We start from the raw sequence: 144,179 nt of genomic DNA, 5'->3' as shown, positions 1-144,179 counted from the left end.
AGTCTTAGAGTATTGTTCATCTGTATGGAACCGTTACCAGTTGAGTCTGATTCAAGAGATTGAGAATGTCCAAAGAAGAGTGGCGAGATTGGTAACTGGTACATTTAGCCGCGAGAGCGTTACAAATCTCATGGAAAGTTTGAAGTGGGAGACACTTGCACATAGACAACACGCAAAACAAAAGGTGTTGGTCTCTAAATTCCGAAATCCAATCTTCACCAAGGATGTAGAGCATAAATTATTACCACCAACTTTCAAATCGCCTAATGATCATCATTGGAGGATAAGGGGAATAAGAGCTTGCACTGAGGCGTTCAGACAGTCGTTTTTCCCTCGTACAATCCGCGAGTGGAACACAGGGGAGGAAATATGACTTTGGCGCGAATGGAGCCCTCCGCCACATACCGCTTCGTGGCTAGCGGAATATATATGTCGATATGCAGATGTAGATGCATACTAAATCCAACATAAATAGGTTTATGAATTGTGATTTCGTTTTATTCATATGAATAGCGGAAAGATTTTTATTAAATGTAGTTCTACATTTAAAGTTTGATTTAGCTACAAGTTTATCACATATTACACTATTTCAAAATAATTTTATATCTTGTGTATTTCTTATATTATCCATTGTTTTACCATATATAGAATTATTCATTAATCAATAGAAATATTTTTCAAAATCATTTGTAGCTTTAGTTCTTAACTGTGTATTTAAATTTATACATTTTTTAACCAATTTGTTTAAATTTAAAACTTAATGTATTTTTGTAAGTTGCATTTCTAGAGATAAATATTGTTAAGATTTCTGTAAAGTACAACATAATTATGTTTTTATCTAAAATAGTTATTAATTTACATTCATTTGTACCTGGAACAAGTTTTGATTCAGGAACTAATGGTAAATCTTTATGCAAATCACTTAATTGTTTTGGATATTCTATATCTACTTCAAATATATAACTATTGGAAAATTGTTTGAAATTTCATTTATTTTAGTAGAATTAAAATTATTTGTTTCATCCCATTTAAATCCACCATATGGTAAATATTCGTTCATAGCATAACCATATAAGTTATTTCCATCTAGACATAATATGTAATTTTATATTTCATTATTATTAAAATCTTTTAAATATTTATTATTTGCTTTTACTTATTTTTTGCAACTTTGTAATATTCCTCCTCTTATGACTTTTTCACCATTAAAAGCATATCATAATCATATAATAATTCAAATTTTTTTCAGTAATTTTTAACATTGCATCTCAAGATAAACCTGGTGCTGTATAGTACCAAGAAGGATCTAGATTATATGTTTTTATACACATTATTCTAAAGTTTTCAGATAAATCAGCTAATAATAATACATCAGTTTTAAGATACAAATTATGATATTCACCTTCATTTTTTATATTGAATTTTTCACAACCTGATTTTGCATGTTTATAATCTTCATCAGTTTTGTTACATCATTTAATTTATTGTAAAATGTTTGTTTTGTTGGTAATTGTTTTTCTTCAAATTTTTCCCAAGGATCCATATTCTCATATGCACAAACACATTTTCTAATTTCTAAATAAAATAATTCTGGAGAAAAAACTTTTAATTATTTTTAATTACATTTTCTTTAAATGTGATGAAAGTTTATCAAGTTTTGAAGCCATAAATTTAAATGGATCAACAAATCCTTTTTTCTTAAATTTTTTGTATATTTCCCAAAACTAATATATTTATTTTCATTATTTGGTATTAGTTCTACTTCTTTTTTATCATAACCAAGTGCTTTTACAAAAAGATAAATATCATAACCAGATAAATTATGTAGATAAATAAGTTCAAAATCAGGTTGTTTTGGTATTAAATAGCAATTATTCCAAAATGGTGCAGTATATTTTCGAGTTAGATGATCATGATGGCGAACGTTTTTATTATTTTTAGTATAACATTTACACAATGTACAAAATTTAGAATTATTATGTATTTTGATTTCTTGAAATGTAAGTGGTTTGATATCTTCAACTTCAGAAAGAATTTTTCCAATTTCTTCAACTTTTTGTTTTATAACTTCAATAAATTTGTATGGCATTTTGGTCCTCTATAAGCAACAGGATCTGTATAATTTCCATTTTTTTGAATATGATAACAAAATCCACCTGGTTCATGTTTTTGATATTTCATTTTATATGGTTTTTCTGGATTTGGTTAAAAAATCTTCATATTTAAAAGTAAACTCTCAAAATCAGCACAAATAACAAATGGACATCTTTGTGTATATTGATAATTTTTAAAATAAACATATTCTCCTTCACCTGGCATTCGAACTTTTAATGGTTTTTTGTTGAACAATTTGGTGTATGATATCTAATTTTTACTATGAAAATGTAGTAAAACTAAATCGCACATAAATTTTACTTCAGTAGGTTTGGTAATTTACTTGATACAATTCTAGGTAAATTTTTTGTATAATAATAGTGTGAATAATTATCTTTCTAAAATTAAGTAGATTTATATGTTCTTTCCTTTTTGGATTTTATAATTTTTAATGAATACACTTGTTATTTTTCATCATCATCAAATGAATAAACAATAATAGACACACTGAATATACATTCTATTTTTGGAATATGATCTACTAATATAGGAAATTCAATATTTCCAAGTTTTATTTATCAAGATCAAGTCCAATATTTTTATATTTTTTTATTCCTTAAGGATGTTCATCTACAGTAGATAAAGCTGCTTATATAGACCATAAAAACATTTTTCATAATATTTTTTATATTAATAAATGCTTTCTTATTTTAACTTTATCTGGCAAACCAATTGAAGATTATCCTTTTAGTGAAAGATATTTATTAATTGCTAGTTGAAAACCAATAACTTTATTTAATGTCTATCCTAATCCTTATGCTTGAAAATTAGTTATGTTTTGTATAATATCTCTTTTACCTTGTACTAATTTTTCACTAAAATCTTTTTCTGTTAAAATAGTATATTTCGTGTTTATTGTCCAAATTCTTGGATTTTTTCATTTATTTCATTTGTTTGTAATTTATATTCATAATATAATTAAAATTATCTTTAAACCATCATGTACTATCAAATAGTCTTAAACAATTTTAAAATTTTTTATTGTTACTACAGATAAAAATGATTAGGATCAAGTACATCTATTCTAGTTTCAAAATTTGTAGTAATTTGTTTTCAAATGCTTTTTCACCTAAATAATCCTTATTTGTTTCAGTTTTAACAACATGTTTGTAAAAAATTTCAATATTTTTTTAATGGTTTATCTTGTTTAGTTAGAAAAACATCATAAGTATTATTATATGGTAAATTTTTCCAAACATTTTTAACTTATTTCAGTGTCAGCTGTAGCAGTCTTGGAACTACATTCAGATTTATTATTTTTAACGATATTGTATGATTTTTACTTACTTGAGTTATATAATTTTTATAATTTTCACTGACTTTAGATGTATTATTTTTTAACAATATTTTTATTATTTTCACTTACTTCAGCGACAGCTTTAGTAGCCTTAGAACTGCGTTCAGGTGTATAATTTCCAAAAATAATTGGATTATTTCTAACAATAATTCTACGATTTCTAAGCATGAAATTTGTGACTGAATCGACGACTGTTTGGTAGGGAGGACGCAACATGTTATCTCGAATTGTGAGTCATCGTTAGATGTTAAAGTAAGTTAGGGTGTGCCCCTAGGAAGTGTGTTGGGACCCTTGCTCTTCATACTACATATTAACGACTTTGGAGACAATACTAGTGGTAACTGCAGACTTATTACAGATGATCCATTGATCTGTAAAGAAGACAGTCTCAAAGAAGCAGCATAAATATTTTGTCAGATCTTGATAAGATTTCAAAATGATACAAAGATTGGCAACTTGCTTTTAATGTTCCAAAATGTAAAAATGTGCGCTTCAGAAAACGAAGAAACATATTATTCTGTGGGTATAATATCAATAAATCAGTCTTGGAATTGGTCAACTCATGCAAATACCTGGGTGTAACACTTTGTAGAGATATGAAATTGATAGGTGCAGTCGTGGATGAAGCAGGTGGTACATTTCGGTTAATTTGTAGAATAGTGGAGAAGTGCAATCAGTTTACAAAGGAGTTTGCTTATAAATCACCTGCACGATTGGTTCTAGAATGTTGCTCAAGTGTGTGGGACTGTACCAAAGAGGACTAACGTATATAGAGAAGGGCAGCACGAATGGTCACTGATTTGTCTGGTCTGCTTGGGAGGGTCACAGTGAAGCTAAAGGAAGACTCGTGAAAACAGACATAAACTATGGTGAAGTCAGTTGGTTGGTTTGGGGAGGGGACTAAACAGCGAGGTCATCAGTCACATCGGATTAGGGACGTCAGGAGGTCGTGCTCTTTCAAAGGAACCATCTAGCCTGAAGCGATTTATGGGAATCGTGGAAAACCTAAATCAGAATGGCCAGATACAGGTTTGAACCATCGTCCTCCCGAACTCGAGTCCAGTATGCTAACCACTCGTGCCTCCTCACTTGGTAACAAAGTTTCAAGAACCGGCTTTAAATGATGACTAGGAATATATAACAATCCCCTTTGTATTGCTCACACATGGCTCATCAGGATAAGATTATAATAATTACTGAACACACAGAGGCATTCAAGCAATCATTTTTCCCACGCTCCATACATGAATGAAACGGGGAAAACCCCTAATAACTGACACAATGGGACCTGCCCTCTGCCATGCATCTAACGGTGGTTTGCAGAGTATAGATGTAGATGCAGAATTTGAGTCTCATGGGAGGTGTGCTGGGGTGGTTTGTGCAGTTGCAGTGACCACTGTGTCCGGTTGTTCAGTGATCGGCACGTCCTCCTACACTCACGTTAACAAATTAAGGAGAATGCTGATACATGGTGCAACAATGCTCTGGTGGGCGGTTTGTGGGCTTAAATCACCTCGTGGTATGACCATGCAGTGCATTTGACCTGCGGTCGTCATACGGTGGCGCTGGCAGCAGTCCACATACGCAGAGGTGTGTTGGTGCAGTGAGTAATTGTGCATACGAATTTAGACGTGCTAATGGTGACTGTGTTTTGAAAATGGCTCAATGAACACATATTGATGACATTATGAGGGGTAGAATACTAGGACGACTGGAAGCCGGGAAAACATAGCAGGTCGTAGCACGGGCCCTCTGTGTGCCACAAAGTGTGATCTCAAGATTATGGCAACGATTCCAGGAGACAGGAAAAGTGTCCAGGCGCAACAGTACGGGACGTCCACAGTGTATGACATCACAATAATATCTCAACATCAGTGCCTACAGACGGCCACGGAGTTCTGTAGGAGCCTTGCTCAGGTCCTTACTGCAGCCACTGGAACAGTTGTCTCCAAACACACAGCTACAGACACGATTTATTCGCCCAGAGACCTGCAAGGTGCATCCCACTGACCCCTGGTGACGGGAGAGCCCATAAAGCCTAGTGTTAGGAACATAGTACATGGTCATTGGAACAGTGGTACCAGGTTATGTTTACAGACGAGTCCAGGTATGGTCTGAACAGTGATTCTCGCCGGGTTTTCATCTGCCATGAACCAGGAACCAGATACCAACGCCTTAATGTCCTTAAAAGGGACTTGTATGGAGGTCGTGGTTTGATGGTGTTGGGTGGAATTGTGATTGGTGCACGTACACCCTTGCATGTCTTTGACAGAGGAACTGTGTAACAGGTGAGGTGTATCGGCACATCATTTTGCACCAGTATGTCCGCGTTTTCAGGGATGCAGTGAGACCCACCTTCCTCCAGATGGATGATAATAAATGGCCCCACCGAGCTGCCATTGTCGAGGAGTACATCGAAACAGAAGATATCAGGCGAATTGAGTGGCCAGCCTGTTCTCCAGACTCCTAAACCCCATCGAGCACATCTGGAATGTTCTCAGTTGACGTAACACTGCACATCTTCAAACCCCTAGGACACATCAGGGGCTCTGACAGGCACTGCGCGACCACCTGATCCAGAGTATGCCAACCTGTTGTGCAGTATTTGTACTTGTGTGTGCTGATCATATCCTACATTGATGTCGGGATACATGTGCAGGAAACAGTGGCGTTTTGTAGCACATGTGTTTTGGCACGGTTTTCTCAACTTATAACCAATACCGTCGAGTTACAGATCTGTGTCGTGTGTTCCCTATGTGCCTATGCTACTAGCGCCAGTTTTGCATAGTGCCACGATGTGTGGCACTACATTCTGCAATTATCCTTAATTTATGAGCATGAATGTAGAAGGCCTCCACTTGTGCAAAGCCTTCTTTAATGACTACCTCTACAGGAATGATACAGACATCCTTGGACTAGTAGAGACCTGGACCAGACCTACCGACAATATGAGACTAAATCGCGACTACGACTACCATGCCAAACACCGACCTGACGGCAGAAGTGGCGTAATGATATACACCAAGAGAAACTGGCCACCCAAGAAGTCCCACTCCCACCTCAATTTCAACATCTAGAGGCAGTCACAATCTCCATACCATGGCCCATACGCAGATGACTGATTATATCCTGTCCATACATCCCACCAAACATGGCACTTCGAAGATCCTTCCTCCACTACCTAACGACTTTCAAAGAATACTTCCTCCTAACTGACCTTAATGCAAGACATGAACTACTTGGAGACATCACACACAATCACAACAGGAACGACCTACCTGACTTCCTCACTACCAAAAACATAACACGAATCCCTATCAATACCTTCACCTTCATAGAACACAACAGCAGCTCCCGCCCCATCTATGCTATTAGCGCCAGTTTTGTGTAATACCACGTTGTGTGACACCACATTCTGCGATTATACATAATTTATGAGCGTGAGTGTGGTAATCAGGAGACCCAGCTTCGAATCCCGGTCCGTCACAATATTTCAACTTTCCCCATTGATTTAAATTAATGCCCACTGACAGCTAATGTCATTAATTTCTGTGTCGCAATTAAATAATGTAATTAACATTAATTCACATTGTGATTAAATTGTTACCACACAAACAAGAAATTAATATTCTGTGTGGATTTTTAGAACAGATAGCTTTATCCACTGTTGAACAACCAGTATTCTGATTATTATTCCCTAATGCATGATGTCTAATGCTACAACAGTGTAGCGTTTCTGATAAAAAAAAAAGAGATATTTTTATATTATTATTGGTTAGACAGATATCAATTATTTAATTAATATGGAATTTTGATGGATTTTATTTCTGCTAGTAAATATGACTTTTAATAATCATTGAATGACTGGTAAGTTCTGGTTGAGAACATGATATGAATGTTTCTTGCTTTCTTGGAGGCAATACTATTGAAATATTAAACTCACTTTTCTAATTATGCTGAACTCTGCCTTCGAGCAATGTCAGTATATCAGACCAGTGAGTTCATTCGTAGACGAAATTGTCTGGAGGCCAATGACTGGTCTGCATATTACATGTTTCGCGTAATAACATTGCCCAGATTTTGAGAGAGAAAGATCGATTAAAATGATTTCAGACAAATATGAGTTAAAACCTGATGGGTTAGACGGCGAATGAACACGAGTGTTCGGCCATGGCCACTAAACAGTACGACAGCACCCATCTTCGATGCAGCCTGGAACTAGACTAAATAAAAAATGTACAGTAAAATTACTTATAACATGAATAGCAAGGAAAAACTCTACTTAACATGAAGTTAACATATTGATTCAAGAAAAGCATTCAAGTGAGCCTTACACAGCTCATCTCGATAGCGGAGGACAAAAGAGAAAGAGAGCAGACAAGGCGCATTCTGCTTTCTTACATCGTTAGACAAACGATGGTACCTATTAATTTTGTTTCAGATTTTTCTTCACACATTTCAACTCGTAGATATTTCTTTACAAAATAATTCATAAATAATTAAAAATACAACATCTCATTAGTACATTGTTTCTTTCAACTGATATACAAATTTATTTATATATGTAAAATTATTTATAATATTTTCAGGCATTAATTAAAATTGGAAGTAATTTTTTTTATACATGTATGAAGTAGCATTTTAACAGACTGCAGCAGCACCACAGTGGGCTGCTTGAATAACAATCGCACTTGCTACAGTACAGTCTGCAGTCTTGTAACAGCCATTCTTGTTTTCAACAACACACTGGCAGCAGTCTTTAACTATTTTCATTGTATTTGTTTAACTGTTTTTTCACTTTGATAAGAAGTCAATTTTCATAGACATGTGTATGTTTTATTAGAAAATGCCGAAGAACCTCTTGTATGAAACAATCTAGAAAAGAACATGTTACGAAGAATTAAAAGACTGGATTGAAAAGGTGCCAACAGATAAAGCATATCTGTGTTGTAGTTTTTATCAATTCCTTCTCAGCTGCATGTATTCGCGACTGAGAGATCATTCTAAATACGACAAGTACGTGAAAGCGGCAAAATCACTGTCATGTGCTAGACAGTCTGAACTGAATTTTCAACCTAAAGTTCTGTCACTCACAACAGTTAGAGCTGAGACCAGAGTGACATTATTTACGAGTATGCATTGTGCTATACAGTGCATTGATCATCTCAGTGAGCTGAAGAAACGGTGTATTCAAATAAGTAATATCAAAATATGTCGCAGAAAATGCAGTGAAGTGATGAAAAAGCAATTATCCACACTTTAAAGTTTTATTGAAATATGTTATTGCTGATAGTTCGTATAGTATACTTGTGCATCACAGCACTCATAGTTTCATTTCTGAAACCACTGCAGGTTGACTCAGGCAATGGAAAAGCAATTGTTGAAGATGTGAAAGTTATGTTAATTGACTTTGAACTGAATTTGCAGAAAATACATAGTGTGGGCACAGATAACGCATCTGTTATACTCGGCAGAGTCGGTGGAGTCTATGCTCTCCTCGAGCGAGAAATTCGATAGTTAATTCTCCTACCTTGTTCCTGTCACACCATCCAGTTGGCACTTTCTCATTCTTGTGAAGAAGAATTACCAGTGCATATAGAATTCATTTTCCAGAAACACACAGTTGGTTTCACCACTTCTAGATAAGGCAAAAGGACTACAATTATCAGTATAGAGAAATTCGTGATTAGGATCCCTTGTAGGTATTACAAATCGCCGGAACACGATGAATCTCACTTTAGTCCGTCTGTGAATTCGTTCTTAATCAGAGGGAGGCTGTAACAGGGTACTTCATGGAGGCAGCAATGAGTGAAAATTGCATTACCGCTCAGACATTATATAAAATGTAAAAAGACAATGGCGACAAATTGTTTTTCATATTTCTACAAACAATTTTACAGTTGACTAGTTAATAAATTGCTCCAGTCTAGAGCTGCCGACCCCCTAAGCTAATCTCCCTATTTTAATCAGAACACTCGTACGAAAGAGAAGAATAATGTTCTGGGACACTAAGACAAACTTAAAATAAATTCTGTATTTTATAAATAAAACAACCGATTTTTAAAATTCAATATAAAATTTAGTATATTTTAATTAAATCAATCGATTTTAAAAAGTTAACTAAATACCTAATTTTTTCAATAATACAACTAATTATCAGAACCAAACGATTTATTTAATTTACAACACAATTTGTAGCACAATAATATGTATTAGTCAAAAAAATAAGCTACTTTTAAAAATTTTAAAATTGTGAATATTAGTAAATTTATTAAAATGTATTAGTTAAAAAAGTACATTATTTTAAAAAGACATTGTGATCGTAAGTGAATTAATTAAAAAGGTATTAGTTAAAACAAAAGTATATTATTTTAAAAATTTTAGGTTGTTATTGTGAGTAAATAAATAAAATAAATTAGTTAACAACAGTACATTTTTTAAAAATTTTGTATTGTGAATTCAGTATCATGAAATTCATTATTTCTATTTTTAAGTTTCTTCATTCCTTTATATTTCAATTTCATCTGTATTTTTTAATTATTTCAAAATCAAAATCATCCATTAATTTAGAGTATCTATTTGGCAAAATAACTGTAAAATCATTATTGAGTTCTAGATAAAGTTTTTCTCCATATCTAGTATTTAAATATTCACAGTTCGTAATATTATATAAAACATTTATCTCTAGCTCTTGTACTTTTTTAATTTCTGTAGAAATACTTATTTTGTAGAGCTTCATGATTAAAGTAGTTTCCATTTACATAGAAAAAAATTTATTAGTTTTACAAAAATAAATTTGTAGTTTGTATTCATCATATTTTAAAAAAAATTGTAATTTTAACTTATAGCTATATGATTCATTGAAAACTATTCTTTTTTTATTTTTTATAAATCTAATAAAAAAGGAAAAAGAAAATTCTCCAATTTGTAGAACTATTATTATAAATAAAGAACCAGAAGAAATTGAAATAATTGATATTAACGCTATCTTAGTTGCTCAAGATGAAACACTACTTTTTGGTGGTGATGTTTCTAGGTTTTTTGATGATGATTATGTTTATTGAATTGTAAAAATTTTAAAAATTTACTTTTCCACAAATTAATTATTTTTTTATGTATGAATGGAGCAACTTCAACAAAAGTCTTCTGTGGATTTTGTAAATATTGTAATACAGAGAAATCAATTGGTAATTTTACTTTATAAAAATATACAAAAGATGATTATAGAACTATATGTAGAACATGTATAAATAAATATAATATGAAAAATTATAATAAAAATCGAATTCCTTGTGTATGTGAAAAAAGTGTTGCTAAATATTATTTTAAGGAACATTTAAGACGAAATCCAAGTGAAGAACATTCAAAAACATTATTAACAATAAATAATGAAGAAAAATTTACATCTACAATGAATAATGAAGAAGTTTTAACTGAAGAAACATCTACATCTACAAAGAAATGTGAAAGATATCAAAAAATTTTAGCTTTAAATGGTTTTTATATAAATCCTTCACTTAAAAATAAACATAATAATAAATGTAAGAAGTGTCTTTAGATTATATTAATACTAAGAAAGCCTCAACTTTACAATTTATTATTTATTAAATAATAATCTTTTATGATTAATTAAATAAATTATTAAAACTAATTGGTTGTTAAACTAAATAATAAACTAATTCTTTCAAATAACTAATTGCTTGAAAACTAATTGATTGTTAAACTAAATAGTAAACTAATTGCTTAAAAACTAATTGATTTTTAAACTAAATAATAAACTACTTATCTTTTTGATTAATTTATCTATTAAATAATAAACCTTATACAACTATTAAATATTTATCATTTTGTTAAAAACTATTTTTTACAAATCTAATGAATTTTTTTTGTAAGAAATAAAAGAGCAAAATAGAAACATACATTGCTACTGAACTCAACTACAAAAATTTAAAGTTGAAACTCTTTGTGACTTTTGTAGAATAAATAATTTAGCAGGATATTCAAATTTACGAAAAGCTGATTTAATTAGCATATATGAAGAAGCTGCCAGATTTTTGGCTGCTGGCCAAGAGGAATATTTTGTAGCTTAAACGAATACAGGTCTGCCAAAATCATATCAAATTGATGTATTGGTAACACTGCTTCCTATGCTACCTTCCTTTTAGCATAGGTTCAAGGATTTCGGAATTTTTTGTCTAAACATGATTCAAATCACACTGACGACAGCTAGCCAAATGTTTTCACAAACTGCAATCTTTGTGTACATTAATTTCGGCATCTCATAGCTCTGGTCATGGATGAATTAATAAAATCACTACAATTTATAGAATTCATAGTTCTGTCATTTGCCATTGCTATATACAAAAACAACTACAATACATATGGCTATCTTTATTTATTTATGGTATAGCAATACATATACAAAAATTACAAAGCTACAGCATGTCAACATTTAAGTGCAGCATAAAACTGGGGCGAGTGCTAGTAAGTCTCTCTAGACCTGCCGTGTGGCGGCGCTCGATCTGCAATTGGATACATATGGATACAACATGGGCTACTGTTTGTAATTCCACCTCTGACTCTCATGATGGTCATGAAAATTTGTCCGACATGTACTAGTGGAGGGTGTCTGCGCGTCGCCCATAGCCCATTCGGGTGTAGTTTGAGATAGTTCAAATTGTCCAAGGCTGGTAAAATCCAGAGGGTTTCTTCTGGAAGCAAGGCAGCTTCAGGCATTATGAGGAATAGTTTTGTTGGCAGCAGCATTTCCATGCTTCGATGGTGTTGAATTCAGATTCCATGAGAGTCCTGGCTGTGATGAGAGTGGAGTACAGATCTTTTTCGCTCTGCAGGGAATATGCTGTCCATTATTGAATGTGGCTCAACAAAGGTTTCCATCAAGTGGGAGTAGATTGTATTGCCCCACTAACATTGCAAATGCCATTATTAAGTTGTACATCTACCTTTTTTATGTGTGGTCTATTAAGCCAGACAGACACGTAGTACTCTGCCGCTGTGTACGTCAATGCAAGTGCTGATACCTGGAGAGTGTCTGCTGACAACCCTCAACAAGGGTCACACAGTTTATGAAGATAGTTGTTTCTGGCTTTGGCCTTAGCAGATGTTCATGTCATGTGCTCCTTAAAAGAAAGTGTCTTATCTAATGTGATCCCAAGGTAGTTTGGTTGCATAAGACGAGCCTCCGTCGAAGTAGATATGGAGGGCATGTTTGCCAATCTATTGGACAGGTAAAAACATGAAACTTCTGTTTTGTTTGAGTTTTGTTGTAACCTCCATTTACAGGAATAGTGGCTTAAGATGTATAGATCAGATGTTAGGATTTCTTCAGCTGTTTCAAAAGTTTTGTGAGGAGAGGAGCGAGGACAGATCCCTGTGGTAAGCCATTATTCAATACTTGGGGGCAGCTAGTGTCTTTTTTCTGTAGTTACTGTTAATATGTTGTCAATCAGTTTTGTTTGTCCATTTGCATGGGACAAGTTCTAATAATTTATAAAGCTGTCCATGCCTCCCAACTGTGCAATATGCTGACTTACATCAACGAAACCAACTCATGTTTACTGATTCATTTGGTATCCTGCTTCACTAAGTTGTAGCATTACATGGGTAATCGTCCAAGTAGCCCACGAAATCTTTAAGCAGTAATTTGTTGGGATGTCCATTAAAGTCAGACATACTTTGTGTCACGTGAGAGTAGGAGAGTCAAAACAGTAGTAACGTGTGACGTCATCTCAAGTCGAGATTTTTTTGTAGTGCAATCTTTCCTGAGCGGTTGACACTGTGTAAGAATCAATAGGTAATGAGTTTTTTTTGACATAGTAGATCACAATGCTGTGTTATGCGTGCTTTTTTTCTTTGAAAAAAATAATAACTTCTGAGTTCCTCAAGTGCGCGGACAAGTTTATTCGAGTGCGGGTCCTCTTTAATTTTAAAGAATTGACCTAAAACTGATAATCCATAATCCGGAGTTGGTTTGAAAACATTCTAGAGACCCACGGCCAAACTTTGTTATAAACAGATCACACGTGGACTTTGAAATAACGGCGGGAAGTTTGAGATATGCGGTAGGCTATTGGGTGTTATAGTCTCGTGAAGGATTAATTGATACTCCCCATAATTTCTTGACATTAACTTGGTAGTAATTATTAAAGAATTATTGGAGGTTATAGTAATAGTTCTTGGTGCTTACAGTAAATGGGATATGATTTACTGTTTGAATACGACATATACACTTCTGGAAATGGAAAAAAGAACACATTGACACCGGTGTGTCAGACCCACCATACTTGCTCCGGACACTGCGAGAGGGCTGTACAAGCAATGATCACACGCACGGCACAGCGGACACACCAGGAACCGCGGTGTTGGCCGTCGAATGGCGCTAGCTGCGCAGCATTTGTGCACCGCCGCCGTCAGTGTCAGCCAGTTTGCCGTGGCATACGGAGCTCTATCGCAGTCTTTAACACTGGTAGCATGCCGCGACAGCGTGGACGTGAACCGTATGTGCAGTTGACGGACTTTGTGCGAGGGCGTATAGTGGGCATGCGGGAGGCCGGGTGGACGTACCGCCGAATTGCTCAACACGTGGGGCGTGAGATCTCCACAGTACATCGATGTTGTCGCCAGTGGTCGGCGGAAGGTGCACGTGCCCGTCGACCTGGGACCGGACCGCAGCGACGCACGGATGCACGCCAAGATCGTAGGATCCTACGCAGTGCCGTAGGGGACCGCACCGCCACTTCCCAGCAAATTAGGGACACTGTTGCTCCTGGGGTATCGGCGAGGACCATTCGCAACCGTCTCCATGAAGCTGGGCTACGCTCCCGCACACCGTTAGGCCGTCTTCCGCTCACGCCCCAACATCGTGCAGCCCGCCTCCAGTGGTGTCGCGACAGGCGTGAATGGAGGGACGAATGGAGACGTGTCGTCTTCAGCGATGAGAGTCGCTTCTGCCTTGGTCCCAATGATGGTCGTATGCGTGTTTGGCGCCGTGCAGGTGAGCGCCACAATCAAGACTGCATACGACCGAGGCACACAGGGCCAACACCCGGCATCATGGTGTGGGGAGCGATCTCCTACACTGGCCGTACACCACTGGTGATCGTCGAGGGGACACTGAATAGTGCACGGTACATCCAAACCGTCATCGAACCCATCGTTCTACCATTCCTAGACCGGCAAGGGAACTTGCTGTTCCAACAGGACAATGCACGTCCGCATGTATCCCGTGCCACCCAACGTGCTCTAGAAGGTGTAAGTCAACTACCCTGGCCAGCAAGATCTCCGGATCTGTCCCCCATTGAGCATGTTTGGGACTGGATGAAGCGTCGTCTCACGCGGTCTGCACGTCCAGCACGAACGCTGGTCCAACTGAGGCGCCAGGTGGAAATGGCATGGCAAGCCGTTCCACAGGACTACATCCAGCATCTCTACGATCGTCTCCATGGGAGAATAGCAGCCTGCATTGCTGCGAAAGGTGGATATACACTGTACTAGTGCCGACATTGTGCATGCTCTGTTGCCTGTGTCTATGTGCCTGTGGTTCTGTCAGTGTGATCATGTGATGTATCTGACCCCAGGAATGTGTCAATAAAGTTTCCCCTTCCTGGGACAATGAATTCACGGTGTTCTTATTTCAATTTCCAGGAGTGTATTTACTGTTTGAAAACGACATATATTAATCACAGAATAGCAGATTGATTGATACGTTGGTTAGCAACCAATAAACAGATTGTAAGGGAATTACTGGGACGATCATTCCAGTCATTGGTGACCACTACACACACACCAGAAAACTAACTATGCTCGTTGTGAATGACATTTGGAACGTATGAGTTTTGTTTCAGCTAAACTTCATCCAAAGCTGAAACTTTATAAACTGTGTCGTGTGCCTTCAATTTAGGAGATCGATAGACATTATAGTCTACACAACAATTTTCACCTTTTGAAAAAGGGATCACTTAACCTTTATAGAGAAATGTTTCAGCCTTTGTCATCAATCTTCCCAAAACAGAGATAAGGATGACACTCATCCATAGCACTAGGTCATTGTGATCAACCACATATGTGCCCCCTTCTCCCTCCCTTTTGTCGAAAACCCTGAGATATAGCCACAGTATGACGAAGGGAAAAGGAATAGTGTTTGGAAAGCCGTGGACAAAAAAAGAAAATGACGACGACGGAGCAAGAGAGAGAAAGAAGGAGAGGGGACGTCACAAAGTGTTGCTAAAGATTAGACTTGATCAGTGCAGCTTTGTCCTGATTACAATCCAGATTGCTCACTACGAAAGTTCTGAAAGATTAATGGAATATTCTAATCGTATAGAATTATTTCAAGAAACTTATAAATAGTGTTCAATGTTGCGACTGGATGATAGTTCTTAGGCTGGTCTGTTGCCTTGCTGGGCTTCGCTATTGTTTTTGATTGCTTCAGTTTTTGTGGAACTGAACCAGATATAATAATATCAGAGAAGAAATCCCCCTATGATATTTTTGCGTAATTCCCACTATGAAGAAGAATTATGGGTGGAATCCGTCACTTCTGGGTTTTAGAGTTTTACGAACAGCAGATATTTCAGGTATAGAAAAAGTTCTTGAGAAGAGAGATTGTTCATTAGTGTTCTTTTTGAGGAATGTAAGTTTGCAACTGATGTATCTTGTATGAGTTTAATCTATCATTGGTGCTCTTGACATGTGACACAACCCTATTAGCTCATATATATGAATGTTGTTCCTTACTTTAGCTTCGTTTCCATTCAGCTTTGTTAGTAATGAACATTCTCTTCTACTTGATTTTTGGAAACTGGGATACTCAACAGTCTGTCCACTTAATATGTCTGGCTGTATTGATGTTATGAAGTATGTTATCTGTATTTCTGGATTCGCGCGTTTTAGAAATTCGTCATATTGTTTCTCAGTTCTTTCATTCCAACCTGCTATATATCGCTTCTGGTAGCCCCTAGGGATTTTCTTCTTTGCTCGTTGCTCCAACAAGCCTTTTGTAGTTTTTTTTCCTTTAGGAGGAATCCAACCGAGACATTTGTCCAGATTTTTATCAAATACATCCCACTTTGCTTTTCTGAAATCCAATCTAGGTCGTGAGAAAGATAAAACAAGAGGGATATTTGTCCATATTTCAATTAAGATTAGACGGATTTGGCAGCGTGGGAAGTCCTGTAATACAAACTGCAAACTTTGGAGAGGTAATTTATTTTCATTAGTGCTACAAAGCATAGATCAGGATTATATTCCTGTCTTCAAGCTGTTGATATGAATATTCCTTTATTCTTTGTATCAAATACCAAATATAAGTGATTGTCTTTCATCCAGTTTACAACTTCATCACTTTCCTTATATTTCCACGTCTTAGGCGGGGTGCTGTAGTACCGGGATGACCTGTGCTGGCCAAGAGATTACTGTTTGTTCTCCTATTTTTACTGTAACTTCGTGGATATAATTGAGATCAGATACAGAGCATAGATTTGCATTCTTGACTGATGGTGGCGTGTATGTTGCTACTCCAAAAGCATGGTTGCTCCTAGTAATTCAAAGCCAGGGTCTTTTGCTTTCTGATTCATTTGCTCTTCATTTTCAATATGTGCCTCCTGAACAATGATAACATTGATGTTATATTTTGATAAAATCTTCTGCAAGACTTGGCAGTTTGATTTACTTATTCCTTCAACGTTGACTGGACAGAGCTTGATAACAAGTCCAAAGTTTATAGCTGCAGGGTCTTGAGAAGGACTCTATCGGTCTATGTCTTCTGACGAACTCATTTTAGCCAGGAGATCTTTGAGATTATTTGGCTGCCTCTGCTCCTTGGCTTTAGATATTTGCCTTGAAGTGACTATTCTTTAGCACCACCCAGAGGAAGCGTGTGACTTACAGTATGTCACAGTCATGAACAGTCATTGTCTCCCTTGTGACTGCATATAGCTGTATATTGTTTTCGCTCAGACGCTTGACTATAGCACTGTCGGTGAGAGTGAGAGAGAACTGTTTGACAAGGACAAATATACATATTGCCCTGAAATATGAAAGATTCTCCACCCTTGAAAATAGAAGAATACAACCTTCATTTGTGTATTGGTAAGTTTTCAAACAACTGGTTTCATAAGTGTGTTCAGTATATAAAACAATACGATATAGTTAGAAAAATATGCATATATTAGACAAGTAGATATAATATATATTGTACGCTAAATTAATGGTGTTAATACGATAATCATATGTACAGTGGTATCATACATCTACATCTACATATATACTCCGCAATCCACCATATGGTGCGTGGCGGAGGGTACCTCGTACCACAACTAGCATCTTCTCTCCCTGTTCCACTCCCAAACAGAACGAGGGAAAAACGATTGCCTATATGTCTCTGTACAAGCCCTAATCTCTCTTGTCTTATCCTTGTGGTCTTTCCGCGAAATATAAGTTGGTGGCAGTAAAATTGTACTGTAGTCAGCCTCAAATGCTAGTTCTCTAAATTTCCTCAGTAGCGATTCACGAAAAGCACGCCTCCTTTCCTCCAGAGACTCCCATCCGAGTTCCTGAAGCATTTGCATAACACTCGCGTGATGATCAAACCTACCAGTAACAAATCTCGCGGTCTCCTTTACAGATGAACCATATCTTCCCAACATTCTACCAATGAACCGAAGACGACTACGCCTTCCCCACAACTGCCATTACATGCTTGTCCCACTTCATACCGCTCTGCAATGTTACGCCCAAATATTTAATCGACATGACTGTGTCAAACGCTGCACTACTAATGGAGTATTCAAACATTATGGGATTCTTTTTCCTATTCATCTGCATTAATTTACATTTATCTATATTTAGAGTTAGCTGCCATTCCTTACACCAATCGCAAATCCTGTCCAAGTCATCTTGTATCCTATCCTCCTACAGTCACTCAACGACGACACCTTCCCGTACACTATAGCATCATCAGCAAACAGCCACACATTGCTATCCACCCTATCCAAAAGACCATTTATGTAGATATAAAACAACAGTGGACCTACCACACTTCCCTGGGGCACTCCAGATGATACCCTCACCTCTGATGAACACTCACCATCGAGGACAACATACTGGGTTCTATTACTTAAGAAGTCTTTGAGCCACTCACATATTTGGGAACCAATCCTGTATACTCATACCTTAGTTAGGAGTCTGCAGTGGGGCACCGAGTCAAACGCTTTCTGGAAGTCAAGGAATATGGCATCCGTCTGATACCCTTCATCCATGGTTCGCAAGATATCATGTGAAAAAAGGGCGAGTTGCGTTTCGCAGGAGCGATGCTTTCTAAAGCCGTGCTGATGCATGGACAGCAACTTCTCTGTCTCCAGGAAATCCATTATATTCGAACTGAGAATATGTTCGAGAATCCTGTAACAAACCGATGTTAAGGATATTGGTCTGTAATTTTGAGGATTCGTCCTTCTACGCTTCTTATATACAGGCGTCACCCGCGCTTTTTTCCAGTCACTCGGGACTTTACGTTGGGCAAGAGATTCGCGATAAATGCAAGCTAAGTAAGGAGTCAATGCAGTAGAGTACTCTCTGTAAAACCGAATTGGAATCCCATCAGGACCTGGCGATTTATTTATTTTCAACCCATTCAGCTGCTTCACAACCCCAGGGATGTGTATCACTATGTCCTCCATACTGGAATCTGTACGAGACTCAAACGGCGGTATGTTTGTACGGTCCTCCTGCGCGAAAGATTTCTCAAATGCTAAATTTAAAATTTCAGCTTTCGTTTTGCTGTCTTCCGTTGCCAGGCCAGACTGATCGGTGAGTGACTGGATGGAAGCCATCGACCCGCTTACCGATTTTACGTAAGACCAGAATTTCCTTGGGTTTTCAGTAAGATCTTTTGCTAAGGCATGACGGTGGTACTGGTTGAATGCTTCGCGCATCGCTCTTTTTACAGCAGCACGAATCTCTACTAACTTTTGCCTGTCTTCATTCTCCCAATCTTTTTTGTACCGCAAGTGCAACTGTCTTTGCTTCCTGAGCATTCTCCGAATTGCGCTGTTAAACCATGGTGGGTCTTTTCCGTCCGTAACCCACTTTTTCGGCACATACTTCTCCAATGCGTGATTTACAATGTGTTTAAAATTTGCCCATAATTCTTCCATGTCCATCATACCGGAAGTAAATGAAGTCGATTCATTTACTAAGAGGGATACTAACAACTGCTTATCTGCTCTTTCTAGTAAGAATACTCTCCAAGCCTTCTTGACCGACTTTTTAACTTTCGTACCCATAGTCGTAATGACAACATCATGATGACTAATCCCTGTCTCAACACTGACACTGTCGATGAGGTCTGGCTACCAAATCTAAAATATTTTCATTACGTGTTGGCTGTCGATTTAGCTGCTCAAGACAGTTTTCGGATAATGTGTTAAAAAGTAATTCACAAGACGGCTTGTCTGTGTAATGAATCCATAGACATCCGAGTCTATACTAGGTAGGTTGAAGCCGCCTCCGACTAATATAGCATGATCCGGGTACTTCTGTGATACAGAGTGCAGACTCCCTTTGAATGATTCTAGAACTGTCACGGTGGAACTTGGTGGCCGGTAATAGCACCCAACAATTAACTTTATTTCTCCTAGCCCTGTTAAACGTTTCCAGAGAAATTCACAATCACACTCCACACCACCTCCCACGGCGTCTAATCTGTCTTTCCGATACACGTTCCAACCCTCACTAAATATTTCAGAACTTCCGATCTCAGGGTTCAGTCAGGTCACAGTCCCGAGAATAATTTGCGCGCCACACGCTTCCTGGAGGGTGGTAAATTCAGGAACTTTATTCCGAACACTCTGACAATTTACTTGATAGCTGAAGTGTCTTTACACTGAGCACATCCTGATTTCCCTGCCTGCACTTTGACTGGTGAGTGTTCATCAGGACACCTCGCACAACTCCCTAGCTTAAAAAACCCCCATGTGCACGCCACAAGTACTCTGCTACAGTTTTAATAGAACAATAATAATAACAATAATAATAGTAATAATTCCAAAATCAAATGTTGTGATACTGCTAGACGATTTTAACACACAAATAGAGAGGGAAAACTTTTCGAAAAATAATAGGAGAATATCCAGCCCATAAGAGAAGTAACAAAAATGGCACAAATCTTTATAAAACATTTCAATTGAAGTTAATGTCAACTTACTTCAAAAAGCTTCCAAGGAATACTAGAGAGTTCCAGTTAGATCCCGTGACTATTTCTCAAAGCAATATGAAAGAAATCGTGACTGTAAAAGTAACAAGAAACAGGGAATTTGACTCTGATCATGGCCTGACTAAAATTAAACTTAAACTTCTTCATATTAAAAACCAAAAGATACAGCAAAAATTAGTTAAATATAACACAGACGTACTCAACCTCACAAAAGAGGCAAAAAACATTCTGAAGAAGAAATTAAAATAGCTAAATTAGGAAAATGGGAAGAAGAGAAATCGACAGGGCAACAAAGGAAGTATTTGGAAAACAAAAAAGAAGAAGATAGTCTGATGGTATGAAACCTGTGAAAAATCAGTTAGAGAAAGAACAAAACAATGGAAAAAATGGCAATGTTCTGAGAGAAAAGATCACCTTGATGAATTTAAAATGCAAAGGAAATAAATAGCAGGAATAATAAAGAATGCTAAATGATCGTTTGAGAAGTCTACTTCTTGATATACAAAATAGCTTTGTTGAACTTGACTCCTAGAATTTCTATTGGATGTTTAAAAATCATCTAAAAGCAATACCCAGAACTGTGAAATATTAAGAAAGCACTTTGAACAACTATTGAGCTGTGAAGAACAGAACTGTAAGCTAGAATTTCCAGACCTTCATGAAAACGCAGAAGCAGATCCACCACCTACAGATGAAGAAATTTTAAACAAGCAATAAACACCCTAAAAAACAATGGAGCCAATGGAGAAAACTGTGTTACAGCTGAAGTTATGAAATGGTCTCAACGAGAAATTGTAACTAACCTTTGGAACATGCTTGAAGAAATACTGGCAAGTGAAAAGATTCCAGAAGATTGGAAAGTGGTTCTTATCCACACTTTGCACAAGAAGGGTGATAAACATGATGTACATAGCTACAGAGGCATATCTCTGTGCCAATGGGTTGTAAAACATCTTCAACAATGTTAGTGAACAGGTAAAAGCAACACTTGATAGCCATTTGGGATACTATCAGAGTGGATTTAGAAATGGCAGATGTCGCTCAGAACAGATTTTCAAAGCCCATAATCCTTCTCAGACTTCCAAACTCTAAAGACATTGTTGTGACACTTATAGATTCAATAAGGCATTTGACTCAGTTGACAGGGAAACACCAGATAAAATGATCCGAGAATTTAGCATTAAACCTGAACTAGCAAACTTTCTTCATGAAATGCTCACAGACACCAAATCAAAAGTAAAATTTCGGGATTAGATACCTAAGGCATTCAAAATAAAAATAGGTGTAAGGCAAAGTAATGGCCTGTCGCCTCTCTTGTTCAAATGCTCCTAAAGAAAATACTAAGAGAGTGGAAGCAAAAACTAAAAGAACATAAGCTATCACCAATAACGCTGGGGACTAATAACAAAGGTATGGAAATTCATTGTCTAACATTTGTGGAAGCTTTGTCGTTCTTTCTGAAAAGCTAACAAATGCAGAAATACAAATCAGTCTCTTAGAAGAAACAGATAACGAAATAAGTTTAAGAATCTCTGTAGAAAAAACAAAATGTATGACAAACATAAAAAATGCTCCAGAAGTCCTAGATGTTGGCACATAAAGAGAGTTAATACATTTAAATAGTTGGGAGAAATGATCAAAGAAAATGGCTTAGAAAAATTCGCTGTATAATAAACAGCACTTAATTTAAAGAGGGCATATGGTATAATCTGGAACATTTACAACAAGAAGGTCTCTGTCTAAAAATTTGAAAATGCAGCACAACAACACAGTAGGAAAACCAGAAAGTCTTTCTGCAAGTGAATGTATAGTACTGAATTACAAAACTACACAAACTTGAAGTTCTAGAAAGAAAAATCTTTGGAAAAATACTTGGTCCACTAAGAAATACAGGAGTATGGAAATTAAGAAGTAGTGAAGAAGTATACTGCAACATAGAAAACATAACTGAAACGCTACGGAAGAGGCGCCTGCTAGTTTTTGGACATTTAACTCTTTGAGGGGCAGGTAAACACCACTAAAATTTACCCTAGTGGGGCAAGGAAAATTAATTGCAAATTTCAAATTTCTTTCACTTGTAACACATTTCTTTTATTGTCTTGACATGTTTTATACATTGAATTTGTAAAAATTAAACAACAACAAAATATAACATTAAATGTGGTCACTACAGGTACCCACCACTCCATTACAGTATACAAATTCGATATATGGTGGTTGAACTTTGAAATAACTAGTTTTTAATTTTCTTGGTATCTCTTGAAACAGTTCGTGCCTTCTCGCAGACATAAAGGTACCTTGCACACTGAACACATCAACACTGTTCGCACTGGATTTTTCTTTGAACTGCAGACTGCACATTTTCTAGATGGTGAGTGAATTGGTTGTTTTTTACTGCTTTTGTGGCGAATACTTTCGTCTATGTATGGTTTGTGTGATTTGATCTGGGTTGCTATACCACTTTGGGATACAGAAGCAAAATTAGCTGCCACTGAAACTATTTTTGGAGCCAACGCGATTTTGTACACCTCTCGACAGAAGTTTTTATTGGAGAACTGCTCCATTTCGATTTCTTTGTGCATAATGAACGCATTTGTCACACTGCAGTCTAAAAAGTGAAGAAACAATCTCATCCACCATTTCTTGCTTTTTCTGTCAGTAGCATAGTCTGACTTTAGTTGATCAAAATTATCCACATAGTTCATACTGGAATTTTAGTCTTTCAATACAATTGGACAAGTGATATTGGTTATTGTTCCATCTTTCATTTTTCGAGTTACTGTGGCCACATCTGATGGTGAATGACATGTTGAAATCAAGTTGACTGCCCTGTTATCTTTCCGTCTATAGATTACTATGCCATCATTGCTTACTTTGTAATCAAATTCCCCTCTTTCCATTTCCTTTTCCTCCTTGAGTTTTGGTATGTTTTTCCTTCCAGGATTTATTGTTCCACAAGCGAACACACCATCTGATTTTAGGTCCTTGAACAGATCATATGATGTAAAATAATTGTCCATGAAAATAATATGATTCTTTCCACTAAGACAACTGGTTAAATTTAGAACCACACGACTGCACACAAGACTAGAACTTGCACAGCTTGTCATGAATGTGGGGTCATTTCCATCACTGCCATCACTGTCAGCACTGCTGTCACTAGAAGATATTTCTTCAAATAAAATTCGGTAACATTCGTCCTCAGTTATTCCTTTTCGGCTAGACATATTCGATGGAGACGAAGAAAATATACTGGGTGGAGCAGAAGGGCGGTGGTTAGCAGCACTAACCACACAGACATTTGTCTGTGAAACATGGAATATTCTACTTCAATTTAAAGTTACATTACATGTAGACTTATATGTGTTGAACACATAAATATAAGCAATTACTTACCAAAAATATCCGTATAAAGAAGAGCTACAGAGAATACTGCACGCCGCTTCCAAGAACAGTGCTAACAATGAAGAAGTATCAACTATTGTTCTGAATACGCGGCAAAAATTCGCGCAGAAGACCTGCACTGCCATCTAGCGGCATTTTAGGCAAGAATTAGGTGGCTGGCAGAGAGACTACTGGCCCCTGAGCGGTAAAGGAAGAAAGTATTATGTGTTTAGCCACAGTGACCACCGCCCATTGAAACCGTCTACGTATGTGGTTAGTTACAATTTTGCCTGCCTTCCGAAGAGTTAAATAGAATGAACAGAAACAGGTTAACCAAAGACAGAATTTTAAATATCTTTGGGACAAGAAGTCAACAATAGCCTGGTTTCAAGAGTTTAGGAAAGATTTGGAAAGAAACAATACAAGTGAAAAAGACGCAACGGTAAGAGAGATTTTTAAGAAGAACGTGTTACAACTGGAAGGATTCCAAAGCAGAAGGGGGAAGAAGACTGGATCAAAATGGTCTGAGGAGAGAAAAGGGATACATAGTAAGAAGATGGAAGAATATTGGAGGAAGAAGAAACAAGAACAAAGGAGGAAGCATTGGAATTGGTGCGTGGTTCTTAGATGACCCAAAAGAAGGAAGAAGAATACAAAAAGGTATATTAATCACGTATGCAACAGTATCATAATTAAGTACTATGTAGAAAAAAATGTAAATGTTTATACATTACTGTCATACACGTATAGGCGCACTTCATAATGTAGTTATCGGCTGCTTGTCGCGTACCGCTTGTGTGTTACTGTTGGTGGACAACACCGACAAACCCTTGCCAATACGTCGGCAACTACCCACAACAGCTGCAACATCAGCAGTATGGTCCAGCCAAACCGCAAAATCGACTTCTGCTGCAGCAACGCTTCAGAATGTTGACGGCAATGCTATTTAAGTCAAATATTTCCGTAAAATGTGATCATTTAAATGAAAGTACAGCAGAAGTGACGGCGAATGCATCAAGCAGCAATGACGTTTATTTTCCTCGCTTGTCACAAATATTTGGCTGTTTATTTCCGAATACGTCGCGAATTCAGATGGTGTGGTTAAGCAGGAATCTAAGAGTACAGCTTAAATAGAATTTGCTGCGAACTTCAAATAGGCAAAAACAAAGCGAGAATACAGAGGACGTGTAACAGAGTTTACAAATTTAAATCTGCACGCGGTTTAAATGTAGCGCTTTTTGATTGGCCTTCCAGTCCTAATTTTTCATTGGTCGCTTGGTCAGAGCTCGAGAAGGTGTGGTGGGGATATAAAATCCAGTGTTGTTTACGTTTTCGGTGTGATGTCAAATGTCAAAGCTAAGATTTAGAGTCGTACACTGAAACGTAAATTGTGCGGATAGTGAAAAGTGTGCGTGTAACAGCAACAAAATAACATCCAGAATTCATCAATTAACAACGCGCAACTAACGCAGTCACTTAAAAATACGCAACACAAGCGATAAATAACAAACCACGCCAGTTTTCCAAACCAAAACATCACAGAATTTTATCGATGGCTTCAGTAAAAGATTAGATTAGATTAAATTGAATTAACACTTGTTCACAGATCATGACTGCGACACTTCGTAATGATGTGAAACGTGTCAGTTTAACATAAGGTTTGTTTACATGTCATAATTCAATTGTTTCAATTGCCGTAAAATTATTAATTTATATTTAAAAATTGATCAATTGAGTAGAAGGTGCCCATCAGAAACCTTTTCAATTTATTTTTTGAAGCCTTGGGAAATTTTACTGGTGTTCGTAGATAATTTTACATATAAACACAACAGAAACACATTAACAGGCAAAAAATAACCTAGTACAGCTCAGGACAGGTGAAACAGATCAGCCGTACACATCACAAAGCAGCATTACGGGAATATCTGGTTTCAAGGCTGTATTCTAAACTAAAATGCATTCATTGCTGCAACATCCTTTTGCTCTAGATGACATAGTCTGTTAATTTAGACTTGGGCTGACATCTGTTTTCAGACTTAGGGGACAGGTGATGTAAAAAAGAAGTACATATGTAATATAAACAACCACAAATTTGTCAACAAATTCTTAATTTGCGTTGACTTTGTGTCGATGTATGTAAAAAAGGAGATGCCACAGCTTTGGTGAAGGATTTTTGGAGATTAAACAAAGCAAAAATTGTGTTCTAACTAGAAAATTAATGTGTATGAGGAAGAGAAAGGGATCAAGGATTCAACCCCGAGATTTTATCGTCTAATTTGTATGTCAGTTAAGTTGCCTGCTTATGACTGAACAGTATGTGGCTAAAAGATGCATGTATGGCTCCTCAATACAATATTTGTTTTTTTTTTTTTTTTTTTTTTTTTTTTTTTTTTTTTTTTTTTTTTTTTTTAGAAGTAAACTGTGTGAGAAGGTTTTGTCAGCTCTAAAAATGTACTTGTAGTCTCCAGTCTCCATTCACAGGTTCAACGGACAGTACACTTTGTGAAAGAACTGTGTAGTGGAGTGGTCATGTGTGGGTCTTTTCTGAAGTTGTGCTGAGAATCTAAAAGTAGTATGTGTTTTGTGAAAAGCATAATGGGTTGGCACACAATAATACTTTTAAATATCTTACTGAAGTGTGAATTATGATGTTGGTGTGTATTTGTAACCTTATTCCTTACTTCTCTTTTTATATACTTGTTTCACAACACTCATTGTTAGAACAGGTGGATACATGTTTACTCTAATGTTGTAATTACTGTGGTATGTAAGAGGTATTTGAGATTCCAGATACATATGTAATAGTAACTGCAATGAATAGGCCTACACTATTGCACCCAGAGGAATTGTTTTGTAGAGTGCATATTACCTTACTTCATGCTCATTTACTTCCACAAACAGAAACTATACAAACTGACTGAGGTTAGATGGGGTCTCAGCCTTTGTATCTGTAATATGGGTTGTTTGGCCAGCAGGAGAGGTGAAATAATAATTAAAATTGTATTTGTGTTTATCACTTAGTCACATAATGTATTACACTGAATGGTTTCACGTTCATTTTGGGACCAGTTTGATGCTTATCAATTTTATTTACATCATCAGACCGATCTGTTGCTTTGCTGGTAATGTGATTCCCGTTTTTAATTAGGCATAAGGAAAACATGACCTTTAGACTGAACACAACTTTATTAAAAAACTAAAACTCTGCCCAAACGGGACATGAAGGACAGGGTCGACCGAAGCATCCGATCCCACCCGTCGGCTTTGAACCGTGACGTAAGGCTGTTGTGGTGTGTGACGTCACGACGGCGCGGAATTTAGTTTGTGTGTGTGGCGTGTTTGTAGGTGTCGTTTTGATGCGATCGGTGGTGCTCTCTGGTGGTGTGTTAGGCGATATGTTTGGTTTAGTTTGTGAGTGTGGCGTCATGTGTGAATTTTGGTAAATTGCTTTTTTATGTCTTTGGGAGGTATGGATATGACTGACAGGATTGTCTCTAATAAAATTTTTTCAACTATTCGGATTTTTGGATGAAGTCGTGAAGTGTTCAGTACGTCGTGAAGAAATGAGGCTTACTTAAAGTTCCGGCGTCTCGGACCAGGGACAGCTGTATGTGAAGATTTCATAAGGATAACTGGTCAAGGGAAGTGTTCGATCCCAATGTGTGGCTGTTGGTATTGGTATCGGGAGATGTTTTTGAGCTGTATAGGTCAAGGGAAGTGTTCGATCCCAATTTATGGGATCGGGAGCTGCCTTTGAGCTATACAGGTCAAGGGAAGTGTCCGATTCCAGATGATATTGTGTTTAGTGGTTGAGTTTTGTGATGGATTTTTTCGTCGTTTTGCGTGGTTTTGTATGGGGGTGGCTGTCTAAATTTGTTTATATTTAGTTTGTCCCCACCCAAAAACCCCCTATTTCCCGCACTTGTCCCGTTAGTGTCATTAGGCTTTTTGTGGAACGTGTGTGTGTGTGTGTGTGTGTGTGTGTGTGTGTGTGTGTGTGTGTGTGTGTGTGTGTGTTTTCAATGTATTTTTGTCCTCATAATGTGTACGTAACGACTTTATATGCGCCATAATGGAATCGTGGTTTATGGTCGTTTCCGCCGTATTTGTGACGTCATGGGTCAAAGCAGATGGGCGAAATCGGATGCTTCCGTATTTCCGAAGGCCAAATGGCACCGACCGGTCGCTGTTTCATTCTCAGCCCACAGGCGTCACCGAGTGCGCATATGGAGGGGCATGTGGTCAGCACACCGCTCTCCTGGCCGTATGTCAGTTTACGAGACTGGAGCTGCTGCTTCTCAGTCAAGTAGCTCCTCGGTTTAGCTCACAAGGGCTGAGTGCACCCCTCTTACCAACAGCGCTCGGCAGACCGGATAGTTACCCATCCGAGTGCAACTTTGGTGATCTGATGGGAAGCGGTGGTACCAGTGTGGTAAGGCTGTTGGCAACGCAAATTTATTGCATGGAAGCATTAACAACTTGAACATATTATTTATGTAACATTCAGTGGGCACCAATTACTTTACCCAAAGAGCTGTACCAATTCACAAAAGGACAAGCTCGCTCGCTCTCTCTCTCTCTCTCTCTCTCTCTCTCTCTCTCTCTCTCTCTCTCTCTCACACACACACACACACACACACACACACACACACACACACACACACACACACCACTGCACTTCCCTCAGATTTAAAGGTTTTCTCCTGAACAATCTGCATAGTAGCAGGTTTAGATTATGTATATTCTGCCCGAGACTGGTTTGGCGGGGCATTTATGTAGGATTACTTTCATTCTGACAAAATGTAACTACCTTCTGGATTTTTCTGACAGGTCAGCAGTGATAACAGCTCATCTATGTTGATTAGAACTCAGTCCGTTGGGGATAGTCCATTTTTTAACATAGCAACTGTCACCTGTAATTCTGTTATTTGTGATGTGTGTCGTATTTTTACTGTCACAGGTGCAGACACAAGCCCCAACAGTGACTCTGTGCATGTAAATACTTATGGGGAAAGTTTTATCAGACTGGCTTCAATAAAATCAGATGACACGAAAACCACAGTCATATCCAGTGTGTCTTGTACACCTACTGTGTTTGGAAAACACTTAGCAAATGTGCAGCTGCAGTCAAGTTTAGAACAGAAAGACACAACTTGCCACCAGTCAACAGGAGACTGTCCACTGCCAGCTAACAGCCACACTTCTGAACTGCCCTCTATGACCACAACTGTAGATGATTTGCCAGATGAGATAATGCTGGAGATCTTCTCGTACATGAGCGTGAGTGAAAATGTAAACCTTTTGCAGAAGGTGTGCATCCGTTGGAAGAGTATTGCCCAAGATGCTAAGGTGTGGTATGACAAGCAATATGTGATTGGGTAAGAAGTTTGATCTCAATCTTAGTTTTTTATTGTTGTAAAACAAAGGAACTCTCTTAGATATGAAGGGTACCCACATAAAATTCCACTGATTTCCAAATGCAATTAAGAAGAACTGCAATGTCATGATAAGGATACATCACTTCTCACCACATAAGGGAGGCATTGAGTCGCAGATGTTAAGCTTTGGGACAAAAAAGTCCTCTGTCTCTTCTGTCTCTCACTTTTACACAAGCCCAACTACACACACATGGACACTGACTCCGGCTGCTGTAGTCCAACTATTGACCTGGACTGTCCATCACTTTATTTAAGAAAAATACTGAGACATAGGTATTTGGGTTTTGTGGTATCATGTAAATCAACTCAAAAACTATTTGTACAAAAAATTAGTGCACTTCGGCATTGGCTCCCTTAATAAATCGTAAAATGTTTAGATGGTACTGTATCTCAACACGTGTGCGCACAAGCACATCTGGGCTGATGGAGGCTGTTGCATTCTTGTGCAGAGATTGACAAGGTCACGTACAGGCTTGTTTTTCACACAGTCCCACAGGAAAAAATCCAGAGGTTTATTATGTCTTGATCATGGTGGCCACTTTGTCAGTCAGCCACATCCTGTCCATCGCTGTGGAAATGTTCAGTCCAGGAAGCCACAAAAATGTAAACACCAGTGCGGTGGTGCGCTGTCCTCCTAGAAGATCACATTTGACTGAAGCAGAAGAGGCTGAGGGGCAGCAAATTCCTGTTACGGACTGTTCAGTGTTTGTATCTGTCCAACTATGCTGCCTTTCATTAGCGCACACAACATATTTCCCTTTTGCCTGACTCTGATATGTTTCTGAAAACCGTGGGTTTTCCAAAACCTCAGGTGCAAAAGTTGTGCTGATTAACGTTTCCTGACCTGTGGAAGGTTGTTTGTTAGAGAAAACGACATTCCGTAGATGTGGTTTTGCCTGATCCAGTCCAACGTCTCTATAGCAAATTCGTCATGAAGCTGTTAATCATTTTGCTTCAGGGCTTACACAGTTTAAGCTTTGCAGGTGTGCAAGTGAATTTGTGCAGCACCTTGTGAACTGTTGAGTGAGGGATGTTTATCTCTCGTGCTCCTCGACGAACTGAATTTGATGAGCTTCTTCGGAAGGTGTCTCTGATCTCCTCAACCACTTTATCAGATTTGTGTTTTCTGCCAGTACCTGTCTGTCTGTTTACACTCACAGTGACTAGGTCATTGTTGTGGACTGGCAAGACAGCCAATCCACAGTGACGGGTAACCGAAAGGCACGCGCTTAAACTCACGCAGGCTGGCGTGAGGTCTGAAACAGGATACGTAATGAATGCTATAAAGAAAAGTACATAGCTTCTGGAATACTTAACTTTAATCCATAATTGTAGAACATCGCTCTTGATTGTACAGAAGTATAATAGCAATATCAAAGGATAATGGCGCCTTGCTAGGTCGTAGCAAATATAGCTGAAGGCTATGCTAACTATCGTCTCGGCAAATGAGAGCGTATTTGTCAGTGTGGCGTCGCTAGCAAAGTCGGCTGCACAACTGGGGCGAGTGCTAGTAGGTCTCTCTAGACCTGCCGTGTGGCGGCGCTCGATCTGCAATTACTGACAGTGGCGACACGCGGGTCCGTCGTATACTAGCGGACCGCGGCAGATTTAAAAGCTACCACCTAGCAAGTGTGGTGTCTGGCAGCGACATCACAGTCATCTTAATGTCTCTGAAATTCACGGAAATCTCTTTGGAGAGCTATGGTGATTTTTTTTCTCCACATACTGTACCACACACTGGTGCCTCTCTTGGGATGTGTTGATTACTGGTAATTATTTAGCACTGGAAACAAAACAAATGGAGTTGTTTACAAAGATCTCTACACAGCACTTTTTGAGATGCTTCACATGGCGCCTCAAACTGGAAGTATTTGTGTCTCAAATGTTTTTTAATTGTATTTGGAAATCAGGGAGGTTTCATGTGGACATCCTGTATTGAAGAAAAGGCATGTGCTAATATTAGTGTGATATGTGTTGATAAATGAAAAGCACCAGTTTGATTTTGTTCTAGAATATTGCTTTTATTGTGTTAACTGGTTTTTGACTTACAAGGCCATTTTCAGACATTTATGGCTGGTGCTTTTCATTTATTATAATGTTGTTCTACCAAGAAGTGACAGAAGATTCTGTTAACATGATATGTGTTGCTTTGTAAATCTGGTCAGGAGCCTGAAGTACCATCTTATCTATAGCTGATGCAGAATTAGATGTCACCATAATTAACTGTCATATCAGTATATTTACTACTGAGATGAACACCAGAGGTACACAATACGGTCCTTTGCTAAGTGTGACACAGTGTGTGAAATTTTGTGGGGTCCAGTTAGATAACAAGTTAGAATGGAGGCAACAGACAGATAAACTAATCAATGTATTCAGTTCATCATGTTTTGTTATTAGAAGGACTACCCATTATTTTGTGCTAAAGGTTTACTTCCTGTTGTCTTGTTAAATTTTCTTTTGAAGTGATGCACGTCAGGTACATAAAATACAGTATGAAAATTGTGTAAAGTAGATACCCACCCATCTTGCAGAAGCCTTACACTCAATTTCCAGCACTTTTACTGCTACCTGGATTTTTTTGTTTCACTGAGTGCCACTAGGTTATAAAGACACAAGAAATTTCCACAGAACACCTTCACTGTATTATAATACACTAACATAAAAGTATACATTACAGCTGTGAAACACTGCAATCATCGTTGTATTTCATAAACACTACATTCAAGACACAAAAACTAGGTTTGATTGGTGTGATATTGACACCAGTGGTACTCGGTGGGGGGGGGGGGGGGGGGGGGAAGAAGAGAGAGAGAGAGAGAGAGAAGAAGAAGTCGTATGAATAAATTTTAATGTGTTGTAAGAGTAAAAATGAACGAAACGTCATTGGATACAGTTGAATCAGAGGGAAAAGGTAATACAATTTGAAAATAATTGCTATCAAAATGAGGGAGATATATGTACTTCCAATGCACTTACGGGGTCACATTGACTCCAGTGATACTAGGAGTGTTAGTGGTGTTTGTTACTGGCAGTGGAAATCAGTTTTAGCTAAACAATCACAATACAATATCCAAAAAATTATTATTGTTTAGTCTTTGTGTCCTTGTTTAGAGTTAGTTTGAAGTAATGTAACTCTGGCACAAATGTATTCAATGACCTCACATGTAACATAGAGCAAAAAGTTTAATATCACTACATACTGATTGGATAGCTATAAATGTACTATCCCTCCTACACTTTATCTGGTTTCTTACATTCAAGTACCGGAAATTCTCTTTATGCCCCTGGAGAAAAGTGGAGCACATTGTATAGTTGCATGACATGTAGCAGTGTTTGGGTAACATGCCCCTGTTGTTACAGATGTAGTTAACTGACCTCACTAGGCAAAATATTAATCACACCATTAAAAGAACAGACCAGATCTCTTGGAATCATGTAGACAGTGTGGAACTGACACCAGGTGATCATATGGCACACAGTGAATGATAGAAGTATGGTGGGTCAATGTGAAGACACATGAGAATGGCAAAGTGGAGCCATTGTGTTTCCCGATTTGTTTGTGTGTCAACATGGACCGATCAAAATGTCTACAAGGAATGGTGTACCACTTGCAGGCATTGAGCACGGCATAAGAACAGAGGTCATAAAATGACCGTAACCGACAGGGAAGGAGGTGAGTGTTAAGTGTTGTTGGTAAAAATGTAGAATGAGGGTAGTGGCGTACTTAAGTTTTTCATCCAGGAATGTTGTAAGCACTTGCTGCGGTGTGATAGGAAGAGAAGAGGGTGTGTAAGCTGTTTGTGTTACATACCCAATGGAGAGCAGCAGGCAGACGACATGTTTTGAAGTAATACTTTCAGAAGGAAGGGTGAAACATGGCTGTAAACGAGGATTATAAATTTAATAGCTCCTTGTTTGAGTCACAGCTTTAGGACAGTGTTGCAACCCACAATATATTCGAAAAAGCAGTGAAATGTTTCTCTGCTTGCTGTTGCTACGCAATTGATCTGCGCCAGCACACTGAGCGAATCAATGTTTTTTTTTATGAAACCGTGGGAGGCGGTAGGCATATCATTGCTCTTCTATTAAATCATGAGAGAAGGTAGGTGGAACAATGTTTATTAATATATCAGATGTGTGACTCTGTTATTAATAAACATTGATTCACCTACCTTCTACGATGATTTGATTCAAAACAGTTGATGCACTTAAACAGAATGGTGGCTTTTTCTGCAATTCCAGATGATTCCATCTACAATATTTGATACATTTTTGTATCTCTGCACTTAATCCAAGAGATATGCAGCAACAACCAACTTCGTCTCGAAGAAATAAATCACTCATATGAGTCCACTTTAAAGCACTCACTACAGTAATCACAAAATACTACTCTTTTGAAACCCTCTAATACACCGAAAAATGTCAAACAAGACAACGGTATGAATTTTGGGGCCTCTGTTATCATCTCTCATTGGTTACATTAAAGAATCATCCCACTGGCTACATGGAACTAGCATATTGCCAACCTGTGAGTAGTCAGTAAGCGCCACTGTGACTGCCGCTGGCCTCGATCTAGACTTAAGCCTGTAGTTGTCATGACTTGTCAGTGAAAAACAGTTTAAAACTTGACAGGAATTGATGTTTTCAGCGAATGCAGGTTCATGTTGGTGAGTTTCGAGCCAACTTGACATTGAGAAGAGCTGATCTTGGTTGACAGATGTGACTAAATCAGTCTGTGCTGTTTCAACACTGTGTCAGAGTTCAGCAACAACAGTGTCTGGTGAGTGTTGGCATGCCAGGGTGTTGATAACCCTTGACCAGGCAGTTCCAGTTGGTGAGATATGTGGAGTCTGTATGTGGGTTGGAATGGAATGAGCGATGCGTGGTCTTGTGTTATCTTGTTGAAAGGAAACACTACAGAGACCTCCAAGATAGAGCACCAGCCTTAATACCAACTTACAAAATTACCAGCCTTTTGAAACAGGGATACTTGTGTTGTGTAGACAATGGCAACCCATAGCACCTTGTCAGATGCTGCACCCTTGTACTCACTTTGTCAGAAAAGCTCCAGGACAGATTCTTTAAAAATATAAACTTTGCCATGCGATAGTTTAGTGTCAATAGCTTCTGAAGAAGGCCAAATTGCTGTTTTTGTGGTCTTCATTCCTGAGACTGCTTTGATGCAGCTCTCCATGCTACTCTATCCTGTGCAAGCTTCTTCATCTCCCAGTACTTACTGCAACCTACATCCTTCTGAATCTGCTTAGTGTATTCATCTCTTGGTCTCCCTCTACGATTTTTACTCTCCATGCTGCCCTCCAATACTAAATTGGTGATCCCTTAAAGCCTCAGAACATGTCCTACCAACTGATCCCTTCTTCTAGTCAAGTTGTGCCACAAACTCCTCTTCTCCCCAATCCTATTCAATACCTCCTCATTAGTTATATGATCTACCCTTCTAATTATCGGCATTCTTCTGTAGTACCACATTTCGAAAGCTTCTATTCTCTTCTTGTCCAAACTAGTTATCGTCCATGTTTCACTTCCATACATGGCTACACTCCATACAAATACTTTCAGTAACGACTTCCTGACACTTACATCTATACTCGATGTTAACAAATTTCTTTTCTTCAGAGCGCTTTTCTTGTCATTGCCAGTCTACATTTTATATTGTCTCTACTTCGACCATCATCGGTTATTTTGCTCCCCAAATACCAAAACTCCTTTACTACTTTAAGTGTCTCATTTCCTAATCTAATTCCCTCAGCATCACCTGAATTAACTCAACTACATTCCATTATCCTCATTTTGCTTTTGTTGATGTTCATCTTATATCCTCCTTTCAAGACACTGTCCATTCCATTCAACTGCTCTTCTAAGTCTTTTGCTGTCTCTGACAGAATTACAATGTCATCGGTAAACCTCAAAGTTTTTATTTCTTCTACATGGATTTTAATACCTGCTCCGATTTTTTCTTTTGTTTCCTTCACTGCTTGATCAATATACAGATTGAATAACATCGGGGAGAGGCTACAACCCTTTCTCACTCCCTTCCCAACCACTGCTTCCCTTTCGTGTCCCTCGACTCTTATAACTGCCATCCGGTTTCTGTACAAATTGTAAATAGGCTTTCACTCCCTGTATTGTACCCCTGCCACCTTCAGAGTTTGAAAGAGAGTATTCCAGTCAACATTGTCAAAAGCTTTCTCTAAGTCATATGATTGTTTAATCATCGGCCATGTTTTGCTAGGGGTTGTCCTGAGCTTGATCCAGAACTTAAAAGTTCACTCTTTGCTCACAATTGGCATCCATTGTATCACCTTAACTAATTCACTAGGAATCCAAATGATGTGTTGCTAATCACAGCCATGCCACCTAGCAAGATTGCACGGAAATGTGTCTGAGATCATTTTAAGGATGCACACGTACTGGGTAACATAAAAACTGTGTTTTTTCCTTGTTAGTGTTAAAGACTGAGGATAAAAACTACTGTCCTGGAACTATTCGGACATAGGCAGTAATTGTGAGGAAAGCAATCTGGCAACATTTGTTTCCCTCATAGCATCCAACGCCCCGGTACAGCCATTGAATTACTCATTTGAAAAGATGATATGGCTTCACTTAACGTGTCCAGTTGTTCTCGCTGGCTGCATTACTATAGGTGTACCTCTCCTTACTGCTAGGTCGACAGAAGCTGTGATGATCATTGTAATCCTGGCAGTCTGCTGTGCACCAGATGCCATGTCCGAGTGGATATTCAACTTAACAGCAAGCAAGGCAACACGCTGACTCAAGAAATGGGACATAGCTGTTTGACCCTAAAGAGATGTCTTACATCTGCACCTGTACTGTGCAAACCACCATGAAGTGCATGGCATTGTTGTAATTATTAGGGTTTCTTCCTATTACATTCACATATGAAGTGCTGGAAGAATGCATGCTGTAATTACTCTAATTTTATCCTCATGATTCCTATGTGAGCAATAAATCAGGAGAAGTTGTTATTTAAAGCCGGTTCTTGAAACTATGTTAATAGACTTTCATGGGATAGTTTGTCTATCTTCAAGAGTCTTCCAGTTTAGTTCTTTCAGTATCTCTGTGACACTCTCCCACATATTAAACAAACCTGTGACCATTCTTGCTGCCCTTCCCTGTATATGTTCAATATCCCCTGTTTGTCCTACCTGGTTTGGGTCCCACACACTTGAGCAATATTCTAGAATAGGTCACACGAGTGATTTGTAAGCTATCTCCTTTGTAGACTGATTGCACTTCCCCAGTATTCTACAAATAAAATGAAGCCGACCACCTACATTATCCATGACTGATCCTATCTGATCCTTTCATTTTATGTCCCTACAAAGTGTTACACCCAGATATTTGAATGAGCTGACCAATCCCAACAGCGACTCATTCATATTATAGTCATAATATACTAGGTCTTCCATTTTTTGAAGTGCACAGTTTGACATTTCTGAACATTTAAAGCAAGTTGCCAGTCTTTGCACCATTTCGAAATCTTATCAAGATGTGACTGAATATTCATGCAACTTCTTTCAGACAGTACTTTGATACAGATAACTGCATCATCTGCAAAATATCTGAGGTTCCTATTAATATTGTCTGCAAGGTCATTAATACGCAACACGAACAGAAAGGGTCCCGACACACTTCCGCGGGGCACTCCTGAACGTACTTCTACATCTGACAGTGACTATCCATCCGAGATAACATTCTGCATCGCCACTACTGAAAAGTCCACAGTCCGTCACAATTTTCACTTAATACCCCGTACGATTGTACTTTTGACAATAAGCATAGTTGTGGTACCGAGTCAAATGCTTTTCGAAAATCGGGAAACACTGCATCTACCTGCCTGCCTTGATCTAAAGCTTTCTGTATGTCATATGAGAAAAGTGCGAATTGGTTTTCACATGGTTGATGTTTCTGAAATCCGTGCTGGTTGGCATGGAGTTGGTAATTCTGTTTGAGATACCTCACTATGTTTGAGCTCAGATATGCTATAAGATTGTACAACAGATCGTTGCCAAGGATATAGGACGATAGCTTTATGGATCACTTGTAGTACCCTTCTTGCAGACAATGAATCAGTCAATCAGTACACCTGTCCTGTTGAGTGCTAGTTGCGTGGACCACATAGAACATAGTTTAAATGTCTTGATGGGGCTAATCTTGTGATCAGTGACATCTCTTTCTTTATTATAGGACCTGCAGCATATATTATGCCACAGTAGGACATTGTGCAGAGAATTAGTAGACTATACAGGGCTTGGTATTTCATTTTTGTGTATAAGCTTATTGCTTTATTACCTTCATCAGTATATTTGATAACAGTTGCGTGTACTTATATTTTACATAATATATAATTTATAAAGATTTTTACATTGGATGTTGTACTCGGATCCAGATGTGAATGAACATATTTCAACTTTGAGTAAACTATTGATGCTGTCCTTAGTTGTTGGATGTAATATTTATTCAATGAAATTTTACAGTTGTTTGCTGATTTGATGTTGCACATCTGTTGAGAGAGTGACAGTTGTTGAAATTAAAGTTTGACAGCTAGTTGAAAATGAAATGAAATGATCATATGGCACTGTTGGCCGGGAGGCCCCATTAGGGGGAGTTCGGCCGCCGTATTGCAAGTCCTTTTTAGTTGACGCCACTTCGGCGACTTTCGAGCCAGTGATGATGAAATGATGATGAAGAACACACGACACCCATTCATCGCGAGGCAGAGAAAATCCATGACCCTGCCAGGAATCGAACCCGGGTCCCCATGCGCCGGAAGCGAGAACGTTACCGCAAGACCACGAGCTGCGGACAGTTGAAAATGAACACACTTCCTACACCGGTATCACAGTGTAGACTCTTTTATTGCTCCAAAATGACCTGTTTCAATAGCCTTATGCTGCCATCATCGGATCTGAGGGGGAAACCAGGCTAATAAGGGGAAAAGGGGGTGGGGTTGAGCGAGAGTACAATTCATATGACATATATAAAATATACAATATCCCTTGTACCCTCTGGAATATGCTGTAAAATTGCCATGTTGCATTACATGAAGTAAAAGCATAAAAGGCACTCCAGACGTATACGTGTCTTGATAAAACTGCAGTTGATAAAACACATACAGTTGGTAAAGAGCACATAAATGATAAAAAGCACACAGTTAAAATCGTCCTATCATTTGTGCAAGCCAGTGTTGAACATAATTCTCACAAGCTTTCTGCACAGCACCATACTTCGAGCAGATTGTTTGCATAGAAGCGGCAGACTTGCTATGAAGTCACCTATCTTGCCTTTGGGTGGCATGTGTAGAACGTGCTAAATGGTCACTTATGGTGGATACAAACATTTAATAGTGGTGCACCAGAAAGAAAGCTGGAATTTTCAGTGTGCCCAGTATAACAATTAGGAATATATATAAAATTACCATGGGACAATGCTCCATATAAAAATCTGCAGTAATTACATACTCTATGATTATTGAATTGTAGATTCCCTATCCCCCTTCCCTCTTATTATTTCTGTTTTTCTCTTTGGTCAGATGATGACAGCATAAAACTGTTGAAACCAGTCATCTTGGAGCACTAAGACTGTCTACATTGCAATCATGGCATATGAATTTGTTCATTTTCACCCATACCAATCATCCCACAACAATAACATGTGTACCTTACATGACAGCTAGTTGTTTATTCAAAGATATTTATGTTGTTGCAGGTCATGTATCTGTGGAACTGTTACTGATGTGTTTGTTATCTCTGGGGTTTTGGTTATCTGCTATCCCTATTTAAAAATTTTTTAACTGTGTGTGCTTGGAATCAGATTGTTCATTTAGTATATTGTGGGAATAATCCTCAGTGTATATGTATATTTCAAATTCCTTCAGATTATTCATGACTGGGCCTTTTGGGATTTTGTTAAGGATTTGTAGTGCATTTTTAATGTTGTCAACTTGGTGTTTTTCATTTTTGAGATGTGTAAAGATGGTGTGTGTCCTCTGAATCTGACGAAAAAATTTCTCCTGGTCTCTCCTGAATAAAATATCAAGCAGCATACTATTACTAATTCTGTGCATAGTTAATTTTCTTCTCATTTGGAGCACATTACTGAAACTTTAGATTGATCCTAACTACACAGTAACTTCAGTTTTTTGAATGTCTGATGTGTGGATGTTTGCCATCAGAGAAGATTCATAAAAATGAAACCCACAGCTGCACATTTAAATTCATTCACCCCACAATTTCTGAAGTAAACAGGTTTGTCCTCGCTATTCATACACCTGTCTCCACAGGTACACAGTAACCGATGAGGAGGCCATAGCGACTTTCCGAGCAGCTCCGCAGTTGCGCACAGTGATTGTGGATAGAGAAGTTGAACCCGTTATTTTTGAGGTTCTGTCTAAAAGCTGTCCCGAGGTCACCACACTGGATATCGATTATCGACAGACCTTACATTATACAGTGAGTATTTTTTCTTTGCTTTGTGTCATCTGCACATCTTCTCCATATTAGAGTCATATTGGTAAAAGTAATTGTTACAGGTTGTGTAGATCTTATTTTTGCCAAACAGAGTGGTAATGAAGGTGCCAACTGAGCTACAGATTCAGACATTTAGGAAAAAAAAATGAATTTATATGGTCATATGCAGTTCACTTGATGTTTTGTAACTGAATACTTACTTTTCTTTGAAAAGTCCTCTGTGGTACAGGAGGAATTTACGAACTTCCAGCATGCTGCAGGTCAAAAATAGACCACAGCTCTTTTACAATTGAGATAAATGGTTGTAGCTCCATCATAAGTTGCATTAAGAAGTATCTTTTTTATTTCCTGGTTGTGACTAGTTTCAGGCACCTCTGTTCAAACCATCCTACAAAGGAAATTACAGTTGGCATGATAGTTTTCTACAAATGAAGCATAAATACTTGCAATACAATTACATCAAACTAATATACATAAAATATATCTAAAGACAAAGATGATGTAACTTACCAAATGAAAGGGTTGGTATGTTGATAGAGACACAAACAAACACAAACACACACACAAAATTCAAGCTTTCGCAACCCACGGTTGCTTCATCAGGAAAGAAGGAAGGAGAGGGAAAGACGAAAGGATGTGGGTTTTAAGGGAGAGGGTAAGGAGTCATTCCAATCCCGGGAGTGGAAAGACTTACCTTAGGGGGGAAAAAGGACAGGTATACATTCGCACACACACACACACACACACACACACACACAGATCCATCTGCACATGTACAGACACACAGGCAGACATATGTAAATGCAAAGAGGTTGGGCAGAGATGTCAGTCGAGGCGGAAGTACAGAGGCAAAGATGTTGTTGAATGACAGGTGATGTACGAGGGGTGGCAACTTGAAATTAGCGGAGGTTGAGGCCTGGTAGGTAATGGGAAGAGAGAATATATTGAAGGGCAAGTTCCCATCTCCGGAGTTCTGACAGGTTGGTGTCAGTGGGAAGTATCCAGATAAGCTGGACGGTGTAACACTGTGCCAAGATGTGCTGGCTGTGCACCGAGGCATGTTTAGCCACAGGGTGATCCTCATTACCAACAAACACTGTCTGCCTGTGTCCATTCATGTGAATGGACAGTTTGTTGCTGGTCATTCCCGCATAGAAGGCTTCACAGTGTAGGCAGGTCAGTTGGTAAATCACGTGGGTGCTATCACACGTGACTCTGCCTTTGATCGTGTACATCTTCCGGGTTACAGGACTGGAGTAGGTGGTGGTGGGAGGGTGCATGGGACAGGTTTTACACTGGGGGCAGTTACAAGGGTAGGAGCCAGAGGGTAGGGAAGGTGGTTTGGCAATTTCATAGGGATGAACCAAGGGGTTACGAAGGTTAGGTGGACGGCGGAAAGACACTCTTGTTGGAGTGGGGAGGATTTCGTGAACGATGGATCTCATTTCAGGGCAGGATTTGAGGAAGTGGTATCCCTGCTGGAGAGCCACATTCAGTGTCTGATCCAGTTCTGGAAACAGATAACTTGTTCAAATACTCTGAGAAGCAATAATAATGAGAATAGGTAGTGACTCATCATAAAGATGATTGCTGAGCTGTAGACAGCCACGCACAAAAGACAATCACATTGTCACAACTAAAGTTTCAACCATAGCTTTTGTCAGAAAATAAGAGCACACACACAGTCACTCAGATACAACTCACGCACACACGACTGCCACCTCTGGCTGCTGCGTCTACAGTCTCTGACAATCAGATCCAAACAAACCACTCCTCATGCCTCCCTGCCTCTTGCCGACAGCTGCTAGGCTAGCGGCAAGAAGAGCTGGTAGCACTGACTGTAAGTTGAGGGGAGTGGAAGGAAGCGGAGAAGCGGTAGGAATGAGGGAGCAGGATTGTCACAAGTGGGGCACTGTTGGGGTTTTTCTGTGGGAGGTTCTGGGTTTGAGCGGATGAGGAAGTGGCTCTGGTAATTCGCTTCTGTACCAGGTCGGGAGGGTAGTTGCGGGATGCGAAAGCTGTTTTCAGGTTATTGGTGTAATGGTTCAGGGATTCAGGACTGGAGCAGATTCATTTGCCACAAAGACCTAAGCTGTAGGGAAGGGAAGATTTGATATGGAATGGGTGGCAGCTGTCATAATGGAGGTACTGTTGTTTGTTGGTTGGTTTGATGTGGACAGATGTGTGAAGCTGGCAATTGGACAGATGGAGGTCAGCGTCGAGGAAAGTGGCATGGCATTTGGAGTAGGACCAGGTGAATCTGATGGAACCAAAGGAGTTGAGGTTGGAGAGGAAATCCTGGAGTTCTTCTTCACTGTGAGTCCAGATCATGAAGATGTCATCAATAAATCTGTACCAAACATTGGGTTGGCAGGCCTGGGTAACCAAGAAGGCTTCCTCTAAGTGATGGCGTACTCCCCAAGACACTATCCAGATTGAACCCTGCCTGGAACAGTTCCGTCCTCTGTCACAGCGGGACCCACCTCCTCTTCCTCAAAATCACCCTCTCCAAACCTTCCAGGAATTTCTCACTTCTACCCCTCATACGCCAACCTATTTATGGGTCGCTTAGAGGAAACCTTCTTGGTTACCCAGGCCTGCCAACCCAAAGTTTGGTACAGATTTATTGACGACATCTTCATGATCTGGACTCACAGCGAAGAAGAACTCCAGGATTTCCACTCCAACCTGAACTCCTTTGGCTCCATCAGATTCACCTGGTCCTACTCCAAATGCCATGCCACTTTCCTCGACGTTGACCTCCATCTGTCCAATGGCCAGCTTCACACATCCGTCCACATCAAATCCACCAACAAGCAACGGTCCCTCCATTATTACAGCTACCAGCTATTCCATATCAAATAATCCCTTCCCTACAGCTTAGGTCTTTGTGGCAAATGAATCTGCTCCAGTCCTGAATCCCTGAACCATTACACCAACAACCTGAAAACAGCTTTCGCATCCCGCAACTACCCTCCTGACCTGGTACAGAAGCAAATAACCAGAGCCACTTCCTCATCCCCTCAAACACAGAACCTCCCACAGAAGGACCCCAAAAGTGCCCCACTTGTGATGGGATACTTTCCGGGACTGGATCAGACTCTGAATGTGGCTCTCCAGCAGGGATACGACTTCCTCAAATCCTGCCCTGAAATGAGATCCATCCTTCATGAAATCCTCCCCACTCCCACCAAGAGTGTCTTTTCGCCTTCCACCTAACCTTCGTAACCTCTCGGTTCATCCCTATGAAATCCCCAAACCACCTTCCCTACCCTCTGGCTCCTACCCTTGTAACCGCCCCCGTGTAAAACCTGTCCCGTGCACCCTCCCACCACCACCTACTCCAGTCCTGTAACCCGGAAGGTGTACACGATCAAAGGCAGAGTCACATGTGAAAGCACCCACGTGATTTACCAACTGACCTGCCTACACTGTGAAGCCTTCTATGTGGGAATGACCAGCAACAAACTGTCCATTCGCATGAATGGACACAGGCAGACAGTGTTTGTCGGTAATGAGGATCACCCTGTGGCTAAACATGCCTTGGTGTACGGCCAGCACATCTTGGCACAGTGTTACACCGTCCGGGTTATCTGGATACTTCCCACTGACACCAACCTATCAGAACTCCGGAGATGGGAACTTGCCCTTCAATACATTCTCCCTTCCCGTTACCCACCAGGCCTCAACCTCCGCTAATTTCAAGTTGCCGCTCCTCGTACAGTACCTGTCATTCAACAACAACTTTGCCTTTGTACTTCCGCCTCGACTGACATCTCTGCCCAAACTCTTTGCCTTTACATATGTCAGCTTGTGTCTGTATATGTGTGGTTGGATATGTGTGTGTGTGCGCGAGTGTATACCTGTCCCTTGTTCCCCACAAGGTAAGTCTTTCTGCTCCCACGATTGGAATGCCTCCTTACCCTCTCCCTTAAAACCCACATCCTTCCGTCTTTCCCTCTCCTTCCTTCTTTCCTGATGAAGCAACCGTGGGTTGCGAAAGCTTGAAATTTGTGTGTGTGTGTGTGTTTGTGTTTGTTATTGTCTCTATCAACATACCAACGCTTTCGTTTGGTAACTTCCAGAATCTTTGTTTTTAGATGTAATGTACATATAAGGTATACAAATTTGTCATCATCATTTAGTTTTATGAGTTGACTTAATACTTATGCACAATATGATATCACACTAATATACATGTAAGATATACAAATTTGTTGTGATGATTTAATTTTATGAGTTGTCATAATAGTTACACACAGTGTCATAAGTGTGAAAATACAAATGCAACAGATTTACTTAGTTTTATGTACTGTGCTCTAATGAGCAAAAATTACATTTCTTTTTGTTACAAGTTAAATCCAAAGTGCAATTTTTTAAAAACTTGTCAAGGAGGAACATCTTACACAAGCATTTAAAATGATTACTCTTACTCTGAAAGAGACAGTCTTCACGCTTGGATGGAAAGTCATCAAGTAAAACCAGGGTTGCCATAAGTTTTGGAAATCAGAGAATATTGGGGAATTTCAAACACATCAGGGAAATTTGAAAAACACAGGAAAAATATCATTTTTGACACAGTAGATGAAATGGTTTGTTTGCTGAGGTGTCACGCATCGTTGCTGGCTGGACGCAGCTGAGTACGTGCACTGTTTCCCTGCTCCCTCATTCCTACCGCTTCTCCGCTTCCTTCCACTCCCCTCAACTTACAGCTACCAGCTCTTCTTGCCACTAGCCTAGCAGCTGTCGGCGAGAGGCAGGGAGGCATGAGGAGTGGTTTGTTTGGATCTGATTGTCAGAGACTGTAGACGCAGCAGCCAGAGATGGCAGTCGTGTGTGTGTGAGTTGTATCTGAGTGACTGTGTGTGTGCTCTTTCTGACAAAAGCTAGTTAGTTTTGACAATGTGATTGTCTTTTCTGCGTGCCTGTCTGCAGCTCAGAAATAATCTTTATCATTAGTCACTACCTATTCTCATTATTATTGCTTCTCAGAGTATTTGAGCAAGTTATCTGTTTCATTGGTTGGTCACTGTGATCTCATTTTGTCAACATACTGTCTGTGGCTCATTAATAGCTGGCCACACGAGTGGATTTCCACGACGGGCTAAAACTGGAAGCCGTTTCTGTGAGTATCTGTAATGGATCGGGCCTGCTGATCTGTAGCCATCTGGTTTCCACTAATACGCAGACCCTGCCCGCCAGATCTAGTCTCACCGACCTGCCCGCAGGTTGGGTATGTTTGTTTGTGGTATAATGCAGCAGATTTTCCGTGGACCCAGGATTACAGTGCACCTCACCAGGCCAGAGGTGCAACTCTCTCACCACAAGTACATTGTACAGTGTGGCATTTTATACATATTTTATTGTTCTAGTACATTTTGCCACTTCGAAAGTAGTTTGTATGTTAGAAAGTATGGACGATAAGAAGAAGAAAATTGAGTCAGTCACTGGCGATTTTGTACCCTATGTACTCATATATTTTTCAAAAGAAAAATCCCACAACACCTGAAAAAATAACAGATATGACACGATGGGTAATAACTGACAATAACGAACGTAATAGAACCAACATTTTATTGGCAATTACCTACAGCATTGGTTTAAACAATTATTCCCTGCCTTATACACCTCTTTCAAGAGGCCTACTTTTTTCTGAGGTTATTTCTGAAATCATTGAAGGTATTTTTAAGTCTGTCTTGTGACTCCAAGGAAATGTGTGTTTTTGTCACCAAATGTGTTTCATCTTGTTGAAATAAAATAACATCAGTGGTCTTAATGAAATACATATACCAGTTGGCTTGCTTTCTCCATCTAAAAACAGTTCATTACAAAAGATGTTGATGTAAGTACTTAAGATTTTTGCTCACATCGGAAATGCCATCTTGTTTGCACTATTGTTTCTTGTACCGTAGTTGCAAATGCAGGTTGTTAACTTACATCTTAAGTAACCCTTGAGATCTTGAAATTTTTCAGTGAAAAATGCTAAAACCTGTCTGGAAATCAGGTAAGTACCAGGGAAGTTCACTTGGTGAAAATTGTGGCAACCCTGAAAACAAAAGTCACTTCTGGTGTTCCCCAAGGTAGTGCTGTAGGCCCTCTGTTGTTCCTTATCTATATAAATGATTTAGGGGACAATCTGAGCAGCAGACGGAGAAGGAGATTAGTGTGTAACATCCCAGTGACAATGAGGTCATTAGAGATGGAGCACAAACTCGGATTAGGGAATAATGGAGAAGGAAAGCGGGTGTGCCCTGTTGAAGGAAACATCCCAGCATTTGCCGTAAGCGATTTAGGGAAATCGCGGAAAACAGAAATATCGGGATGGCTGGATGTGGGGCTGAACCACCATTCTCCCAAATGCGAGTCCAGACTGCTAATAACTACACTACCCCAATCGGCATTTGCAGATGATGATGTCCTTTGTCATCTAGTAAAGTCCTCAGAAGATCAAAACAAATTGCAAAATGATTTAGAAAAGATGTCTGTGTGGTGCAAAAAATTGGCAATTGAGCCTAAATAATGAAAAGTGTGAGGTCGTCCACATGTGCGCAAAAGGGAATCCATTAAACTTCAGTTGCATGCTAAATCACTCAAATCTAAAGGCCGTAAATTCAATTAAATACCTTAGAATTACAATTACAGACAACTTAAATTGGCAAGAACACACAGAAAATGTTGTGGGGTAGGTAGAACACTTAGAAAATGTAACAGATCTACACCATGCTTATCTGTGTTCTTTTGGAATACTGCTGCACAGTCTGGGATCCTTACCAGATAGGATTAATGGGGTATATCAAGAAAGTTCAAAGAAGGGCAGCATGTTTTTTGTTGTCACAAAATAGGGGAGACAATGTCACGGACGTGGTACTGGAATTGGGATGGGGATCGTTAAAACAAAGGCGTTTCTTGTTGTGGTGGAATCTTCTCATGAAATTTCAATCACGAACTTCCTCCTCCGAATGTGAATTTTTTTTTTAATGCTGATTTACTTACGGAGAAACGATCATCACAATAAAATAAGATAAATCGAAGCTCACACGGAAAGATGTAGTTGTTCATTTTTCCTGCATGCTGTTTGAGATTGGAATAATAGAGAATTATTATGAAGGTGGTTTGATGAACTCTCTGTCAGGCACTTAAGTGTGATTTTTAGAGTATCCATAGATGTAGATGTACATTACAAGCTACAACTCCTTATGCCCAATTATTATTGAAAGTTGTATGAACAGTTCTGATAGGAATTCCGCAATGCCTGAATCTTGATGATCACAAAATTTGTTGAAGCTGTGACCAATAAATAAATCTTTGCTTATGAATTTGTGGTAGTCTCAGATTCTTGCTTCATGTCAGCTGACAGCTTGCTTCTTTTGCAGACAGGATGTTAAATTCTAGTCTTTTTCCTTCTGTTTTAAAATTCATGCTCTTATAAATAAAGTGTTTTTTGCGTTTGAAATGATACTTCACTGGACATTTGAACTGGAGCAAGTTTTTTAGTTTAGCACCCACATATGGTTCCCCGAGCATCTTTTTTCCATCTTTAAACTTTCCTATTATGTTTTTTAGTATGCTTTGTTGACATAGGTATGACAACATTTTTGATGGCCAGTGATGAACTCTTATCCTCCATCTTGCCAGGAAAAGAAGTGAAAGTAAATTCTACCGATCACTGAGATTCACTAACAACAACACTGTTATAAGAGACACAAAACTAAAACAATAACACACAGTGAAACTTTGCATATGCTAAGTGTTGGGAGACATGGAGATGAAAACAGCTACCTGCTTATATCTGATTGGACAACATAATAAAAAAAAAAATTCTTGTTTCAGTATGGTAAGACATTTACACCTGATGAGCTCTTGACTTGCATGCATTTCCTCCTCTACATGTACAGTATCTTTTCTGTAATTTATATCAAATTAACCTGTTAGTGCAGTGTGGAATGTCACCTTAATAAACTGGGCATCATTTGTTCCAAGCTTATGTACTGTAAAATGTTGAAAGCATCCACTTTCTTCCCACGCACTTCACCCATGGCTGATAATGAGCAACATATGTATCATTGTTAGTCACAAGCATACAGCTAAGTCGAGACCTGAGCAATTTGTCTGCCGAAGCACATACAATGAGATGCATTGAATTACAGCTTTAAGATCTCTTAAAAATGTATTAATGTGTGAATGTTAAGAGCAAATATAATTCACTAAGTTTAGAAAAATAAAAAGAGCACTCTATGAAAAACAAGCTTGAGCTTCTGCGCAGCGTGTCATGAGAGAGTTTGGTTGACTTTTTATGACAATAAGGGCAACTACAATAAAACTTTGGACTTTTAACTAAAACAAGATGAACTAGTGGAAAATGAATTGGACAATTAGACCAAACCTGCCCCCCCCCCCCTCCCAATTCATTATTCTGTATACACCTGATACAAAAACAGCACTCTGTGTAAGGTGAGGTGGTCTGCATGCTGCAGCAGAAAGATTTGCAGACAAATTAGACCAAACAGATTTAGAGACCAGTTTCGGAGGGCTATTTGAATTCCATAATTGGCACAATATTTCGAACAGAAAAATGTATGGGCGAAAGTTTAAGTGATAAACCTTCACCTTGACATTGGTCTAGGTACCTCCTTCTCCTCCATTCGTTTAACATGCCTGTAAGATCTAAGCCTCAATTCCTGTCCTAACCTGTAATGCAAACTGTCTGAGCTGATGTGCTCATCCATGGGCGGCCGGCTACACAAGTGAGCGGGAATGCGCAAATAGCTGACATGCAGTCAGTCCTGCAACTGAGGCTGAGCACGTGCGGTCTACTCCACTGGCAGAATGCATGTGGGTGGTGTTAGTCGAGGAGATCACATGTGCGCAGAACATCTGTGATTAGACTGTCCGCCCGGTAGCCTACACAGCCTGTGAATGTGTCAAGGGACCGGTGAGGGTGCTCTCACACTGTGGGCAACAGTGGAACAGCCCACTGTAATGGTTCCTCCCACAACGCTGACCTCTCGTACACTTCTTGGGAGACAGCCAACATTGCGAAATTGGGGACTACCTGTGCCCTGAGATGACTTTGATAGCTGTGGAGGTCCTACAGGAACCCAGAAAACTGACAGACATCAGGGCTCTGGAAAAGCTGTGATAGTACGAGGGGGGACCCAAAAGAAACCAAACTCCGAGGGCGCTGCCACTCGTAGACGTAGTGCAGGGTTCTCATGCTGGATGGTGTTAGTAGAGACCTTCATGAAACAGCTGTGCAGATGGCGTCAGTGTAGAGCTGAACGTGCAAGTGTGGTATTGTGTTTCTCTGACTGTTGGTGGGTTACCTCTACGAAGTCATTATGGCAACTTTAAAAGAACAAAGAGTGTGTGTGAAATTTTGTTTCCTGCTTAAAAAAACTGCCACAGAGACACACCAAATGCTTCAGGGACCTTTCCAGGGGGACGCTATGAGCCGCACACAGGTTTTCGAGTGGTTTGGGCACTTTAAACGTGGTGAGATGTGTGTTGAAGACCAAGCTCGTTCTTGGCGCCTTCAACATCGCGAAATGAGGAGAACATTGAAAAGGTCCAACAAAAGATCAACGAGGATCGTCGCCAAACGATCGACCAAATTTCAGCAGAGACAGGAATCAATTGGAGCTCGTGCCAGCGGATTTTGAGTGAGGATTCGCACACAAGACGTGTTGCTGCTAAATTTGTTCTGCGCCTTCTCACACAGGAGTAAAAAACCATCCGCATGAATGTGTGTCAGGACTTGAAAACAGAGATTGAACGTGATCCAAACTTCTTGAACAAAGTCATTACAGGGGATGAGAGTTGGTGTTACGGGTATGACCCAACTCTCCCAGACCAAAAAAAGCTAGGCAAGTGAGGTTAAATGTGAAGACAATGATCATTGTCTTTTTTGATGTTCGTGGAATTGTGCATCAGGGATTTGTACCCCCTGGCTAGACTGTTAACGAGCACTTTTACTTGGATGTTTTAAGGCGTCTGCGAGAGGATGTGAGGAGGAAACGCCTGGACCTTTGGCGATCAGGTGACTGGTTTCTGCATCACAACAACGCTCCAGCACACACGGCCTTATGAGTGACCCACTATTTGGCATCTCAGAGGTGGTCTGTCGTTCCCCACACTCCGTATTTGCCGGACCTAGCCCCATGCGACTTTTTCCTATTTCCACGAATGAAAAAAACGCTAAAAGGGGAGCGTTATGACAATGTGGAGGCGATAAAAGCTGCTTCACAAAGGGCACTGGACAATATCAGACTTGAAGAGTTCCAAACATGCTTCCAACAGTGGGAAAAGAGACTTGACAAGTGCATTGCATGTAATGGAGAGTATTTTGAAGATGACTGAAGTTATTTTGTAAAAAGGTTCATCAATAATTTTTTTATGACAACAATCCGGTTTCTTTTGGGTCCCCCCTCGTACAGCAAGCCAGTAGTGGATAATCCCTGTGCTTTTATTGAGGTACCATTACAATAGGTGCTTTTAAATTAAGTACACTCAACGGTAAACTCACCAGATAAAAAATTTATCACCCTGGTGTGTGCACACAGATACATCATTAATGTTTTACAGATGGCACAGCAATCAGGCTACATGCTCAACTGTACATGCTTGTCTCTAGGTGCACATAAGGCTGTAATGATCAGTGAGACATTAATATTTTGAGTGAAAATTGTATGTACGAGGGTCACTCCAAAAGAAATGCACACTATTTTTTTTTTAAATCCATCTTTTATTCTACATGTTTGAAAGTTTCACAGTGTGTAGATACAACCTTTAGGAACAATATTTTCATTTCTCCACATAATTTCCATCCCTCTCAACTGCCTTACGCCATCTTGGAACCAGCGCCTGTACACCCGCGCGGTAAAATTCTGGACCAACCTGTTGGAGCCACTGTTTGGCAGCGTGCACAAGGGAGTCGTCATCTTCAAACCTTGTTCCACAAAGAGAGTCTTTCAGTTTCCCAAAGAGATGATAGTCACATGGAGCCAGGTCAGGATTGTAAGGCGGGTGTTTCAGTGTTGTCCATCCAAGTTTTGTGATCACTTCCACAGTTTTTTGACTGTCATGTGGCCGTGCATTGTCGTGCAACAGCAAAACATCCTGCTTTTGCTGATGTGGTCGAACACGACTCAGTCGAGCTTGAAGTTTCTTCGGTGTTGTCACATATGCATCAGAATTTATGGTGGTTCCACTTGGCACGATGTCCACAAACGAGTCCTGCGGAATCGAAAAACATCGTAGCCATAACTTTTCCAGCAGCAGGTGTGGTTTTGAATTTTTTTTTATTGGGTGAATTTGCATGATGCCACTCCACTGATTGCCTCTACGTCTCTGGTGAGAAATGATGGAACCGAGTTTCATCACCTGTCACAATTCTTCCAAGAAATTCATCTCCACCATTCTCGTACTGTTCCAAAAGTTCGCTGCATACTGTTTTTCTTGTTTCTTTGTGAGCCACTGTCAACATCCTGGGAACCCACCTGGCACAAACCTTTTTTAATGCCAACACTTTCAGTATTCTGCAATCACTTCCTCCCCCTATCCCAACGTAGGGTGACAATTCCTTCACTGTGATGTGTCTGTCAGCAGTCACCAATTCGTTACTCTCTGCACATTGTCTTGAGTGTGTGCAGTACGAGGCCTGCTCCTGCGAGGACAATCCTCAATATTGCTGTGCTCACCTTCATCACGTAACCTGCTTGCCCACTGACTGACTGCACTGCGATTGACAGCAGCATCTCCATACACCTTTTTCAACCTCTTGTGAATGTTTCCCACTGTCTGGTTTTCACAGCACAGGAATTCTATGACAGCTCGTTGCTTCTGACGAACGTCAAGTGTAGCAGCCATCTGGAAGACATGCTGTGACAGTGCCACTCGTGGGAACAGGTTGATCTAAGTTTGAAAACAAGTGGGAAGGATGTACCTACACAATGTAAAACTTTCACACATGCAGAATGAAAACTGTATTTTTACAAAAATAGTGTGCATTTCTTTTGGAGTGACCTTCGGAAACATGGGTAAAAGTAATGACGTGACAGTGGCAAAAAGGAACAATCTTGTTTGGCTGTGCCTGTGACTGGATTTGTTGGTGTTTCATGGCAGACTACTCACCATATCTACAAACAGTAGTGTAACACATGTGACTATGAAATATTGCGCCAGAATTGTAATTGGAAAAAGATCCTGACCGAGAGGGACTGGAGACACCTTTCACAGCTTGTGAATCAAAATCCAGTCAAAACCCAACAGCAGTCCATGAATGAAGGTCCGTATCGACCTGTCAGTGAGACGACATTGTGACGAGAACTGCACGTGGTGAACATTTGGAGTCGGTCACCTCACAAGAGGCCGTTGCTCCCACAGGCACATAAAGATGACAACAGCAAAGTTCATTGGGCTGGAAAAATATACAACTGGATTTCTGATTACATCTTAATAGGCATTCAGAATCACTGGACTTGAACAACATAGAAAACCTTTGGGATGTGTTCAAACAGCAAATTGTGTTTCCTCTTCCTGATTACCTTTAAAATTTCTCTCTCTTTCTTTTCAGCACCTCCTCATTTCTTACTTTACCAAGCGAGGTGGCGCAGTGATTAGCACATTGGACTCACATTCGGGAGGACAACGGTTCAACCTGTCTCTGGCCATCCCGATTTAGGTTTTCCTTGATTTCTCTAAATTGTTTCAGGCAAATGCCGGGATGGTTCCTTTGAAAGGGCACAGCTGGTTTCGTTCCCCTTCCTTCCCTAATCTGAGCTTGTGCTCTGTCTCTAATGATATCGTTGTCAACGGGACGTTCTACATCTACATACATACTCAGCAATCCACCATACGGTGCGTGGCGGAGGGTACCTCGTACCACAACTAGTATCTTCTCTCCATGTTCCACTCCCAAACAGAATGAGGAAAAATGACTGCCTATATGCCTCTGTACGAGCCCTAATCTCTCCTATCTTTGTAGTCTTTTCGCAAAATGTATGTTGGCAGCAGTAAAATTTTACTGCAGTCAGCCTCAAATACTGGTTCTCTAAATTTCCTCAGTAGCAATTCACAAAAAGAACGTCTCCTTTTCTCTAGAGACTCCCACCCGAGTTCCTGAAGCATTTCCGTAACACTCGCATGATGATCAAACCTGCCAGTAACAAATCTAGCTGCCCACCTCTGAATTGCTTCTATGTCCTCCCTCAATCCGACCTGATAAGAATCCCAAATGCTTGAGCAGTACTCAAGCATAGGTCGTATTAGCGTTTTATAATCGGTCTCCTTTACAGATGAACCACATCTTCCCAAAATTCTACCAATGATTCGAATACGACTATCCGCGTTCCCTACAACTGCCATTACATGCTTGTCCCACTTCATATCGCTGTGCAATGTTACGCCCAAATATTTAATCGATGTGACTGTGTCAAGCGCTACACTACTAATGGAGTATTCAAACATTACGGGATTCTTTTTCCTATTTCTATTAATTTACATTTATCTATATTTAGAGTTAGCTGACATTCTTTACACCAATCACAAATCCTGTCCAAGTCATCTTGTATCCTTCTACAGTCACTCAACGATGTCACCTTCCCGTACACCACAGCATCATCAGCAAACAGCCACACATTGCTATCCACCCAGCCAAAAGATCATTTATGTAGATAGAAAACAACAGCGGATCTACCACACTTCCCTGGGGCACTCCAGATGATACCCTCACCTCCAATGAACACTCACCATCGAGGACAACGTACTGGGTTCTATTACTTAAGAAGTCTTCGAGCCACTCTTATACTTGGGAACCAATCGTGTATGCTCGTACCTTAGTTAGGAGTGTGCAGTGGGGCACCGAGTCAAACGCTTTCCAGAAGTCAAGGAATATGGCATCCGTCTGATACCCTTCATCCATAAACACTAATCTCCTCCTTTCTTACTTTGTCTACTCATTTTATCCCTTCCATATTCACATCTCAGATGTTTTCTTCCTCTTTCCTCAGCGGCAGTGTCTCAACTCCTCACATTGCCACACTCCGTATGAAGCACATCACCAGTCTCTTTGTCAGATCCCTGTCTGTGCACCCACATAGAATCCTCCTCCTCTTATTGAATACTTCCTTGGCAATTTGTATAAGTGTTTCAACCTTCTCATTACATCTCGTGTCATCTGTGATAATGCTTGCTAGGTATTTGAAAACACTAACTTGTTCTGTATCTTCCAGCCCTAGCTTTATAGTTGTTCTTACTTTTCCTGCACTTATCACCATACATTTTCACTTTTTATTACTAATTCTCATTTCAAATTCCTTACAGATCTTACTTAATTCTTTTAATACTCCAGTCACAGTTCTTTTGCTCTCTGCCAGTAACACCACATCATCTGCAAATAGAATACATACTATCCTCCTACCACCAACGGGTACTCTTCTATTTTGTTTCAAACATTCTTGTGTAATCTGCTCCAATATGTGTTAAACAATATTGGGGGGAGAGAGCAGCCTTGCCTCACTCCCCTTCTAATTGTGCTTCCCTCTGTCATCTCATTCCCTATCTGTACTCATGTTTTCTGTTGGAGGTATAAGTTTTTAATCAGGTTTCTGTCTGTCTAGTTGACTTTTTCCAGTCTTCTAATTATCACCCTTAATAGCACTTTTGCAGCATGGGAAATGAAACTTAATAGTTCCAAAATTCTCCCTTTTATTGACGCTCCTGTTCTTTACAATTGGTATCATTATTTCTGAGAAAAATTCATACGGCCACTCACCTTTTTTTATATATATTATTGCATAGATATGTTAACTCTTTCACACCACTACTACTGAGACTTTTAAACAACTCTGCTGGTAATCCATCAGTTCCACTTGCTTTATGATTCTTCATCTCTTTTAAAGCCCTTCTTACTTCTCCTTCCAAGATGCAGCATCCTTTGTCCTCTTCTATTACTCTCGTCTCCTCTTTTAATTCAGTGTCTCTTCATTTTTGATCAGCCTCATATAGGCACTCTGCATATTCTTGCCAAATTCCCAACACTTCCTCTGCTTTGTGAGCCATAGTACCGTCACTTCTTTCTATTCCCAAACTTGTCCTGCTTTTCTTAACTTCTAAGACTGGATCAGCAGCTAATCTTATACATTACTTCGTATTTTCCTTCCATTTTTAGTTTCTCTATTTCTTTACATCTCTCTCTCAGTACAGTTCTCTTTCACCCATGTTTCCCTTGCCTGTTCTGTTTCTCTGCTTAATTCAGTATTCAGATTTCTGATCGACTTCTGTGTAATCTCGTTCCAGAAAGCGAAGAATCTGTTTGACGGATGCAAAAAGATCCGCACACTGAAGATCTCGGAGAGGGGTCTGCTGGCCGACGCGAGGTTCGTGGACGCGGTTGCGGAACTGGCGCAGCTCCGTGCACTGCAGTTGAAACCTTACCACAATGTGGGCTGCCAGGTCCCACTGAGAGGCCTCGCCGACAGGTGTCCACACCTGTGCGACCTGGACCTGGGCTGGCTGCACTACCGCCTGCAGGAGGCAGAGCATTTCGTCAGCACCGAGGGACGCGCGCTCAGGCGCTTGTGCGTCAAGTGGACTACGGTCGAGAGGAGGTTAGTCTCGCTACAGTGCCGATTGGAGCATATTGCATTTATTATATTTCCGAAAGAACAGGCACCACTCATTCGTATAATTAATATGCTGTGGCGTTCTCTGTGTTATTCAGTGGTTTGGTATTTAACTAATTAGTAAATGAAAATGATATCTTATTTCATTAAATTGAGTAATTACTAAATAATTTTTCTCCCGGCTAAAGATTTCGTCAAGTTGCTAAAGAACTCCAAGTTAATGTTATGTTAAAGTGTTGTCTGTAATTTGTGTAAGTGTCACGAAATCACAGTTCATACAACAGATTCTATACAACTATTGATTATGATGGAAACAGTTATCTTCAGCAAAATGATAATTAAAACCACCGAATATCAGCCGCGCACAACACTGACGTATGTTACCTGAAACAATATTCTTCGCAACTCGTGCGTAATTAATTTCGGGTCCATACATCAGCTAGAAAAGTTTGTTGTAAGGATCGTGTTATGAGCACTGTTTTTAAAGAACCAATCTGATTCAAATTATTTTCATTAAAATGAGTTCGGGACCACCGGTGCACATTTATTTTTACACATTTTTATTACCTTCGGCATTTATGTCTGCAGAGTTGCGTAATTTGAATTTGCCGCTGAGATAATTGTTAAGATGGCGGCAGACAATTGATAGAGACTTTCTATTGTTAGAGCAAATAAGATAAGTATTTGAAATGCTTATTAAACTTTACTTTCATATTGTGCACTATTTAGACTTCATCAAGAAAACATTTGATTTTTTCCTAAGGAAAACAGACAAAAACGCGATACAAATCGCTATCATCAATGGCTGCGCTCCTTGCGGCGGAAAGAAATAATTAACACAGATAATGCTTAGTGAGAGAGGAATTAAAGTTACAAATAATTATTCACTCATATTTATAATAATAATAATGAACTCTATTCTCAAATAATAATTAACAAATAATTACAATTTCTTAACAGACCTCAGGTTGATATGCGTCTTGCATCCACAACCTACAAAAGCCAACCAACAAAAGGTAAAAACAAAGGAAGACAAATGCAGATCATAAAAGGAATTTACAATTATCATTGTCCTTGTATGATACACATTGATATGTACTATTACATCATGAAATATTATATAAATAATCAATATTTTATCATCATTTTCACTGTCTTTTCATATGTCGAATAGATAATGTTTATAACTGTTAAGGTACGTTTACACTGGGATACATGTATCGCGACATGTATGAGCGACATGTCAATTTGACATGTCGCGATACATCACCTCATACAAAAATTCACGGAACTTGTATGCGGACCCTCGAGCTCATACATGTCGCGTATACATTTTGTATATCGCTTTTTGGCCATATACGCGACATGTATGAGCGACATTTTAAGAACTCGTGCATGCGCAGTACTATCATTTCCTGTCGTCTTGTCGCCTGCCGCTTATTTTGACGATTAGCGCATGCGTAGTACCAGGCCCTTTGGCGGCTGTTTGAGTTTTGGAGGTGCCGACTGTCGTTTGTTGTGTAGTTATTTGTGTATTGTGTCGTGTGTTGTGCCCGCGTGTACTACTTTAAAATTTGCCGTGACTTCTTGGTCAAAACAAAATACACTGCATTTTATAGAGGCAGTGCGCAGGCATCCCTGTATATGGGATGTGAAACTAGGAGACTATAAGAACACTCAGAAAAGGTACGACGAGTGGGAGGAAATTGCCAAGGCATTTAACGTGTCAAGGAAGGAATGTGAGGACAAGTGGCATAATTTAAAAAGCCAATATAGTCGCGAGTTAGCGAAAAGGAAGAGCAGCAAAGGAACTGGAAGTGCTAGAAGCAATGTGTACCGCACTTCATGGTATGCTTTTGAAAGTATGCAGTTCATAAGAGACAATTACAAACCACTCTCTCATAGGAGCACACATGAAGTAGTACCACTAAGTAAATTTGTTATATTATTTTATTAATCATATATTTGGCAACATTTTTTCGTGCTAATGCCTTACATAATGTGAATATTTACAATTTCACTGAAAAACATGATTCTCCATACTGCTATGGTTTGAAGTTCTGAATACTGCGGAAGAATAGAGCATATTACTTTATGTCATCATTTAACAATGATGTGGAACTTATTTTCCATACTGCCATGGGATGGAGCCCTGAATACTGCAGAAGTATTCAGCATATTCTCTTCTGTTGTCATTCAGCAATGAAGTTCTTCGGCCAGTTCTGGGCAGTGGCTCCAGCACAGTAGGGGTGTCCCTCCAGGACCCAGGTATTACGTTGCCATCATCTCCCTCTCTGTCATATGTTCCTGCTGGACAATAACTTTGAGATTTTCTGTTTTGAAGAAAATTATGTAAATATACACAGGCTAGTGCCACCACTGTAGCCTTTTCCGGACTGAGAAGCATTTGATTCCTCAGCACTCTGTAAACAGCACTTATAATCCCAAATACATTTTCTATTACTCTTCTTGCCCTGCATGCTCTATAGTTAAAAATACGTTGCCAACTATTTTTTTTCATGCACACCTGGAAATGGTTTCACAATATTTTCCTCTAGGCCAAACGCTTCGTCAGCGACGAAAACATATGGAACAGGCTTGCTCCTACCAGGAAGAGGAGTTGGTGGTGGTACATTTAGAGTTTTTATTTCTAACATTTTGTAAAATGTGGTGTCTTTAAGGACACCACCATCTGAAATCCTCCCCTGCGTGCCAACATCAGCGTAAATTATTCTATAATTAGCATCAGCAATTGCTAGCAAAACAATGCTGAAGCGCTCTTTATAATTAAAATAAACTGTTCCACTGTTGGGTGGTGCCACAATGTCAATGTGTCTCCCATCTATAGCTCCCAAACACCTGGGGAAATTCCATTTTTCTTCATATTCTTTGGCAATTTTCAGCCATTCCTCTGCAGTAGCAGGAAGCTGGAAAGAAAATTGTTACTCTTTTAGTTTAATTTACGCATGGACACTCAAAAAAATTCTAAATACATTAAGATACTTTGATTATAATGTATGTATAACATATAGCTCACTTTGCCTTAGAAATGTGTTATGTATTTTAAAGGTCGTGGAAGCCCCAGCCACAGAAGGAGAAGGATTAGGAGAAGGAAGCATTAGTTTCCCTTTCGATGTCACAGAAATGGAGGAGGTGACATTTGCCACGCCCCCAGAAGACATTGTGGAAGTGGAAACCACTCCAGTCATCTCTGTGCCTCCACATGAAAGTGGATGTGCAACCGTGTCACCCTGTACCACTCCAAGTCCGAGTGGAAGTGGTAGATCAAGTGCACTGAAGAGTACCAGGAGAGACCTGGATGAAGACCGAGAAGGTCTTTTACAGACCTTAAGAAAAGTTGGCGACAATTTAGCAGGCAGAAAAAGGTACCAGTTTACCCACTTGGGTGACTTGGTCGCCAATAAGCTCAGATTTCTTTATGAAAATGGCCATACTAGAATTATGGCAAGACTTGAGAACAGAATATACAGATGTTTGCAGGAGGCAAATGATGAGCTAATAGATGCAAATGCATCATAATTTATGTATTCTTTAAAAACATGTATAAATGTTGAAATATGCATGTAGTGTGCTGTCAAGTACTACTTAATAAAACTAAATACAAATTAATGTTGTTGGATATCTTTACTGTGAAGAAAGTGTCCTCAGAAATTGTGATATTGTATTACTGAGTGAAGCATGTCAGTCGATCCAAAGAACTAAAAGCTAACCCATTTCAGCAAAATTTGAGAAATTTATGCTGCAAAATGTATGTGCCGTTAAAATTTTAGTTCCTATTCCAGCATCCTCACGTGGTTATGTTGGCAACATCAATGGCGCGGTAGAAAATTTGTGCTGCTGTTCCTGGTTGACAGTTACTTGTATGTACCCTCGTCTGCTCGTTAAAAGTAATTGCCCTCGTAAAACGAAGATTTCATGACAAAACATTTGCATTGTCGCGCGATTGCTAATGCCAACGTCTCACACACGATTGTCGGCATTAGCATCCGTTGTCAACATTATCACGCAAGGCCGCCGGAATAATAGCAAAAAAGTAATATACGTGCCAGATGCATGAAAAAATTTTATATATATATATACTTACTTACTTACTTATCGCGAATGGACCCAGAAGGATCACGCAAAGCTTTCTGATGTCGTTTCTTCCATACTTCTTTCATTCATTCTCCATGTTTTCTTTTTCTTTCTTCTGTCCATTTTGTTCCTGGTCTCTTTAGTGCTTCCTTCTCCGACAATACAATCCACTTTTCCACCTTATTTCTAAAAGTTTTTCTATCTTTGACATCTTTAAGTTCAATATTTGCTTTTTGTAAATCTAATTGTACTTGGCTAATCCATGGTGTTGTTGATTTGACTTTTTCTATGTAAGTGAGAATTCTGTTGGTGAGTCATGTGGGGGGAAGTCTAGTGACATGTCCATAAAATTTTAATCTTCGCCTTCTTATGTCTGCTGCCAGGTTTGATATAGTTTCTGTGGTTCTTCTTGATTGTATCCGGTATCCTTCTTCTGTTAATTTTGGACCTAAAATCTTTCTCATAATTTTGCGTTCTTCTTTTAGTATTTTTCCTAAATCACATTTTGTGTGGAGTGTGAGCGTTTCACTAGCATATAGTGCTGCTGGCTTAATTACTGCGCAGTAGTGTCTGATTTTTGTGTTCGAGGAGATGCATTTTTTATTGTATATTTCATGTGTCATACCATATGCTCTCTTCATTTTCTGTTGTCTGATCTTCTGTGCAACTTTCTCTCCTCCGGTTGGCTCCAAAATTTCACCTAGGTATTTAAAATGTTTTACTCTATTTATTTTTCCATATTTTGTGTTCAAACTGTGTATATGGAATTTCGTACAGAAAAATTCTGTCTTTTGAAACGAAATTTGTAAACCTACTTTATCCGCGCATTCCTTAAGGATCTCTATTTGTTTGGTGGCGATTTCTTCATCATCTGCAAGTATGGCCAAGTCGTCCGCGAATGCTAAACAAGATATCTCCATGTTGTCTTTGGTTCTACCAAGATGGATTGGTTTCCAGTAGGATTGATTTTTTAATTCTTTTTCCCATTCCTTAATGACTTTATCCAGGACTATATTAAACAGAAGTGGAGATAGCCCGTCACCTTGACGTACTCCAGTTTTTATGAGAAAAGGTTCAGAGATTTCTCCCCTGAATTTAACTTTAGATACAATGTCTGTCAGTGATTCTTTGATAAGCCTTAGTGTTTTGGAGTCAAGTCCAAGTTCCTCTAAAATGTTAAACAAAGATTGCCAGTCAATTGAGTCATAGGCTTTCTTAAAATCTACAAATGTACAAATTATGGGGGCATTTCTAATTGCTTTGTGTTTTAATATTGTCTTTAAATTAAATATTTGTTCTATGCATGAGCGACCGGGGCGGAAGCCTGCTTGATAATCACCAATTTGGCGTTCCAGCTGCTCTTGTGTTCTTTTCAGCAGGCAGGTTGAGAGAATTTTGTAGGTGACTTGTAAAAGTGAGATTCCCCTGTAGTTATTGACATTTGTTCTGTCTCCTTTTTTATGTAACGGGTGAATAAGGGCACATTTCCAATCCTCTGGTAATTTTTCTGTTTCCCATATTTTTGTTATTATTTTTGTGAGCTCTTGCAACGTCTTTGGTCCTAGGTTTTTTAATAGCTCTGCAACAATGCCATCTTTGCCAGATGTTCTATTATTTTTTAAGTTTTTAATGTGACATTTGATTTCTTCCTGTGTTGGTGGTAATGAATCCAGTTGAGCGTTGGCACAGATTTCTTTGGGAAACCTTAAACTAGGTTCTGGGCAATTTAGTAGGTTAGAAAAATATTGAGCCAATACTTGACAGTTTTCCTGGTTTGTTAGGGCTAATTTACCATCTGGTTTTCTGAAACATAAATTTTGAGGGATATATCCTCGTATTTTATCTGCGAAAGTTCTGTAGAAGTCTCTTGTATTATAGTTTTGGAAATTTTCTTCTATGGCATCCAGTTGTGCCTTTGTGTACTTCCTTTTTGCTTGCCTAATAGATTTTGAAACCTGTTTTCTAACCTCATTAAATAAATGTAGACTTTCTTGTGATTTTTTGCTGTTATATTCTTGAAATGCCTTTTTTCTCCTTTCCAATGCATTTTCACAGTCTGAATCCCACCAAGGGTGTTTGAATATCTTTTTCAAGGGAATAGTTTCCTTAGCTATTCACGTGATTTTAGAATGAAATTCTTCCCATGTGTTTGCCTTTTCCTTCTCCCATTCTTCTTTTACTTTAGATTCTTTAATCTTCTTGGTGTCATATTTCTGTATTTCTGTTTTCTTCTGATGACTTCTTCGTGCTGTAAACTTGATTTTAATTCTAGTTAGGTAATGGTCTGAATCAATGTTTGCTCCTCTGCGTACTTGGACGTCGTAAATTTCTTTTTGTACTGGGTATGAAATCGCCACATGATCTATTTGAAACTCGCCAATTTGTTGTATAGGAGATCTCCATGTCTTTTGTTTTCTTGGACATTTTCTTAGAGATGTTGACATTATCTTCAGGCTATTCTGCTTACATAGTTCGACGAGCCTTGTACCATTTTTATTGGTAAATTTATGTGCAGGATATTTGCCTACGGTTTTTTGGTGGATTTTCTCTCTACCATTTTGGGCATTAAAATCGCCGAGTAGAACTTTTGTATCATCTTTTGAAATCTTGGCCATTATATTCTCCAAATTTTCCCAGAACTTTTCTGTTTCTATGGGGTTTTTCTTGTTGTCTCCGTTTGTGGGAGCATGAACATTAACCATTGTGTATGTTTTGTTGGCACATTGTAAGCGCATCGTCATTATCCTATTATTTACGGGAGTAACTTCCTTGATGGAGCTGAGCATGCTCTTATGTATGATAAACGCCATCCCGAGATGGGGGGGCTCCTCTTCCGATTCGTTTATCCGTCTTGCTCTTAAAGATGCGATAGTTGCCATAATCTGATGTTTCTTCATCTGTAAAACGTGTCTCCTGTAAAGCTAGTATTAGTATCTTTTGCTTTTCAAGTTCTGTTGTAAGGTTTAGAAGTTTTCCTGGTTGGATTAATGTATTTATGTTAAAGGTTCCAATGTATGTAGGTGTTTTAAGTGGAAGTTTGCCAGAGAGCTCCGACTTTCTCTGATGTAATCGTGTAAGTCCAGGTTCCCCAGAATCCGAATTCCTGGTTGCCATCTGTTGATGGGTGGATTGGTTACCACCTGGGGTAATGTTGTTATTACTTGCACGAGTCATACTTGCTTGTAATCAAGTTGGTCCAGTGTTTCCACTGGGTGTTTAGAACCAGGGATTGTTAGTTCCTGGCGCATTATGACCAGCCGCACATTGTGTGAACAGACGCTGACCAGGATGCCGATGGTTCCCACTTCAGACGCGTCCTGGATTTGGGTGTTGACAGTGCTTATTGTAATGGCGGCTCTTACTCGCCATGACACAGCAACGTCTTCGGGTTCTGTGGTTTTTGAATGAGTGTGACCCTTGCCAAAAGTCACCCTCCCACACCCTCGTGATGCTGCCGCCTCGGTCCGGGACTGCTTATTTGGGTTTCCCCTTATTCGCAGCTGTCCACCATATCTGATGGATCGTTCGCTATCCGCCACCTGCAATATTATATATATATGTATAATGGAAGGAAACATTTCACGTGGGAAAAATTATATATAAAAACAAAGATGAGGTGACTTACTGAACGAAAGCGCTGGCAGGTCGATAGACACACAAACATACACACAAAATTCAAGCTTTCGCAACAAACTGTTGCCTCATCAGGAAAGAGGGAAGGAGAGGGGAAGACGAAAGGAAGTGGGTTTTAAGGGAGAGGGTAAGGAGTCATTCCAATCCCGGGAGCGGAAAGACTTACCTTAGGGGGAAAAAAGGACAGGTATACACTCGCACACACGCACATATCCATCCACACATACAGACACAAGCAGACATATTTAAAGACAAAGAGTTTGGGCAGAGATGTCAGTCGAGGTAGAAGTGTAGAGGCAAAGAAGTTGTTGAAAGACAGGTGAGGTATGAGTGGCGGCAACTTGAAATTAGCGGAGATTGAGGCCTGGCGGATGACGAGAAGAGAGGGTATACTGAAGGGCAAGTTCCCATCTCCGGAGTTCGGATAGGTTGGTGTTGGTGGGAAGTATCCAGATAACCCGGACGGTGTAACACTGTGCCAAGATGTGCTGGCTGTGCACCAAGGCATGTTTAGCCACAGGGTGATCCTCATTACCAACAAACACTGTCTGCCTGTGTCCATTCATGCGAATGGACAGTTTGTTGCTGGTCATTCCCACATAGAATGCATCACAGTGTAGGCAGGTCAGTTGGTAAATCACGTGGGTGCTTTCACACGTGGCTCTGCCTCTGATCGTGTACACCTTCCGGGTTACAGGACTGGAGTAGGTGGTGGTGGGAGGGTGCATGGGACAGGTTTTGCATCGGGGGCGGTTACAAGGATAGGAGCCAGAGGGTAGGGAAGGTGGTTTGGGGATTTCGTAGGGATGAACTAACAGGTTACGAAGGTTAGGTGGACGGCGGAAAGACACTCTTGGCGGAGTGGGGAGGATTTCATGAAGGATGGATCTCATTTCAGGGCAGGATTTGAGGAAGTCGTATCCCTGCTGGAGAGCCACATTCAGAGTCTGGTCCAGTCCTGGAAAGTATCCTGTCACAAGTGGGGCACTTTTGTGGTTCTTCTGTGGGGGACTCTGGGTTTGAGGGGACGAGGAAGTGGCTCTGGTTATTTGCTTTTGTACCAGGTCGGGAGGGTAGTTGCGGGATGCGAAAGCTGTTTTCAGGTTGTTGGTGTAATGATTCAGGGATTCCGGACTGGAGCAGATTCGTTTGCCACGAAGACCTAGGCTGTAGGGAAGGGACCGTTTGATGTGGAATGGGTGGCAGCTGTCATAATGGAGGTACTGTTGCTTGTTGGTGGGTTTGATGTGGACGGACGTGTGAAGTTGGCCATTGGACAGGTGGAGGTCAACGTCAAGGAAAGTAGCATCGTCGGGAGTATGTGGCTGAGGGACTGCGTCAGCTTTCAGACAACACCACATACAAAGTTTGCCAAGGTAACCCCATTCCCGATGTCCAGGCGGAGCTTCAAGGAATCCTCAGAAACTTAGGCCCCCTGCAAAATCTTTCACCTGACTCCATCAACCTCCTGACCCCACCGACACCCCGCACCCCTACCTTCTACCTTCTTCCTAAAATCCACAAACCCAATCATCCCGGCCGCCCCATTGTAGCTGGTTACCAAGCCCCCACAGAGCGTATCTCTGCCTACGTAGATCAACACCTTCAACCCATTACATGCAGTCTCCCATCCTTCATCAAGGACACCAACCACTTCCTTGAACGCCTGGAATCCTTACCCAATCTGTTACCCCCGGAAACCATCCTTGTAACCATTGATGCCACGTCCTTATACACAAATATTCCGCACGTCCAGGGCCTCGCTGCGATGGAGCATTTCCTTTCACGCCGATCACCTGCCACCCTAATTAAAACCTCTTTCCTCATCACCTTAGCCAGCTTCATCCTGACCCACAACTTCTTCACTTTTGAGGGCCAGACATACCAACAATTAAAGGGAACAGCCATGGGCACCAGGATGGCCCCCTCGTACGCCAACCTATTCATGGGTCGCTTAGAGGAAGCCTTCTTGGTTACCCAAGTCTGCCAACCCAAAGTTTGGTACAGATTTATTGATGACATCTTCATGATCTGGACTCACAGTGAAGAAGAACTCCAGAATTTCCTCTCCAACCTCAACTCCTTTGGTTCCATCAGTTTCACCTGGTATCCAAATCCCATGCTACTTTCCTTGACGTTGACCTCCACCTGTCCAATGGCCAACTTCACACGTCCGTCCACATCAAACCCACCAACAAGCAACAGTACCTCCATTATGACAGCTGCCACCCATTCCACATCAAACGGTCCCTTCCCTACAGCCTAGGTCTTCGTGGCAAACGAATCTGCTCCAGTCCGGAATCCCTGAATCATTACACCAACAACCTGAAAACAGCTTTCGCATCCCGCAACTACCCTCCCGACCTGGTACAAAAGCAAATAACCAGAGCCACTTCCTCGTCCCCTCAAACCCAGAATCCCCCACAGAAGAACCACAAAAGTGCCCCACTTGTGACAGGATACTTTCCAGGACTGGACCAGACTCTGAATGTGGCTCTCCAGCAGGGATACGACTTCCTCAAATCCTGCCCTGAAATGAGATCCATCCTTCATGAAATCCTCCCCACTCCGCCAAGAGTGTCTTTCCGCCGTCCACCTAACCTTCGTAACCTGTTAGTTCATCCCTACGAAATCCCCAAACCACCTTCCCTACCCTCTGGCTCCTATCCTTGTAACCGCCCCCGATGCAAAACCTGTCCCATGCACCCTCCCACCACCACCTACTCCAGTCCTGTAACCCGGAAGGTGTACACGATCAGAGGCAGAGCCACGTGTGAAAGCACCCACGTGATTTACCAACTGACCTGCCTACACTGTGATGCATTCTATGTGGGAATGACCAGCAACAAACTGTCCATTCGCATGAATGGACACAGGCAGACAGTGTTTGTTGGTAATGAGGATCACCCTGTGGCTAAACATGCCTTGGTGCACAGCCAGCACATCTTGGCACAGTGTTACACCGTCCGGGTTATCTGGATACTTCCCACCAACACCAACCTATCCGAACTCCGGAGATGGGAACTTGCCCTTCAGTATATCCTCTCTTCTCGTCATCCGCCAGGCCTCAATCTCCGCTAATTTCAAGTTGCCGCCACTCATACCTCACCTGTCTTTCAACAACTTCTTTGCCTCTACACTTCTACCTCGACTGACATCTCTGCCCAAACTCTTTGTCTTTAAATATGTCTGCTCTTGTCTGTATGTGTGGATGGATATGTGCGTGTGTGCGAGTGTATACCTGTCCTTTTTTCCCCCTAAGGTAAGTCTTTCCGCTCCCAGGATTGGAATGACTCCTTACCCTCTCCCTTAAAACCCACTTCCTTTCGTCTTCCCCTCTCCTTCCCTCTTTCCTGATGAGGCAACAGTTTGTTGCGAAAGCTTGAATTTTGTGTGTATGTTTGTGTTTGTTTGTGTGTCTATCGACCTGCCAGCGCTTTTGTTCGGTAAGTCACCTCATCTTTGTTTTTATATATAATTTTTCCCACGTGGAATGTTTCCTTCCATTATATATATATATATCACACACTTGCACAATGGCCTCGCAAACACGAAGAATAATGTTGCATATGGCACTTTTTGATATTCTATGCAGATACATTAACGTCGAAAAGGAATCCCCAGTGGCCAAAAAACAGAGTGTTACTGCCAACTGATCCTCTGGTGGAATCGCTTCCCGAAAGTTTGTGTTGGTTTTGGACACAAGAGGAACAACAAGAGATAGCAAACCGCGGAAATCCTCCATACTCATCCTAACATAATTTCTAAAATATGCGCTATCCTCTAGCGTTAATTCCAGAACGAGCATTGCGTAAGCTCCATGAGTAGCGCGTTTGCGAAGAAACTCTCTCTGCAACCATCTACGCTTCCTCCACCTTTTTTTCCTATCATTTTCCAAAGGAGCAAGTGTACCAGCACATAAAAAAATGAAATCTTCCAAATCGTCGTCAGAAGCCATCGCACAGTGATACAAATCAGTGTAAACGCACGCTCATACTTGTATGAAATTGATACTTGTCAACTCGTACAAGTCGCGATACATGTCGCAAAGCCGCATATACATGTATCTCATACATGTGTCAATACAAATCGCAGTGTAAACGCACCTTTAGAGGCATAATTTCCTCTCGTCGCACTGTAGCTAAAATTTATCTCGTGGATGTTACACTGCCTCGATGGACAGTGAATCCATTATCCCCAGTGCGGATGAAAATTTCGTTCGACCTGCGGTGCGAATCTAAAATTAGTGAGCTTGGAGGATATGGACGGAGATTGTGCATAGATGGCGCCAGGTGAGAATGTGTGTCATCCGCAGCCCGTGCTGAGATAGCCAGCACATTTGCTGTAAATGCTTTGTCCGGATGCCACTGTGGTGAACAAAACTGCCTAGTAAGCAGCAGATGCAGGTTTTGAGTCCCGGTCCAGCACAAATTTTCACTGATCCCTGCTGATTCCTCACGAAGTCCAGACGAAGCTGATATCAATAGTTACTTTCCTTTCTCCCCTCTCCGCCTTCAGTTTACATAATATTGTATTTTTGTCACTCTCCTTATCTATTACTTGAAAAAAGCAAACTACTGATCCATCTGTACCAGGAGCTATGAAGGCTGTATTAAAAGTTCTCACCCACAGATCACAGCACTACTCACTTGACCCCCCCCCCCCCCCACCCCCTCTCCCCTTTAACATTGGTAGACGCGTTACTAGATGCCACCTAAAGTTACAAGTCTTTCCAGGAAGCAAAGCAGTTGACTTTTGGCAGTGGTTTGAAGCACTTCTGGTGTGTGTGGTGTTGAAAGTGGAGTGATGAACTAATCTAACTACAATCTATCATAAATCTCTCAAACAGGAAACCATGTCCAGAAAGCCCAGGTCACACCTGTCCATAAGAATGATAGTAGAACTGAGCCACAAAACTATGATCCAATATCTTTGACATCGACTCATTGGAGACTCTTAAAACATATTCTGATCTCGAACATAATGAGATATCAAACAGAATGACCACCTCCACGCCGACCAGCACGGATTCCGAAAACATCACTCATATGAAACCCAACTCGCACTTTTCTCACGTGACGTACTGAAAGCTTTGTATCGAGGTGTAACAATACAAGTCAAGATAGATGTAACGGAACTTGAATAGCATATTTGCCTCTATTGGTTACGGTAGAGAGATTGATCTTTCGGTCCTGTCTGTATATTTCTATATAATATTGCACGAATAAAGGCTGGGCGAGTGTAAAGCTATCGTTAAAAACACACGCCGTGCGATTTGTTACAATTTGGTCAGTCATAATAATAATAATAATAATATGTTTTGGATAAAATTAAAATATAACGGCGATGCCTGTTTAGTGTTATTGGAAATAATATGTAGTAAATTAAAGAGTAAGGTAGCCGATCCTATAAGAAGAGGTAAAATTGGGCGTATTGAAGTGTTTTGCTTTATATCGACGAAGCCGATGATACGGCATCATTTTTTTGTTTACTCTTAGAAAAAAACAAATAAAGAAGTGCTAATTGTGCGTTGCGAAAAAAAATATAGGGGCGAGTTTTAAATAACTACGCTATACGATCAGAGTAACAGAAGGACATTTAGTTACACGAAATCGCGGATAGCGAAGTGTGCTCATTAAACTGAGTACACCTACAGGGTGGTCAATTCTGGGATAAATCTATAAGCATCTCACGAGGGACGCAGTATTGAAACAGTTTTTTTTTTTTTTATTATTATATCGCGGAGAGCTGGCTCCAATTTATGAAAAGGAGAAAAATGTTAACTTTTACGCGAACCCTTAATAATAGCGGACCGGAGAGAAAAGTGTGTAGTTGTCTTACGCCTAACAAACATTCGTGGAGGACGGTGACGAAACTAGAAGAGTCAATTGCAAAATACTGTATCATTATCATTGAATGTTGGTGTCGAGCAACCAAAACTGTCCATCAAAGGGTTTCGATGGAACTTCGGAGTTAGGGTTCAGGCACTTGCATATACTCCACATCAGGGTGTGAATGAGTGGTGAATGTGAAATAAAACTGTGAACAAAGTTATGTTAAATAAAACAGAAGAAACAAGACAGTTTGGTCATATCTGTTTTTAATCCATAGACTGTAACATTTCTTACCGTTGTACGAAGCCTTTATAGACGATCTTTATGACAATTTGCTTCGAAGGGATCTCGTTACAAGTTAAGTTTTAAGGACCTGGTCAAGAGGGGGTAGTTCTTAGATCCTAACTACTGCAGCTATTCTGGACTCAGGTGCTACCGTGACCGTTGTGTGTTGTCAATGACTTAAGGTTACCATATCTCATGCTCTAAGATCGACACCCCTTTCCACTTGGTATAACGGGTGCCTCACGGCAAAAACGACAATGTTGACGATGAAGGAAGATACGGTAGAAAGGCAGTCAGGTAGATGCAGTATTTCTTGATTTCCAAAAAGCATTTGAGTCAGTTCCGCACCTACATTTATTGTCAAAAGTACGTTCATGTGGGGTATCGAGTGAAATTTGTGACTGAACTGAGGACTTTTTGGTAGGAAGAACACAGCGTGTTATCTTGGCTGGAGAGTCATCATCAGATGTAGAAGTAACTCCGGGTGTATCGCAGGGAAGTGTGTTGGGACCCTTATATTCACATACTATATTAATGACCATGCGAACAATATTAATAGTAAGATCAGACTTTTTGCAGATGATGCACTGATCTACAACAAAGATTTATCTCAAAGAAGCTGCATGAATATTCAATCAGGTCTTGATAAGATTTCAAAATTGTGCAGAGATTGGCAACTTGAACGAATTTTTCACTCTGCAGACTCGGTTCTGCCAATTTCGCAGGAGAGCTTCTGTGAAGTTTGGAAGGTAGGATGCAAGGTACTGACAGAAGTGAAGCTGTGAGGACGGGTCGTGAGTCGTGCTTGGGTAGCTCAGATGGTAAAGCACTTGCCCGCAAAAGGCAAAGGTCCCAAGTTAAAGTCTTGGTCTGGCACACAGATTTAATCCGCCAGGAAGTTTTGATTGGCAACTTGCTTTAAATGTTCAAAAATGTAAAATTATGCACTTCACAAAATGAAAAAATGTGACTACGATGTCAGTGAGGCAGTGTTGGAATCGGCCAACTCCTACAAATAACTGGATGTAGCACTTTATAGGGATACAAGATGGAATGATCACATAGGTTCAGTATTGGCTAAAGCAGGTTTATTGGTAGAATATTGGGGAAGTGCAATCAGTCTACAAATGAGATTGCTTACAACTCACATGACACATTCTACAATATTGCTCACATTTGTGGGACTCATATGAAATAGGACTAACTTGAGATAATAAACATGTACATAGAAAGGCAGCTCAAATGCTCACAGGTTTGTTTGGCCCATAGGAGAGTGTTACATTGTGCTGAAGAAAATGAACTGGCCGACTCCTGAAGATAGACTTAAACTATCCCAAGAAAAGTCTACTAATGAAGTTTCAAGAGCAGGCCTTAAATGATTATTCTATGAATACACTACAACCTGCTACATTTCTCTTGCATGGGGATCACGGGGACAAGATCAGAATAATTATTGCATGCACAAGGGCATTTCACGCAAGAAAGAAACCCTAATAGCTCGTGCAGTGGGACGTACCCTCTGCCACGCACTTCACGGGTGGATTGTAGAGTATGGATGTAGATGTATATGAAATTCTTCATAACAGAAGGTTTAACACTGACCAAAATTCGTTAGCAGTATTTAAATGTGTAAAGCGGGTCTTCAGCTTCAGAGTCCACCATGAAGAAATGGATGGCTGAGTTTAACCCCTTAACAAACCTTTTTTTTTCCAAGTTGCGCTCCAAAAGATAATATTTTTGTTATTAATGAAAAACATCCTATGATGAATGACATTACAAATAGGTTTATAAACATAACTTTTAAAGCTCAAAATAATGGGTTACCAAATTTTGAAGATCACCAATAATGAATCTTAAACATGCTCTTGCACTGGACTTTTACGATGAAGTCATTTTTTAGTTTCTTTGTAGTTATGGAGTCTGTGTACTTCACAGTGGTTTCCTGAGAACATAAATCTTGGAGGAGCTGGCTGGAGTACAGTGGGAGTATTCATCTGTACCCACTGGTGAGCACCCGTCACTCAACTGACAAAATATCCTCACTTTGTCTCTAGTGAAATAACATCACATCCTTTTTCCCTTTCTCAGTTGCTAAATTCAATGTCAAACTCAAGATCATTATAGCCATACTTTTTTTGAAAACATTGCCTGGATAACAATACAGGAGAGAGTCTGAAAACACACGTCCAAAGCTGCATACAGTAAAGACGATATCTAGTTGCTACCAACTCAAACTAAACACGACAATCAGGCTACAAATTTAGTACCAGATGCACTGTAGTGGTTGTAAACTGAACTATCAGTGCCGAAATGGATATAAGTGGTGGTTTTGTGTTTTCAAAGATCTGTTTTTAAGTTGTCAGAGTATTCTTGGAATTTTAAGTTTCTATTGTAATAATAATAAAAAAGATAACTACAGGTTTTATATTAAGGGGTTAAATGTGGCTGTGAAATCATCAAAGATTGAAAAAGTGCAACAAAGTGCAGGGTAATGATTTTGGAAGATGAAGCTGCTTGAAACTGCTAATGCTCTAGTGATATCAAAGGGATCTGTTGGTCAAATTATGCACCAGGAATTGAACATGAGAGAGCTTTGCACTTGACACATGCCACATTCACTCACTGCAGATCATAAATGCATTCACATACACTTTTCAAAAAGTACGTGGTGCATTTTAAGAAAAACAGAAGTGACTTTTTGTGTTAGTAAGTGACAGTGGATGAAACCTGGATTCACCACTACCCAGCAGAATCTGAACAGCAGTTTGTGTATTGGATAGAAGCTGGTCCTTTGGCTCCATAGAAGGCAAGGATGGTGCCAGGAGTGGGGAAGATCATGGCATTGGTGTTTTGGGATGCAAAAGGAATTTTGTTGTTTGACAATCGTTAAAAAGATAAAAACCATAACTGACGAATTCTGCTCTCAACTTCTAATGGAACTGGACACAAGTATTCGTGAAAACAGACCCAGATTGAAGAAGAAAGAAATAATCTTCCATCAGGACAGTGTGCCTGCCCTTAAAAGTGTCTTGGCAATGAGGAAATTGAGGGATTTGCACCATGAAGTGCTGGAACATCCACCCTATTCCCCAGAATTGGCTCCCTCGGACTTACATTTATTCTCAAAGCTGAACAAATTCCTCACAGGTCAGCATTTGTGTCCATCCATTGTAGCTGTAGGTGGGTACTTTGAACATTTTTGCAGGAACACTACAGGGAGAGAATAATGGCACTGAAACACCACTGGATGAAATGTATTGATATTAGAGGATATTAGGCTGGAAAAAATAAAACTTCTTTGAAAGCATAAATTGTTGTCTTCACCGTCAGACCGAGAACTTTTTAGACCACCATCATTAGGGTGTCCCTTATTTTCCGATTTCAATGTTTGTGAGTGCTTACCCTCCAGTATGGTTTGAATGACTCTAAAACATGCCTAAACAAAATTTTGTAACACTTGAAGTACTGTAAGACTGGACAATGAACCCACATGAGGACCACGATCTTTCACGTTGTTCGCAGGTCTCGTGTTGACATCACCATAACTTATCAGTATGTGTGAGTGCAAAGCAGTCGGTTGCTTATTTGTTACCAATCCTGTCACATGCTCCTCATCTGGGTCACTTCTCCTTAAAAGATTTGAAATTGTATAAAAGGTTAGATTCCTTGATTTCAAAAGCAGCTATAAGTAAATTTAGTCATAATTTGTGGTATTTATCAGAAAAGGTGTCTCTTGTATTGCTCTTGGACAATTAAGTAGATGGTCAAACCAAAATCAAAATGGAAGCCAATCTGGAAAGAGAGTCTCTAGAAATGGGAAATTTTGTTTTTTAGGAGAACTGTATGGGTCATTATAAAGTAACTTTAAAAATTATTTCGAGTACTATTTATTAATTTTTTTTAATTCATTAATTTACGTCTCATAATTCAATCTCATCTTTGCTTCAGAGAAAATAATCAGCCAACTTCGTGTCAGGGAAGAGCAGAGAACCAATCTCCTGATTATGGACACTAGTTTTATTGAAGAACACTCATCAACATGGAAGAACACCTCTTCATATTTAGACACTAAAAGGATAGTGATGAAGTTATAAGCCATTAATGACTAAGCTGAAAGGTGTGTTAAATTAATGCAAGATTTTCACAGTATATTGACCATAGGTGAGGAGCAAAAGAACTTAGTAATGCTTTTTGTTCAAGAGCACCGTAGACTGTATTCGGATTGCAAGAAAGAAGCACCAAAAAGAATATATTTTCAAGAATACTAAATGCATCCTAAAAAGCAAAGAGATATTTATTTTTTTTATGCAGTCATAAATAACTTTTACACTGACTAAAATTAGAAAGCCAGATTCCTAGTATTAAAATTCATTGCTCCAGTCGGCACAGATTAATGTCATCCTATTGAGATGAAATGTTTTTTTGGAGTAAATCTAATGAAGTAGAAAACATTAAAGTGGCAAGTATAAAAGTTTTCATAAATAATTGTTTTGGGGCAAAATAAGAGACACCCTAAACCCTCGTAACTCTGTCGTGCAACTATCTACAGTCAACTTACCATTCAAAGTATGGACTGTCATTATTTCCCAGTGCGAGCAGTAGAAGTGATTGTGGAAAATGCTTTTGTGATTGAAACTGCGTGCCCGACCAAGACTCGAACTCGCAGTATCCTTTCTTTCAGGAGTGCTAGTTCTGCAAGTTTCGCAGGAGAGCTTCTGTAAAGTTTGGAAGGTAGGAGACGAGGTACTGGCAGAAGTAAAACTGTGAGACCGGGCGTGAGTCGTGCTTCGGTAGCTCAGATGGTAGAGCACTTGCCCACGAAAGGCAAAGGTCCCGAGTTCGAGTCTCGGTCGGGCACACAGTTTTAATGTGCCAGGAAGTTTCATATAAGCGCACACTTCGCTGCAGAGTGAAAATCTCATTCTGGCTTTTATGATTATTTGCTGTTTCTGTCATTGCATTTATTTTGATGAGAAGGATAAAGGATTAACAGTGCTGATCTAGAAGGAGACAGAATGTGTAAGCAGAATGTTGAAGTCAAGTAAGTAAGTGGGAAGTGTGCATAGAACAGGAGGAGGAATACTCTGCAAGGTGATGACCGAGCATAAAGGAAGGAACTCGGTGTGTGAGCTAAAAGGTAAAGTTCCTCATTCAGGCCTTCTTTTTTTCCATCAGTGTTCTGACCGGTTTGATGCGTACTGCTACGAATTCCTTTACTGCGCCAATGTTTGCATCTGAGAGTAGCATTTGCATCGAATGTCCCCACTTATTTGCTATACGTATTCCAACCTCTGTCCCCTTCAACAGTTGTTACACTTTACAGCACGCTCTAGTACCATGCAAGTTAACCTCTGATGTCCTGTCACCCTATCTGTTCCAGTGTTTCCCACATATTCCTTTCCTTGCTGACTACAGAGAACCCAGCCTCATTACTTACCGTGTCAGTCCATCTCATTTTCAGCATTCTTCTGTGGCTCCACATCCAAAATGCTTCTGTTCTGATTTTCCCAGTCTGTCTCTTACCACCATACAATGCTGTGCTGCAAACATACATTCTTGGAAATTTCTTTTTCAAATTAAGACCTATGTTTGATACAAGTAGACTTCTGCTGGCCAGAAATACCCTTTTTGCCAGTGTGAGTCTTCTTTTCTGTCCTCCTTGCTCCATCTGTCATGTATTATTTTGCTGCCTAGGTAGCAGAATTTCTTAACTTCATCTACTTCATGATAACCAATTATTAGGTTAAGTTTCTTGCTAAAATTCCCATTTCTGCTGTTTCTCATTACTTTCGTCTTTCTTCAATTTACTCTTAATCCGTACTGAATACTCTTTAGATTGTTCATTTCATTCAACAGATCTTGTACAGGGTGGCGATTCTTCTGGAAAACCTTGAACTCTCAGAGCACTACGTTTTACCTTGACAAATCGAGGAAATTTCAGCAAATGTCATAAAATCTTGGGGCAAATCACAAATTTTAAAATATTTAATAGTTCAAAGTGTGTTAATCACATGAATATTCTTCCATAGAAATTACTTATATTTAAAAATTGCGGTTAGACTACTGCTTATGGCTGGTATGTTGCTCAGCTGAGAGTAAAGAACGGTCATTATTGAGGTATGCTGCCCCCCCCCCCCCCACCGCCCCTCCCCCACCTCTTTCCTACACTCCCTACACTCACCATTAATTTCATTAATTTATCAGGAGGTTCTGGACACCATTTTTCTCCTCACACCTGGAATTCCCAGGGATTTTTAAACATTTTCTCCAAGCCTGAGTAGCCACCCTGCTATAATTCTTCTTCGCTTTCACTGAATGTATCAATGTCATCAGCAAATCTTAAATTGATGGCCTTTCACCTTGAATTTTAATCCCGCTCTTGAACCTTTCTTTTATTTCTGTCATGGCATCTTCACCATATAGACTGAACAGCAGGGGTGAGACACTACGTCCCTGACTTACACCCTTTTTAATCTGTGCTCTTTGTTCTTGGTCTTCCACTCTTATTGTTTCACCTTGGTTCTTGTACATCCAGTACACTAATGAATCAAAACACCTAGTCTACCTGCTTAATAGCTTGTTTGTCCCTCTTCGGAGTGAAATACATCACCGATTCTGTGAATCAGGGGTGTGGCAGTTTGTTGGCAGGTTTGTCGAGGTGTGTGGCATTAGATGCCTAAACACAGGTCATGTAATTTGTGTAAATAATGTGCCACTGATATTTTTTTGTGTACGCTGTGATGGCACCCAATAACCCAGATGGGTTTCATAGGATAGATGTCAGGTGAATTTAGTCTCAGAGATATCAACATGAGTTCACTATCTTGCTCCTGTTGGGAGTTAGTAAGCTCTACACTTTACAGTAACAGAAATTCTTCTACAGAATAGAAGCAGTCAAAGAGAAACTTTCTCAGTTTGTTTTCAAATTTTACTTTGCTGTCTGTTAGACATTTTATATCACTAGGTATGTGATAAAAAATTGTTGTAGCATTGTGCACTCCTTTTTGTGCTAAAGACAACCTTAATGTGGAGTAATGAATGTAATTTTTCCCTCTGGTATTGTAAATATATACATCATTCTTCGTTTTGATTTGTAGTGGATTATTTACAACAAACATCATGAGGGAATAAATGTACTGTGAATCAGTAATCAGAAGGCCCAAGTCCTTAAACAGATGTCTACAAGACGATTGTGGGTGAGCACAACATATTCTTACAGCATGTTTTTGCCCAGTAAAGATTTCATTCCTGTCTTGGATGTCAATTGTGTCCCAGTGGCAGCATACGGGGATATTGAGGACCAGTTACGGCAGTTGACGGCCAGTTTGCCTCGAGAGAGGATGTAACTGCTTCATGAGACCCTTCCCAAATGAAGCATTGCTCGCATCTATGCCAGAGGCGGTGCATTTCTTACAGATTAGGGGGTTCACGTTGTCGAGTTTGACTTGATTTTGTAATCGCTGAAATAACTTCAAATACCCTTGCGAGCTGTGAAGTTTCATTTCATCTTCCCGTCCAGGTGCTGCACTGTTTCTGTCAGACTATGTATTATCTGCAGTCAGAACGTTAAGTAGTTGCTTGCAATTACCTTTTTGATAATTTTACTGAATATGTATTATTTATTCTCGCACATATGTGATGTTGCCCACACTACGGATCTGTGGAAGAAAAAGTGTATGTAATGTAAGCACATCACATTAATGTTGCTTTTTTTTCGTATTCTGGAGCTAGCAGTTATGAAAAGTAGAAAGAGATACGTTTCAATTTTGATTGGCTTTGAATGTGTTCTGGTAGAGCTCAGAATAATTCCCACACATTTTTTAATAGGTGCCCATACAACTGTTAAGGGGGGTGAAACACCCCCTTGAAAAATCAGATCATTCAGAACAATTCTGCATCTTCTCATTATTGTACAGATTTACAGTAATGTTACAGCAGTAATGTATACACAATTTCAAATGTAACATTATTAAATCTGAAAAGTTTACAACATGAAAACAAAAAAATACACCAAATATAAAAAAGAAAACACAAATATAGTGTGTGAAGAACATACATTTATAGTGCACTTATGTGGGAAAGACTCATTAAACAACCCACCATGACAATTGGCATTAAAGCAGACACACATCGGGGAATACCAATTCATCACATATGACTGAATTTTCTATTAATGATGCTATGCGTTTTGCTATTAGTCAGATGTCAACTTGAAAAGCTATACAGCGGGGAGAGGGAATAAAAAAATTGTACAAATCTAGGTGTGCTGTTGTAATGTGCGTTAAAAACCTTAGAACATTTATTTAATTATTCTTATATCCATTGCCATTTCAGTGGCATTGTTTCAGAATATCTGACTCAATTTTTCTCAAGGGGGTATTTCATCCCCATAATGGGTGCATGGGCACACATAAAAAAATATCTGTTATTTTGTTCTCTGCTGTAATATATTCAAAGCTGATTAAAATTGATGTGTATCCCTTGTGAAGGTTTACCTGTTATTTGTTTGAACAGCTCAGCAATGTGATTTTTTTTTATTTAGAGTTCAGTGTATACACTCAAAAATTTGGAACATTCATTCATGGTTGTTTATGTCCATATTAATTGCTTGTATTATTCTATTTCTGTTACAGAACTCAGTATACTGTTTGTAAATTTTCAGTCATTTAATAATTCTGGCAGTTGTGAGTAAGTTGTGTTGCTCTGTTATACAGGAGCATTGTCCCTCTGCTGGTGAAGTGTGCTGACACCCTGGAATACCTGCAGCTGAGTACGTATGACGTTGTAGATGGAGAAGATTTGGAAGCATTCGTGGCACTGGGACGGCTTCACAACCTGCGAGATCTTATCTTCGATATGATACACAAACGGATACCGCACGTAATTCCTGTGCCATTTATGTAAGTTCTCTTTCCATTGTATTGGAAATAAGAGTGAATTCTGTTAGACTGTTTTTGTCAACTGTGTAAAATGTCGTATGCTCTCATGTATGCCTAAGACCAGCCATTAAAACTGCAACAGCAGCAAGTATAGCGAGTAATGGTATTCTGCTTGTTGTGCACATACACTGAGGTGACAAGAGTTGTACGATACCTCCTAATATCGTGTCAGATCTCTTTCCGGCGTAGGGTTGCAACCCGCTGTGACATAGACGACAAGTTGTTGAAAGTCCCCTGCTGAAATATTGAGCCGTGGTGTCCTATCCATCCATAATTGCAAAAGTGTTTCCAGTGCCTCGATTATGTCCTGTAAATGTTCACTGCGATTCGTGTCGGGTGATCTGAGTGGCCAGATCCATTTCTTGAACTGTCCAGGATGTTCTTCAATCCAGCTGCAAACACCTGTGGCCGAGGGATGTGACATAGCTGTTTGGAAACGTGAAGTCCACGAATGCCTGCAAATGGTCTCAGAGTAGCCGAACATAAACATTTCCAGTCAATGATCGGCTCACTTGGACCAGAGGACCCTATCTGTTCCATGTAGACACGGCCCACACCAATTTGGAGCCACTACCAGCCAGCACAGTAAACTCTTGACAAATTAGTTTCACAGCTCTGTAGGGTCTGTACCACACTCGAACCCTAGCATCGTGACTCTGCCAACTGAAATTGGGAGTCATCTGACCGGGCCACAGTTTTCTTGTCGTCTAGGGTCCAACGGGCATGACCACAAACCCAGGAGAGGCGCTGCAGACAGTTTCGGGCTGTTAACAGAGCCACTCGCGTCAGTCGTCTGTTGCAGGAGCCCAGTAACACCAGATTTTGCCGCAGTGTGTGAACAGATATGTTCACTGCGCATCCCACATTGATTTCTGTGGTTATTTTACACAGTATTTCTTGTCTCGTAGCATTGAAAACTCTATGTGAAAGCTGCTGCACTCAGTTGTTGTGTGAAGGCCATCGGCCACTGCGCTGTCTGTAGTCAAAGGTGATTAATGAAATGTGGTATTCTTGGCTTACTTTTGACACTGTATTTCAAAATATTGAATTATCTAACAATTTCCAAAATAGAATGCCCCATACATCTAGCTCCAGCTACCATTCTGCATTCTGTGTCTGTTTGTTAATTCCTGTTAAATGGACCTATGTACATCAGAAACCTTTTCACACGAGTACAAATGACGACTCTGCCAATGCACTGCCCTTCCATATTTTGTGTACACAATACTACCGCCATTTGTACAGGGTGGCGCAGGGGAATGGGAAATTTTGAATGTTACAGTTGGCAGCACTGTAGCGCCGGCAGATGTTCGAAACTTTGCACAATTGATGTGAATGCATTGCCATTTAGTAATCATGGAGAATTGGACTGGTGCGGAACGTGCAGTAGCTGTGAGAGCGTTTTACAAAAATGGTGATAGTGCGACTGCCGCGCAGAGAACATTTCGACAGAATTACCAGCTTGGACGTCACGGACGTGTCCCATCTGCGCATGCGATTACGACGTGGGTGCGTAATTTTGAAGAAACAGGATCTGCCTTGAAAAGGAAACCTCCAGGTGGCATTCCAGCAGTACGTACCCCAGAGAACATTGCAGCTGCTAGAGCTGCAATCGAGAGAAGTCCTCGCCGCTCTGTTCGACAGCATGCATCTTCGCTAGGGATTAAGCGACGAAGCTTACAGAGAATACTACACGAATTAGACTTCGATCCCTATAAGTTGCAGATTGTGCAACACTTACATGAACGAGACCCAGCGTCACATATGGAGTTTAGTAGCCAGATATTGGCTAAAATCAATGAGGACGCGAATTTCCTTGGTAACTTATGGATATCAGACGAAGCCCATTTCCACCTGAACGGATTCGTGAACAAACAGAATTTTCGTTATTGGGCACAGGACAGTCATTGTGAGTTTCACCAGCGACCACTACATAGCGCCAAGGTCACAATATGGTGTGCTGTATCATGTCATGGTGTTATCGGCCCTTATTTTTTTGAACGTGAGGATGGCAGTGCAGCGACAGTAACATCCGCTCGATATGTTGAAATACTTCAAACATTCTTTACACCGAGACTGTACGAGCTTAATCTTAACGTCGAAAATGTGTGCTTTCAGCAGGACGGAGCCACGTCACACACTGCTCGACAATCGATGGCAGCAGTTCGTCAATTGTTTGGAAGACGCATTATTTCACGTAACGGTGACATTGCATGGCCTGCGAGATCCCCTGATCTTAGCGTGTGCGACTTCTTCCTGTGGGGATATCTTAAAGGCAAGGTGGACCGTACACGTCCTGCAACACTCCACGAACTGAAGGAGAACATTGAAAACGAAATCACTGCCATTCCCCAAGATTTGCTACACCGCGCATTCCAGAGTTTTCATAACAGGCTGTTAGAGTGTGAACGCCGAATGGGAGCACATCTTTCCGATGTCATCTTTAAAACGTAAAGAGACACTTTTGGACATTTTGATTGTAAAGACTTACCGAATAATGGCATACTGAATACATTCACTTTCGTTAATAAATTACTAGTTTTATGAATTTATTCATGGAAATGACGTTATTTCGAAATTTCCCGTTTCCCTGCGCCACCCTGTATATGTGCATATTGCTACCCCATGACTTTTGTCCTTCCGGTGTACAGTATGGTAACAACAATACATTAATTAATTTGTAGGCACTTCGTGAGTATACAGAGTGCGAGAATTACTGTATTTACTTGAATCTAAGCCGCACTTTTTTTCCAATTTTTGCTATCCAAAAAACCACCTGCAGCTTATAATCGAGTGCAAAGTAAGCGGAAGTTCCGGAAAATGTTGGTAGGTGCCGCCACAACTGACTTCTGCTGTCGAGTGTATGTAGCACTACACAGGCATGCTTTGCAGGCACAAAGATAAATACTGGCGCCAAAACCTCTGCGTCAGTAAATAAATTAAAAGAAAAGATAAAAGAATGTAAACATTATGCTTGTATTCTTTCGTGTTTGCTGCTATTTCATTTAAATTCTGTCTGCCTAATAAACTACAAAACTAGAGTGAGGCAACAGCAAATGCGGAAGAATATACATATCACGTCATGTTTATATTCGTATTATTCTTATGCTGAGTAGTGATACAGTCAGTAATGAAGCACGGCAACTGACTAGTTTTTTAAATCTAAGATGACTCTAATTTCTGCACAGAATGTAATGTACTAAAGAAGCGTCTGTAAAGATTTTCAAACGAAGAAAAATTTTCGCTGAACTCTCGTTCAGAACACCTTCTATCATACGCAGTCTATTATTTGGTTCTTGTTGATCATTATCAAAGAAAGCAGCAGTGTAAGTAACAACAATAGCAGTCTCTTGCCATTGTTTCACTTATGAGACAATTCCTTTCTTTTTTTATAGTAAGCTGTGGTAGCGCACAGAAAACAAGCCATGCCGCGAGTGGCGACTGGTCATAAACACTCAGTATCAGAATGCGACAAACAATGCATGACACAGTACAATAACGCATTTTCAGCTTAGAGTGACGTAAACACCTATAACAAAGAGGACGGCACTTATCAGGTCAAAGCAAAATAAGCACTCGATTGAAACCTGACGAAGCACATGAAAAAGGAAGGGTACCCGTATAAATACAGACGGAGCACCTGATGCATAGCAATGGCTACCTGGTAAAGCTGAACTGCTAAGCTTACGACTCGAACTAAACTACTGTAGCTGTATCTTCATCCATTCGACCTAAATTGTGTCTCATGTTACAATGGACCAACTTTGTTTCGATTTGGAGGTGCGGTCTAAAACTTCCCTCTCCCCTTGAATTTCGAGTCTCAAATTTCAGGTGTGGCTTAGATTCAGGAAATTATTTTTTTCCTTGATTTCGAGTCTCATTTTTCAGGTGCAGCTTAGATTCGAGTGCGGCTTAGATTCGAGTAAATACGGTAGTATGCGGTGCTACCACATCTTCCTGTGGCAGTTGCTCTCAGTCGGCTGGGCACTGAGTGAAACCAGATTTGGGTAATTGAGACAGGTATATCATTTCACACTACTTCACAGTATTCCAGGCGCTATCAATCGTAGTGGTTGGCAGATGGTGACATTCCAGTCTGTCGCAGTCTGTGATTGAGAATTTTCAGTGTCTGAAAGATTATGAGAATATGCTGGCCAAGGTAAAAGTCGAGCGCTTTCTGTAACAAGATTCAGGGGGTGGACAAAAAAACAGTGCCACGCCGAATACAGTGTAGGGAAACCTTTTGGCATTCAGAACAGATTCCACTCATCTTGGAATTAATAAGTACAGGTCCTGTATGGTTTTTGAGGTAATATTATACCGTTCTTCCTTCAAAATAGTGGAAAATTAAGGTAAAGGTCACAGAGACAAATGGCAATTGTGCACCCTTCTTTTCAAACTAGACCACAAGGACTTCATAATATTGATGTCTAGTGACTGTGGTGGCAAAGGATGATGCATCACTATCAGGAGCAAGTATCATACTGTGGGATATACCTGATTGCTCAAAATGGTCATGTAATCCTTGGCAGTAATGCTACCTTGCAGAAAACTCCTTGAAGCCCATGGAATACTGTGATACAGCTGCCCAAACTGTCACTCAACCCCTGTCATATGCCACTCTCGGAATGTAAATTTAATCAGATGTTGGAAACAGTGTGAAAAGTGACTCATCTGACCAAATGATATTCTTGAATTGCTCCACATACACAGTTTGCTTGTTACATTTTCCTATTATGTACATTTGTATAACTGATCAATGATTTTGGAGTTCCACTTTACACTGCAAGTCCCTGCTTATGGAGCTCCCTTTTTGCTGGTTTGGTGCTGACAAGATTTGTGAATGCGACATTCGGCTTTGCAGTGACTTTCTCAGCTGCCATCCTGTTTTTTTTTTTCATCACAATTCACTGCAACAACTGTCCTTCTCGATCACCCAATGCTGACATTTGTGTGCACCATTAACTAAACTGCATCTGTGAGGCAATGGTTTGTGGACTACAACATTTCTGAAACAGACTGGTCTGCCGACTATCCTGACCAGAACACAATGGAGCAGTATTGGAATGAGTAAGAATGTTGCTTTCGCTCCATCCAACATCATTACCTTTCTGGATTTGCTTCTTGAGGAAGAACGGGCAGCCATTCCTCCACAGAGATTCGGGCGTCTCACTGAACGTGTCCCCATTATAGATCAAACCATTATAAATGAGAAACATGCACATGTCCAATATTCATGTGCAGCAACAGGTGTCCTGATACTTTCGATATTACACACATCAAAAAAAAGTTTTGCATCACCTCGGTTCTGAGAGTTCCAAAACCTGTACAGAAAATTGGAATAGAGATCAACATAAACATCATTTTCACCCTTTTTGTTGCTCATGTTGTACCACCATACAGTGAGACCTTCAGGGGTTGTGGTCCAGATTGCTGTACACCTCCAATACCGAGTAGCACGTCCTCTTGCATCGATGCATGCCTATATTCGTCGTGGCATACTGTCCACAAGTTCATCAAGGCACTGTTGGTCCAGATTGTCCCACTCCTCAATGGCGGTTCTGCGTAGATCCCTCAGAGTGGTTGGTGGGTCACGTCATCCGTAAACAGCCCTTTTCAATCCATTCCGGGCATGTTCGATAGGGTTCATGTCTGGGGAACATGCTGGCCACTCTAGTCAAGCGATGTCATTATCCTGAAGGAAGTCATTCACAAGATATGCACAATGGGGGCACAAATTGTCATCCATGAAAACGAATACCTTGCCAATATGCAGCTGATATGGTTGCACTATCAGTCGGAGGATGGCATTCACGTATCATACAGCCGTTACGATGCCTTCCGTGACCACAAGCGGTGTACATTGGCCCCACACAATGCCACCCCAAAACAGCAGCGAACCTCCACCTTGCTGCACTCACTGGACAGTGTGTCTAAGGCGTTCAGTTTGACTGAGTTGCCTCCAAACATGTCTCCAACAATTGTCTGGTTGAAGGCATATGTGACACTCATCAGTGAAGAGAATGTGATGCATATCCCGGGTGGCCCATTCGGCATGAAGTTGAGCCCATCTGTACCATGCTGCATGGTGTCATGGTTGCAAAGATGGACCTCGCCATGGACGTCGGAAGTGAAGTTGCGCATCATGAAGCCTGTTGTGCACAGTTTGAGTCGTAACACGATGTCCTGTAGCTGTACGGAAAGCATTATTCAACATGGTGGCGATGCTTTCGGGGTTCCTCCGAGCCATAATCCATAGATAGCGATAATTCACTGCAGTAGTAGCCTTTGGGCAGCCTGAGTGAGGCATGTCATCGACAGTTCCTGTCTCTCTGAATCTCCTCCGTGTCCGAACAACATCGCTTTGGTTCACTCCGAGACTCCTGGACACTTCCCTTGTTGAGAGCCCTTCCTGGCACAAAGTAACAATGCGGACACGATTGAACCACGGTGTTGACTATCTAGGCATGGCTGAACTACAGACAATATGAACTGTGTACCTCCTTCCTGCTGGAATACCGACCGGGGTGGCGCAGTGGTTAGACACTGGACTCACATTCGGGAGGACGACGGTTCAATCCCGCGTCCGGCCATCCTGATTTAGGTTTTCCGTGATTTCCCTAAATCACTCCAGGCAAATGCCGGGATGGTTCCTCTGAAAGGGCACGGCCGACGTCCTTCCCAATCCTTCCCTAATCCGATGAGACCGATGACCACGCTGTCTGGTCTCCTTCCCCAAACCAACCAATCAACCAACCTGCTGGAATGACTGGAATTGATTCGCTGTCGGACCCCTTCTGTCTAATACACACTGCTCATGCATGGTAGTTTACATCTTTGGGCAGGTTTAGTGCCATCTCTGAACAGTCAAAGGGACTTTGTGATACTGTATCCACAGTCAACATCTATCTTCAGGGTTTCTGGGAACCGGGGTGATGGAAAACGTTTTTTGATGTGTGTATACTGTATAATATGATAATATGAGACACCTGACATGCTTGCTCACTCTCCTTTAAATTCCTAATTTATGGAGGCTGTGCAGAGCACATAACACTGACGGGCTGCTCTGCTGCTACAATGAATATACATTATGTGGTTCAGATTAAATCAAACTTTGCACGTTAAACAAGTTGTGCCTTTGCGTGTAATGGACAAAAAAAATATTTCGGATGTTCACCGCAGCTTTAAAAATAGTAATGTTAATCAGACCATTGCCATGGCGTAATGGTTGTCATGCAACCTACACTTGCTGAAGGCTTTGGATCTGACTCTCGTTCTGGTGGCATGAGACTTTTTATTTTTTAATACACTAGTGGCCATTAAAATTGCTACACCAAGAAGAAATGCATATGGTAAACCGGTATTCATTGGAAAAATATATTATACTAGAACTAACATGTGATTACATTTTCACGAAATTTGGGTGCATAGATCCTGAGAAATCGGTACCTAGAACAACCATCTCTGGCCATAAAAACGGCATTGAGTCAAACAGAGCTTGGATGGCGTGTACAGGTACAGCTGCCCATGCAGCTTCAACACGATACCACAGTTCATCAAGAGTAGTGACTGGCGTATTGTGACAAGCCAGTTGCTAGGCCACCATTGGCCAGATGTTTTCAGTTGGTGAGAGATCTGGAGAATGTGCTGGCCAGGGCAGCAGTCGAACATTTTCTGTATCCAGAAAGGCCCGTACAGGACCTGCAACATGCCACGGGTCGTAAAACATCTGAAATGTAACGTCCACTGTTGAAAGTGCCATCAATGCGAACAAGAGGTGACCAAGACGTGTAACCAATGGCACCCCATACCATCACACTGGGTGATACAACAGTATGGCGATGACAAATACACGCTTCCAGCGTGCGTTCACCGCGATGTCACCATGCGACCATCATGATGTTGTAAACAGAACCTCGATTCATCCAAAAAAAGGTTGTTTTGCCATTTGTGCACCCAGGTTCGTCGTTGAGGACACCATCGCAGGCGCTCCTGTCTGTGATGCAGCGTCAAGGGTAACCGCAGCCATGGTCTCCGAGCTGATAGTCCATGCTGCTGCAAATGTCGTCGAACTGTTCATACAGATGGTTGTTGTCTTGCAAATGTCCCCATCTGCTGACTCAGGGATTGAGACGTGGCTGCACGATCTGTTACAGCCATGCGGACAAGATGCCTATAATGTCGACTGATAGTGATATGAGGCCGTTGGGATCCAGCACGGCGTTCCGTATTACCCACTTGAACCCACCGATTCCATATTCTGCTAACAGCCATTGGATCTCGACCAACGCGAGCAGCAATGTTGCGATACGATAAACCGCAATCGGGATAGGCTACAATCCGACCTTTATCAAAGTCGGAAACATAATGGTACGCATTTCTCCTCCTTACAGGAGGCATCACAACAACATTTCATCAGGCAACGCCGGTCAACTGCTGTTTGTGTATGAGAAATCTGGTGGAAACTTTCCTCATATCAGCACGTTGTAGGTGTCGCCACCGGTGCCAACCTTGTGTGAATGCTCTTAAAAGCTAATCATTTGCATATCACAGCATCTTCTTCCTGTCTGTTAAATTTCACGTCTGTAGCATGTCTTCTTCGTGGTGTATCAATTTTAATGCCAGTAATGTACTTATTGAAATGACTTGGATCGTTTTTTAATTCTATTAACTGATTTGAATGTAATTTTTCTATTTCTGTTCCATTATCACATCATTTTAATCAAAGTATTAACTGTTTCGGTTGCTCTCATTTCTTCTTTCTGTCGTTCCTTTTCCACTTGGAACCTTTATGCATGTGAATTTTATTATTTTTATTTATCGATCATAAAATTTAAATGTTTGAAAAAGCTGATTTATCGATTAAGAAACAAAAGGTGAAATAATCTATTCCTAATGACTGCAGAAGTGTCAAAATTATATTTTTCATTACAAGATGTATAGTTTTTGGATGCCATCATATTAACATTTAAAATGTAAATTCTTAGTTCACTGTGCACAAAATAACACAGATGATAATTTAAACAAAAGGAGGTATTATGAGTAAAATGAAATTCCAGCAAAATGAAGAATAAAAATAATGAATGCAGTAACATGGATGAAAATATAAGATGGTAATAAGGAAGAAGTTAAATTGAAATCGGTATGTAACAATAATGATATTCACATGCACAAAGGTCCAAAATGGAAAAAGATTAAGAGGAGGAAGAAATGAGGGCAATTGAAATGGTTCATTAATATGACGTGACAAAAGACTAGATTAAAAAAAAAATACATATATTTCAACCAGATAACTTAATAACAATAACGATCAAAGATTCAAACCCACAACCTTCTGCCTGGCAACAATCTAATTTGTGTTATTGTTTTTAAAGCTAAAGCGAATTTCAAAAAAAAAAATTTCTCGATTACTCGCAAATGAGGACCAACAAGGATGAACGGCTGCAGGATGCGTGTAATACCTTGGACCTTAACCTATATACGATATAGACAGTTTCAGAAAGTTGATCTCTGGTGCAGTTCTTCCAGCCATCAAAATAAACCTAAAAAAAACTGTCACTTACAGACAGCTATACTAAGAATAACTGATGAATTCACAAAATACCTAAACAGTGAAGGTTTACTTATCAATACCTTCTTTCCTTTGATATAACTTTAATGAGTACAAATCATAAAATAAGTTTGGGAAAGCTTTGGTATCAAATGCCATGAATGGTATTGGGCCAATATTATTAGTTTTGCAATTAAATGCTGGGATCCAGTGTGTCATTGTAGTATCTTACAACATAGTTTTTTGGCTACAATGCGCAGCCAATGCGTTATAATGGTGTCAAGTTGCTCTTTTTCATCTCAATTACTAAAATTGATCTTCTTTTTGAAGTACTTTTGTCTTCTGAAAGATGAACTATCCAATCAAAAACTCAAAATTGGCTCCACATTTAATAGTAGAGGAGCCCAATTATAATGTTGTCTGTCTGAGTGTTTTGGCATTCCAAAGTAACTGATGCATTCTGATCAACATTTATGTTTCAGCAGGCAAGATTTGGAAATAAATGCAAAGTCTGAAAAATATGTTGCAGTTTGAAGTAAAAATAATTAAGTAACAGTGGAGGCAGAAGAATATTAGTAAAATTAAAGCGGTGATTAGTATGAAGATCAGTTTTAATACCACAGTAAGTGGTTGTGTTGGAGGTGGTATGCTGTTGCCTTGTTCTCATCTTCGAACTGATTACCTGGCCGGTTAAAGAAGGGCTTAAAGTTTAACACATATTCCAACTGATTTAACCCACCATTTGTAGTGGACCTGCAGTACAATCTGGATTACTTGGCATTTTCCATATCATCAAATATTGCCAGGTGTTAATAAATTACAAGTGACAGATAAAAACTCCAAGGGTTGACCAGAGATTGAACTTGAGACCTTTGGATTTGTAGTCACACACTTTTTACTTTTCTTTTAAATTCTGGGCTGATGTTTTATTTCAAAATGTCCACAACATAAACCATTTGATGCCTCTGGCTTCAATTACATCCCAGTCGAATGGATCCATTTTTTCCACACAGTGGAATGCTGGTAGAATGACAGATCGTCAGACATAACAAGTCCTTTCTAAGAGTCTTCTAGCATATTTTCTCTCGCATTTTGGCAGGTATTTGCAAGTTTGTTTTTGGAGTGTGTAACTGGAGACTGTCCAAACAAATACAGTTCATCACATCTTTGATTCAACATTCAGTGTCAAGAGAAAGTGTTTGTTTCCCCTTACAAACAAAATTATTTTCAAAGCATAATTTTACTTGCAATACTGACACAGTGCTTCAAGACTAGCCTGTACAGTGCAATATTTGTTTTATCAACAGTGTAGGAAAAGATACATTGCTCCTTATCATAAAGATAACATGGTAAGTTGCATGAAGACATAATTAAAAGACACTTACATATATGCTTTTGGTCACAGCCCCCCCCCCCCCCCAATCCCACACACACACAAACACACACACAACCTTGCAGTACATCCCACATTCCCAAACCCTCCTGGACTCAACCTTCGTTACTCATTGTCCTACACCACCTATCCCCTTCCCTGTTACCTTTCCAGCACTAGACAGCCCTCTATCCCACCAACGCACTCATAGTCTTTTTACTTCCACTCCTCCACTCTCCCTTTGCCCAACTGCAATAAGCTGCCTTACCCTCTCTCCACCTCGTTCCTGTATCCTCCCACAAGCAGCATTTTACTCTCCCCCATCCCTATCCTGCTATCCTCTCTTCCCTACCCCAGCGCCCTCTTTATCCCCACCACCAAGTTTGTTTCTCCCATCGTACTACTGCTCCTCACAGTCAGGCCTCGGCAGCCAGAGACTGTGGTCATGTGCATGTGTGTGTGTGTGTGTGTGTGTGTTGTCCAGTTCTCATGAAATCCATTTTGGCTGAATGCTTACTTGTTGGACAGTCTTCTTGTTGTGCCTATCTGCAACACAACAGATCCACTATATGGTGAGTAGTAATCCATTCTTTTCATAATATACTCATCATATTAACTTTTTCAAGTGCTCTCAGTTTTTCTTTCTATCTTTTTTTTATCTTTTTGTATGTGATTTGATTTATTTTTTGAGTTGGTTTCAACTTAATTTCTTCCATCTGATCATCTTATATTTTTGTCCATGTTATTGCATTCATTATTTCTCGTCCTGACTTTGGTTGAATTTAATTTTATGTATAAGCCCTTCTTTTGGTTACACCTTCATCTGCTTAATTTTATCCATAGTGCAACAAGAATTTATGTTTTACTTACTTGCATTATGACTACCAACCAAAAAAAATGTACATGTCTGTATCAAAAAATACATTCTTTTACATCGGAACACAACCAATATAGACATATTGTTTTATCTTCCGTTTCTTTGTCTTTTAACTGATGGGTTGGGATTTTGAAGTGTTCGACCGTGGATTGCGAAAGCTTGATATTTGTATCTGTGTTTGTGTGTTTTTTATTGTGTCTATCTACCAGCACTTTCCCGTTTGGTAAGTCACAGCATCTTTTTTTAATATGTTCAAATATTATGATAGATATATAAAAATAATTAAAATCACATGTGCAAAGATGCCAAATGAAGGTCGAAAAAATAAAATAAAATGAAAAAGTCTATATTTTGATTAAAATTATGCAGCAAAGGATTATGAATTTTTAAAAAAATGTGTTTAAACCAATTAACTGTAGTTATTTTTAATCAGTCATTTCTATAAATATTTGAAAATAAACATTTGAAAGCACCTGAAAAGGTCTGAACCTGTGATCTACGCATCAGGTCAGTATGCAAACTGTTACACCACAGTGAACATATGATTATTGTAATTGGTTTTAAAGCTCTAGGACAGTCACGTACAATTGTGAAATTTTTTTTCGTCGATTACTCGCAGATGAGAGTCCACCAGGGTGAATGGCTGCAGAGAAGGATACTGGGACCCTAACCTACATATCCATATACATGATTCCAAAATGTCCATCCCACCCCTGGAGACCTCTCCCAGTGCAAAAAATTTTTGCACATCTCACACTCTCTCCTTTACAAGAAAAAAATCCTTTGCAGAGCTTTTGTGTGACACTAATTCTCATTCTTATCACAGAATTAGCTTTTGACTGCTTGTCTAAGAAATAGTACTTAATACACACAGAGAACTATTTTTTGTGTTTCAGAGGTGGAGGCCTCTCAAACCTGCAGCTACTTGGTTTGTGGCGTATCCCTGACCTGGGTAATGAGGCATTGCTCGCCATCTCAAAGGGGTGCCCAAAACTGCGAGAGCTATCATTGATCGCTTGTGGTGGACACACTGATGACGCTTTCAAGCTGTTCCACCAGCTAAAACAGCTGGAAATGTAAGTGTAAACATGTAATGCCCTGTGCAGCAAAGTGATGCAGCTATATTTTACACGGGTATTGAATTAATCAACAAAAGAGCATTAGTTAATTATCTTTCGTGATCTATTCAACACATTTGACTCTGTAAATGACAGCCGGTTGTAAATAATAAACTAATATGTTCATCAAAATTTACATCCATTATAATTCTTTTTTCATCTAAAGAGTATGAATCAGTAATGGGCAACTTCTTCATACATACATCAGATTCCAGTTGATGCACCCACATGTACCCCTCCTCTTGCTATGATGTAACAAATAACGTGTGTTCAATAAAATTTTCTCGGGCTTCCAGCCACGTCAGGTGGTTAAAATCCCACGAGCTTTCAACCGAGCTCTCCTCACTTATTGTCAAGTGGTAAGACTGAATGCTGTGTTGCCGTGGCCGCGTCATTATATAGCCACAGTGCTGGCTGTGACGTCACTGGTGCTCTCTTCCTCACAATATATGGTAATGTTTTCATTCCGCATCCGTCGCGCCCGTTTTAACCTCGCGATGGCCAGGTCCCAGGCTGTGCTGAGCTGCAAACTGCCATCCTTGTTGATGGTGTTTTCAGAGGTTTTTATTTCAATAGCTACTTTTATGACACTATCCCAAAATCCCTTCGTCATCAAAATGACAGATGTTTTGTCAAATAGAATTTGGTGTCCATTTTCTAAGGCATGTTCTGCCACGGCTGATTTTTCTGGATAGCAAAGGTATAAATACCTCTTGTGTTCCATCTGGCGTTGGTGCACAGTGCATACTGTTTGGCTGACATAGTAACAGCCACTCTGACATGGTATCTTGTACACTCCAGGTGTTCTAAGCCCTAGATTGTCCTTCACAGGCCTCGTGAGCTGTCGAATTTTTTCTGGGGGCCTCAACACACATGAAATGTTATATCTCTTCAGGAGCCGGCTAATCTTTCCCGACACTGCACCACCAAAAGGCAAAAACACAAGTTTCTTGCTTTCTTCTTCGGTGGTGCTCTATGCTCTGTTGGCGTGTTTCTTGCATGTCACACCAGATGTAGGCTGAAACACCTGTCCGTGACTGTACCCGTTTTCCCGGAAGACTTTTTGGAGGTGGCTCAGTTCTAGTCGCAGACTTTCAGCATCTGAAATGACTTTAGCACGATGGACGAGGGTCTTCAGAACATCACGTTTTTGTGCCAGATGGTGGTGGCTGAGAGTGTGCAGATACCGATCTGTGTGTGTTGGTTTCCTGTAGACACTGTGGCTGAGGTGCCCATTGGTTTTCCGTCGAACGAGGACCTCAAGGAAGGGCAATGCACCGGCACCATCTGTCTCGACTTCCATTGTAAACTTGATGTGACCGTGAATGCTGTTGAGGTGTTCTAAGAATTCTCACAGTTTTTCACGACCGTGGGGTCAGATGATAAAAGTGTCATTTGGCAAAACACCTGTCATTATGAGGATGAAGGGATTTTGCGATAGTGTCATAAAAGAAGCTATTGAAATAAAAACCTCTGAAAACACCATCAATAAGGACGGCAGTTTGCAGCTCAGCGCAGCTAGGGACCCGGCCATCGCGAGGATGCGACAGACGCAGGGTCATCGCGAGGATGCGACAGACGCAGGACGAAAACATTACCCTATATGGGGAGGAAGAGAGCATCAGTGAAGTCACAGCCATCATTGCGGCTATATAACGATGCGGCCACGGCGACACAGCAGTCAGTCTTACCACTTGACAATGACTGAGGAGAGCTCAGTTGAAAGCTTGTGGGATTTTAACCACCTGACACGGCTGGAAGTCCGAGAAAATTTTATTAATTCATATCGCCGCGAAACCGCGCATTCGTACATAACGTGTGTTCAGATTTCAATGCTGTATTTTCGGTATCCACATTTGTGTCATTTCAGTGCAGACTGTAAAGAGGACATGTTCAATTAAGATATTTCATAATCTAATACTTACCTTGTTGTGTAATGGCTTCATTATCTTCTTCAGAGATGTTGAATGTTGGCTTGAGTTTTCAATTATGAATAATAGTCTGTAAATCGAAAGGGATCATATAACTGCTAACTGCTCCAACTGCTCTTATGCCAAGCACGGTATCAACATAAACACTGTCCAAATTGTGCATTCTTTTGCACTAACTGTTACAGTGCAGTTTTGTACAGCTAGCTGAGCGACCTACATTGCGCAGATACGTATTCCAATCCCATTCGTTCAATTCCTCCTTCCTTCTCTGTCCATCTCCTCATCCTCTCTCTCTCTCTCTCTCTGCCCCCTCCCTCTCCCACCCTCTCCCCCTCTCCCTCTCCCTCTTCCACATCCCCCCTCTCTGTCCTCCTCCTCATCTACCCATCTCTCTTTCCAGCACATCCTGTTTCTTTTCACTGTCCATTTCCTGCTCCCCCTCTCTCTGTACACCTCCTCTTCCCACTATCTGGCTGGGTCCATCTGCTTTGGATACTGTCTGCAACATTTGTTGCAAATAGTTTTAGCAACAAAGACATAATAAATCAAAACAACATACACGATGCAGCATTTTCTCACACATTTTAGTGTTTGACATCATACCTCTTAAACTATATGTCATACAATAAAATATTTGTATAGGTACATTCAGTGGCAAATGTGGATACTGTCTGTGAAATATATTGTGAATAGAGGAGTAGCAAACTAGAAATAAATTTAAGTGTCATGCAAAATGTGGCATTTTTCATGCATCTCAGTGTTTATTATGTCATATCTCCTGAACTATGATGGATAGCTGCTTCTTACCGTAGGGTGACCAGATTTCTCACTTGAAAAAATAGGACATTTGCAGAAATAATTGGGATTAAAAACGGGAGAAAATGATAAGCTAGTCAACAAGAAAATATTGTGCCTATATAACTGCATTGCTTTACTAAAATAAATAAAAATAAAAGTATATGCAAGCAAAAAGGCATATGTTTTAACAAGACGCTTCAAAACTTGCTTGTAACGGCCCTGCCTCATATGATAATTCATTGTGTTTCTAAGAACTGATTATAATTCAAAGTATTGAGAAAGTGATAGAATGATTTCTATCAAATGAACGCTAATGTATATGTCAAAATCTGTACAACATTGAGCTTCTGTTTGAGGAACTCTGCTACTAACTTTGCACTTATCAGAAGATTTAATATCTTTCAAATGCTTTGAATTGGTTAATAGCAGATTGTAGACCACCTTGCAGCTAAGGCCTTGATAATGAGTCTTAACTATTACAACTGCTGCTATAGTTTCAGTGGTAGAATGATTTTCCTCATCAGTCCTAAGGGAATTCACAGTTGAAAATACCCTTTCCGCAACAGTGTTTGTACCTGGTGTAGCAAGAGCAAAACTCAAAAGTGTGTCTACATTTTTACATTAAGTACATATACTTTTAAGTTTATTGAATACATTACACCATCTCTTACCTGTTCCCGAATGAGCTTTTCCTCATTCCTCAAGTGTATTTGATACAATGTTGTTCACGTATTCTCCCCCACTAAACAATTCCACTTCATCTATCCGAAATGGTGCATCTGAATCTACTGTCTTAAGAATTTTCAGACAATTTAAAAGTTCAGCCCAAGAAACAGAATTTTTTAGTGTTTTCCAATGAAATGATTTCAGAGGTTGAAACAGAGAAGTCCGCTTCTCTAAATAAGTCACGGAAGTGTCATAAAATAAGTTGGTAATTGTCTCGTATGTTGACTGAGTGAAAATATTCCCTTTTACAAGTTAATTAAAATTGAAAAGAAATAACTGAAATTTGAAATTTATTAAATTTCCTGTTACTGAACTTTTCCTTTAAGCAGTTCTAACTTCTCAGCTGATCATGTAGCTGAAGTCATGGTTCTTTCCAACTTTTGGACTGAATCGGAATACATTTTCAGTTGGCCTTGTGTGAAATGAAGCCAAAGAACTGACTGTGCGATATCAAAAAATTATTTCAGCACTGTAGAACACCTATCCTGAGAGAGAAAATAAGATTACAAAGGTTCATACATATCAATAACTCTTGTAATTCCTGGCAACAATGACAATCATCTGGGTTTAATACTATCTAGAAATTGCTTGTATTCAGTATCAACAAAATCACAGAAGATTTTCAGTTCCTCCATATACACAGTGTAAATGTGAAAATATTGAAAAATGTTATTCACTGTTGTATCTGTGTCAGTGGCAAGAATGTCTGTACTTGTTTGAACTCCATTGTGTACCACATGGGCTGCACAACCAATGCCTTCAATGTTTATCTTGAGAACACTGTTCAGTTTGGAATAAACATTGTTTGTTCCTGCCCTTTGTACCCATCAAAGTTGGTATTACAGTTATCTGCACAAAATGCGACAATCTTGTCAACTATATTTTTCTGTTTTAAAATGCCAGGTGAACAAAAAGTCAGTATAAATTTGAGAACTGAATAAATCACGGAATAATGTAGATAGAGAGGTACAAATTGACACACATGCTTGGAATGACATGTGGTTTTATTAGAACCAAAAAAAATACAAGAGTTCACAAAATGTCCGACAGATGGTGCTTCATCTGATCAGAATAGCAATAATTAGCATAACAAAGTAAGACAAAGATGATGTTCTTTACGGGAAATGCTCAATATGTCCACCATCATTCCTCAACAATAGATGTAGTCGAGGAATAATGTTGTGAACAGCACTGTAAAGCATGTCTGGAGTTATGGTGAGGCATTGGTGTCGGATGTTGTCTTTCAGCATCCCTAGAGATGTCGGTCGATCACGATACACTAGCGACTTCAGGTAACCCCAAAGCCAATAATCGCACGGACTGAGGTCTGGGGACCTGGGAGGCCAAGCATGACGAAAGTGGCAGCTGAGCACACGATCATCACCAAACGACACACACAAGAGATCTTTCACGTGTCTAGCAATTTTTTTTTTGTTCTAATAAAACCCCATGTCATTCCAAGCATGTGTGTCAATTTTTACTTCTCTATCTACATTATTTCGTGGTTTATTAAGTTTTCACATTTATATTGACTTTTTGATCACCCAGTATATAGAATATAACTAGCTAATAATTTTGCCATTTCTCCTCCAGTGTTCTGAAGACAGATTACTTTGCACTGAACACCTTTGGTGGGAATGGAATACCTAGCTAGAATTGGCACTAGCTTTAAGCTTTTGTGATTTTATGCATCGACCTCTACAGACATATACTTATCATCTTTAAGTTTTGACTGAACTTCATTCATTGCATATGACAATAAAATGTTCACTAAAATTGACTTACATTTTGTGCTAGGACAAGTGAATTTCTTCTCAAGTGGGCCTCTGATGAGAAGAGATGTGCAGTCCATTGAACATAATGAATGAGTGTGTCTTGCGGTAGGGGACACACGTGGCAGTTATTCTACAGTGATACGTCTGTCTTCCTCTGGTTGCAGTTTATTTGTACCTACAAAGAAACTTACGCTGCTAGAAGTTCTCGCAGCAACTGCCAACAGATGCTTCTTTTTCTTTATGTGCTGCATTATATTGGCATGTCCTCCATGTTCGGTGGAAAAAACTAAACTATACAATATATGTTCTACCTCTATACTCATGGTTTCTGTCGAGAAAGGGATCTCTTCTTTCATTGTATTTGAGAAAGAACACTTTCTTTTCCCCAGATTAATGGGAACCCAGTGTTGAAACTGCTACCTACTTCTCATTGTTGTCTATAACAATCCAAAGACATCGTGTCGGTTGCATCTCCTGAAAATTAATGTCATCTAACAGTGAACAGTTAATTCTTAACTACAAATAGAGTTGAACATTGATAATCCTACAACATTCTTTAACAAAAACTTGTTATATCCGTCTGTCATTTCTGCAGCAGTAAATAATCGATACAAATAGTGAAGCTCATGCATAAGTCACTGGCAGGGAGCACGAGGATGTAAAATCTTCTGTTCGCACCTCTCTTCATCCCGTGACGAAAATAAGCTTCTTTATTCCACTTTTACATTCAAGACAAAGTAAGACTCACGGAAATATTAAAAAACTATGTCTGTGATACTAAAGTGACATAAAAATTGATAAAAACACAAAATGAAGCAAAAAAGATGAGGTTAATGCCAAGTATGAAAAAACGGGACATTTGGCATGCTGTTCAATATTTTGTGGGACAACGGAACAGACATTAAGGAAAATGTGTACCAAGTTTGGTTGAAGTCCATCCAGTGGTTTAGGAGAAGATGTGAGACATGCACACATACATATATACATACATACATACACTTTCGTAATGTGTATGGATATGGGTTAATAATTATAAGAACAACAGAGAGTAATAAAATTCATCTTATTAGTAAAAAAAATTACTTTATTTGCTTTTCTATAAATGCTATGGAAAAATGTAGAAGATAAAGAGAACATTGTTACAAGTTGTATCATAAATTTTATATAATTTCATTTTCAAATTACAATTATCAGAATTATTTAATTCATACCAAATAATTGCAAAACTCACAGCTATATTGTTCAGATTGATAATCAATTTGCACACATCAAAAAAAGTTTTGCATCACCTCGGTTCCGAGAGTTCCAGAACCTGTACAGACAATTGGAATAGGGATCAACATGAACATGATTTCCACTCTTGCCCATGAAAACCACACATTGCATGTTGTACCACCATATAGCGAGACCTTCAGAGGTGGTGGTCCAGATTGCTGTACACACCGCTACCTCTAATTTATTTATTTATTTATTTATTTATTTATTTATTTATTGTTCCGTGGGACCACATTTAGGAGAAGTCTCCATGGTCATGGAACGAGTCAATACATGAAATTATAACACGATTGTAGAAACAGATAAAATGAAATATAAGAAACATATTCAGGCGACAAGTCGTTAGTTTAAATAAAGAAAATCAAGAATGTAACACTGGAATTTGCTTAATTTTTTAGCTCTTCCAGGAGCTCCTCGACAGAATAGAAGGAGTGAGCCATGAGGAAACTCTTCAGTTTAGACTTAAAAGTGTTTGGGCTACTGCTAAGATTTTTGAGTTCTTGTGGTAGCTTATTGAAAATGGATGCAGCAGAATACTGCACTCCTTTCTGCACAAGAGTCAAGGAAGTGCATTCCACATGCAGATTTGATTTCTGCCTAGTATTAACTGAGTGAAAGCTGCTAACTCTTGGGAATAAGCTAATATTGCTAACAACAAACGACATTAAAGAAAATACATACTGTGAGGGCAATGTCAAAATTCCCAGACTATTGAATAGGGGTCGACAAGAGGTTTTCGAACTTACACCATACATAGCTCGAACAGCCCGTTTTTGAGCCAAAAATACCCTTTTTGAATCAGAAGAATTACCCCAAAAAATAATACCATATGACATAAGCGTATGAAAATATGCGAAGTATACTACTTTTCGTGTTGAAATGTCACTTATTTCAGATACTGTTCTAATGGTAAATAAAGCGGCATTTAGTTTCTGAACAAGATCCTGAACATGGGCTTTCCACAACAGCTTACTATCTATCCGTACGCCTAGGAACTTGAACTGTTCCGTCTCGCTTATAACATGCCCATTCTGTCTGATTAAAATGTCAGTTCTTGTTGAATTGTGGGTTAGAAACTGTAAAAACTGAGTCTTACTGTGATTTAGCGTCAGATTATTTTCCACAAGCCACGAACTTATATCATGAACTACATTATTTGATAATGTTTCAATATTACACACAAGATCCTTCACTACCAAGGTGGTGTCATCAGCAAACAGAAATATTTTTGAATCACCTGTAATACTAGAAGGCATATCATTTACATAAATAAGAAACAGCAGTGGCCCCAGCACCGACCCTTGGGGAACGCCCCATTTAACAGTGCCCCATTGGGACTGAACATCATTACCACTCTCAATATTGCGGAGGATTACCTTTTGCTTTCTGTTCTTAAAGTAGGAGGCGAACCAATTGTAAGCTACTCCCCTTACTCCATAATGTTCCAACTTCTGCAGTAATATTTTGTGGTCAACACAGTCAAAAGCCTTCGTTAAATCAAAGAAAACACCTAACGTTCGCAACCTTTTATTTAATCCATCCAAAACCTCACAGAGAAAAGAGACTATAGCATTTTCAGTTGTTAAGCCATTTCTAAAACCAAACTGTACATTTGACAGCAAATTATGTGAATTTAAATGCTGCAGTAACCTTGTATATACAACCCTCTCGATAACTTTAGCAAACACTGATGGCATAGAAATAGGTCTATAATTGTCAACATTATCCCTGTCTCCCTTTTTATAAAGTGGCTTCACTACCGAGTACTTTAATCGGTCAGGAAACCGACCACTCCTAAAGGAAAAGTTACAGATATGGCTAAGTACTGAGCTAACATACGTGGCACAATACTTCAGTATTCTGCTAGATACCCCGTCATATCCATGAGAGTTCTTGGTCTTTAGTGATTTAATTATTAACTCAATCTCCCTCTTGTCAGTATCATGGAGGAGCATTTCAGGTAACAGTCTCGGAACACTTTTCTCTAAGAGCGCTATATGATTCCCTGTTGGGACTAGGTTTCTATTTAGTTCACCTGCTATATTCAGAAAGTGATTATTAAATACTGTACATATATGTGACTTATCAGTAACACGGACATCCCCACTACGCACTGATTCTATATTCTCGACCTGTCTCTGCAGACCAGCCACTTCCTTTACGACTGACCATATGGTTTTAATTTTATCCTGAGACTTAGCTATTCTATCTGCATACCACATACTTTTTGCCTTCCTAATAACTTTTTTAAGCACCTTACAATACTGTTTGTAATGGGCTGCTGCATTTAGATTTTGACTGTTTCTAACGTTTTGATATAATTGCCACTTTGTTCTACAAGATATTCTTATCCCTTTAGTCAGCCACCCAGGCTGCCTGTTTGTGCTAGTACCCTGTTTTGAACGTTCTAACGGAAAGCAACTTTCAAAGAGCACGAGAAAAGTCTTGAGGAAAGCATTATATTTATCGTCTACTGTATCAGCACTATAAACATCTTGCCACTCTTGTTCCTTGATAAGGTTTACAAAAGTCTGTACAGCAACTGGATCAGCTTTCCTAAAAAGTTAGTAACTATATTTAACATGTGTAGCAGCACAAAAATCTTTTAGACTTAAAATTTGTGCATCATGATCTGAAAGGCCATTCACCTTATTGCTAACAGAATGCCCTTCTAATAATGACGAATGAACAAAAATATTGTCTATGGTTGTTCTACTGTTCCCTTGCACTCTCGTTGGAAAGAATACGGTTTGCATAAGATTATATGTATTAAGGAGGTCTACCAGCATCCTTTTCCTTGCACAATCACTTATACAATTAATATTGAAGTCACCACATATAACTAACTTTTTGTATTTCCTATAAAGTGAACCAAGAACCTCCTCTAGCTTTAGCAAAAATGTTGTGAAATCGGAGTCTGGGGATCTATAAATAACAACAGTAAGAAGTTTAGCTCCACTAAATTTAACCACACCTGCACAACATTCAAACACCTTTTCAGTGCAGTACTTTGAAACATCAATTGACTCAAATGGGATACCGTTTTTCACATACATGGCTACTCCCCCACACCGCAAAGAGCTCCTAGAAAAGCTGCCAGCCAACCTGTATTACCTGTATACCCATTAGTATGTCCTCTTGCACTGATGCACGCATGTATTCGTTGTGGCATACTATCCACAGGTTCATCGAGGCACTATTGGTCCAGATTGTCCCACTCCTCAATGGCGATTTGGCATAGAATCCCTCAGAGTGTTTGGTGGGTCACATTGTCCATAAACAGCCCTTTTCAATCTATCCTAGGCATGTTCGATAGGGTTCATGTCTGGAGAACATGCTGGCCACTATAGTCAAATGACGTCATTATCCTGAAGGAAGTCATTCACAAGATGTGCACAACGGGGGCGCGAATTGTCATCCACAAAGATGAATGCCTTGCCGATATGCTGCCGATATCGTTGCATTATCAGTCAGAGGACAGCATTCCCGTACCGTACAGCCATTTCGATGCCTTCCGTGACCACCAGCGGCATACCACGGCCCACCCCAAAATAGCAGGGAACCTCTGCCTTGCTGCACTTGGTGAAAAGGGGGTGTAAGGCGTTCAGCCTGACTGGGTTGCCTCCAAACATGTCTCCGACAATTGTCCGGTTGAAGGCATATGCGACATTCATTGGTGAAGAGAGCGTGACGCCAATCCTGAGTGGTCCATTCGGCATGTTGTCGGGCCCATCTGTACTGCACTGCACGATGTCGTGGTTGCAAAGACAGATCTCACCTTGAATATCGAGAGTCAAGTTGCACATCGTGCAGCCTATTGCGCAAAGTTTGAGTTGCAACACGACGTCCTGTGGCTGCACGAAAAGCATTATTCAACATGGTGGCGTTGCTGTCAGGGTTCCTCCGAGCCATAATCCATAGGTAGTGGTCTTCCACTGCAGTAGTAGTACTTTGGTGGCCTGAGCGAGGCATGTCATCGACAGTTCCTGTCTTTCTGTGTCTCCTCCATGTCCGAAGAACATCGCTTTGGTTGACTCCACGATGCCAAGATGCTTCCCTTGTTGAGAGCCCTTCCTGGCAGAAAGTAACAATGTGGACACAATCGAACTGCGGTATTGACTGTCTAGGCTTGGTTGAGTTACAGACAAAATGAGCTGTGTATCTCCTTCCTGGTGGAATGACTGGACCTGATCGGCTGTCGGACACCCTCTTTCTAATAGGTGCTGCTTGTATATGATCGTTTACATCTTTGGGTGGGTTTAGTGACATCTCTGAACAGTCAAAGGGACTGTGTCTGTGATATGATATCCACAGTCAACATCTATCTTCAGGAGTTCTGGGAACAGGGGTGATGCAAAACTATTTTTGATGTGTGTATATAGAGTTTTTATTTTCTACTGCTGTTTCTGTTACCCACAGTATTCGTAGGTGCAGGTGAGGTGTTGGACTTGATTACATCACAAGTTGACAAATTGGAAGCTAGACTCGATTATCAATAAACATAGGCATAGGCGTTTGTGGCTGGAGATAAAACACTAGTGGGATTCTCCAACATTGCTTCTTTCTTATGTAAATAATTTTCCACTGAATTCATGGTATTGATGGGACGGGTCGATTCACTTTCACTGAAATTGTATCTTCGAACATTATGTTTTCTAGAGATCTTTAATGCACCCGTGCATTGAAAAAGTGTATTTTAGGAATGGGGAAGTTTGTATATAAATATGAAATACAAACTTCAAAAAGTTGCAATATCATGTACCACTTCTTTGGTTTCCTGGACTGAGCCAATCACAGCACAGAACTTGTATCACACAAATATTTGTGGTGGGGAAACAGAACACTGACAATATTTATTTCAAAATGTAATAACTATTACACTGGTGTGCAAATCTTAAAGGACAAAAGTAACCTTCACATAATGTTTCACTGCCAAATAACATAGCTTGATCAAACTTGGATTGTACTTAGAAAGAACCACTACATTACAATGCAAAAGGTAACTGACAGAAATACACAATGAGACGAACAGATGTTACTTTTTTATTCAAAGACAGTAATTACACTGAAGTCACTGATTTATGATGGTCTCCTGGACATTACAAAACATAGGACACGATCCTTACTAGGATGTGTGATCACCACAGATGGCAGTGCACGGTCTGCAATGGGCTCGCCTGCTGGCCAGAAGGTTGGTAAGGAGTTGGTGTGGTGAGGCGTTCTGTTCCTCCACAGTGCAGTTGACAAGTGCTGGATGGTTGTTGTTGAATGTGGATATGCTGCAACACGTCTTCCCAATGTATCTCATTGGGGCAACGGGCAGGCCAGTCCCTTTGCTGAATATCCTCTCGTTCTGAGAGCTCCTATACCTGCGCCGTTCGATGCGGTTGCATATTATTGTCCATAAAAATAGAGTCGTAGCAAAACGGAACCCCGGAACGAAACACACGGTGAAGGGGGACTGTCACAGTAACGTCAACTGGTGAGTTTACTGTGTTCAGATATTTGAACGTAATGCGGCACTATGGTTCTCCACACCGTAAGACCTAGACCGTCGAAACAATCATTTTCAGTAACATTCCTGGGTACATTAAGTGTTGTCAGCTCTTGCCGTATAAGGGATGTCATTTTTACATTACCGGATAGGCACGATTCATTGTAGACGTTTCCAGTCTTCCAGATTGCTGTAGTCATCTTTTGATTTCTCTGTCCATGAGCTCCTTCCCGAGTGCCATTTGCCAGTATCATCTTCCCGAGATACTTTTATTTGTGAATATGTAGTCCTTCAGTTTTGTTTTCTAGCCAGATTGGTTTATAAATTCTCTGGATCTTCAGTTATTTCCCCATTGACAGACATATCTGTCTAATAGTATGTTGAACAACAGTGGTGAAACACCATTGCTCTGTCACACCACCATTGTAATCTCAAAGGACTGTACCGCTCTCTCAGATTTAGTGTTCGTTAGTGTCTGACTGCTCACACTAAATCACACTGTGTCTCACTGTTCATTGCCCCTCTTTCAGTTCTTGGACTATTATTATTATACATCAGTGTTGCTATATATTAGGTTGGTGCACAAGTTCGTAGTGCTTTTGTTTTCCATGTTGGTATTTCGGTTGCTACGAGTTTCTAGTCAACAGCGGGGACATCTTACAGATGCAATGAATAGTGACCAGGAAGACATTGAGAAGTCATTAGTTCACTGTTGCTATTTGATTTAACATATTGTCATTTGGAGAAAATGAGTCGAGCTGTGGACACTAGAAAATGGAATGCCGAGTGGAGAAATCGGAAGATCTTCGACATAGTCTTCTGGTTGAGTTCAACAGAGATGTGATGGCAGCAGAGGCAGCCAGAAACATTTGCTCCATAAATGGGGATAATGATGCTAGAGAGAGCACTGTGAGAAAATGGTTTTCTCGTTTTGAGGAGGATCGTTCTGACATTAGTGACTCTTCAGGTGCAGAAAGAACTTCAGAGTTAATCCACAATGATCTGCATCAGTGTATTTCAGAACTGGTACATTTGATGGACTGTGATCATTCCTCTATCTTTTGAAGTTTGCATTCGAGAGGGAAGATTCAAAAATCGGGTATATAGGTACCAGATGCTTTAAAGCAAAAATCACAAAAATCAGCGGATGGCCATATGTGCATCTCTGCTTGCACATCACCAGTTGGCTTGTGTACAACACTGACCTTTCCTACCCTGTATCGTAACTGGTGATGAGAAATGGTGCCTGTATGCTAGTACAAGGAAAAGAAAGGAAAGATCCCCGTGCAAAGATCTGGGGGCATCCACATGAGGTAGTGTTATACACTATGTGATCAAAAGTATCTGGACACCCCCAGAAACATGTGTTTCATACTAGGTGCATTGTGCTGCTACCTACTGCCAGGTACTCCACACCAGTGACCTCAGTAGTCATTAGACATTGTGAGAGAGCATGAATGTGATCAGGTGGTTGGGTGTCACTTGTGTCATATGTTTGTGCACAAGATTTCCACACTCCTAAACATCCCTAGGTCCACTGTTTCCGATGTGATAGTGAAGTGGAAATGTCGAGGGACATGTACAGCAGAAAAGTGTTCAGGCTGACCTTGTCTGTTGACTCACAGAGACCGCCGACAGTTGACGGGGGCCGTAATTTGTAATAGGCAGACCTTTATCCAGACCATCACACTGGAATTCCAAATTGCATCAGGATCCACTGCAAGAGCTAAGACAGTTACGCGGGAGATGGGAAAACTTGGATTTCATGGTCGAGTGGCTATTCGTAAGCCACACATCATGCGGGTAAATGCCAAAAAACACCTCACTTTGTGTCAGGAGTGTAAACATTGGACAACTGAACAGTGGAAAAACATTGTGTGGAGTGACGAATCACAATACACAATGTGGTGATCCATTGACAGGGTATGGGTATGGCGAATGCCCGGTGAACGTCATCTGCCAGAGTGTGTAGTGCCAACAGTAAAATTCGGAGGCGGTGGTGTTATGGTGTGGTCATGTTTTTCATGGAGGGGCCTTCCACCCCTTGTTGTTTTGCATGGGACTACCACACCACAGGCCTACACTGATGATTTAAGCACTTTCTGCTTCCCACTGTGGAATGGTGATTGCATCTTTCAACATGATTGAGCACCTGTTCATAATGCACAGCCGGTAGGGGAATGGTTGCACAACAGTAACATCCCTGTAATGGACTGGCCTATACAGAGTCCTAACCTGAATCTGTTGAACACGTTTGGGATGTTTTGGAATGCCGACTTTGAGCCAGGCCGCATCGACCGACGTCGATACCTCTCCTCAGTGGAGCACTCCGTGAAGAATGGGCTGCCATTCCCCAAGAAACCTTCCAGCACCTGACTGAACGTATGCCTGCAAGAGTGGAAGCTGTCATGAAGGCTAAGGGTGGGCCAACACCATATTGAATTCCAGCATTACCAATGGAGGGCGCCACGAACTTGTCATTTTCAGCCAGGTGTCCGGATATTTTTGATCACAGTTTACGTCTGGCAGAACAGTGATGGTATGGCATACTACGAATTGCTTCCTTGAGGTGTAACCGCTACTGCTGATGTTTACTGTTAACAAATGAGACACCTTTTAGATGCAATCCACAGGGTGTATACGACCCGGGACAACTGGGAGATCCGGGAAAAACCCGGGAATTTTTTTTTAGAATTCCGAGAATTTTTTGTTGTTTTAGTTTTCAGTTAAATTTTTGTCATTTTGACCGGTAAGAATCGATACTCTAACAAAGGATATTACTGTATACAGCTACTGCAGAATAATAGTGCAACAATAAAACGTGAACGAGAAAAAAAGGAAAATAAAACATAAATTGCAAAGGAAGTGTGCCATATACAACAACAAAACACAGTGCTCATACAAGCGTTGTATTAACAGCTTACGCAGTATTAGACAATGATATTTTGAGTTTTCATGTAGCAAAACGTTTGACGAACTTTGATGAGGAAATTGTTTCTTTCACAGAAAGGAAAGCACACCACGTAAAGCTGTAGCAGGATTAGAGAGAAAACAATTCTAGGAGCTAAGGATTGAAGAAATGTGTACTGTATTGCTTGTCTCTTGTCTTTACTGGTTTTATGTATCCTATATTTAATTTTATTTCATCCAAAACAGAAAGTTATTAGCTAACAGGCAATAAAGAGTGCAAATTTCCTGAAGAGTTCTTGTTCTCCCAATTACAAATAATCCCATCCAGTATTAATTGGGAGATTTTTTTTAAAAATAGGGGCAGGATGTCAAACCTGGTGACTGGGAGCAGGAGATTTTAATTTCCGCTGTCCTGAGTATAGTTTGATGGCATCCAATAGAAAATATACTCGTCTCAATTCCACAGAACAAAATACAGTGACGTGCGGTAGAAGAATGCTGTGTGAAGAGGGTTGGCACTGCAATCTGGCACACGTTTAAGACCAAATAACATGTCTTACGTTTCCTCAAACATGTGTGTTTTATGTATCAGACTCTTCAGAAAGCTGTGCACTACAAAATGAACAGATTTTTGAAAATTCGATTTTTTATATTTTTGACGTATCTCAAATGCCCAAGGTAGGGGGCTGGGCGGGGCGGCGCCACTATCTAGTATTGCCCCGGTTCGGAAATGTAGATCCGAGGCTGATGCGCAGAGCAGTCTGAGTTATAGTGGAGAAGTGTGTAGTCTCCACGTAACCCGTTTTTACATTTAGTGATTTTTCTGTTTCCTCTTCATTTATTCCTCTCATGTCAAATGAAAACAAAATGGATTTCTGTGGCCGGGAGCTATCAAGTGAATTAAAATACACTAACATAATTACAGAAGGCTAATATACGTTATTAGCTTCAGATTTTATTTCCACTTTTTTGACAGCCGTGCATTAATTGCCTTGTTGAACAGTGAAGGTATTTTTGTTGGTTTGCTAAAGAAATTTGGTTCTTATCAATCTTTTACGCTGAGGCAGTCAGTGTGTTTGAAACAAAGTGTTTAGTTCCACACTATTGGCTAATTTCAACTGCTCGCTGAATTTCAAGTGCACCTTTTCATCTTGTAGCTCGTTTTCATCTTCTAGCACGTATGCCATAAGAAAGAATCAAAAATGAGTTAATACAGTACTGGTACTCCAAGAAGATTTACATCCCAAAACCCACACCGAAAAGCTTAATATCAGGTCGAGACCTACTTCATTGGGAATCTGGACATATGAATGTGGTCTTAAGTATGCACTTTAAATGTACCATTTTAGTATGGTTCACGATATTCCGATGCTCTTGGAGTATCCTCTGATGTCTTTTTTTCTTTTATGACATAATGTAAGATCTTTTAACGTTTTACATGTACGAACACACTGGCTTCCTGTGTCATAGCAGCTGTCAAAGCTTGGTGGCACCTGTTATCTGGCGCTCGCTGACGACTACTAAAACGAACCTATTTCTAACAGGTCACGGGAAAATATTGCGAATGGTGGTTTGAAAAGCGTTGCTTTCAAAGTAAATTTCCTTTTACGCAAATTGAACTGTGCGAGAATGTACGATGAATTTCGTAAATCACAGAACGTTTGATGGCGAGCCATTTAGAAGTATTTCGAGCCCAGAAGATCAGACATTCATGTCGTTATTATGAGCAAACTGATGTAGTGCTACGGGAAGTTCTCTCTTCTCTGCAGTAGCTAATTTATTTGTGGAAAATTTTGAGGACAATTCACTGGACTCCGTTAAAAATTTTACTGGCACATTTATGTGATATATCCTAAAGTGCAACATGCACAAAAAATATCAACATTATATGTGAAAGCTTAGCTTCTCTTGCTGCTTATTAACCTTAGAGACCAATGTTATATGTGAAAGCTTTTCTTTTCTTGTAGCAACATTAACTTTTCCCATTTGTTTATCCGCGGTACTTAACAGTGATGACTACATCGTGTGCCCTTGGTTATCGGCTGGCGGGAGCACGTGACATGAGCTATGACTGACTTACAAAAACACGTCGCAATCTCTATTACAGTTGTTCGGAAAGTAACATGCGGTGTTTGGTGGAATTCGAATTTATACTTTCGTAATGTGAAAATATGCAGCGCACATGTTGCTGTACATCAAACATCTTTCCAAAAGGAGTTTTCTTCCCTAACTTCCATTTTATAAAGTGCCGGGAAATTCTACACCTGTGTATAAAAACATAACCATTCAAAGGATTGAAGTTTTATAGGTCCAAGGGAAAATATACTGTCACTTAATAACACAGAACAAGTATGTTTTCATCCGGGAGAAAGTGTATTTTTAACCGGGAAATCCGGGAATTTTTTTTCCTTGTCCGCGTATACACCCTGAATGCAGGAACAACAACCAGGAATACTGCATGAATTGATGCTACTCCATGATACGCTACACGCTTTGTGCTAGACTGACAGAAAACATAATACAGAAGTTGGAATGGGATGTCATTGTACATTCACAGTATTCACCTATCTTACACCCTCAGATTTTTACCTTTTTCGCGCCTTTCCAGCTGAAAATATGCTCCAAGCATGGCTCAATGAGTTGTTTTCCTCAAAACCATGTGATTTCTACAGTCACTGAATTGAAAAGTTATCCCAGCATTAGCAGACTGTTGTAAATAGTGAAGGAGAATATTTTATTGACGAGTAAAGTCTGTGTTATGTGTATCCGTTGTGTTAATTAAACTTAAGGAAAAATGCTTTGAACTCATGCACAGTCCTAATATTTTTTTTTACTTTCTATGCATGATTTAATTACTTCCTTTATTGCTTTTTAATTTGTCATCACCAACCACCACCCCACCCTTCCCTTCTCATCCCTTTAGCTTCTTACCATCTACTTCCCGTCCAAGTTCTCAATTACACTACTCGTTTCATTTCTCTTGGTCCTAATAATGTATTGTTTCACATTTTTATTACAGACTCAAAATATCCTACTGTGACTGTCTTCATGGAGATGCAATTCGTCACATATCTGTGTTGCCAGCATTGCGAACATTGGAATTCAAAGCAATAAAATTTCAGAAACTAGAGCCAGGTGTAGAATGCTTCCTCGACATGTCCGGGCTTTGCCGCCTTCACCTTGCAGACTGCGTATGTTGGTCTATACCATTTGGCAAATTTCCCGGACGACTGATTAATCTAAGGTAATTTTAAAATTGCAATATCTTTCTCTCTCCCTCTCCCATATCTGAAGTCAGTCCTTAACTACAAGTGTTTTCAATCAGTCTTTAACCGCAAGGCGCCATGTATACTGTTTGTATATGGATACGTGTATGTCGTTATTGTCATCTCTTCTTTCCTCGTCGATATCAGAGCATGAGAAATGTTTATGTTAGTGTTTACATACTTGTTGTCGACAACACACAACCACACGGCCACAGTATCACCTGATTCCGGAATAGCTAGCTTAATATAGTATAAAGATAGTGGGTTTCGATGCAACTTTATTAAGTGTGGTATTATTCTTCACTTAACCTTTGAGACTTTAAGAACCAGTTACTCTTAATCAGGCCCAAAACTCGACTTGTAACAAGAGCACTTACAACCAGTCTGCCACAATATTAATAATACGTAAGGCTCTACACCACTATATGAAAATATCACTGTTCATGAAATAACAAAATATACAAATAAACTGCTTTATATTTTTCCTTTTATTTAATCAAATGCTTTCAAAAGTTTATTTCTCACCCACAAATCATCCAAACCTCGATGTAGAGTGTAAACGTGTGCACGAAAAATAGTACACTGTTTCTGCTGATAACCACGTATGTGCTTTTGGGCTGCTAGGCTATTTCTATCAACAGGATTTATATTGGATTTTGAAATCATCTTTCTATCCAAACTTACATCCTCCACAATGGTTCATCAAATATTCTACCCTTTCGCGATAATTAAGAACTTGCGTAAATTGTATTTTCTCGAGTTTAAAAGCAAACCATTGGCGGCACGAAAGCTGTCTTGATACCGTGACACACTTGCGATGCTTACCAGCCTGTCACAAAAGTGACCTGCGTACATCTGCAACCAATTTCAAGGTCATAATTCACCTTACATGACAATTGAACTTTGTCCACTCAATTATTTCTGGAATCTCGTAATCACTGATCCCAACACTGACTGTCCATAAATGCACAATTAACACTCCTTTTTTTTTTTTAAAGAGTAACCGAATAACGTCACATCGTCTACACAGTTATTAAAACATTATTCCTAATGATCTCAAACATTTCTCGTCATTATATTTTAAAGATAATCAGAAAAAAAATATTATTTATTATCAGAAGGTAACACATAACAGATCGCAAATAGTGCATAACTAAATGACAGCTTTGCATAGCATCGGGACTTAATCACGCAAAACTATATAAAGAAATCCCCCAAATCTCAATTTCTCCATACCAACTGACCGATACAAATAAGATATTCAAGACCTCATAGATCAATACCAACCTGTAATGTTATAATGTGCTTCTTACATGCCATAAAGCCTTTGATCCTGTGAACTATGACATTTTACTTGCCAAACTTAGCAGCCTAAATTTCTTACCAAGTACAATGCAGGGCAATGGTTTTGCTCATACCAGACATCATGACAGCAATGTGTCATGCACGGCACCATAAAGTCACATTGGAGGCACGTAGTTTCAGGTATCCCCCAGCTTTTGGTATTAGGTCCTATACTCTTTTCACTGTACATAAATGATGCATTTGGCCTGCAAATACCACTGATGGCTTCCAGTTGTCTCTAGGTGCAAAACTGATAAACCTGAAGACAGCAGCTGAGAATCTCAATACTGACCTGTGTGCAGTATCAAAATGGGCACAGGGCATAAGGTTAAAGCTCAAACCATCCAAAACCCAAGTGGTACCGGTTGGTCATTCTGGGCTTATAGGCCTGACTTGGTAGAAGAGGGCCATTCTAATACGGTCGAAGCTTCAGTTTCACAGTTCATATTCCCTACCATCTTTAGTCCTAAGGGCCTTATTACACTAGGCCGCCAGGCAATGCAGTCAGCTGCGCCACCACTGATGCTACTGTTATTATACTAGGCCACTGGTGGCGCAAAAATCTCTTGCTGTTCAGGCTACTTTAGTAATCAGCTCTAGCCAGTTGAGCAGTCTGTTTTCCTTGCACTCGTTTTTGTACACTGTTTTTTTACGTCATTATGTCTAATGAAATGCGGTGTGTCACTGCAAAAATGTGAAAGTGTACACATGACAAAAGGCGGAAACGTGAAGGTGGAAGGAGCACTGAAAGAGTGCCGGAAGTTATTGGACACAAAACTGAATACCAAAGATTTCATTTGTGCCGTTGAACAACAACCCACAATTTGGGACACAAGTTCTGAAGTTTACAGTAATAAGCGATTAAAACTAAATTCTTGGAATGAAGTTATTTGTACATTCCTACTGGGTTTTGAGCAGTGGTCCTTGGATGAGAGGAATAACCTCAGTAACTATTTAAATGTTTTATTTATTCTTAAGTCCTTGCAAGTATAAGGTAATAATTATGAATACAGATAAAAGGGAATACTTGTACTTCTACCTCATTAAATCATAATCTTAATTCTTCTACATTATGCTTAGGAGGACGTCCTTCGTTTTTTCTCAGTAGTAATAGGGGAAAAAATTCAAAATGTTATGAATATTTGAAATAGTAGCAGCTTATTTATTTTTTGCTAAAATGCACGTGGATGTTGTTGTGAAACAAAATTAAAACACCAAGCTGACTATACCCACTAAACTATATTTATGATAAATAGTAGGTACACATTCTTGCTTCAACAGTCATTCTATTGACTTCATTTATTTGAGTCTCTCGATTTGCCAAAGGACAGCTCCTGCTTCGCTGATAAAATAATCACAAAACTTGTTTATGAACTGTGCTGTTTTTTTGTTGGTGGTTGATGGTTTTCACTCAATTCATATAAATCTTCGACTGACAAGGTATCCTCAGTTTTGAAACTATCACATTCTCTGACAAAGTTACGCAAAACACAGTAGCCTCATATTATGGATTCTCACAAAGAAAGGTTAACATTTAATGGTTGATGGAAATTCTCCATTTCTTGGCCAAGATACCAAATGTGCACTCTATATTCATTCGTGCTCTACTGAGATGCTAGTTGTGTACATGTTTTTTTATGGTCAAACATTGACGTGCATAAGGTCTAAGTAGTTCAGTAATCAAACCAAGACCTTCTTCTCCAACAGACACAGAGGGCATAGGCTCATTGAAACCCTGGAAAGAAGAATATTTAAGAAGCCCTCACCAATATTTTTCTTAAAAACACTATCCGTAAATACTGTAGAATCAGCAGTCCTATCATATGCACCCTCATCAACAAAAATGAATTTGTAGTTGGCACCATGCATAGCTAGTAGCAAGATTGAGAAAAAAATTTGTAATTATAATACAATGGACCGCTTCCAGTTGGCTCAATCACTCATATATGTTTTTGGCTCCAATGCAGTGTGGAAAGTTGGTATTTTTGTAAAAAGCAGAGGTGTGGTGAGGTCTGGAAAGTATTCTCGTCTAACGTTTGACCAGATGGCATACTGATATTGTAAGTTAGCTTATTTTGTACTGGTAATGAAGATCTTGCATTGAAGTTCCCTTTGGCAAATACCTGAAAGAAAATTAAAAAAGCAGTTGACTCAGTTTAACAGTTTAACATACCTAATATATCAATGTAATGTACAGTAGTTTTACTATACAGGGTGATAAAAATGCCTATTCTCCCCCCCCCCCCAAAAATCTCTCTCTCTCTCTCTCTCTCTCTCTCTCTCCCCCTCTCCATCTCTCCCTCTCCCCCTCTCCCCTCCCTCCCTCCCTCTCCCCCTCCCTCCCATCCACTCACAACATGAGAGAACTTCTTTGGGTAAAGGGTGTCAAAAGTACTTCAGCTGCAACCAGGAGAAAACAGTTCACTTATTTTGAACAACTACATGTTCTAGAAACTGCAGTGAAAAAAATCTACTACAAATGTGGACGAAGAAGACATCATAATGAAGAAGAAAATAAAACTTATGTTTTGCTTGGTAATGGACCTACATCTAGGATCTCTCAGCACAAATCTGAAAGAAGAACGAGCAATGACTATGAGCCCTTGAAAGTTCTGAAGAGAAAGATTGCATCGGAATAGAAGTCTCACACTTTCTCCTCTCTATGATAACTGAGGTTCACAAAGTACCTCCTGGAAACAAATATGTGATTTCTCTCGTTGCTGCTGGCCAAAAAAATGTGGAGCGAGGGTGACAGCAAGTGGTTTATGATGGATCCTTTCGTCTTTCGCTATCATCATCAGTGCTAGAGTACCCTCAACAAACACAGCATGTACAAATACAGCACATGCATCAATGGCTGATGGGACAACATCCTATGCAATAGCAAACAATGTTTCAGCTAGGAATGGTGGATCAGCAACCACAAATTCAATTTTTCCAGATTGTTTCAACAACACCCAAACATAAATGTGCACTTACAATCTCTTCCGTGTGCAGGTACTTCTGTCGCATCAAATGAAGCTTCTGATAGACGAGTGAACCTTTGATGTTCGGTATGTAGTGTATATATACAAATATCCAACGTATACAATGTACAAAACTTTGGGAAATAAATGTTCTTATTAATGTTCTTTTTGAAAATAAATGTCCGTGTTAATGTTTACTTTCAGTAATACCTCAAATCAGTTTCCTTTCGACATAATAGCATAAAAATATGAAACTAAACTATTTAAATTTTTTAAAATTTTAAATATTTTCACGGCTGGCCCGGCGGAGGTTTGAGTCCTCCCTCGGGCATGTGTGTGTTTGTCCTTAGGATAATTTAGGTTAAGTAGTGTGTAAGCTTAGGAACTGATGACCTTAGCAGTTAAGTCCCATAAGATTTCACACACATATTTTAAAATGTTTTCAAAAATAATTATTGTTTCCTAAAGCAAAAAAATTAATAAAAACAAAGATGAGGTGACTTACCGAACAAAAGCGCTGGCAGGTCGATAGACACACAAACAAACACAAACATACACACAAAATTCAAGCTTTCGCAACAAACTGTTGCCTCATCAGGAGAGAGGGAAGGAGAGGGGAAGACGAAAGGAAGTGGGTTTTAAAGGAGAGGGTAAGGAGTCATTCCAATCCCAGGAGCGGAAAGACTTACCTTAGGGGGAAAAAAGAACAGGTATACACTCGCACACACGCACATATCCATCCACACATACAGACACAAGCAGACATTGGTCTTTAAATATTCTAGTGAGGTACCCTTTTTCATTTTCGAATCTTTCCGGGTAATATCAACCTTTCTTAATGACAAAAATTCAAAGAAAGGCAGTTTGGACATACGTAAGTAATTAAAAAATTGGTGGTCATCCAAACACAGTTCATTAAAAAGAGTATAATACAACCCTTTAGATTCCCTTAGTGGTAGCATAGGGCATACATGTATCTTCCTCTTCTTTTAATGGAAAGCACAAGCATGAGCATGTACATATACTTGCTGTCCGACATGTTCCCTCATCACTAGTGCACGGCAGACTGACCACGTGGTGGCCAAACCAAGTTGTGGTGGCAGGACTGCCTGCACCGCCTGGTGACCCAGTGTAATAGGCTCCATATGACCATTGGCTGGTTTGATTGATTGATTGATTTATTGATCCATTTCATCTACAGCTGCACAATGTGCAAGAGATATTTGGATTTTTTTGTTAATATTAACAGTTTTACATATAATATACCTTTGTACATAATAACACACATTAATATATCAATTAATGATGAATACTTAAATAAATGTTGTTACGCTATATGCAGAGAGAGAAAATACAAACGTTCTTCTGAATGAGACTACATTGGGTAAATACACAAAAATTTAGTTTTGTAGGTATTCATTTACTGTGTAAAAGCAGTGATCAACCAAGTACGACTTCAGCTTATATTTGAAGTGACCAATGTTTTGTATGTGTTTATGGTATCTGGTAAGGCATTGTATAGTTTGATACTAGGATGGATAAGGCTGTTTTGAAATAACTTTGTGTTGGCGCTTTGAACATGTACATCCAATTTTTGTCTCGTATCATAGCTGTGTATTGTGTGATTTTGAGCGATGAGTGGTCTTTTTGTATGTAAGTTTTGCTTTAAATACATTATATTTTCAAGTATATATATGCAAGGAAGTGACAGGATCATCCTGTTTTGAAACAATTTTCTACATGATTTGCGATTATCTACCCTTTCCATTATTCTTATAATTTTTTTTTGAATTTTGACTGTTTTGATGGCATCTCCAGAATTTCTCCAGAACATAAACAATTAGGACTGGGTGACACTCGTCTCACAACACTTCCTCCAACAATATCATGTAAAGGAAAGTTGCTACTCACCATATAGCGGAGATGCTGAGTTCCAGATAGGCACTACAAAAAGACTGTCACAAATAAAGCTTTCACCCATTAAGGCCTTCATCAACAATAGATGACAACCACTCTCTCTCTCTCTCTCTCTCTCTCTCTCTCTCTCTCTCAGGAAGACGTGTGAGATGATTGTTACCTACAAAATACCAGGTGTCACAAAATGATGTATACACTCTTTGAAACTGAATATCTCTTTAATTAATGTCATACAATGTTTGTGGTGTACCTTAAGGTCTCACTAAAGGTGGTAAATGGTCAAAATGGTCTCCTTCCACTGCAATACACCATTGACAACAACTTGCAACAGAGTGGTATTGCTGTTGTATTGTTCCTAATGGAATAACATCACAGGCTTGCTCAATTTGCTCTTTAAGACCAATAAGTGTTTGTGATCTTGCAGTGTAAAGGGTGTTGTTGAGAGTACCCCACAGATAGAAGTGTAGAGGAGATAAATCAGGAGAGTGACCTGGAAACTCCACACTACCTCTTCGTCCTATTCGTCTGGCAGGGGATGTACGATTGAGAAATGTGCTCACATCGGTGTGAAGGTGAGGGTAACACCAGCCGGTTGAAAGTAATAACCTCCATTTTCAAAACAGTCATTAAGACAAGGAGTTATCATATGCAACATTTCTAAGTAAGAATCACCTGTGACAGTGTTTTCAAAGAAGTATGGCCTGACTAACCCTCCAGAAAACAGACCAAACCAAACATTCTCGTGGTAGAATAATACGCCTTCCCTCAGTTGCATATGGTTTCTCACTGTCCTACTACACGCAATGATGGCAGTTAATTATTCTGTTAAGTTTATAAAGGTCTCTTCATGTGACCAAGGAATTAGATCTTGGGAACATTTCTCTCCTCCACATCTGTCAATCATCCACTCATAAAATTCACTTCACCAGTCGGGATCATCCTTGTTAAGAACATGGAAAAGTCTTCGGATGTAAGGTTTAAATTTATGAGCCTGCAAAATTCTGTGAACACTGCTTTTGCAGATCCCAGTCTCACAAGAGTACTGCCTCCAGGTTTCTTTGGGGAATGTATGTACACCTGGATCACTGTGTAGTGTTTCCTTTCCTCGGGGTTCTGCCATGAAAATACAAAATAGAAAATCTGATAGGGGTTTGAATTTTGATGGAATAAGTTACGGATAAGGCGGACTTTGTATTACTGATTGAGTTAGTGCTGTAATTTGACCGTGAATGGCAGACCGGGTTGGCAATACTACAAAAAGCGACTGTAAGGAAATAGCACCAGAAATAAGTTTAAATTTACTTTATATTTCTGTCAGAAACGTAGTATATATTATAATATATTTAGTTGATATGTCATTGCCAGGAGATCCTATGGATAGTCTGGCTGCCTGTAATCACTGTTGCTCAATTAGCACCACCCAGGAGGCACGTGTAGGGTATTTTAAGGTTAAACCTACGGACGTGAGCAACGCTACCTCCCACCTGTTTGGATGAATAGTCATCATACAAGGCTTGTTGATACCCAGCTGAATACGACAATGCGCATAATATCTGGCACAATCAGATCTACTCCAGTTTATTGGCTTCCACTGTTAACTGGTATAATGCCTCCTGATCTACGCAGATGTACTGCCCTTATGAGAGAATTCCACAAGATGTCCAGGAATTCTAACCTACCCGTGCATAGCGACCTGCCACTTTTAAATCGCAAGAGACTGAAATCACGTCATCCAACTCTGTGCGATGCTGCTGACATGGTGGCTAAGAATTTCAAACCTCTTGAAGAATGGAAAGGTCGGTGGGAAGCAGTGACAGATGTGCACCTGCATAACATCTTCTCAGGTGCTAAACTTCCAAGTGGATTCGACTTACCACGCAAGACGTGGTCTACTCTCAACAGAATCCGTACCAGCCATGGGCGATGCAGGGATGCTCTCTTTAAGTGGAACAAGCTGCCTGATCCAGCTTGTGACTGCGGGGCTCCATACCAGACTGTTCACCACATCGTCAGTGAATGCAGGATTCGAGCCTATCACGGCGCCAAAGAGGACTTCCTGCTAGCAACTCCAGATGCAGTGCGCTGGATTGAAGGACTGGATATTCAGTTGTAAAAACAAACTTAAGTTTCTTGTGTGCCAATATGTACATATATATATGTAATTTCATGATATGTCTGTATTAGCCATACGCTAAATAAATAAATAAATATTATAATATAGTCTTCGCGGCTGCATCTGGGATACTTCTTGATTTTCTTGTAGGATGTCCTTTTTTTATTGTTTGCTGGTCCTCTTCTTCATTCATAAATTTGGCGATAACTATTGCGAATCACTACTGAAATAACTTGAAGACGCCATGTGTTCGTTTCATAATATAGTTTTAAATTCCACTTAAAATTATTCTTTAACATCAGTGCCAAAAAATACACGTCTTAAACGTATGAAGACAAGATAACAAGAGAGTAATGAACTAGTTGTTAAAACAAGCGCACCTACATAAAAAAAAAAAAAAAAATTACTTATGAATATATATATATATATATATATATATATATATATATATATATATATATATATATATATATATATAACAAAGATTATATATTTTCCACGTGGGAAAAATATGTCTAAAAACAAAGACGATGTGACTTACCAAACGAAAGTGCTGGCAGGTCGATAGACACACAAACAAACACAAACATACACACAAACTTCAAGCTTTCGCAACCAACCGTTGCTTCGTCAGGAAAGAGGGAAAGACGAAAGGATGTGGGTTTTAAGGGAGAGGGTAAGGAGTCATTACAATCCCGGGATATATATATATATGATTACAATAGAGGGAAACATTCCACAGTCTTTTTGGTGTGTATCTTCTTTACGACAGTCTTTGAATTTTGGTGGCGTCCACCGGAGTATAAATAGTCAATGAGGGCACAGGAAACACCTCACTGCCTACGACAGGTGATGAGCTTGTCTTTAACACCAACCTTCCACTACACCATACACTTCAAGGCATATTGACACTACGTAAATATTTCTTGACCAGTGTTCCATCACGTTGGTTTCTTCTTTGTATTTTCAGTTCCATTTATATGAATAATGTGCTATATGCACAAGCCCTTTGCAGTTCATTAACATCTCCTTAAAATACATTTCTTGATATAAGTACATGGATATACATATATTTACAATAAATCATTACATGGGATATTTACATTGTTGTCATATAGTACATATACAGAATTAAATGAAAAATATAGTAAATTTTTACGTTACATTCAATATCATTGTGCTGACATGTGAATTAAATTACATTCAGATTGAAATATACATTTTATTTGTTAGTTCATTCTTTTTTCCTTTCTTTCCTTTCTGTGAAGTTTGTGTAGTTCATCTACTTCTATCCTTAAGTGTCAAGAAATATAAATAAATGTTGTACTTAATAAATAAATCTTCTTAGTTCTTGTCAGATAATTGCTGCTGCGTTCCATGCTGTATATCCATTCTGTACTTACCTTGCGGTACCTGTAAAATTCTATTCATAAATAAATATGAATGTATGTCTCTCCATACTGTCAGATAATTACAAATTATATAATGTCAAATATTTCATCAACATGTATAAATTTTTCTAAGGGAGGGATGAGACTGTGAGCCACAACGGAGGACTGAGGTTTTGTTTTCTCCTTATTCTCCTTTCTATTTAATGGTGCATTAGTTCAGTACCATAGATGAGCTTTAATTATACCATTAGATGACTGCTAAATATGTTCTCTTAAATAATTCTTCCAATCTGAAGTGTCAAGCCTATATAATTCCAAAAATTTCATTACAAGTTCCCATTAGTTTAGCGTTCAAATCTAGTTTCTCTCCTCTCAACATATTCTCAATTACTCATAACATTCTCACCTATTTCTATTATTCATTCTTCACAAAATAACATAAGCTGTACTTATTCCTCAGCATCATATATATTCCTCTTATTCACCATCACTTCCTTTTTTACTTCAACAACAATAATGATAATAATTGTACCCTTTTCTCATCTTATATTCCATTTACCTCTCTCCATATTACTATTTATCCTCTTATTAAACTAAAAATACATTCACCCATCTCAACATTACTATTATCACATGTCTCCTAAAGAAAATAATTCTGTTCAGTTCTCTGCCACCTCTAATGTGTATATGCCTCCTCTAATGTGTGTATGCCTCAAGAGCAACTCCTCTTATAACCAAATATCTTATTAGCTATTGGATGGTTCACATGTCTAAATATATATATTTATTTCTCTTTGCTTTCTAGATTTACCTGCATTCATTAGATTGTAAATATCTGTATAACTTCAGTGTAGGCTCATCATAACTGTATTATCATATTAATTATCTTCTTCTCATTAGCTAACATTTTACTGTATGTATTTTTTCAAATGTCTGTGTGGATGTAGACCTCTGGGTGTATGTGTTAATGGATATTCTAATGAATAACAGCCAGGGTGTGGAATATTTGCGATTCGGTATGGTCCAGAGTATAAGACCTGCCATTTCCTGTTTAAATGTTTGTTTTGTGGGTTTAGGATGTGTTCTTAGTAAAACTAACTCATCAACTTGAAATGTTTGTGCTTTCCTGACACCTCTGTCATATTTCTGCTTTCTTTCCTTAGCTTTGTCACATAATGTTGTGTAAGCTTGTCTTACCTTTTCTTCTAAACTAACAGGATTTGTTGTTGCTGTAAATTTAGGTAGAGGGTCTGTCCGTTCATTTCTTTCTGTTTTATCAATAATTAATTCTGTTGGTGTGTATCCAGTAGAAATGTGAGTTAAATTGTTCACTATTTGTTCACATGGTGCTAGGTATTGTACCCATTTTGTGTGCCTCTCTGGTGTGTGTGTTCTCATAAACAGTCCAAATTCTCAAAATGTTCTTACTACTGGGTTTCCTGCTGTGTGAAATCTTGAAATTAAAATATGTTTAACATTCTGTGCTTCAATAAAAGTCTTCCATTGTAAACTGGTAAAATATGCTGCATTATCCATGATCATAACTTCAGATTTTCCTATTCTTACAAAATAATCTGTTAATAGACGTCTGGTAATAGCAGTGGTAGAAACTGAACGTAAAGCATATAATTTTAAATACTTTGTGAAGACATCTAACACAGCAAGGACGTATTTCATTCCTCCACGTGCTTGTGGATAGGGTCCTGCAATATCTAAAGAAATTAGCTGTAATGGCCTCTTAGGTATGATTGGATGCAATTCATTCATGCTTGTGCAATTAGAATACTTGGCTTTCTGACATATGATACATTTCCTAATATTCCTCAATACTCTTTGCCTTAAATTTGGAAAATAGCAATATTGTGTAATCTTATCTGTACATTTGGCTACACAATAAGAGTCCCCAAGTTCTGTGTGTAAATAAAATAAAATCATCAACATGAGCTTCAGGTAAGCAAACACACCAATGCTGTGATTCAGGGTTTCGTTGGTGAAATAGTACTTCTTTGTGTAATGTGTAATATTTTTCAAGATGTGGGTCTGTTCCTGCATGTAATTTATTCTTTATCTGTATCCACCTGGGATCATTGTCATGCAATATGACAAACTTCCTGCACATGTTTTTGTAGTAAGATGCAAATGTACTGTCATACATGAGTAAAATTTTGAAATCTGATGTTTATTCTGTCACATCTGAAAATTCTTGTAGGCCTTGTGGCAAACGAGATAGAGCATCGGCTATAATGTTAGATTCTCCTTTTATGTAGCTATATAATATCGAAATTATAGCCTTGTAGTGATGCACACCAACGTGCAAGAAGTGAATGTAATAACTTGCATGATAGCAGGAAAGAAAGACCTTGATGATCAGTATAAAGCTTAGTATGTTTTCCCCATAGAAAGTACCGAAACTTGCGAAATGCCGATACTATGGCAAGTGTTTCGCACTCGGCCACTGAATACGACTTTTCGCATTCAGTGAGTGTGCGGCTAGAAAAACAGATAGGTTTGATGACTGTTTGTTCATTTTCTACATGAATTTGGAATAAAAATGCTCCGAGCCCATAGGAACTTGCATCTGTTACTAGGCAAAAGTCTGACGTCATGTCAGGATGACATAACAACGGTGCATTTACTAAAGCATTCTTAATAGCTTCAAAATCTGTCTGACAGAACCCTGTCCATTTCCAAATATTATTTCTTTTGAGTAAAGATAGAAGATGTGGACTGTTAAGAAAGTGGTAGGGTACAAATTTCCTGAAGAATGAAGATAGACAAAGAAAAGCTTAGAGATGTTTATGATACTGTGGCGATGGAAAATTCTTAACTGCATCAATTTTTCTTGAGTGTGGATAAATGCCTTCAGTTGATATGATGTGACCAAGGAATTTGATTTCTCTCCTCCCTAATTTCGTTTTTGATAAAGTGTTAGTGACACCTGCGTCAGAAAATTTAGGCAGAAGTTGCTTCAAAAGATTAACATGTTCTTACCAAGTAGTGGTGACAATGACGATGTCGTCAACATAAACTGTGATTTGCGATAACAATTGTGGTCCAAGAACAGCATCTAAGGCTTCAATAAATACTCCAGCATTCACTCGTAGACCAAAGAGTAGAACACAAAATTGATAACTACGTCCCTCACATAGAAATGCAGTGTGTTTACGGCTGTTTCTATGGAGGTTCACCTGCCAAAACGATGAGCGGAGGTCAATATTGGTTAAATACTGTATATTATGAAATTTTAAAAGTTGTTCTTCCAAATTTATAGGTCGTGTGTTGATTGGGATTATGACTTCGTTAATTTCTCTACTAACCTTACACTACCATCCTCTTTATTAACTGCTAGGATCGGACTGCAGTATGGTGAATGTGACCTTTCAATGATACCCCAAGCTTGCATTCTTTCAATCACTTTCAAAACTGCGGGTTTCTTTGACCAAGGAATATTATAATATGTTCTACAGTATGTTTTGTGTGGTTTAACATCCACCTCAGAAGTATAGCCTCTAACAATTCCAGGTTTCTTCACAAATACCTCAGCACGTTGCTGCAAAACTTCAAGTAATTCAAGTTGTTGTTCCTTCATCAGATATTCAGATTCTGTGCATTTCTCATATAAATCATTAGTTTTAATTCCCTGAGATATAGCTTCATTAAAAGTTAAATCACATATGTTTGTTGCTGGTGGATACACAAAATGTAACTGTTCAAACTTACCTTGTTTACTGTTTAAGTTTTTACCCTGTGTTAACTCTATTGTCAGTTGTTGTTGGTTTACGGTTAAATGACATTCCCCTTTTCCTAAATCTATGATTGGTTGATATTCATTCAAAAAGTCAATTCCTAATATGCAGTGCATAACTAATTTGTCTACTACCAGAAAATTGTAATTGAGTGGTATATTTGAAAATGTGATGTTAATGAGAGCTTGAAATTTCACAATCTTTGATTTATTACTTGTGGCACTTGTAATGTGACAATTCTGTACTGGCAATGTTGGTATGTTCATTATTCGCTGAGTTCATTATATAAAGACATTGAAATGACACTTGCTGCTGCCCCTGTATTTACCATTACTTCCACTTCATAACTACCAATCATAACTCGTGTTATTGCCTGAATAACCTTCTTTATTTTACTGGTACTATTAAACTCTACATCCTGATATAATTCTTTTTCTATTTTCTTACTGTCATCATATCCGAGAAAACAAATTGTCGGGCCCGTTGCGCTGTGCTCCCTATCAACCGTAACTCGAGCGCTTAGCTCAGTTGTCGTTCGTTTTCCGGCAAATTCGGCTGTTGCTGTGGGTTAGGTTCATTGCCCAACTCAATAATATTTACATTTCTGTTGCACATCACCCAAGTATCAGCTGTTTGATTGTTGAGATTACCTCCCGTTGCATTGGGAGTTCCGTTAGGTATGAATTGAGGGTTGCTGTATTGCATGTGTCGTGGCGGTGGTCCATTGTGATTTTCCCATGCATTATTTCGCCCTTGAATGTAACTGGTATTGTCATTACTGTTATTCCTGCAATACATGTTTGGATGTTGTTGTCTGTTCCCTGAAAATATCCTGGTTTGCACCTGTTATCCTCACTTCTTTGATCTCTATAATTTCGGTTCCTTCTTCTGTTGTTGTTATTTTGAATATAACTATTATTGTTCTGATTGTAATTACTGTTCGGATAACCATTATAGTAATAATTACCATTTCCATGCCAATGCTGAGAGTTGTTTCTGCTGATATTGTATGGATTTGTCCCAGTGTAGTGTGAATTGTTTCTTTGAGTGTTTTGTTGTGGTGTCTAAGGCGGATTCCAATAGCCTCTGTCATTTCTGTTGTTGTGCGTACGCGAATTGCTTGGATAGATCGGATACAATTGATTGAAATTCATGATCTCATCTCTGTAAACATCATCTATCTCATCAACATAACTGAAAAAACTCTTTATGTTGTCCTCGGACACACCTATTAATTTATCATGGTAAGGAAATGGTAAGTGGCTTTTAAATATTCTAATTACGTCTGGTAAATCTGCTGGTTTTGTCCAATATAATGATTTATCTAGGTAGCATTCAAAGTATTGGCGTAAAGTCTCTTTCTTCGGGTTGTAATTTTCTGGATTGTATACTTCTCGTTTTAAACTTTGCTGTTCTGTGATCGACCAGAATTCCTCAAGAAATGCTTGTTCAAACTGTTCAAATGTTAAACATCGTCTTTTCATTTCTGCTCCCCACTTAGCTGCTCTTCCACGTAAGAAATTTGTAACATATCGAATTTTATCAGCTTCTAACCAATGTCTCGGGAAAATACCATCAAAAGAGCGGATGAAAACAATTGGAAGCACTTTGTCTTTCTCATCACATGAAAATGTCTGAAAGTATCCATGCCATACTAATGTTTCATCAGCTACTCCAGGTGGTATTATGGGTCCTGCATTTTGTGTCAAATTGTGCGTAGTAGGTGGTGATGTCTGATAGTAATTTTGATCTTGTGGTAGCATTGAAAATGGTTCATTGGGATTTGTATCACTCATTGGTAATTCTATTTTCGGCTGTGTGCTGGGCCTAGCATTATTCGGATTCTCATTTGTGGTTTGGTTGCCTGTTATGGGTTTTGGTATCACTGACAAACTTGGTATTACATTTTCTTTAAGTTTACTACCTCTTTCTGAATATTATCTGTTTCTCTCTTTACTTGTTCCTTTGTCTTATCTAAAATGATCTGTGTCATTGTCTCAAACTTCTTGTCTAAATAATCATCAAGTAATTTGCATTCATGTACAAGTTTCTCTCCTAGAGTTGTGTCATTCTTTAAAGATGCTACATTTGTTCTGTCTTCAAGTTTTTCTAACTTTTCCTGTAAGGATTTCTGCACCAATGTTACCTCACTTAATCTGTCTAAAACGGTCTGTAATCGTCTGGTCTAAGTGTTCTTGGTTTGTTTTTACAGAATTGTGTGACTGTCGTAATTCGTCAACTTGGGTACTGGTTTTCTGTTGTTAAAAAACTACTGTTAACAATTTCTCATTACATCGTCGTAAGTCAGTTTTTGTCTCGTCACTGAATTCCACAAATACCTTTTCTTGTCTCGTAACCTTGTCTGGTAAGTCAGTAAATTTCCTTCCAAGACTACTGGTGGTTTCTGTCAAGTCGACAATTTGTCTCGATTGGTTTTAAAAATTTTGTTTTATGTCCCGTGTCAGTTCATTGAATTTAGTGTCAAATTTCCCAATGTCACATTTTAAATTGTCATTTTTCTCGTCTAAAGTGTCAAATCTTCTGTTTTGGTCACCAAGTAACTTCAGAATCAGGTTGAGCATGTCAGAGTCATGTGTCTTAGTTTTGTCATTTTTTCGTGTCTGATTAATGTCTGGTTCTTAAGTTGATGTTGTCAATGTCACGTAGTACTCACTCTCCATTTGTCTGTATACCTGTTTAAATATAGGGGTTGTTGTCTTAGTTGATCCGGTAAAATTATGTCTTGAACATCCTCACTATTAAGTTCAGTATTCCTTTGAATGTCGGACATGTTTTGAAATGTGTCACTTTCACTAAGCTCGTCTGCGAAAACAGTTTCTATGCATCTAGCATCCATCTTGTGATTTTTGTAATTAATTGCAAATAAAATTTTCCAATGGCAAAAAATTTTAAAATATGATCTGTTGAAATCTGAAATTTCTCTTATGGAAGTGGATATTTCTAGATGATTTTTAATAAGAAATTGAATTATTAAACTGGTATTGAAATTTCCCTCTCACAAATAAATGACTGTGAATATGCTCTTCACTTATCATTTGCAACAATAGTAAATCAATTTTAATTACAATTTGCAAAAATAATTTTGGAATAAATGGATCGGAATAAAGGAAGTACAGATTTGGCTGCTTGAAACTGGAAAAAAATGTAAATTTCTGTACTCACCAATTGTTTTGTTCTTCAGTCTTATGTTGCAAATGTATCGTCAGATATACAGTTATTAACATGAATTAATAACAGGTCAAACAATATTGTTGTAAATTTCATGCACATAACCTTACAATTGAAATGAATGAAAAAATTAGATAAAATGTCCAAAATTTATAATAATTGCACTTGTATCAAATCCGAAGATTGTAAGTCCTGTCACCAGGATGCCAATTCTAGTGTTTCCTTTCCTCGGGGTTCTGCTGTGAAAATACAAAGTAGAAAATGTGATTGGGGTTTGAATTTTGATGGAATAAGTTACGGATAAGGCAGACTTTGTATTACTGATTGAGATAGTGCTGTAATTTGACCGTGAATGGCAGACCGTGTTGGCAACACTACAAAAAGCGACTGTAAGGAAATAGCATCAGAAATAAGTTTAAATTTACTTTATATTTCTGTCAGAAACGTAGTATATATTATAGTATAGTCTTCGTGGCTGCATCTGGGATACTTCTTGATTTTCTTGTAGGATGTCCTTTTTTTATTGTTTGCTGGTCCCCTTGTTCATTCATAAATTTGACGATAACTATTGTGAATCACTACTGAAATAACTTGAAGACGCCATGTGTTCGTTTCATAATATAGTTTTAATTTCCACTTAAAATTATTCTTTAACATCAGTGCCAAAAAATACATGTCTTAAACGTATGAAGACAAGATAACAAGAGAGTAATGAACTAGTTGTTAAAACGAGAACCTACGCAAAAAAAAAAAAAAATTATTTATGAAAATCTGTCCCTGGCGCAGCGCTCTTCTGCATGCGCGATCGTAAATCACGTCTTTGTTCTGGCGGAAGCGCAGTAGTCAAAGTACTGTTACAACTGCATCAACACTTTCATTGTCTGTTGAACATCTTTCTTTTGCAATGACCCTTCTTGATATCCTGCACTGTTCCTCTAATGTCAAACTCATCTTGGATTCTTGTAATTGTTACCCTCGGTGGTGGTCCAAATTTAACCCTTCACTGTCATTCACGTTCTCCATTTTCTATTAACACTTTAGCACCCATTTCTATTGATCCAATAATAATGCCACATTTGTTTACAGTCCTCGAATAAAAGAAACTGTTGTTGTTTTTCACTTACTTCTTAATTATTACTTGCAAAAATTGTATTTACCATCTGTTAATTAAAGAGATATTCAGTTTCAAAGAGTGCATACATTATTTTGGGACACTCTGTATTTGTGACAAGATTGATTTGGGGAGAGGACCAAATGGAAAGGTCATCAGTCTCATCGGATTAGGGAAGGGTGGCGAAGGAAGTCGGCCGTGTCCTTTCAAAGGAACTACCCCGCATTTGCCTGAAACGATTTAGGGAAATCGTGGAAAACCTAAACCAGGATGGCTGCTGCAGGTTTGAACCAACATCCTCCTGAATGTGAATGTGAAAGACAAGGAAGAATACGAATGTTACTGCTCGTCATTTAAATTATAGCAATTTAAGTGTCCTCTTAGACCCCCACTGAACCATATGATTGGAAATAATCAAATATTCAGAAATAAGAGAACCAAATATTTATTGGAATGAAGGATGTGAATTTTGCTGCTGCTCATTTCACTTGCAGCAATTTAAGCTGTCCACTTAAGTTCCTGCCCAACCACACACTCTCCAAAATCGCCACGTATTCGGAAAGAAGCAGCCAAATATTTATTTCATAATTTTTAATTTTGTTCTCTAATCTGACAAAATTGTTAAATATCATCAAATACTGCAGAACATACTTGTAGTACATTCATAAGGAAGTCCCAGAATGTCTTAACAACACTGAGGTGAGAAAACAATATTAGCATGTAGTGAGGTGCAAACCTGCTTATTTAGACTCCACAAACCACGACATTATTTATTACACTAGAGCTGATTCGTGTGATATTCGTCTCGAGTCTCCATTACCGTAGTATCTCTCGAAGGCTTATATTGTCGATGCATTATAAACTGACTGTGACGCTCTTCAAATATGTTGTTGTCTTGAAGTGACATACTGCAAGCTATAACAGGGAACAGCCAAATATGGCAATATAAATATGGTGCCTGCCGCATCAGTTGTAGATATTACCGTGGGCCTCACAATATTGCGTGTGATGTCAAAGTGATGTCACGATTGTAGGAAGTGTTGTGAGACGAGTGTTATCCGGTAGAGCTGCCAGCAGAACGTGTTAGAGTCGTTCGTATTTAGTCTCACCACTGGGCCTGTCGGAGTACGTAAGCGGTGTGTATGCCATCTGATGTCGAGTGATCACCGTGCAGGATGCAGAGGTGCCGCATACTCCTTTGAGACAGTAATATCGGCACCTGGCAGAGCCCGAAACCAGGTTTCCATTCAGCTAGCTGGTCGAATTGTGCAGTATACAGGTTTGTGTGGCATTCTGATGTGACAATATTATGATGTCAGACTGCAGGGGAATGTGAGGGCAGGCGTACTCATCATCGAGGTACTGGTTGAGCGCATCTGACCACCACCGGTGAGGACCACCGTATCGTGCACCGAGCACACTCTAATCTATTCACATCTGTGCCCACCACCTGAGAACGAGTAATGATCTTCCGGCAACATTCCGTTCCGTCACGCACTGTCGGTTGGAGATTAGCGGTAGCCGGACCGGGGAATTACCGTCATACGTGCAGGTCGATCACTAACGACTGCATTCGGATTGGTGCTGTGGCCGGGAAGCGTAAGACGTCGACGAATGGCTCGGCTCTGTGTTCGGCGGTGAATTGCAGTTCTGCAGTGTCCTGGATGACTTGTGAGTATGGTGATGAGCTGGGCAGAAGCCCGTTTTGCAGATAGGTACCGTGATGTTATTCCTCATGTGTGACACTGTCAGATATTAAGTCAGCTCACGGCTGAGGGAACTGACTGAGGGAACTCGGACGGTACAACGGTAAGTCACGACTAGAGGAGGGTCGTTTGTGAACTGACTGGTCCAAAGGAACAGTTCACCGAGATGAATGGAAGGAGCGAGGAATGAATTCTAAGGAACGGTCTTTCATAGTTCACTTCGGTCACGGCTTTCTACTTATAGCTACCAGGAACGGGGAACAGTTGGTCTTTTTCCTGCAATGGCCTGTCGGCCAGTCTCATTCCAGCCTCAGTTCAGTTCCCGCCCGTCTCGGTCTCCCTCGGCCGGACTCGTCCTCATTCGCGTGGCCACTCGTCGCAGTTCCACTGCCGACTGCTTCTAGCTAGTTCAGTATCGAGTTGTTGTATGTGATACTTGAGTTTCTCCCGGCGTATTTGGTAATCAAAATATCCACGGGTGTACTGCCGGTCTACAGTGTCCAACGGGCACAATATTTCGGTGATCGTACGTGTCACCGTCATCAGGTGAACTGACGGACTGAGCTCCTGTGAATGTGCCGGCACGGAGATCCGTGCGCTATGGCTGCTCAGTTCCGTGTTGTTTTTGGGCCAGGAATTCCTTCACAGCAAGTGACGTGTGTGCAAGTGCATTGTCATAGTGCACCGACCGGTCTATATTTTTCCAGAACCCTGCCCATTTGCATCAAACATTTCGCTCAGTTGTCTCAAAACCTTGCAGTAAAACTGCCCGTTCACAGTTTAACCCAGTAGAACAAACTCCTTGTGCACTATCCCTTAAACAATGAAAACAAGTATTAGCATTGACTTTGTGTTACTGCGAACATGTCGAGATTTCTCGGCCTCTGAGAAGATTGTGTTTTCTGTTGAGATTATTGTGCTTCATTTCAGGGTTGTAACCGTAGACCCAAGATTAATCACCTGTTACGAATGGATAAGAATTTTGGACACCACCTTACTTTTTGTTGCAGTTCAGTCACGTTTGAATCTTGAGGTTTCATCAGTCGATGCTGAGAAGGCGAGTGACAAACTACACTGCCATTTGTTTTGTGTTCAGTTCATCGGCTAGAATTCATTGGCACGTAGTGTACAACAGCCCAAGTCTGTTAGAAACATCACGAATTGTCTGCCTTCGGTGTTTGTGAATCACGTCATGCACTTTAAACATTGTTTCTGATGTCGCACATGTCGAGGGTCGACCAGAATGTTTGTCATCTTTCACAGATTCTTGGCCTTCCTCGAAGTGCTCGAGCTGGTCAAATGTTGTTGCTTGACTCGGAGCACTCTCACCAAACACTTCTGTCAGCATACATCGGGTTTCAGCTGCAGTTTCCTTCAACTGAAAACAGATTTTAATGCAGATCTGTTGATCCTTCACGTTATCCATTTCACACATCACAGGAGTGCTGAAGCACATCCTGACATGCACAGCAACAACTCGCAACTTCGTGGAAAAATGACACAACTTCGTGCTGCAGTTGCTAAGATGTGTACCTCAAAACATCTAGCAGTGGAGTGACAAACTGCTACTAGTTTCAGCGGGGCAATGAAATTCTCTGATACTTGAGGTAGCACCTCGTGTATGTCATAGTTTCACAGTTTATTAACCACCTTTTTATGTCACAAGAACCTTGATGATCCACTCTGTCTAGACATCCTTTAGTAAAGTACATAACAGACTTAATTCTGTCAGACTATATCCAACAACACTTTAGTACTGTCCATTATAGTTGTACAAATTGAGATGGCTCAGTTAGACACAAATAACATTGCTGCTTCTTTTTCTGTATGTTTAGAGAGCTGCACATCGATAATTGTGACGGAGATGATGACGAACTGGACAAAATACGCCAGCTGATGCCCGAGTGTCACGTCGAAGGAGGCCTCGGAGCCCTTATCACGGACAGTGAATGAAAAGTGTGTGTCGCCAACTGCTCAGGGACGGACAGCTATGAATGCTTATGAGGAAGCTACACTTTTAAAATCTGTGTATCAGCAGTAATTTTAGTTTTACCTCCTGAGGCTAAGTGCTGGGTGGCCACGTAATTTTATGGCTGTGTTGTTATCCCCTTTAACGTGACTCTTCTTGTATCTACTGTATCTAGCCCCTACTTTCCTTCTACAATCACATACATTGATCAGCCCCAACATTATGACCACTGACCTGCTATCGATACAGACCCACCCAGGTGATAGCAGCGGCACCTGGCGAGGAATGACTGCTAGTGAGACATATGCACGGTGCCTCTAGTGTCACTGAGGGAGATGTTCATGTGTAGAGTGGGGAAAGGCGGGCAATCTACCTGAGTTTGGCTGAGGGTGGGTTATAAAGGCCCGGAGGCTCGCCATGAGCATTATGGGAACTACACGACTTGCTGGGTTTTGATGATTGGTATGGTGAGTATCTTCAACATGTAGCGAAACCGAGATGAAACTATGTCCAGGCATCATGGGGTTGGGCAGCCACACTCCATTACAGATGTTGGACGATGTAAGCTGGGCAGCCCGGTAAAACGGAACAGACGGCGAACTGTGGTGGAACTAACATCAGTCTTTGATGCTGGGCAGAATGCAAGTGTGTCTGAAAGCACTTAACACACCTAACAATGGGCCTCCGCAGCCGACAACCTGTCCATATGTCAGTGTCAACACTGTGACATCGGCAATTATGACTGAAATGGACGTGTGACCTCTTGGCACTGGACATTGGTGCAGTGGTAGAGAATTGCACGGTCTGATGAATCCCAGTACTTTCCTCATAGTGCCGACAGGAGGACACAAACCCGTTGTCACTGAGTGGAACATCTCCTCGACACCTGTACTGAGGGACGGAGCCAAACTGGTGGCAGTTCCATTATGCTGTGGAGGATATTCACATGGCCATCCATGAAGCTCATGCCAGGCACCAAGATGACCGAGGGTGTTGTACACTGGTTGGAGACCACATACACTCCCTCATGATGATCTGTAACAATATTATGAAAAGGAAATGCTGAGATGCAGATAGGAACAACAAAAGGCTTCTCTGGCAGCTGAAGCCACACACTGATTGATTTTTGCCTTCATGATGATCAAGTTTCCCAATGGCGGTGACATTTATCAACAACAAAATGCACCATTTCACAAGGCCAGGAGTACAATGGAGAGATTCGAGGAACGCAGTGCTGAGTTCCAATTGATGTGCTGGGCTCCAAACTCGCCAAATCTGAACCCCAATAGAACACGTCAGGAATGTGATGATTAAACAAGCCGTCAGAGCTCGTGCCCCCCCCCCCCCCCCCTGCCCCATTCCCGGAACTTTTGGGAATTAGGTGACCTTCTGCAGATGTGGTGCCAGCTCCCCCCAGCAACCTAGCAAGGCCTAATTGATTCCACGCCTCGACATGTCGGTGTTGTTTTCCGTGGCGAGGATATGTGGTCATAATGTTCTGACTGATCGGTGTGCGTCTGAAACGTGTTTGCAAACTTGTATCCTAAATTGAGAAGCAGGAACTAGTAAAAATAATCTATGATTGAGTACTTATCCTTGTTTTGCTTTTTCAGCTGTTAACATCTGTGAAATGTACAAATATCAAAGAAATCTTATTGTCATTATAATATTGTAAATTGAGATTAAAGTTCCATAGTTTTCTGTTTGTCATTTCTGTCATTTTACTGGTAGAGATTAGTATAAAAATATTTACATTTCATGCATGAAGAATTTCACATTTCTGATTCATTTTTTTGTTGTGAGCTCTCCACAAGCCCACTGAAGCAGTTTTAACAATGAGCTCCACCTAAGAACTTCTCACCATGACTTCTCACTTAGAACTGCTTTTAACAGACATGTGCCCCACCAATGATGATGCCAACACATACAAAATGAATGCAAAGAGTTATTTAATATGAGGGTAAGTCAATTATTATCCACAAAGTAGTTATAAAATTTTATTGTAATCAGAGAGGAAACTTAAAAGAACATCATTTTTCGACATAGTCTCCTTGCATTTCAAAGCACTTGGTTCATTGTTGTACAAACTTGCTGATGCCCTCATCAAAGAAGAGTCTCAGTTGAGCTGCAAGCCAGGAATGCACCGCTTCTTTCACTGTTTCGTCCGAGGCAAATCAACGACCCCTTAATGCCTGTTTGAGTGGACCAAACAAGTGATAGAAGAGGCAGGATCGGGACTATATGGAGGATGATCCAGTACTTCAAATTTGAATTTCTGGAGCATTTCAGCAGTGTGGACAGCAGTTTGCAGACAAGTATTGTCGTACTACAAAACAACAGCTTTTGACAGCAATCCTCGGTGTTTGCTTTGAATTGCAGGCTTCAGCCTGGCAGTAAGCATCCCACTGTAACGTACACTGTTTATTGTTCTGCCCCTTTCCCCATAACATCCCAGTACTGGAACTTGCGCATCCCAAAAAACCGTAAGCATTAGTTTTCCTGCGGACGGTTGGGTCTTGAACTTTTTCTTGTACGGTGAATTTGGATGTTTCCGTTCCACACTCTGCCATTTACTCTCCAGCCCGTAATGATTGATCCATGTTTCGTCACCAGTAATGATACTGTCTAAGAATTTGTCTCCTTCGTTACCATAGTGATCCAAATGTTTTTTGCAGATGTCCAAGCACGTTTGTTTATGCAATTGTGTGTTGTTTTGGGAACCATCTTGCACAAACTTTATGAAACACAAGTCTGTTGTGGATGATTTTTTAGGCAGAACCGTGACTAATTTACAGACAATGTGCCACTTTGTGAGTAGTTAATCATCTGTCTAAGGGAATCATTTCATGTGAACACTCAGTGGTTTCTTCATTTGTGTCAGTAAACAATCGTCCGGCTCCTTGCGCGACCTTGTGCGACCATTTCGGAATTTTTCAATCCATTCGTAGACACTCCATTGTGGCAAAACACTGTTCCCATCCCGTACCGAAAGTCTTCGACAAATTTTGGTCCCTGATACGCCTTCCGACCACAAAAACAGATCACTGAACATTGCTCTTCTTTGGTGCAAATAGACAGCGGAGCAGCAATGATTAACAGCACAGCAGCAATTACAAAACTAACCTAGCAGCTTGACAATTACAAAGATATAACAACAAATAAACAAAGCATGTGTCATCAACGTAAAACAACAGTACTACCAAAATAAACAAAAATATAACTAAATTGCAGATAATAATTCACTTTCCCTCGTATAAATGTAATTTCTGTCCTTTACAGACTCACAGTGTAATAATATGTTTTTATTTACAGTGGACAATTTTCAATTGATTATTTTCAAGGTTCCACACCTCAGTAGTTAAAAATGGGACCCTTATGGGATTACTTTGTTGTACATCTGTCCACATGTTAAGACCTCTCTTTTTGCAGGATTGCGTAGAGATATCAAGTTGAAATTTATGTCAACTACTAAGGTGTATGATCGCCTGGTGATGTAAAAAATTTAAACTTCTAAGTCAATGCAATCAAAAGATAAAACCATTTATGTCATATACTAGCTTAGCGTCTGCTGCTTTGCACTGTATGGTCTGCACGGACTGTATGGTCTGCACAGATTTTTTTTTTTCTTAAATTGAATTTTTATGTTCTTCACAAATTACAACACCTTTTCACAGTAATTAGGGCCACAGAAGCATGAGCTTTTCCAACTGTACTTATGACCAAAAAGTGATTTTAGTAGCATGAGTGCAAGGTTTTTCTTAATCATGCCTTTTGCATTCTTGTGGTGACATTTCCATAGGAACTTTCACCTCCAAATACACATTTCCTTGCATCTAACAGAGGATTCAAATACCAATTTTTATACCTTTAAAAAAATTTTAGTATAACGAAATGTCTTATTAAAAATTTTCGTCCCCTATTCAGCTTCTTAGGGGGTTGAATTTCCAAAACCACTGAAAAACTTTTTTTTCTAACTGAGAAGATTAATACCAAATTTCATAGACGTAGCTTCAAAAAGGAGGGCATCTTTATCAGGAGAAAGAAAACTGGCATTCTATGGATCGGAGTGTGGAATGTCAGATCACTTAATCGAGCAGGTAGGTTAGAAAATTTAAAAAGGGAAATGGATAGGTTAAAGTTAGATATAGCGGGAATTAGTGAAGTTCGTTGGCAGGAGGAACAAGACTTTTGGTCAGGTGAATACAGGGTTATAAATACAAAATCAAATAGGGGTAATGCAGGAGTAGGTTTAATAATTAATAAAAAAATAGGAGTGCGGATAAGCTACAACAAACAGCATAGTGAACGCATTATTGTGGCCAAGATAAACACGAAGCCCACACCTACTACAATAGTACAAGTTTATATGCCAATTAGCTCTGCAGATGATGAAGAAATTGATGAAATGCATGATGTGATAAAAGAAATTATTCAGGTAGTGAAGGGAGACGACAATTTAATAGTCATGGGTAACTGGAATTCGACAGTAGGAAAAGGAAGAGAAGGAAACGTAATAGGTGAATATGGATTGGGGCTAAGAAATGAAAGAGGAAGCCGCCTGGTAGAATTTTGCACAGAGCACAACTTAATCATAGCTAACACTTGGTTTAAGAATCATGATAGAAGGTTGTATACATGGAAGAACCTTGGAGATACTAAAAGGTATCAGATAGATTACATAATGGTAAGACAGAGATTTAGGAACCAGGTTTTAAATTGTAAGACATTTCCAGGGGCAGATGTGGACTCTGACACCAATCTATTGGTTATGACCTGTAGATTAAAACTGAAGAAACTGCAAAAAGGTGGGAATTTAAGGAGATGGGACCTGGATAAACTAAAAGAACCAGAGGTTGTACAGAGTTTCAGGGAGAGCATAAGGGAACAATTGACAGGAATGGGGGAAAGAAGTACAGTACCAGAAGAATGGGTAGCTCTGAGGGATGAAGTTGTGAAGGCAGCAGAGGATCAAGTAGGTAAAAAGACGAGGGCTAGTAGAACTCCTTGGGTAACAGAAGAAATATTGAATTTAATTGATGAAAGGAGAAAATATAAAAATGCCGTAAATGAAGCAGGCAAAAAGGAATACAAACGTCTCAAAAATGAGATCGGCAGGAAGTGCAAAATGGCTAAGCAGGGATGGCTAGAGGACAAATGTAAGGATGTAGAGGCTTATCTCACTAGGCGTAAGATAGATACTGCCGACAGGAAAATTAAAGAGACCTTTGGAGAAAAGAGAACCACTTGTATGAATATCAAGAGCTCAGATGGAAACCCAGTTCTAACCAAAAAAGGGGAAGCAGAAAGGTGGAAGGAGTATATAGAGGGTCTGTACAAGGGCGATGTTCTTGAGGACAATATTATGGAAATGGAAGAGGATGTAGATGAAGATGAAATGGGAGATACGATACTGCGTGAAGAGTTTGACAGAGCACTGAAAGACCTGAGTCGAAACAAGGCCCCGGTAGTAGACAACATTCCATTAGAACTACTGACAGCCTTGGGGGAGCCAGTCCTGACGAAACTCTACCATCTGGTGAGCAAGATGTATGAGACAGGTGAAATTCCCTCGGACTTCAGGAAGAATATAATAATTCCAATCCCAAAGAAAGCAGGTGTGGACAGATGTGAAAATTACCGAACTATCAGTTTAATAAGTCACAGCTGCAAAATACTAACGCGAATTCTTTATAGATGAATGGAAAAACTGGTAGAAGCCGACCTCGGGGAAGATCAGTTTGGATTCCGTAGAAATATTGGAACACGTGAGGCAATACTAACCCTACGACTTATCTTAGAAGAAAGATTAAGGAAAGGCAAACCTACGTTTCTAGCATTTGTAGACTTAGAGAAAGTTTTTGAAAATGTTGACTGGAATACTCTCTTTCAAATTCTAAAGGTGGCAGGGGTAAAATACAGGGAGCGAGAGGCTATTTACAATTTGTACAGAAACCAGATGGCAGTTAAAAGAGTCGAGGGGCATGAAAGGGAAGCCGTGGTTGGGAAGGGAGTGAGACAGGGTTGTAGCCTCTCCCCAATGTTATTCAATCTGTATATTGAGCAAGCACTAAAGGAAACAAAAGAAAAATTCGGAGTAGGTATTAAAATCCATGGAGAAGAAATAAAAACTTTGAGGTACGCCGATGACATTGTAATCCTGTCAGAGACAGCAAACGACTTGGATGAGCAGTTGAATGGAATGGACAGTGTCTTGAAAGGAGGATATAAGGTGAACATCAACAAAAGCAAAACGAAGATAATGGAATTTAGTCAAATTAAGTCGGGTGATGCTGAGGGCATTAGATTAGGAAATGAGATGCTTAAAGTAGTAAAGGAGTTTTGCTATGTGGGGAGCAAAATAACTGATGATGGTTGAAGTAGAGAAGATATAAAATGTAGACTGGCAATGGCAAGGAAAGCGTTTCTGAAGAAGAGAAATTTGTTAACATCGAGTATAGATTTGAGTGTCAGGAAGTCGTTTCTGAAAGTATTCGTATGGAGTGTAGCCATGTATGGAAGTGAAACATGGACGATAAATAGTTTGGACAGGAAGAGAATAGAAGCTTTCGAAATTTGGTGCTACAGAAGAATGCTGAAAATTAGATGGGTAGATCACATAACTAATGAGGAGGTATTGAACAGAATTGGGGAGAAGAGGAGTTTGTGGCACAACTTGACTAGAAGAAGGGATCGGTTGGTAGGACATGTTCTGAGGCATCAAGGGATCACAAATTTAGCATTGGAGGGCAGCATGGAGGGTAAAAATGGTAGAGGGAGACCAAGAGATGAATACATTAAGGAGATTCAGAAGGATTTAGGTTGCAATAGGTACTGGGAGATGAGGAAACTTGCACAGGATAGGGTAGCATGGAGAGCTGGATCAAACCAGTCTCAGGACTGAAGACCACAACAACAACAACTACAAGCTTCTAAAATGCTCTGGTAGTTTATTAATAATGATTTATTTTCTAAAAAACTTAGCCATTATTTTATACCCTTAGGAGTTGAATTTCCAAAAACGTTGAAACACGTATTTCTTTATTTCTGTCTGCGAAACCGACTACAGCTACTATTTTATACCCTTTGGTGTTGAATTTCCAAAAATGTTGAAACATGTGTTTCTTTATTTCTGACTGAGAAACCAACTACCAATTTTTTTAGGTCTAACTTCAGAATTGGCATAATATGGTAGTGACTAATTTTCAAAAGACCTTTCATCCACTATTTCACACTTTACGGATGGAATTTCAGAAAATCCCTTATTAAACGATGCCTACAGTATAAGATCAACACTCTCCCAATTTTAAGTTTCTGTCTTTAGTGGTTTGGGCTGGGCAATGATGAGTCAGTGAATGAGTGAATCAGTCAGTTGGGATTTTGAGATGGAGATTTTGATACTTGGAAACTCTCTCATTAAACCTATAAAGGGAGGAAGGGATTAAGTAGACAATTTTAGACCTATTTCTGTGCCATCAGTGTTTGTTAACATTATTGAAAAGGCTGTGTATGTAAGGATAATTGATCATTTTATTTCACATAATTTGCTACTAAACGTACAGTTTGGTTTTAGAAGTGGTTTAACAAGTGAAATTTATATATTCGCTTTTCTCTGTGAGGTATTAGATGGATTAAACAAAAGGCTTTGAATGCTAGACATGTTTTTTGATTTGACTAAGAAGTTTGATTTTGTTGATTGAAAAATATTGCTCCAGAAGTTGGACCAATATGGAATATGGGGAATAGCTCACAACTGGCTCACCTCTTACTTTAGCAACAGACAGCAAAAGGGCATTATCGAAATTGTTGAGAATGGCTGTGTTGTGGGCATCAGGTGGGGCACAGTTAAATAGGGTTTGCCCCAGGGACCAGTGCTGGGCCCCCACTCCTGTTCCTTATTTACATAAATGATATCCCCTCTAGTATTACAGGTGAGTCTAAAATATTTATGTTTGCTGATGACACTAGCTTGGTAGTAAAGGTGTTGTATGCAACATTGGCACTGTTTCAAATAGTGCAGTTAAGAGGGAAGGTAAGAATAATGTACACTCCAGTACTCTTTACAAGTGGAGTCTGTTACACACTGCACACCTATTTGTTCCCCTGAGTGAAGTGACCATTTAGAACAAGAACAGAAACATGGCTTGTAGAAAATAAACTAACGCTAAATCACAGTAAGACTCAGGTTTTATAGTTTCTAACACACTATTAAACAAAACGTGACCTAATTTCACAGACTAGACACATGATTAGTGAAACCGAACAGTTCAAATTATAGGTGTTCAGATACATAGAAAAGTCTCATGGAAAGCTCATATTCAGGATATTGTTCTAAGACTTAATGCTGCGATTTTTACAATTCAAACAGTATCTGAAGTAGGTGATGGTTTGACACAGAAAGTAGTCTACCCTGTTTATTTTAGTTTGCTTATGATGTATGGTATTATATTATATTTTGGGGTAACTCTTCCCATTCTCAAAGGATATTTTTGGCTCAGAAATGTGTGGTATGGCAACAAGTGGTGTAAGTAAGCAAACATTTTGTTGTCCCCTGTTCATTAGTCTGGGTCTTCTGACATTGGCCCCTCAGTACATATATTCTTTACAGTCGTTTCTAGTTAACAATGTAAGCTTATTCCCACAAATTAGCAGCTTTAACTCAGTTAATACCAGGCAGAAACTGAAGTTAAATACACTTTCAATAAACTAACACAAGAATTCAAAAATTTTAACAGTAATCTATGCACTTTCAAATCGAAACTGAAGAGTTTCCTCATTGGCCACTCCTTCTATACTGTTGAGAAGTACCTTTAAAAATGAAGCTGATTCCTGTGTTATACTGTTGATTGCATTTACTTATGGCTTGTCTTGTTTTGGGTTCATAAACATTTTATTTTATCTGTTATTACTTTTATGTTGTCATTTCATGTACTGACACTTTCCATGACCTTGGAGATTTGCTCCTTAATTTGGTCCTACAGAACTAGATGTGTAAAATACAATAAATAAAATATAGATGAGCTGTCCATACATGTAATTAAGTGAGTGTGGAATCCTCGGAACTCAAGTCCTACTTGCACTTGTCCATGTGTGAGTGGGTGCTTTTTTTCCCTTCCTTGGTTTGTTTCTATTGATTTGGTTTTGATTAACATTGTTTTATTGGTAAAGTGAACTCGTTGCCTTGTCAGGATGGCAGCACTAGTGTTTTTCTGCCCAAGAAATTAGGAGGGAAGGTAAGAATAATGTACACTCCAGTACTCTTTACAAGTGGAGTCTGTTACACACTACACACCTTTTTGTTCCACTGAATGAAGTGTCCATTTAGAACAAGAACAGAAATGAGGTGTACGATATATTTCACCTTTGCTGCTCACAAAGTTTTGCTGTCAGTATCGGTAAACTACTTTCTCTGGCAATGTCGCCATTTTCTGCAGCTGTTGTGTGTTGATTCATCATCTGCTGTTTGTGTCAGTTGATAATGCTGACTCGTTAGAATCTGTGCTGACTGACTCTTTATTATGTTGTTGGTTTTCTCATCTGACAAGTATCTCTCTTCTGGTAATCATCACACACATTTTTGGTAGAATACACAGCTTTTCAAGTGTCCTAATGTCACACCAATGAAAGCCTATATTACAGCAGCAAACACAAATGGACCACACAGTCTAGTGATCAGTATTTTTGGCTAGTAGCACCGACGTTCCCAGTTTGATCTCCAGTGGCCACCTCAAATTTATTTATTTATTTTTTTCTGGTGGACGGGTTTGAAAAGAGGTCCACTCATCCTTGTGAAGACAATTGAAAAACTGTAACCTGATTAAAATTACTTGATTGTTGACTTCCATCACTTGGTGCTACAATGCTGACACATCCGCTGCCAGCTACCACTCAGTTACAGGCAACACACAAGATGGCAGGTCACTTTGCAAAAAGCTGATGATGTGTAACGCAGGGCAATGTTGGAATCAGCTGCTACGAGATTTGCCAGAAGTGGGTGATGGTCTGTCAACAGCTGATTTTAAGTGACCAGTGACTGAACTGTGGCAGGCTATGCGTTTTGTAGCCCTGACTTGAAACTCGTGTCCTAAACTAACTACAATCTTGTGATGTGCACCGAGCGAGGTGGCGCAGTGGTTAGACACTGGACTCGCATTCGGGAGGTCGACGGTTCAATCCCACGTCCGGCCATCCTGATTTAGGTTTTCCGTGATTTCCCTAAATCGCTCCGGGCAAATGCCGGGATGGTTCCTTTCAAAGGGCACGCCTGACTTCCTTCCCCTATCTTCCTTAATCCGATGAGACCGATGACCTCGCTGTCTGGTCTCCTTCCCCAAAACCAACCAACCAACTGTGATGTGCAGTGCATCCGAGATCAAGAATCTGGGGAAGAACTCTGTGTTTCTGATATTTATTGCTAACCTCTCTGTGCAAAGTCAAGACAGAAAAATTTCATGTGTTTTTTTGCATTGTCATATTCCGGAAGAGAATTTCAACTTCAGCAGTAAAAGCAGACTGTAATTTCTTGCTGTCACTGGTTACCTGAAACTATCTTCACACTGGCTACACAGGCTGCCACGTTACCGAATGATGAATGGTCCTGGCTGGTGCTTCGTTGCAGATTATAGGTGACACAAGCAGATATCAAAAGGAAAAAGAATAATAATAAGAGAAGGAAGAGCAAATAAAAAAGTCAATATGATGATGAAAATGACACACTAAGGTATTAGAAATAAAAAAATACATTTAAACCAATTAACTGAATAAAAATAATAATCGTAATCTATTGACTAGTTTTAGAAAAACAAAAACTTTTGTGGCATTTGATGAAAATTGAACCTAAAACCTTCCACATGTCAGGCTTATACATTAACCATTCTGCTACGCCATTACACTACAGAAAGTTCTTGTATTTATGACTGGAGACACAGTTGCAATGATTAATTGCAGTCTTCAAAAACTTGGCTTCACATAATATCGTGCAAAGCCTATCCAAAGTAAGCCAATGTTTGTGATTATAACAACTCTGTATGTAACGCTGAATCATATGTGTGGAAAGAACTAGTAGTGTTTGGTTAGTGCTGTGTATGAAATGTGTATTTTCATTAGCATCATTTTGTGTGTGTGTGTGTGTGTGTGTGTGTGTGTGTGTGTGTGTGTGTGTGTGGAGTGTGTGTGGAGTGTGTGTGTTTTGTTGTGCTTATTGTCTGTGATGAAACACAAAATATAAAGACCAGACCCAGACCCAGGGTTCAGGATCCAAGCACATCAAGAAAGAGGACCAGACAAGGAATTGGAAGTGAAGTAATTGTTGTGGCAATCTGACAACTGTGAATAATGATTTGGGTGTGATGTTGAGCGCTCTGATTGGAGGAAACCAACTGCAACACATAAAGTTTCAACTATCAACTAAGTTTAATTGGATGCTTGTGTGTGCGTGTGCCTCTGACCGGTTTCTCTCCTCTTCAAGTATTCCTCTCCTGCGCTAACCTCTTCATGTCAGAGTAACACTTGCACTGTATGTCCTCAATTATTTGTTGCACAGATATCACCTCTGTCTTCCCCTAAATTTTTTACCTCCTATAGTATATGGAAAAAAGTTGGGAGTATAACAAAAGGGCGATAATAGTTTTTATAGACATAGTAAGGCATATGACTCAGTTAACAGAGGAAGACTCTGGGAAGAAATGCAGAAGATAGATATAGAAGATGGATACATAAATGTAATAAAGACAATGTACAGAGGACACAATTGTAGAATTAAAACACCATTTGGGAACTCTGAATACTTCGAAATAAGACAAGGACTTAAGCAAAGAAGTATTCTATCTCCTGCACTTTTTAATGTTGTGATGGAGGGAATGAACAGGGCAGTTAAAGATATAGTAAATGAAAAAGACAAAAAGATGATTTTTTGCAAATGATATGGTAATATGGGGTGATAAAGAGGTAGATGTACAGTTACAGCTTGATGTGTGGAAGAAAATAATGAAAAGGTGTGGATTAAAAATAAATAAAGATAAGAGGGAAGTAATGGTATTTGGAAGAGAGAAAGGGATCAACAGAAATATTACCTTGAATGGAGAACCCCTCAGAGTGGTAGAAAGTTTCACTTATTTAGCGAGTGAAATACCTAGGGATGGAAGAATAACTAACAAAATTAATAGGAGGTTACAGAAGGGAGGCAATTTCTACCACACAATAAAACATCTGGTTTGGAATAAAGGAATTTTCGTAAAAAGCAAAACTCCTTATGTATAAGAATTATTACTTCCCTATTGTCACCTATGGTGGAGAAACATGGACAATGACAGAAAGGGACTGGAGCAGACTGCAAGCAGGGGAAATGAAATTTCTCAGAGCAGTTAAGGGAAAACAAAAATGGACAAGTAAGGAATGTAGAGATTAGAGAGGACCTTAAACAGGAAAAAAAAAAAAAACAAAAAAAAAAACACGAGATTAAGATGGTATGGGCATGTTAAGGGGAATCCTTGGGCAGAGACTCCCCAAAAGTTTGGAAGAACTAAAGATGGATGGGAAAAGACCTAGAGGACGCCCAAGAACACGGTGGAAAATGGGAGTGAGAATATCTGTAGAAAGGAGAGGTGTGACCTGGCAGCAAGTGGAGCAAGAAAAGTGGTGGGAGGACCGAGACAAATGGAGAGGACAAGTCAGCACCCAGACCCGGCAGTAGCTGGAGCGGGATCCGGATATAGATAGCTAGTACAGCTCCCTCTAGTATCACAGAGGCTATTCATCGATGCCTTAAGATGTGTCCTATCATCATGTCCCTTGTTCTTCTCAGTGTTACCATGTGTTCCTTTCTTCATTGATTCCGCAGAGAATCTCCTCATTCCTTATCAGTCCACCTAATTTTAGCAGAGAATCTCCTCATTCCTTATCAGTCCACCTAATTTTAGCATTCTTCTGTAGTAGCACATCTCAAATGCTTCATTTCTTTTCTGTTCCAGTTTTTGCACTGTTCATGTTTCGCTACCTAATGGTGCTATGCTCCAATGAAACATTCCCAGAAATTTCTACCTCAGATTAAGACTTGACATCTGATACTAGTAGGCTTCTCATGGCTGCGAAAGCCCTTTTTTCCAGTGCTAGTCTGCTTTTCATGTCGTCCGTGCTTCATCAGTCGTGAGTTATTTTGCTTCAAAGGTAGCAGAATTCCTTAACCTCATCTACTTTGTGATCACATACAAAACC

The 144,179-nt window shown here is 39.6% G+C and overlaps 1 protein-coding gene across 1 annotated transcript; it reads left to right on the top strand.

The window, feature by feature from the left end:
* The first annotated feature begins 25,381 nt into the window (after nt 1–25,381).
* Nucleotides 25,382–130,954, top strand: LOC124552664 (F-box/LRR-repeat protein 4-like). The gene is made up of 8 exons (XM_047126988.1): nt 25,382–25,726; nt 29,029–29,446; nt 39,834–40,002; nt 55,315–55,625; nt 78,202–78,387; nt 91,122–91,301; nt 109,272–109,496; nt 130,837–130,954. The coding sequence occupies exons 2-8, from the start codon at nt 29,286–29,288 to the stop codon at nt 130,952–130,954; spliced, it is 1,350 nt and encodes a 449-aa protein (XP_046982944.1). The 5' UTR covers nt 25,382–25,726; nt 29,029–29,285.
* Nucleotides 130,955–144,179: the final 13,225 nt, after the last annotated feature.

The sequence above is a fragment of the Schistocerca americana genome, chromosome 10 (assembly GCF_021461395.2).
Source record: "Schistocerca americana isolate TAMUIC-IGC-003095 chromosome 10, iqSchAmer2.1, whole genome shotgun sequence".
Lineage (NCBI taxonomy): Eukaryota > Metazoa > Arthropoda > Insecta > Orthoptera > Acrididae > Schistocerca > Schistocerca americana.
This window is presented reverse-complemented; position numbering and strand designations above follow the sequence as displayed.

Excerpts from the sequence above, each read along its gene's own strand:
- LOC124552664 (XM_047126988.1), top strand. The coding sequence starts at position 29,286 with ATGACCACAACTGTAGATGATTTGCCAGATGAGATAATGCTGGAGATC. Across the intron at positions 29,447-39,833 it reads GACAAGCAATATGTGATTGG|GTACACAGTAACCGATGAGG; the intron begins GTAAGAAGTTTG and ends CTGTCTCCACAG. Across the intron at positions 55,626-78,201 it reads TGGACTACGGTCGAGAGGAG|GAGCATTGTCCCTCTGCTGG; the intron begins GTTAGTCTCGCT and ends TCTGTTATACAG.